A 144,179-nucleotide genomic window follows, 5' to 3' on the forward strand; every position below is an offset into this window, starting at 1 on the left:
TCCCCAAGTTTTATATCAAGTAAATGTGGAAGTGAAACAGTCTGAAGGCCACCAGTCCTTTAGTGAAAAGGATAATAACAGAATGTTACCCATACAGTATGCATTCCTTAATCCTATCCTAGGTGGTTGGGTGGTCCAACACTTCTATGACCTGGCTGTTCTAGAAGGGAGCTAGATTTTGGGCAGTTGGGAATAGCAGATTTGGAGTTAAGGTTTCTACTACTGAGTGAATGTAAATGTGTATGAAGGGGGCAGCTAGGTGGCGCAGTGGATAGAGCACCAGCCCTGGATTCAGGAGTACCTGAATTCAAATCTGGCCTCAGACACTTAACATTTACTAGCTGTGTGACCCTGGGCAAGTCACTTAACCCTAATTGCCCTGCCCCCCCCCCCCACCAAAATGTGTATGAAGGTGGGATGGGGGACCTGAGGGCACTGGGTCTCAAGACCAAACACCTCTGAATGGCTATGTCAGGTTGACCAATTACTAGGTTGATAATTAGCCCTGCCTTGGAAATGCAAAAAAAAAAAAAAAAAAAGGCTACTAGTTCATGTCCTTGGGTGAAATAAGGGGAAGCTACTTGTCTCTTGTTTGAGACTCCCATGCATTGTTTTTTAAACACTGGATAAATAATGGTTTAATGCTGGAGTGGTTACCTAGGAAGGAGAGGCATACCACAAGCACTAATGGAGTGTCTGCTTTTCTTGAGAGCTTTTGGTAGTGATTCAGATGAATTCAGGCTTGACCATTCCTTGGTTCAAGCCCTATGGTTCATAGGGTAGTGCAGGGATCACCCTGCCCCTCTTTTCCCAAATAAATCAAACATTCCTTCCTTAAACAGAACTGACAAAATGGAGAAGATAAATACCAGTTTCTAAGTGATATGTTTACTGTGGACTTCTCTATCCCTGAACTTAGTAGTTTCATCATTTTTCCCATTCCATTCAGTCTCTTTATGGAATTATTGGCCCTGCTAGGTTTGAGATGATAACAAAGTTTACATAAGATATGGTTTCTTCCCTCATGGAACATACAGTCTAGTAGGGGGAGATGACACACACAAACAACAACTGATATTTATATAATATTTTGTTATTTACAGTGTGTTTTAAATGGGTCATCTCACTTGATCCTCACAATAACCCAGTGGGGTGGTCAGGGTAGGTATTATCACTACCAATTTATTTATTTTTACTTATTTAATTAATTAATTATTTTGTGGGGCAATGAAGGTTAAGTGACTTGCCCAGGGTCACACAGCTAGTTAAGTGTCAAGTGTCTGAGGCCAGATTTGAACTCAGGTCCTCCTGAATCCAGGGCTGGTGCTTTATTCACATCACCACCTAGCTGCCCCAAGACTAAGTTTTAAAGAAGGGACTGATCTGCTTTGGTAGAAGAAATTCCTCACAAGGAGCTTCTTACACTGAAAAAAATCACGAGTCTGATCCAAAACAAAAGTTTGAGATACTAACAGGACATGTGGATGAAGAAACCCTGTAGACAGTTGGAGATGTGGGCTCTGAACTCATGATGTAAGTTTTTGAGTCATCTCAATAGAAATGACAACTGAAGCTGTGAGAGGACGCGAAGTGGCCAATGAAGGGGAAAAACTTTAGAGAAGGAAGAGAAAAAGGTTGAGGACAAAGCCTTGGGGGTACATTGACCTTAATGGGAAACTAAGAGAAAGATTATCCAGAGAAGAAGCAGTTAAGAGATGGGGGGAGAATCCACAGAAGGTAGTGACACAGAAGTCAAAGCAGGAAAGACTATCCAGGGTGAGTTGAGTTGGGTGGTCAACAGTCTGAAGCAATTCCAAGAGGTCATGGCTGATTGTAATTAAAGAAAGGACAAAGGATCTGGGACCATCGGGGATGTCACTTTAAGACACCACCTTCAGTCTAGTGGTATGGAGACTGCAAGGAACTCAGGAGACAGACGTTAGTAAGGAAGTAGAAACATTGGACAGAGACAAATCTTTTAGATTTCTTGATGGGGTAGGGGTCAAGAGAAATCCTTGTTTTCAGAAAAGCCTTTTGTGAACCCTGGAAATATTTGTGGGCAGCTGAGACAGAGCTAGAGGAGAGGAATATATTAAAGTTGTTTGCAATCGAGGGATTGTTTACCAAAACAAGCTCCTAGGGGAGGCGTGTGTCAAAGGCACAAGTTCTTTCATTGGTATTGGTGAGGAACAGGGCTGCCTCCTCTTTTGAAGTCAGGAGGATGGAGTAGAAGATGCTGGAAAGTTTTGAGAAGAGGAGAAAGGGAGCTGAGGGGGCTTCTCTTGGATGACCTTAATGAAGGTGTCTAGGGGGTTCGGGTGGCTAGCACTGGACCTGCAGTAAAGAAGAACTAAAATCAAATCTGGCTTCCAACACTGACTTGCTGGTTTCGTGATTCCAGGCAAGTCGCTTAATCTTTGTTGGGCTCATTTTATTCATCTGTAAAATGGGGATGATAATAAAAGCACCTACTTCCCAGGGTTGTTTTGATTTGTTTTGGTTTATTTAGTATTTTGTTTTCCCCCAATTATACGTAAAACCAATTTTTAACATTCGTTTTTAAAACTTGGAGTTCCAAATTCTCTCCTTCTTTCCCTCATCCCCTTTGAGAAGGCAAGTCATTCAATACAGGTTATACATGAGTAGTCCCAGGGTTGTTTTGAAGATAAAATGAGATGATATTCATAAGGAGCTTAAAGTGCTCTACTTTTTTGATGAATTGTGAGTCTGGATCATCTGTTTTTGGTATAAGTGTGTGACTTAAGATTAGAGAGAGATATTTGGATTGGTACATGTGAAGAATGGAATAGAGAGTAAGTAAGAGCAAATTAGATTACTTACTAGCTGTGTGACCCTGGGTAGGTCACTTAACCCTATTTACCTCAATTTCCTGATCTGTGCAATGAAATCTGTGAAGGAAATGGCAAACCACTTCAGTATCTTTGCCCCCACCAAAAAACCCCAAATGGGGTCACAAAGTGACATGTTCAGACATGACTGAACAACAACAGAATGATTATGGGGCTCAGCTGAAGTTCTTAATTTAGAGACTTTCTTCAGTGCCGCTTAGTAGCCCAAGGATAGGAGGGTAGAAACCAGATGGTGAGAATTATCGTGGGTTGAGGATTATTGGGTGGGGAGCAACAGCAGGTCAGGTGAATGAGGGTTCCTAGGAGGGTGACTAGGTGGTCATTTAGGTAGCATATGTTAGAGTTAAGGCTAGTTATGGAGTCAATTGAAACTGGGAAGGGAGATGTTAATGGGGTCACAGGGAGGCACCAAGGAACAGTAGGTCTGGATGAAGTTGGCTGAGGTTTGGTGTGAATCAGAGGTGAAAACAGAGCCAAACTAGTGGTTTTGGCACCTAGGACAAGGAGCAGGAAATGTGCCTGGGATAAAGAGGACAAATCACATTTTATATCAACTTTTAAGGAATACATATGTTTAGTTTTTGCACTCCTTAAATATTGGTGTCCTGAATTAAAACCCCAGTTGCTGCATTCTATTTACAACATTGGGTGGAAGGATAAAAGATTGTATTAGATTATAGTAATTTGCATATCCCAGAATTTTAGAGCTAGAAATTATTTTAAAATAATTTAATGTGACCCCATTATTTTACAGATGGGGAGACCAAAGCTGGGAAAAGTAAACTAATTTCCCAAAGTTAAAAGAGCTTGTTGTGTGACCCTGGGCAAGTCACTTAATCCTCATTGCCCAGCCAAAACCAAAACAACAAAACCAAAAACAAAAACAAAAGGGTGGCAGCTAGGTGGCTCAGTGAATAAAGCACTGACCCTGGATTCAGGAGGCCCTGAGTTCAAATCCGGCCTCAGACACTTGACACTTACTAGCTGTGTGACCCTGGACAAGTCACTTAACCCTCATTGCCCAGCCAAAACCAAAACAAACAAACCAAAAAACCCAAAAGCCAAAACCAAAAGAGCTTGTTAATGGCAGAACTGGAATTAGACCCCCAATTCTCCTGACTACCAGTCCAATATGCTTTCCTCTATCCCCAAATGTCTCTCTAATTTCAAATTTAACTTTAATCAACCAAGGTCAAGGCCATTTATAGTTTAAGATGAGGAAATTTTCTATTTCTTCTCCCCCTCCCCCTCCCCCCCCCCAATTCAATCTTACCTTTTTACCTTTCCTTTAAGGCATATTAACAAAACATTTCTATAAGGCATAGCAAGTTCTAAGAGCTCATATTTTGTACATATTCCATACCCACTAGAAAATCCATACTAAAATCTTACCTTCCCTTAAAAAAAAGCCCATTAGACAAAGCATTTCATTAAAGAGTCAGTTTGTAGAGTTGCATATTGTATGTCTAGGGAGTTGTCTCCATTTCTACCTGGCCATAACAATCCCCTGTCTGTCTTAGTAGTGAAAAGTTAGTCTTACCTTGAAATAGTGATGCCAGCAACTATGGGAGGAAGTTATGATGTGAAAGATTTTGACTCGACGTTAGGGGGAAAATTTCCTAAAATTTAAAACTATCTAAAAATAGCACAGTCTATCCTTGTGGGTAGTTCTACTTCCCTGGAATTTATCAAGCAGAGGCTAAATGACTATTTGTTGAGGTTGAAAGAATTCTGTTTGAAGTCAGAGTATATAGGATCATAGATTTTAGAGTTGAAAGGGACTTTAAAGATCATTTAGTAAAACTCTCTTATTTTCCAGATAAGGAAACTGAGGCCTAGAGAGATGAAGTGATAAATTCCACTGTGTTCTGACTCCCTCTTTTTGGATGAGATGACCTTGGAAGTCTCTCCTGACTGACCAAACCCATGGATTATTGCTACAATATATACAATACTGGTGGAGATATGATTTAAAAAAATTCCTTGGTTCTTAAGACTCCTGGAGAAATTTCAGTTAAAATTTAGGGACCCAGGTTACCCTTGTGAATTTGTTTTTCCTAGAATCAGTCCCACTGGAGGGATCTGCCACCACTCATAGAATCTGTTGCTCTTGTCTTCATCCTCACTGTTATACAGTTGAACGTAAAACTGCCTCAGCAGCTTAAGCCAAGAGAGTCAATTCCCGATATGTAGTCATCAGGGCAGAGTATATTTGATGTAGAACATCACTGCTATTAAGTGCTGAATGCACAGTTATTTTTTGCCTCATGGCCATTAAACATACACACAGCTGCTATGCTATTATAAAAAGCTGTTGGCCTTTGCAGGAGTTTTCCCTTAATGGTTGCTGTGATTTATTTGGGCCTTACTGAAAATAATAATTATTGGCTTGTACTCTTCTAATTCTTCATTTCTATGAATAATAGTGACAATAGTGATAATACTAATAATGAAAATAATGGAAGAATAGATCCTCTTCTAGCTTATTTTCTACTTGACCTAGCTAACCTGAGAATTTTTAATATTAATGTATTATCTCCTGATATAATTAAAATAATGAGTGCTTGGATTTTTTTTTTTTTAGTGATCGCTTTAGGAATATGTTTTTTTCTTTTTACTTAATAATATTTTTTCCTGATTACATATAGTTTTCAACATTCATTTTTATAAGATTTTAAATTCCAAATTTTTCTCCCTCCCTCTCCCCCCATCTCTCCCCAAGACAGCAAGCAATCTGATATAGGTTATATATTTACAATCATGTTAAACATATTTCTACATTAATAATATTGTGAAAGAAGAATCAGAACAAAAGAAAAAAAAACCATGAGAAAGAAAAAAGCAGATTTCCAGGGAGGAGCCAAGACGGTGGAGGAAAGGCAATAAGCTGTTGGAACTCATGGCAAGATCACTCCAAAAACCCTCCAAATAATGCCATAGGACAATTCCTGGAGCAGCAGAACCCACAAAAGAAAGGGTTTAGATAATTTTCTAGCCAAAGATAGCTTAGAAGGTTGGCAGGAGGGGGTTTCTGTGCCGGGGCAGAAGGGGAGCCCAACCAGTGGTCACATTCACACAGATCCAGTCCCAGGCAGGCTGAGCCAGAGAAAGAGACCCCCAGAGCCTCTGAATCAGCTGCAGCACCAGTGTTGTCTGGAATTAAGCTCACAGTCTGGTGAGAGGACAGAGTGGCTGGCCAGGGGGAAATTACAGGGGTCTCTGCTGGTGTTGAGGTGGAACTTGGGTGTTTCACCCCTGCTGGGAACCAGGAAGTAAGCTTGAGTGGCGGTGGCCCAGGAGTGGGAGGGGTGCAGGTTTGTCAGAGTTAACAACCACAGCACACAGTTTTGTTGCCTGGTTAATTAGAAAGTTGACCTGGGGTTATTTATGGACCTGAGAACAGGCCAGGTGAGTGAGGAACTTGCCCCTCCTTAAATCAAACCATCTTAGATCTCTGAAGCTTGGGACAGTCCATCCTGGAAGCAGTGCCCCATTTTAAGGAGGAGTTAAAAGTCAAGTAAAAGATAGGCAAGATGAGGAGACAGAGAAAGATGCGGACCATGGAAAGTTTCTTTAGTGACAAGGAAGATTGAGGTGCACCCACAGAAGATGATAGCAACATCAGGGCTCCTACATTCAAAGCTTCCAAGAAAAATATAAATTGGTCTCAGGCCATAGAAGCTCTCAAAAAAGGACTTTGAAGATAAAGTAAGAGACGTAGAGGAAAAAATGGAAAGAGAAATGAGAGTGATGAAGGAGAGTCATGAAGAAAAAGTCAACAGTTTGAAAAGCCAAATTGGCCAAATGGGAAAGGAGGTACAAAAGCTCTCTGAAGAAAATCATTGCTTAAAAATTAGGATTGAGCAAATAGAAGCTAAATGACTTTATGAAAAATCAAGACACATTTAAGCAAATCCAAATGAATAAAAAAAATAGAGGGCAATGTGAAATATCTCCTTGAAAAATAGCTGACCTGGAAAATAGATCCAGGAGAGATAATTTGAAAATTATTGAACTACCTGAAAACCATGATTGAGGAAAGAGCTTAGAAATCATCTTCCAGGAAATTGTCACGGAAAATTGCCCTGATATTCTAGAAGCAGACAGTAAAATAGAAATTGAAAGAATTCATTGATCACTCCCTGAAAGAGATCCCAAAATGAAACCTCTCAGGAATATTAAAGCCAAGTTCCAGAGCTCCCAGGTCAAGGAGAAATTATTGCAAGAAAGAAAAAAGCAACAACAAAAAAGTGAAAATAGTATGTTTCAATCTGCATTCAGACTTTCTGCTTTCCTTTTACTCTTGGTTGCATTGGTTTTGTTTGTGCAAAACCTTTTAAATTTAATGTAATAAAAATTACATTTTTCATTTCATAATGTTCTCTATCTCTTGTTTGGTCATACATTTTTCTCTTCTCCATAGATCTGCCAAGTAAACTATTCCTTGTTTTCCTAATTTTCTTATGGTATCACCCTTTCTGTCTAAATCATGTACATATTTTGACTTTATTTTGGTATATGGCATGAGATGTTGGTATATGCTTAGTTTCTGCCAAACTGCTTTCCAGTCATCCCAGCAGTTTTTGTCAAATAATGAGTTCTTATCCCAGAAGATGGAGTCTTTGGGTTTATCAAACAGTAGATTACTATAGTCATTTACTTCTGTGTCTCCTTTGCCTAACCTATACCATTGATCTATCATTCTATTTATTAGCTAAAACAAAATAGTTTTGGTGATTTATGCTTTATAATATATTTTAGATCTACTATGGTCAGGCTACCTTCCTTTGCATTTCTCCCCCCACCCCATTCATTCCCTCGATATTCTTGACCTTTTGTTTTTCCAGATGACTTTTATTATTTTTTTCTAGCTCTATAAAATAATTTTGGTAGTTTGATTGGTATGACATGGAATGAATAAATTAAGTAGAATTGTCATTTTTATTATATTAGCTCAGCCTAATCCCTGAGCAATTGATATTTTCTCAGTTATTTAGATCTGACTTTATTTGTGTGAAAAGTGTATTATAATTGTGTTCATGTAGTTTTTGGCTTTGTCTTGATAGGTAGACTCCCAAATATTTTATATTGTCTACAGTTTTTTTTTTTGTGAGGCAATTGGGGTTAAGTGACTTGCCCAGGGTCACACAGCCAGTAAGTGTTAAGTGTCTGATTTGAACTCAGGTCCTCCTGACTCCAGGGCCGATACTCTATCCACTATGCCATCTAGCTGCCCCCTGTCTACAGTTATTTTAAATGGAATTTCTCTTTCTATCTCTTGCTCCTGGGTTTTGTTAGTAATATATAGAAATGCTAATGATTTATTTTATATCCTGCAACTTTGCTAAAGTTGTTAATTATTTCAAATAATTTTAATTGATTCTCTAGGATTCTCTAAGTACACCATCATATCATCTGCAGAGTGATGGTTTTGTTTCCTCATTACCTCTTCTAATTCCTTCAATTTCTTTTTCTTGTCTTATTGCTAAAGTTAACATTTCTAGTACAATATTGAATAACAGTGGTGATAATGGGGCGTCCTTGTTTCACCCCTGATCTTATTGGGAAAGCTTCTGGCTTAACCCCTGTGATGAAATAATGGGATTTCGCAGATACTCAAAGACCCACCTGGAGATTAATCTAGACTGATTGAATCAAGTGAGAGTAATTGACTACTGATTAGCCTACTTCAAGTTAACTGGATTGTAATTACACCTGGCTATCCCTTAAGAAGGTATTGTTCTCAGGAGATAGACTGGATTTGGATGACACCAACCAATCAGCTTGAAGCAGTGTGTAAGGACCGCCTCTGTTTCAGACCTATAAAAAGCTTCCACAATCACCTTGCTAGAGAGTTGGTGGCTCCTGGCAGAGGACTTGAGGAAGAACCCAACCAGGCTGGAACTCAAGGCTAGATAGGCCTTTTCTTAACTTTCTGAACTTGTGAATACCTGTATGCTTTAATAAATGTTTAATGCCCAAAGACTGGTGCTGAAGCTTCTAATTTAAGGTGACCACAATTTAGATTTTAAATATCACACCCCATGACATATAATACTTGATGATAGTTTTACATAGATATTACTTATTATTTTAGGGAAAACTCCATTTATTAATATGTTTTCGTGTGTGTGTGTGTGTGTGTGTGTGTGTGTGTGTGTGTGTGTGTTTCAGGGCAATGAGGGTTAAGTGACTTGCCCAGGGTCACACAGCTAGTAAGTGTCAAGTGTCTGAGGCCAGATTTGAACTGAGGTCCTCCTAAATCCAGGACCAGTGCTTTATCCACTGCACCAACTAGCTGCCCTCTCTTTAGTGTTTTTAATAGGAATGGGTGCTGTATTTTGTCAAGAGCCCTTTCTGTATCTATTGAGAAGATCATGTGATTTCTGTTACTTTTGTTATTGATATGATCAACTAGACAGATAGTTTTTCTAACATTGAACCATCCCTGCAAGGAATATAGACTTGATAGAATCATTTGGAGCATGAACTTACATTCTTTCCACAGACAGGTCTTTCATGGGCTTTCTCTGTCCAGGGAAGTGGATTCTTAGGAAAGCTGGTAAAACTTCTGGCTGGGAAGTATTATCAGGAGGTTTCTTCCAGAATGAATGAATGAAAGCATTTATAAAGGGCTTACTATATACCCTGGGCACTATGCTAAGTGCTGGGGGTTACAAATACAAAAAGCAAGATAGTCCCCACCCTCCAGGAGCTTATCTAAGATAGCACATTTCTGGGGAGTGAGGGACAGGGAAGTGTTTTGGCTACAAAATCATAGTGATGGACAATGGAGCCACGGGGAAATTGGTTGACTCATTTTTTTTGCAGGGATGGAAATGGTGATTTGATTATTGTTTCCGGAGCTATCAGTGGAAGAGGGGTGGGGCTGGGAAGAATACCCATGCAGTGACTTGAAATGAAGATGACCAGAAAGCAACATGGTGGTGGTGGTGGTGGGTGTTCTGGATCTGTGCTACACATGGAAAATTCTAAATACTCGAGAGCCCAGGGCTCCAGGGTGGTTACTGGAGTGCCCGGTAGGAAGCAAAGGCTGGAGCCGGAAGGTATAATATGATCAGAGAGTAGGCTTATTAGTATCTCAATAGGGACCACCCCAGATGTTGGGGGAATAGGTTATTGCTATTGTAGATATTCGTGAGAATGAATAGGTAAGAAAACAAAAGAGAAAGAAGCATTTTCTATTCATATTCAATCAATCTGATAATCGGTTAGCATTTATTATGTGAAGACTGTGTCAGATATTGTGGTAAGCACTATGGGTACAAAGTCAAAAATGAAATGTCAGTGTTTGTTCTCAAGGTTACATCTTATCAGGGAGGCTACATATATACAATGAAGTATATACAAATTGCACACAAGATGGGTGGAAGGATGTACTAAGAGCAATACCTTCCAGGTAGTCTAGGCTAGTTTTCTTTTCTTTTTCTTTTTGAAAAGGAATTGAAATTATCCTCAAAACTTTAATGGCTCAGGGGACAAATGCCTGGGTCATTGACGTAACTTCCAGGTGCGACTTCTCAGGCTAAGGGAATCAGTTAAGGCTCTCCATAGGGGGAAGGTTGTTTGAGGAACAGCTAATATGAAAGCAAGGGAATGAACTAAGTCTGAAAGGATAGGTCAGAGGCAAACTGGGGCGGGGGGAGGCTTAATGTCGAGCTAAGGCATTTGTATTTTTTTCTATAGGCAAAGGGGGGCCATTAAAATTTTTTTGCCCAGGAGAATGACAATGTAAGATCTGAGTAGTAGGAAGATTATTTTGGCAGCTGTATGGAGGATGGATTGGAGAGCAGAGAGACTGAAAGCTAGGAAACCAGTTAGGAAGCTTTTGTAAAACTGTCTAGGCAAGAGGAATGATGGAGCCTGAACCAAGGTGGTAGCTCTATGAGTGACAGAAAAAGATGGAGGCAAGAGTCATGATGGAGTCAGAGTCTGTTAAAGAACAGTTTCTTTTCCATACATTCTGTTCTTTGTGCTATGCCTATTCTGCAAATGGGGACATAATTGAAAAATTAATGCTTTTCTTGAAAGAATTTGGAGATGGATTCAAGGGTCAGGAAGAAAATTGAACATCTAGATGCTTCAGAGAGAGACCACAGAAAATATTTTCAGGCTGAGTCAAGGACAGATGTCCTCCTGAGATAGTTAAATGTATTTACAACTCTATACAAATGTTTATCATGCTGAACTTTGATTTTATACAAACACAGTCCTCTTGAAATATTTATTTTCTGTCCACTCATTTCAGTCTGCGATACAGGAATCCTACCCCTTGACTCATTTATTCTCCTCCTCTGTGGTAAATTTTTTTGGATAGATTTGAGTTATGAAGGGCCTGTTTTGGGCATTTAAAAATCCCTTCCTCACTGGACTTGCAGATCACTTGTTCTCAGTACTCTCAAAGCAATAATGCTTGACTTCTTCTGCTCGATTGTTAGGAAGGTTTTGCTGTTCCTTTAGAAGACGTCTTAATCCTAGTTTCTTTCTTTTTCTAGGCCTGGTGCTGACATGGATGCATCACAACCCCTGTTTTGGGTCATTCTTTCGGCAGCTACCTTCTGCTCAGTCAAGCCGCAGATAAATGGTAATATATAATCTTCTGGTTCTGTTTGCAGCTGATAATTACATTGGTAACCATGCATTGGTAGCAGCATAGTTTCAATGAGAAGTTAAAAAGGTGGCAGAAGAATCCACAATTAGCAAAATAGGAAAAATTTGAAAGGTAGAATCATGTATCTACATCTGGCAGGGACCTTAGAAGCCACCTGGGTCTAAGCCCTTGTTTTACAAATGGGAAAACCAAGGCCCAAAGAGAGACAGAGCAAGACCCAAGATCACAGAGCTCATCAGAAGAAAAGCTGGGTTCCAAGCAAAGATTTTCAGATTCCAAACCCAACATTCTTTCTACCGTCCCACTTGTTTCCCGTATCTCTAGATGTTTCCCCAACTGAACTGTGGATGAGCAATTTCATTTTTTAAAAATATAACAATTAAGGCAGAAATTAACAATTGAGTCTGAAGACTTTAATTGCATAGAAAATCTATTTTGTAGACATGTTTCTTTCTTTCTTTCTTTTTTTTGGTAAGGCAATTGGGGTTAAGTGACTTGCCCAGGGTCACACAGCTAGTAAGTGTTAAGTGCCTGAGGCCGGATTTGAACTCAGGTCCTCCTGAATCCAGGGCCAGTGCTCTATCCACTGCGCCACCTAGCTGCCCCACTTGTAGACATGTTAATGTTCATTTTGTTTTATTTTATCTGGCAGAAGTACCCAGATTGGAGGAGTAGCTTCTGTGTTTACTGATGAGATTGATGGCTTTATCTATAACTGGTGATACTTTTCGCTTTCTTCATTTTCATTTTAATAGGTTGTTGGGGCTTTTGTAAGATGAAAGGCTAATTGAGAAAATATCGTCTGCTCCTCTGTAGTTTTCCATGGAGACCTCATGGAAGTTTATGTATTTGAATACAGTAGTGAGTCTTTGTGGGAAAAATAAACTCTATCCAAGCTAACTTAAAGCTATCTTAATTTTGCCTTCATCTCTGATATGACAACGAATGGGAGCTTTGGCAGTAATAGGCTTTTTATTATTAAAAAATATGACAAAGTAGTTCTTTTAAAATTTTTTAATATTTTAATATTTCATTATTATTTTAAAATATGGCAAAGTAAATAGAAAGGGGGTAGCTAGTGAATAGAGCAGAGAAAGAAATGATGTCTGAAGACATGACACTTGTCTTGATGTCACCTAAATCCTTGTCCAAGATTAAACCAATTAATACTTCCCAAAGAAATTTTTTGTGTACAGCCAAGGGGTTTTTCTTGATAACAGAATAAGAGTTAGGGGCTTGGTAGTCTGTATTTTATTTCTCTTTCAATAGACCACAATGAGAACTCTAGAAGGCCAGGCTGTAGTACACTTGGAATTCTCTCTAGTCAGCAGGGTGGTGTTCTTTCCTTCAGGCAGAAAGAAGGTAGAATTGGGTTCCAATTGCAATCACTAGCTCAACTCCATTTTCCATTTTCTGTTTTTTCATGAAGGGTGCTACTTGGCTTTGTGAACTGCCCCCAAGATCTGTGGGTTCTTGCTGAAGAAAGCTTCCTTGAGTGATTGCCTTGTTAAGGAATGCTAACTTTCCCCCACTCTGTAAATGTTACATTCTTCTCCACATTCTCTTTTCCCCAGATCCCTTGATCTTTAGGCTGCTCTTAATAGGAATATTTAATCTTAATTATTCTGTGTATTTGTAAGTGTGATAGATTAGAGGCAATCTGGTATGGGAAGCAGAAAACCCCTAAACATCTGGTCCTTGCTGGGTTACTCACTGTTTGATGTGGTGCAAGTGATTTTGTCCCCTCAGTGAAAAGGATCATAGTTTTGAAATCAGAGGACAGAAGTTCAAATCAAGTCACTTCCCTTTCCTGAGGTGTCAGAGGTGGGATTTAAACCCACTGAGAGGAGTCTCAGTTTCCTCCTCTGTAAAATGGGGGGTTTGGGCTAGATAACCTTTGAGCTATAGATAACTGTCCAGTTCTAGACCTTTATCTTTATTAATTGTATCCCCAGCACTTAGCACTATGTGCTTGGCATATAGTAGGCACTTTACAAATGTTTCTTGGATTGGATTAGATCTGATCCTTCATCTTTAAAATGAAAGGAGTTGATAGTGATGAACTGGAATCCCACTATCTCTCAGATTCCTTCTATCTCTCATTCAATTCAATTCAACAACTCTTAATTAAAAACTATGTTCCAGGCACTGTCTTAGGCCCCATGGACACAAAGACAAAACTGAAAAAATCCATGACTTCAAGGACCTTACTTTCCAAAGAGAGGAACAATATGTATATAGCTTGGTAAATAGATTAGAAAAAATAGAAAATCATTTTAAGCAAGAAGTAACAACTGAGGGGATTTGGAAATGCTTATTGTAGGAGGTGACCCTTTACCTATGCACTGAAGGGCATCAGGTATTTCCACAAAATGGAGGTGAAGACCAAGAACATTCAAGGCCATGGTAGATAACCTAGGCATAGGCATAGTGTGGTAAGATAATGGAACTTGGCAGACTGATTGGGATGGGCCACACCTGTCCTGTCCTGAGTGACGTATGCTGCTGATAGCAGGAGAAACCACTCTCCGCAGGCAGTTTGAAAGACCTCCCTGTTTGGGGGAGGGAGAGTAAACGCTTGCTGAGGGGAGCTCAGGCTCTTTCCAGAGTCACCTTCTTTCTGGTGGTGTGAGCTGCAGGAGCAGATGAGAAAGAGGTTCTTTATTAGCAGTTTTGTCCTGCGGGCCCAGGCTGCAAAGCTGTTTTCTATTGAAGCTATGGACCTCAGGTGGTGAGTTAACATAGGAGCCCTGCTCTTTTGAATTAGCTGAACTGGAAGTGAGTTTGGGGATTGTATAGACTTAGGTTAGAGTTAGGGGGATTATCTGTGTTTCTTTTTCCCTTGTCTTTGATTTTATTAATTTCACCTTTGCTGTTTATTTTATTCCCATTAATAAAACCTGATTCTTTTGTGGAAAAGAGGCTGTTAGACTCCCTTCTTATTGGCCTGGGAGAAATATCTTAAAAGGCAGTTTGAAGGGGAGGGAGCTTTGGGTCTAGAGGTCCCTCATTATTTCCAGGACCCCAGTATTATGGTGAGCCACTCAATTAACTCTCCCTATATTAAATTTGGCCCTCACAATAGGTATCCATAACAGCAAGCATGCTGGAGTGTAGAATGCATGAAGGATAGTAATTGGGAAATCTCAAAAGGTAAGATTTTGATGAGTGGGAAGTAGTGAGGTATATACACCAAAGGACTTTCATACATAGTTAGGAGACGCCTGGGTTTGGATCCCACCTTGGGCACTTGCAAATTGTGTGGCTTTGTGTAAGTCATTTAATGTTTCTCAGGATTCTCATTTGTAAGATGAGAAGAATCTCACTTTTAGTACCTAGGAAGGTCATTAGGAGATTCAAATAAGTTACAATTTGCAAAGTGATATACTTTTTTCACTTTTGTTTCAATTGCGTTGTTCTCATTGTGACGCCATTTGGGGTCCAGCTCATTTTACAAATGAGGAAACTGAGGCAAACAGGGTTAAATGACTTGCCTAGGGTCACACATCTAGTTAGTGTCTGAGGCCAAATTTGAACTCAGGAAGAGGAGTCCTCCTTGGTACTCTATCCACTGAACCACTTAGCTGCCTCAAAGTGGGAAGTTATTAGGATAATGATTTGAAAATTAATTAATTAATTCTTATTCAATTCATCAATAAGTGTTGAGTTGGATAGAATTGACTTTTATTCGTGGTTTTCTTTAGTATTTTTATCATTTGCATCCAGTAGAGTAATATACCTGGCTAAGAGTTCTTTCTTATTTCCTGCCTATCCAACAGTCTTTTCAGGGTGAAAAATATTTCATGTACAGAAGAAAGAGGAAATGTATGTGTGTGGTCTGAGCATTCACCTAGATCAATTCAGAGAGGTTCATCCCCAGGCTGGCCAAAGGGAAATGAAACTTCTTTTGGCAACCATCTGTTAATTCACAGAAGCCTGGCAGTCTATGCTGCTAGAGGGAACACCTACATCAGTGAAGTTATGAGTCCTTGAAGTATGCAAGCACTGGTGTTGTCCATCTCAGGCGGTTTTTCTCTGGAAGACAGCCATCCTGCTTGTATCTTTATAGCTTGTAGTTCCTGTACAAATAGTGCCAAACAGTATGAAGGGTTGAGTAAGAGCTTGACGAGGCTGTCCAGTACAATAAGAGAAGGTGGTGGGTTCAAATCCCAACCTGGCTGACATCAGGCAGGTCATGTAACCTCCCTCCTTAGTTCTCCTATCTGGGAAAATAAGGAGTTGACCTTGAAGGTACTTGTAGCTCTAGTCTATGATCCTATAATATGATATGGTAGCATTTTGATTCTGGACTAAAACCATTCCAGGATAGTTTCTCTATTTCTCTTGTCAGCGATACTTCTTCACCCATCCTGGTGTTCTGTCTACAGTTGGCATGGGGCAGGTGGGAGGGTGGTATGGCAAGGCAGAGGGAAGGAAAGATTTTTTTTCTCCCTGCGTAATCCAAGTCAGCTGACTTGACTGGCCTGGTCACACATGGCCAAGGTGGGAAGGGGAGATTAGAGAGGGAGAAGAGGTGGGAAACAGGTAAGTTGACCCATGTCACTTTCTCTTTTGGGTCAAATCAGTCTCTGTATTTGATCCATAATTGTTGGTTTTGTGTGACTTTCCTTTAATTCACAGCCTGTCTTTTCTAGTCTGTAGGGAGGCTTCAGTCGCAGATGTCATATTCCTGGTGGATTCCAGCGGAGGCCCAGAAAAATCCCGAAATGTTCAAGACCTCTTATCTACATTGGTCAGTGGCCTTGATCTCGGCAAAGATAAAATCAGAGTAGGCCTGATCCAGTACAGCAACGTACCCAGCACAGAGTTTTCCCTCAGTACCTATCAACGCAAGGAAGATGTCTTGGGGCATATCCAGAGGTTGAAATTCAAGCCTGGTGATGCCCAAACTGGCCAGGCCTTGCGGTTCATGCTGGAAAACCACTTCCAGGAAATGGCAGGGAGCCGAATACACCAAGGGGTCCCCCAGCTTGCCGTGCTAATCACGGACAGGCCAGCGCAGGATGACATCAAAGGGCCAGCCATGGCAGTCAGGAAGGCAGGTGTCCAGCTGTACACCATTGGCCTCCAAGGTGCTGTTTTTTCTGAGCTCAGAGAGATAGCGAGTGATCCTGATGACCAGTTTATCTTTTTGGCAGTCGATGTCTCTTTTCTAGATGACCTTTCACAATCCGTGTTGCTGGCACTCTGTGGCACAATTGTGGAGACGACTCAACAGGGCACCCAAGTCTCTCCAGGTAGTCCCTCTAATGTTACCTTCTTTCTTCTTCCCATTTCCCCACCTAGAGAATATCAGGTAATGAGGGTAACAATGGCCAGCATTTATATAGCATTTTAAGGTTTTCAAAGTGTTTTATCTATGTCGTTATCTTGTTTGAAGAAGTTGTAACAACTCATTGGGCATGCATTCAGTAGACATTTAGTGAGCTCCTAGCTTTGTGTTAAAAGTACCATGCTACATGCTGAAAATCCAAAGATACTTGCTGGGAATGCTACAGAGAGGGGTTCTCCTTCAGGCCTAGGCTGGACAAGATGGCATCTGAGGTCTCATCTATTCTGTGATTCTGTGATCCCTAAATGAAATGGCCTCAGAGGTGGCTAGTTTGCACAGCTGATAGAGAACTGGGCTTGAAGTTCACAAGACCTGAGTTCAAATCCTGCCTCCAACATTTAATAGCTATGTAACCCTGCTCTTAAGAAGGACAGGTACACAAATAACTGTGATTCAAGGGAGAGGGATTTGGGTGCTCTGGAGAGTGCTTCAGCTAGATGGGTAGTGGATAGAGCACCAGGCTTGGAAATAGAAAAACTCACCTTCCTGAGCTCAAATCCAGCCTCAGACACTTATTAGCTTTGTGACCCTGGGCAAGTCACTTCCCCCCGTTTGCCTCAGTTTATTCACTCACCTGTAAAATGAGCTGGAGAAGGAAATGTCAAACCATTCCTGTATCTTTGCTAAGAAAATCCCAAACGGGGTCACAGAGAGTCAGATATGAATGAAACAACACAACAACAGGAGAGTTATGGTAAGTGTGATGAGGTAAAGAACATTAAATGGGGCTGTGGGTGGGAGGAGATAAGGACTTTGTGGAGGGGTTGGTTTCTGAGTTAGGTCTTGAAGGACTTGGAGAGACATCAACAGAAAGTCATTATAGGCACCAAGGCTGGGATGAACAATAGCCCAAGGAGGGATAGGGTGGGAATAATCATTTATTAAGTGCCTACTTTGTGCTAGGCACTGTGGGAAGTACTTTACAAATATTTCATTTAATCCTCACAACAACTCTAGCAGGCAAGTGCTATTATTAGCTCCATTTTCCAGTCGGGGAAAGTGAGGTAGATGGAGGTTAAGTGACTTGTCCAGGGTCATACAGCTAGTAAGTGTCTGAAGCAGGATTTGAACTCAGATCTTCCGAACTCCAGGTCTAGCACTCTATCCAGTGGAGGGGGGATGGAACACAGTCCAGTCTGGCTGGAACAGAGTGTGAAGGGTCATAGTGCGAGCTAAGTCTGAACAGGGAAGTTAGACCAGATCACTTTGCCATTGTCTGCTGGGTTTCAGTTAAAAGTGCTTTCCTCTACATTTGGTCCTCATCCCAGAAGGCAGTTCATAGATTGCAGGCTTGAGATGTATGTCTGAGAGGATCTAAGCTGCCCCCTGTTTTTTATAGACATGGAAACTGATGCCAAGAGAGATGAAGCCAGCTCACTTGTGCAGTTACTGAAATGTCAGGTCCGAGAATGTTCACCTTGTGTTACTGTTGTCTCCCCTCCCCAACCCCGACCCCAGCCTGCAGAAAAGCAGCTGTAGCTGACCTGGTCTTCTTGGTGGACAGCTCCACGAGCATAGGCCCTGAGAACTTCCAGAAAGTGAAGAGCTTCCTCTACTCCTTGGTGTTGGGCCTTGACATTGGCAGGGACCAGGTCCGGGTCGGGCTGGCCCAGTTCAGTGACAACATCTACCAGGCGTTTCTACTCAATCAGTTCCCTCTGAAGGGTGATGTGCTGGAGCAGATACTGAATCTCCCTTACCAGACTGGAGGGACCCGAACTGGGAGCGCCTTAGATTTTCTCAGAACTACCTATTTCACCGAATCAGCGGGCAGCAGAGCCAAGGACAACATCCCTCAGATAGTGATCCTGGTAACGGATGGAGAGTCCAACGACGAGGTGGCCGAGGCGGCCGGCAAGCTGAAGAAAGGAGGGGTGTCCATCTATGTTGTAGGAATCAATGTCCAGGATGTCCAGGAGCTGGAGACAATAGCCAGCAAGCCCTTAGAGAAGTTCCTTTTTAGCATTGAAGATTTCAACATTCTCGAGGGTCTCTCTGCTAACATTCTCCCTACTCTGTGCTCAGCAGTTGAGAACCAGATCCAAGGTAATCATCTCCCATCACCAGACTGTTCCAGGCAAGAGGTGAAATAGATGGCATTTGTCTTTGAAAACTTCCAGCTTCCTCATTCATTTTCATTCATTATCTCTTTCCCCTTCCCTCTCTTCCCTCCCCCTCCCCCTGACCCCCTCCCTTTCCCTTCTACCCTCCTCTCTCTTTTTTCTCTCTCTGTCTCTCTCTCTTTCTTCACAAACCCTGGTATCATGCATTCCTCTTTTCAGCTCTCTATCACCCAGTGATCGTGACTGTTAACAGTTTACCTAGGATCATAGATTTAGAGCCAAAAGGGACCTTAGAATTCAGTCCCCCTATTTTACAGATGAGGAAAAACAATTAGAGAGGTTCGGTAAGTTGCCTGGAATCACACAAGCTAGTAAAAGTCTGAGGTTGGATTTGAACTCATGTAAGATGAATCTTCCTGACTTCAGGCTAGGCATTCTATCCACAATGGCACTACCTAGCTGCTCAGGCTTTACAAAAGGCACTCAAGGAGGGAGAAAAAAAATGACTGTATATATATATATATATGTTATTAAAACTTAAAATTACACTAAGACTTTTAGGACACTGTAAATATTGTTTATCTATCTATCATCTGTCTATTCATTTAACCATTTATCCATCTAGCTAGCTATCTATCCCTCTCCTCTGCTCTTCTGCCTCTTTTCTTCTTCCTCCTCTTCCTCTTCCTCTTGCTCCTGCTCCTGCTCCTCTTCCTCTTCCTTCTTCTCTTCCTCAGCTTCCTCATTTTTCTCTTCCTCCTCTTTCTTCTCTGTCTCTGTCTCTGTCTCTCCATATCTCCATATTGCATACCACCTCTGGTACTTACTGCCTCTGTCACCTTGGCCAGCCATGTATGTGGTCCAGGGGAACTAACCCTGAGTTAAGAGTCAAGAATCTAAGGACTAGGGGCAGCTAGGTGGCACAGTGGATAAAGCACCGGCCCTGGATTCAGGAGGACCTGAGTTCAAATCTGACCTTAGACACTTGACACTTACTAGCTGTGTGACCTTGGGCAAGTCACTTAACCCCCATTGCCCCACAAAATTAAAAAAAAAAAGAAAAAGAAGAATCTAAGGACTGAGTTCAAATCATGCCCCTTTGATTCTTATTCCTTGTGTGAGAGTGGAGAAGTTGGTTGACTTTCCTTTCCTCACTGGTAAAGCAAGAGAACTGGACTAGGAGGCCTTGGAGGTTCTATTCAGCTATAGATCTGTGATGATGCTCCTTATACCTTTCTTTCCTCATCTGTAAAATGGGGATGATAATAGCACCTGCCTCTTATGGTCATTATGAGGATCAAATGCACTCATGCCCTTAAAGCACTTCACAAACCTTACAGCTATGATGCACGTAGGTCCTGGCTTGTGTGTGCATCACATCCTATAGAATGGAACTCCCCACCAACCCTCCCCCATTTTGGAATGTGATCATTAGCTTAGGACCGGGAATGAGAAATTCACTTGTGAGCCAGTTGTTCGAGTTCTGACTTCACCCATGGACCATGTAAAGCTTTTTATTGGGATTTTAGAATTGGTCATGGTAACCTTGTCCATGAGACTGCTTGTTTCCTAGGCTTAGGGGAATGGTAAAAACATTGCAAAAACATTGAATTTCTGCCAAGGAATCAGAATGCCTACAAATAATGACTCCCCTCCTCAGAGTCCATTTTTTTTGGGTGAGGCAATTGGGGTTAAGTGACTTACCCAGGGTCACACAACTAGTAAGTGTCAAGTGTCAAGTGTCTGAGGCTGGATTTGAACTCAGGTCCTCCTGAATCCAGGGCTGGTGCTCTATCCACTGCGCCACCTCGCTGCTCCCTCAGAGCCCATTTTTAAAAGCTGGTATAGTCATAAGTGACCATCTCAAGTTACTTCACCGTTCAGGGCCTCAGTTTGCCCATCTTCATATTACATGAAGGGGTTGAACCAGATGGTCTCTGAGGTCCCCTTCTGCTCTATAGCTATGATGGAATGTAAGCTTCTTGAGGGTCAGTGACTTTAATTTCTGGTTTGGTGTTCCCCAGTGCCTGACACATAATAGTTGGCTCTTAAAGAATGCTTCTTGATTGATTTGTAGGTGGATCCCATGATTAATTATTAAAGCAGTACTGTGAACATAGCAGGCATTTAATAAACCTTTGCTGAGTGGAATTGAGTCAGTCAACAAGCGGTCACTGAGTGTCCTCTCAGTGCCTAATATCTCCCATCATGAGTAAGGTTTGAAGAACCCTCTTCTCACAACAACCCTATGAACTAGGTAGAACAAGTACTATGATGCCCATTTTACAGGTGAGGAAACCAAGGCTCTCTTATTGTTTTAATGGTTTTGAGAAGTTAAACGACAATCAGTATGGAGGCTGGATGGGAATGAATGTTTTCTTACGCTAAGGCTCAAGCTCCCTTCCCTATGCCATACCATCTCTTGTGCCTGGCCCTGTTCCAGGTGCTATGAGGTACACTTGGATGCATCTGTAATCTCACTGCTGTAGGAGCAGCCCCCCACCTTAATACAGATTGCAATCCATTGATGCTTGGCCATTTTGTGCTGATCTTTTTCATGTCTTCCCATAAATAAGCTACAGGGAGTCCACCCAATGTGCTGAGGGCCCTTCCTTGATTTTTCTTGATATCATAAGTATGCCAATGGAGAAGAAAGGTCATCTCTTGTTTATCCTTTTCTCTTAACACATAACCACTCCATCTTATTTCTGCATCATATATTTCTTTGATGACATCCTTTACTACAGTTCTGCTGTGTGGGTTTATAAAAGAAATGTAACATGGCTTTTTCCCACAAGAAGCTTATAATCCAGATGAAGAGCTAAGTTAGGAAGGTGAAAAAAATGAAAGAACAAGATCACCTATGAAAAAGTGCAGCATAGATGGCTAATGTTACTGCAAGAGGAGTTGGAGAAGGAAGAGATTAGTGGGAGTTAGTCATCAGGGAAGATTCAAAGAGGAAGTCAGATCTAAGTATACATAAAGGAGGAGATTCTAATTCATGTATGGATTTGACCAAATCATCATAATAGCTCGTATTTCCATAAGTCTTTGAGGTTTACAAAATGCTTTCCTCATAACAACTCAATGAGACTAGTACAAGCATTGTTGACTCCATTTTACAAATAAGGAAACTCAGGTTCAGAGCAAGTATAGTTGTCCATGCTTAAGCCTCACTTCTGCCAACTGACTTTCTCAGGAAAGATAATCCTTGTGTTTAGTTACTGTGAGAACCCATTTTTCATGTTTATTAAGACTTCTTTTCTCCTTCTTTTACCTCCCACTCTAGCATTCACCAAGTCCTATGCTGATGTGGTCTTCCTTGTGGATACCTCCAAGGGCACATCACCAGCCAATTTCCATCAGATGAAAAATTTTATCGTCAAAGTCATTGACATGTTGGAGGTTGGGCGTGACAAGTACCAGATTGGGTTGGCCCAATATGGTCACCAAGGTCATGTTGAGTTTTTACTCAACACCTACCAGAACCCTGTTGAGATGATCACCCACATCCAGCAGAATTTCCTGCTCCAAGGAGGTGCCAGGAAGACAGGAGATGCCCTTCAGTATATACAGGAGACTTTTTTCCAGGAGAAGGCAGGGAGTCGCTTCCTTCAGGGCATCCCTCAGTATGCAGTGGTCATCACATCTGGTCCATCAGAAGACTTGGTCTTGGAAGCTTCTCAGACGCTTAAGGGGAGAGGAGTGAAGGTCATGGCGGTTGGTATACAGGACTTTGACAGTAGAGAACTGGCGATTATGGCAACTCCTCCCCTCGTGTTTGAGATGGAGGGACAAGATGGGGTCAGACAACTTCAGCAGGATGTGAACCAGGTGTTCGAAAGCTCTGGCCCATTGCACCTCAGTCCCGAGATAAGTGAAGAAACCTTAGCAGGTATGGCATGTTCTTTGGGGTGAAAGGAGAAGCTCACATCCAGTGGGTCAAGTAGGTGATGGCAGGAAAGCTATGGGATTTCATGCAGATCACTTTTTAAGACCGAGATGCTTTGCTTTTAGCAAAATCAATGCAATGATGCCTTGATTTACACGTTCTCTGGGAACAGAGTACTTTCTAGTAAAAAGTGCCTCAGCATAGGAGAGTCTGGGGAAATTTGTGGTCTCAGCCCTGGGTCAGAAGAAGCAAGGGCTGAGGAGGAAGAGTCTACGGTTGGGCTGGCTCAAGTCCAGGTCTCTCTAGGTTTAGGAAGGGCCACATATTTGAATCAAATCAAGAAGAAGTTTGGGAGATTCTGTTTTGGCTATAGTTGTGGAGGTCTTTTCTACCACTTGGTGGCAGGGAGGGATTCACTTCCAAGATGGAGGAGGCACAATCCAACTTACCTTGAGATAAGGAGGGATAGGAATGGTTTCCTAATTTCCAATAGGATGGGAATGTGCATGATGGAAAGCATCTTTATACTTTCTATGTTATTTCTCTCTCAGGCAATGAAGTTTCCAATGATTGAGGGCATGATATAAGTATATTCTCCATTGTATATAGAGAGGAAAAAAATCTCTGTTGATCCAAAATATAATTTGGGGCTGATTATTCATTTAAATGTTAATTATTCATTTGAATTAATTTAAATTTAATCCATTTTAATTGTAAGAAGAGGGTTAATAATGGGTTTCTCTTAACCAGAAAGCTTCTTTAGTACATTTAAACATGATTTGCTTTATAATTTGTTTATTTACAATTTCCCTGAATATTTATTTCATAAAGTGTCCAAAAGAAAGAAGACAAGAAAAAGAAAACATGCTTCAGTTTGCACTCTGAGTCCTTTAGCTCTCTATCTGGAGATGGATAGCATGTTTCATCCTTATTTTTCCAATCCTTTGGAATTGTAGTGGGTTATTGTAGTGAGTAGAGTTCCTAAGTATTTCAAAGTTTACAATATTATTGTTATTGCATAAATTATTCTCCTCATTCTGCTCATTTACCTTTGAATCAGTTTGTAAAACCTTCCCCTGGTTTTGGTGAAACCATCCCCTTCATAATTTCTTATAGCACAATAATTTTCTAACACCTCCATATACTATAGCTTATTCAACCATTTTTTAGCTGATGGGTACCATCCATTTTTTTCTTTGCTACTACGAAAAGAAACCTTTTCCTCTTTCTTTGATTTCTTTGGGGAATAGACCTATTTGTAGTGTCTCTGGATCAAAGGATATGAACAGTTTAATAACTTTTTTGGCTTAGTTCTAAATGGCTTGCCAAAATAACTGGACCAGTTTACAGTTCTTCCAATAGTGTAGTACCTTTTCCCCACAGCCCCTCCAGTATTTGTCATTTTTATATTTTGTCAACTTTGCCAATCTGATGGATGTTAGATGGTGCCTCAGAGTTGTTTAAATTTTCATTTCTACAATTATGAGTCATTTTTCAATTTAAGGAAAGCCCTGTGTGTGTGTGTGTGTGTGTGTGTGTGTGTGTGTGTGTGTGTGTAAGTAACGTGAATGGGTATTGTATCTTGTCAAAAGTTTTTTTTTGTATCTATTAATAGTTATGTCATTTTTGTTATTTTTTTATTCATTTGGGTAATTATGTTTGTAGTTTTTGTAATTTTGGACCAGCTCTTCATTTGTTTTAAATCTAGTCTGATTATAGTGTATAATCTTTGTGATATACTTCTCTAGTTATATAAGTGCTCCATTTCCTGTTCAATTATTCTGGGCAATTTCTATTTTTATATATATTCATCTATTTATTTAGGTCAGTTTTATTGGCACATAGTACAGGAAAATAACTCCTAATAATTTCTTTTACCCTGACTGTAAGTTTACCCTTTTCAATTTTCATACTTGTGATTTGGTTTTCTTGTTTTTAAAAATCAAGTTAGCTAATGGCTTATCTATTTTATTATTTTTTTTAAACTCATTAAAATTTTTTTTTTTTGCTTTCAGTTTTGTTAAAGTCTCTTTATTTTTAGGACTTCTCTTTTAATGTTTAATTGAATGTTTTTAATTTATTGATTTTCTATATTTTAAAAAGTTGCATGCTTAATATATTACTCTATTCTTTTTTTTTAATTGATAAAAGTGTTTAGAGATATGCAATTTCCCCATAGTATCGCTTTGGTTGCTTCCCAGAAATTTTGTTATACTGTCTCATTGTTGTCATCTGTAATGAAATTATTGATTATTTCTATGATGTACTCTTTGATCTGCCCATTCTTTAGGATTAAGTTATTTAGTTTCTAATTAGTTTTAAAATTTTGCTTCAAAAGCCCTTTATTTAATATAATTTTGTTGTATTTTGGTTTATAAAAGATTTTAATATTTTTGTTCTTTTTTTGCATTTGTTTGTGAGATTTTTGTGTCCTAAAACATGGTCAATTTTTTGCGAATGTACCATGCACAGCTGAGACATAGATGTACTCCTTTCTTTTCCCATTCACTATTCTCCAGAGGTCTATCATATCTAACTTTTCTAAAATTCTCTTCAGGTCCTTCATTTCTTTTTTGTTTCTTTTTTGTTTAGATTTATCTAGGTCTGAGTGGGGTAAATTGAGGTCCCCCACTATTATAATTTTTTTTTTTTTAGTGAGGCAATTGGGGTTAAGTGACTTGCCCAGGGTCACACAGCTAGTAAGTGTTAAGTGTCTGAGGCTGGATTTGAACTCAGGTACTCCTGACTCCAGGGCCAGTGCTCTATCCACTGCGCCACCTAGCTGCCCCTACTATTATAATTTTAATGTCTATTTCTCTCTATAGTTCATTTAACTTTTCCTTTAAGAATTTAAATAATATAACACTTGGTGCACATATGTTTAATGCTGATATTAATTCATTGTCTATGGTACCTTTTAGCAAAAAAGTTTCCCTGTTTATATCTTTTAATTACTTCTATTTTTGCTTTTATCTTGTCTGAAATCATGATTACTATTTCTACTTTTTTTAAACTTTAGCTGAAGCATAACAGGTTCTGTTGCAGTATATCTTTCAGTTTTGAGTGTGTTTCTTATAAACAACTTATTGTTGGACTCTGATTTCTAATTTATTCTGCTATCCTCTTTCATTTTGTGACTCTCACATGGGGAGAGATCCTGAAAACAGGATATCAGTAATAACATAGATAGGAGGTGATAAAGGCCTGGAGGATAGAGGAGAGAAGGGGATAACCTAAGAGACATTTTGAAAGAACCTATAGACCTTGATGGATTTGCATTGGATATGTATCACCTGTAGTTACCTTCCTTGTCTTAAAAGAAAAAAAAAAGATTGGACCGGAATTCTAAACCATCCAATGTGTGTCATGTGTTCTAGACCATCGTCTTGTGTGGATGGGGGCCATAGAAATTATTATTTTTTTATAGCAATTATTATAATTGTTCTTACTTGAGCTCACAGGTGACTTATTGTTTCTGGCTTTTTTACTTTTAGTATGTACAAGTGCTTCCATGGCTGACATTGTGTTCCTTGTTGAGGCATCAAGCAGGATTGGCTTAGAAAACTTCCAGCTAGCTGTAGAATTCCTGGGGAAAGTTGTCCACACTCTAAATATTGGCCCTGACAAGGTTAGAGTTGGCCTGGTACTTTATAGTGATGAGCCACGACTTGAGTTTGGCCTGGACACGTTCCTGAGCCAATCAGAAATCTGGAGCCACTTGAACAAGTTGCCATTCATAGGTGGTGAGACCAAGACAGGAGCTGCTTTGGACTTCCTCAGGAACACTGTATTCACTCAGCAGAGGGGTAGCCGCTTTAGACAAGGAGTGCAGCAGCTTGCTGTGGTCATCACAGAAGGCTATTCCCAGGATGAGGTGGATAGGCCAGCTTCTCTCCTCCGACGGGCTGGGGTCACGCTCTTTGCTGTGGGCACCCAGAAAGCTTCAGGAAGCAATGACCTGGACAGAATAGCATCCTACCCACCTCAGAAGCATGCCATATACCTGGAATCATTCCTGCAGCTCTCAGTGGTCAGGGAAAAGATAAAGAAACGTCTGTGCACAGAGATTGTGCACAAAACCTTTTCAGTTCCGGTGATGACCCGTGCCCTGAAAGAAGGTAAGAGGCATTTCCTGGCTCTTTCTCCCTCTTTCTCCTTCCATCTCTTTCTTTGTTCCTCTGTTCATTCGTTTGTTGCTTCCTTCCTTCCTTCTTCCCTCCCTTCCTCTCTCCCTCCCTCCCTTCTCTCTCTTTTTCCCTTCCTCCTTTCACATTCCTCTTTTCTGTTCCAAGTATCTCATATAATCCTATAAGGTCATAGATTGAGAGTTGTAAGGGACCTCAGAGACTACCCAGCCCATTGCCCTAATTTTACAGATGAGAAGACTGAGGCCTATGGAGGTGAAGGTGACTTGTCCATATTTACACAATAAGTAGCAGAACTGAGCTTTGTACCCAGGCTCTTCAATCCTAGAACCAGGGCTTTTTCCTGTATATTCAGCTTCTCCCTCAAAGAAGGTCTTGAGGTTTGCATTTCTTAGTTTTGTGTAGAACATATCTTGCTTATCCATGCGTGTGCCTAAGAGACCTGTGATTTCATCAGTGTAGAGGAAGTCCTGGTACTCCTTCCCCTAATACCAAGGACTTGGTAATAGACTCCAGGGCATCACACAGAGGCTAGAAAATGAAGAGGCTAGACACAGGCTGGAATTCTCTATGCTGCTTGACTATAAGAGGTGGGCCTGGTGCTCTGAGAAAGTGCTTTGGACTTCTTTCTCCCCTGTAGGCAAAGCTGTATTGTAGCGTGGCTCACTTAAAGGGGACCTCACTTTAAAAAGGAAGCCCCTGTTCTGCAAGGGGCGGTGCCAGTCAGTAGTACACATACAGTGGGCTTTGCTGGGCTGTAGCAGGGAATGCTTTCTTGGTCTAAAAGAACAGCTTTCATTCTTGTCACTATCATCATCAAGGTCACTCACATTCACATCCATCACACTTTGGGGTTTACAAAGTTTTTTCATGTGCCCCTGCCCAAGAGGCAGAGTGAAAATACTCATGTCCCCTTAAGATGCAGCGGGGAGAGCATTGGCTTTACAATTGTAAAACCTGGATTCAAATCCTTCCCCTTGATTCCTCTTTTTTTTTTTTTTTTTTTTTTAGTGAGGCAATTGGGGTTAAGTGACTTGCCTAGAGTCACACAGCTAGTAAGTGTTAAGTGTCTGAGGCTGGATTTGAATCCAGGTCCTCCTGACTCCAAGGCCAGTGCTCTATCCACTGCGCCATCTAGCTGCCCCTCAAATCCTCTTCTATAAAATGAGGGGGTCAAATTAGATGATCATTGAGGTCCTTTCCAGCTCTAAAACACATTTCCCATTTTACAGACGGGAACACTGATGTTCAGAGAATGACTCAGCTATGGCCACGTGGCTAGTTAGTATAGGAGTTAGGATTTAATCTTAGGTCTCTGGCCTGATCCAAGTCTCTTTCTCCTTTCCTATGCTGTTTCTTTATCATCTACCTCTACCTGAAAAGTCTTATGTAGTCATGGAATATGCTTCTTGAGGGCAGGAGCTGTTTCATATTTGACCATGTATCTCCAGCATCTGGCACAATGCCTGCCACACAGCACATGTTGAGAGAGTGTAGACTGTGCCTCTTAACACTCCCTGTAGTGGTTTTACCTGTGTCTGTGTTCTCATTGACTAGGCTGCGTAAACACGGAGGAAGCAGATTTCTATTTTCTCATTGATGGGTCAGGCAGCATATTCCCTGAAGACTTCAAGGAAATGAAGACGTTCATGAACGAGCTGATAAGCGTGTTCCACGTTGGTGCAGACCAAGTGCGGTTTGGAGTTGTCCAATACTCAGACTCTCCCCAGACTGAGTTTGACATCAGTCAGCATACCGGTGTGGCCCAGCTTAAGAGGGCCATTGCAAACATTCAGCAAATAGGAGGGGGCACTCATACGGGAGATGCCCTGAGATTCATGAAAGGTCTTTTCTTAAATACTGCCAGGGACAAAGTCTCTCGCTTCCTCATCATTATCACTGATGGCAAGTCCCAGGACCCAGTGGCCCAGGCTGCGGATGAACTGAGGCAGGAAAAAATCACCATCTATGCCATCGGTGTAAAATCTGCTATCACCAAGGAGCTTGTTGAGATCTCTGGCTCAGGAAATAGGATGTTTTTTGTGAATGACTTTGATTCTTTAAAGCATATTCAGCAAAAGGTCATACAGGACATCTGTTCCCCAGAGGGTAAGGAAGATAAGGGGGTCCCTAATCAACTCCCACCCATCCTCCACAACAGGGTGGACATTTATGTTGCTTGAATATGTCCCATTTCCAATCTGGCTTAAAGATGGGTAGTATAAGTTAGGTCACCTTGGATCACAGAGAGTTATGGTGACCCATGGGGAGTCAAGAACACATTTTATAGTTTTGTCCTGTTTTCACTCAGACTATAGTCACACAGTGGTTTATTGGCTTGAGAAAGGGATGGGCCGTGCTTTATAAATCATAGTGGATTTCCATTTTTGGAAGAGCTGGTCCATTTTCTACCTAAGCTGCCACATTGCTGGGTGGGTGGAGGAATTTGGTGGGTGGGGGTGGGTTGCACTAAATTAATTTAGACATTGAATGTTTCTTTTTCCTCTTACATTTTCCCAGCATGTAAGGGTATGAAAGCAGACATTCTTTTCTTGGTTGATGGCTCTGAGAGGGTCCACTACAGAGACTTTGACAAGATGAAGGAATTCATGAGGCAGATGGTAAATAAGTCAGATATCGGCCCGGAGAAAGTACAGATCGGCCTCTTGCAATTCAGTTCAATCACCCGAGAAGAGTTCCGACTCAACACCTATTTCTCCAAGGTGGACATTCTCACGGCCATCTCTGATATGGTACAAATGAAAGCCCGCACCCTGCTGGGGAGTGCCCTGTCCTTCACTTCCCCTTACTTTGATAGTCAAAGAGGAGGAAGACCTACCGTACCCCAGTACTTGATCTTAATCATTGATGGGGAAGCCAGGGATGCTGTGAAAATACCAGCCAAGGCCCTCAGAGATAGAGGGATCAAGATCTTTGCCATTGGAGCTCATAAGGCCAACCATTCCCAGCTACTGGAAGTCACAGGTGCCCAGGACAAGGTGTATTATGAGGATAATTTTGATTCCCTCCCTTTATTGGAGGGGATATTATTTAGGCTCTGCAATATGGAGAAGGGTGAGTGACAGCAAACCTCAGTTTGGCTTGTTTTTTGTTTTTTAAAATTCACAATGAAACCTGTAGAAGACACCTGTTGGGTTTAATGGGATTAAAAAAGTTTTCTGTAGTTCTATGTCGTGTATGTGTGTGTGTGTGAATATGTGTGTGTGTGAATGTGTGAGTGAGGTGGGTGGAAGACTTCACACTGAGCTCATTATGTACTGCATTATGTGTGTCTGCAAAGCCCACTTTGTAAGGTCACAGACTCATAAAGTCTCATGGCTGGGAGGCTCTTCAGGTCCTGTTTGTCTGATACCTAGACAGGGACATGTGTCCCAGCACCCTCCTTGGCAGACATTTGTTGAGTCTTTACTTAAAGCCCTCCAAGAAGCCTCTATCTCCTGTTGTTGCCCATTCCACCGTCAGATGGGCCTGTTAGCTCATTTCCCCCCTTTTATTGAACCCATCTGCCCCTTGCTTCTGCTTTTGCTCTTTGGTCCTGAGTAGAACAAGCCTTGCCCCATTTCTACCTGGCTGCCTCCTCCATGTATTTGAGGAGAGTGAGTCATCCTTACCTCCTTCTCCTAGAATCCCGTTCCCTTGAAGGCTCATTTTAGTTGTCACTTTCTGCATGAAGCTTTTCTTGATTTCCTCGGGTAATAGTGCTCTTTCCCTATTGACCATGAAATTGTTCTTTTGCTTATTCTATATATTGTATTTACTTATTTATGTATTGTATCCCTTCCATGGAATGTATGTTCCTTGAGGGCAGGGACTGTTATTTTAAATATCTCACTCCTTATTATAGTTTCTTGCAATAAGTCAATCAATGAGGCAACAAGTAGTTATTAAGCACCCACTATGTTCCAGTGCACATGAGAACATAGTAGGTGCTTAATAAATGTTTGTTGAATTGGTTCCACTGGCATATAGTAGGTGTCTAATAAATGCGTGTTGGATTCTCCAGACTTAACAGCCTTTGTTCCTTTCATTTTTTAAGCCAGGAGTGAGTTAGGGTTGGAACCAACATGTTTATGTTAAAATGTTCTCTATTGTCTTTATATATTAGACTTCATCAGGTACCTAAGTGCATAGGCAACACAACTGGGCAGAATTAACTCCAAAACTAGGATCTCCCACTCCCTTGTCTTCCCTCTGAAAATTTATAAGAGCTCAGGGCATGACCATGTCCCAGGTAGACACATACTCACTGAGTGAATGAATGTGCTAGCAATTTTCTTCTTTTGTTTCTCTCAGCCTGCAAAAAGACAGAAGTCGCAGATATTCTATTCTTGGTGCATGCATCTAGTAGCACCACCAATCAAGAGCTCATGGCCATTCACAGACTCATGGAAGCCATTGTCAATGACACACTGGTTGGAAAGGACAATGTGAGATTTGGTGCTGTTTCCTATAGTGATGATTCAGAAGTACTGTTTTCATTGGATACCTACATTACCAAAGCTCAGATCAGGGAAGCCATTTTACACTTGAAACCCAAGGTGGGAAAAGCCCATACAGCCACGGCTTTAATGTTTGCTAAGGGGATGTTTGCTGAGAGACATGGAGGTCGCCAATCTTTGGGTATCACCCAGATCTTGGTGCTCATTACCAACAAGCCAACCGAGCCTAAAGAAAAAGGGTACCTACAAGGCTCAGCAGAGGATCTGAAAGAAGCTGACATTAATATCTTTGCCATTGGAATAAAAAATGTCAAGAAGTCAGAACTTCACATGGTCACAAGGTATCAGGATAGATCATTCATGGTGCAGAGTTATGATGAACTTTACAATTTGCATGAAAAAGTGACTCATGCCATATGTAATGAATCAAAACCAAGTAAGTGAACCTTTTTCTTTTTTCGAAAAAAGTGATTTATTGGTGATTTTTAAAAAACACCTAAAATTGCCAAATTAACTATTACTACCCCTCTTTGAACCTACCCTTATAACAACAATAGCAGCAGCAGCAGCAACAACAACAAAACTAAGAAAATACATGGGTGAAGCATTTGATTTAAAAGCATATCCGACATTCTATCATTCTATCATATATACTTACTCTCTCCCAAGAAGAAGGATCTTTCATTAAGATTGGCCAATTTAAATTGCTCTGAGTTCAACTCCCTCTTAGTGCTGTTGTTGCTTATATCACTGGACACACTATGCTATGATTCTACTTTCTTTGTCCTGAATCAGTTCACGAGTCTTCTCATGTTTCTCTGAATTCTTCATCTTTCACATTTCTAACTATATAAAAGCCTTACATTGCATTCATATACCATTTTTTAGCCAATCTCCAGTTGATGGCACTCACTTTGTTTAGTATTTGGCCACCTGAAAAAAAATTAGTGAGCCTTTTTTCAAATACATAACTCTTCTCCAATAGCTTTTTTCTAGTTAGAGCTTATTTTTGTGGTTATTTGAGCTATCCAGCCTGACCAAACTAAAATATTTCCTGGGGGGGGGGGGGGTGGTTAGCGATACCTTGCCAACTTCTAATTTCTTTATTTAATAATAAACATTTTTTATTTAAAGTTTTGAGTTTCAAATTTTATCCCTTCTTCCCTCCCTCCCCTACCCCTTCCCTGAGGCATTAATCAATCAGATATAGGGTTATACATGTGCAATTATATAAAACCTTACCATATTAGTAATTTTGTATAAGAAAACTTAAATAAAAGAAAAAAATTGAAGTGAAAAATAGCATGCTTCAGTCTGTGTTCCATCAATATCAGTTCTTTCTTTGAAGGGGGATAGTATGTTTCATCATTAGTCCTTTGGGATTGCTGGATCATTGTACTGCTGTCATTCAGAATTCTTCATCAAACAATATTGCTATCTCTGTGCACAATGTTCTCTTGGTTCTGCTCTCTTCACTCTACATCAGTTCATATAAGTCTTTTCAGGCCTTTCTGTAATCATCCTTCTTGTCATTTCTTTTAGCACAATAATATTCCATCACCATCATATACCACTGCTTGTTTAGCTATTCCTCAATTCATGGGCATTGCTTTGATTTCCAATTCTTAGCCACCACAAAAAGAACTGCTAGAAATATTTTTGTAAAAATAGGTCTTTTTTTCTTTTGGGTGATGGCTTTGAGATATAAACCCAGCAGTGATATTGTCGGATCAAAGGGTATACACAGTTCTATAGCCCTTTGAGCATCGTTCCAAATTGCTCTCCCACAATGGTTGGATCTTTTCACAACTCCACCAACAGTGGATTAGAATCCCAGTTTTCCCATATCCCCTCCAACATGCAATATTTTCATTTTTTGTTATATTTGCCACTCCGATAGTTGTGAGGTGATACTTTGGAGTTGTTTTAATTTGCATTTCTCTGATCAATAGTGATATAGAGGATTTTTTTCATATGATTATAGATAGATTTGATTTCTTTGTCTGAAAACTGCCTGTTCATACCTTTTGACGAATTTATCAATTGGGGAATGACTTGTATTTTTATAGATTTGACTCAACCAACTTCTAATTTAGAAAGGATGCTACCATTCTTGTTGCTTTAGCTCCTTATCCTATTGGAAATCTTTTTGAATTCTCTCAGGCCACTCAGGTTTGCTTCAGGGCACTTACTGAACCCCATCTAGCCTTCTAGAGGTTAGGGGTAGGAGCAGGGCCATGGCTTGGAGAGCTAGGTCCCTGGGACAAGGATAACTAGGGAGCATTTATGTGTCAGAGGTCAAAGAACAGGTACAAGTGAGTAATCGATGAGATAGAGAAAGCATCCAAGGAGAAAGTGAGAGGCCAGTGCCACGTAGGGATTATTTCAGGGAATTAGCCTGCACATGCATAGCCCAAGCTCTTGTATCTTAGGGATACAGGATATGGGACCAGAAAGTTTTGTAGAAATGATCCTGTTTGGCTCCTTGTTTTACAAGTGTGGAAGCTAATGTCCAGAACTCATTCCATTGGTCTAGAAGTTCTCAAACTTCTTGGTGTCAGAATCTCTTTACACCCTTAAAAACTTATACTAGCCCCCCGCCCTGAGAACTTTTGTTTTTATTCATTACATCTATTATGCTCACCATATTAGAAATTAACTTCTTAGTATTATTCTGAAAATAATTGTGACCTCGCAGACCTCTTGAAAGTGTCTCATATTCCCCAGAGATCCTTGGACTACACTCTAAGGCCATGTCCACCCTTTGAGTTATCAATGAATTGCTATAAGCACATACCAGATACTGAAGCATCGCTCATTCAGAAGGGAAGCAAATCAGAGTGATATGTGTTGGGATGGTGTGGGAAAGAAGGACATAAACATAGGGAATGGTGGCTTTCAAAGAAACAGTTACTCTTGCTCCAGTCTTTCCCAGAACTTTCCCTTCTTTAATGCTGGAAGTTATGTTGCTCATGCCTCTTTTGCCAAGCTCCCCCCCAATCCCCCAAACAAAACTCAATCTCTGTCTTTTTCTCTCTCCTTCCCTCTCCCTCCCTCTCTCACTTTCCCTCTCCCCTAGCTAGCTGGGAGCTACACGATGGGAAAGCATGCAATAGTATAAACATCTGAATTAGGTTGTAGGGTTACAGGGCAATAGACACATAGATTCAGAGCTAGAAGGACCTGAGAGGGCTCCTCACCAATGTAACCTCTTCCTTTGCCATGTGGCAAAGAGCTGGAAACCAAATTGATTTGCCTAAGGTTGTCCTGTGGGCAGAGCTGAAATTTGAATGCAGGTTCCTTTGTCTCCAAATGCAATGCTCTTATGAAGACTCAGGATGCTAAAAACAATGTTACCTAAATTGCTATTGACGAGAATTTCGGTTCTGGGAAGGGTCTGGATGATTTAATTGATCCGAGGTGGTCAGAACTGAAAGAAGATAGCTACCTTTTGGGGAACATTCTTTCCCTACATACACAAGTCATAGTCTATGACTAGGCTTGGACACACCTTCCAGATGGATGCTGGTGTACAATGGGTTGTCTCGTTCTGAGACAGCTAGAGTGTAATGGATAAGAAAGGTGGTCTCAAATCCAGGAACACATGGGTTCAGGTCCTGCCTCCAATAGTTACTGACTGTATGACCCTGGGTAAGTGAATTAACCTCTCAGGACTTCCAGGCAATTCCCTCAGGTTGTAAATTGTAGAAAAGGCTAATGCCTCACACTGATAGATTGTGGGAGGGAGTTACCTCACCTGTGAGTTCTGTGGATCTGTGGTCTCATACAGTAGTCATACATCTGTGTATCACAGGTCTCATCCCTATCTATCACCTCATCAACTCAGTGCTGCATTTTTCACAGTGCACTAAAAGTTTTACCTGCCCACAGCCCAGTTTCTTTTATGTTAGCATAATTTCTTGTTTGTGGGTTTTTTTTCTTTTTGTTTTTGCAGGGCAATGAGGGTTAAATGACTTGCCCAGAGTCACACAGCTAGTAAGTGTCAAGTGTCTGAGTCCACCAGATTTGCACCCAGGTCCTCCTGAATCCAGGGCTGGTGCTTTATCCCCTGCGCCACCTAGCTGCCCCAGCATGATTTCTTTCTTTCTTTTTTTTTTTTTAGTGAGGCAGTTGGGGTTAAGTGACTTGCCCAGGGTCACACAGTTAGTAAGTGTTAAGTGTCTGAGGCCGGATTTGAACTCAGGCACTCCTGACTCCAGGGCCGGTTCTCTATCCACTTCGCCATCTAGCTGCCCCAGCATGATTTCTTAAAAGACAGAAACCTGTGTTTTTGCTCATTTGAATGGCTCAGTTGGCCAGGGTTGGGAATAAGAGTAAAGACCGGAAAAAGACTTGGACAAAGATTTCACTTTTCCAAACCCGTATTTAACTTTTAAAAAGATGATTTTTTTTGTTTTGCAGTTTGTAGCCATCAAGAATTAGACCTTGTATTTCTGATCGATGGATCCTTGAGCATCCATCCCCGAAACTTCACTGCCATGAAGACCTTTATGAAGCAAATTGTGAACAGTTTCACTATTGGCATGGATAGGGTCCGCATTGGAGTAGCTCAGTATAGCACTGATCCTAAGAAAGAATTCTACCTCAATGCTTTCTCCTCCAGTGCTGAAATCAACAAACACATCGACAAGATTACCCAGTTGAGAAGTAAAACCTACACTGGGAAAGGACTGAAGTTTGTAAAGAGTTTTTTTGAACCCGCCAATGGGAGCCGGAAGAACCACAATGTGTTACAGAGCCTGGTAGTCATCACTGATGGGATGTCCACTGATTCTGTAGCGGAAGCAGCAAGTGACTTGAGAAATGACAAAATCAACATTTTTGCCATTGGAATTGGCGTCATCAACCTCTTTGAGCTTCAAGTCATTGCTGGCAATGTGAAGAGGGTATTTGTCGTGGGTGACTTTGGACAACTGGGCATTATCGAGAGGAAGGTTGTCAGTGAGCTCTGTGCACCCAGTGATATTATTGATCCTGGTGAGTGAGAACAATATATGCTGCTCATAATTCACATTTCCATGGTGATTCCTGACAAAAGATGGAGATACTTTTCTCTTTTTAAAGTTTTATTTAATTTTGTTTGTTTTTTAAAAATTAAAAAAAAATTTAGGAGCTACTTTTCTAATGGAATAGTCATAACCTCCTGGAGATTGACTACATAAAGACAGGCAAGGGATCAGATGAGGGTTAGATGGGGAGGAGGTCTAAGAAATAGGGGTTCTGTTTTGTTTTTTGTTTTTTTGTGGGGCAGTGAGGGTTAAGTGACTTGCCCAGGGTCACACAGCTAGTAAGTGTCTGAGGCCAGGTCTTCTTGAATTCAGGGTTGTTGCTTTATTCACTCCACCACGTAGCTGCCCCCGAAATAGGGGTTCTATTTCTATATCTACCTCTGTGGTCTTGTCAATGGAGGGATGTCTTGGAATCAGGAAGACCCAGATAAATTCAGGTCTTTCCTCTGTCAGGTTCTAACTGTGTGATAACAGGTAACCTTTCAGTGATCCAGGGCTATCCTCTGAGGCTACAAGTTCTAGATGAGCTGCCAATAGGTTCTGATGGAGGGATTTTCTATATAATGCATTCTCCACACCAATGAAATCACTGGTTGGTGCCAGTAAAAAAATGCCAACTTTATGCAGAAACCTGATTTAACAGAGGTACATTAATGAAACTATGGGTGCATTTCTGCTTTCTTTCTCCTCTGTCAGTTCAAATAATTCTTCCTTTGATCAGCAGCATTTAGGCAGTACTTCTAGGCTCATTGGCACCTAGATAGAGCAGGAAAGGACTTGAGAGGCTACCTAAGCCAATATACTCATTTTATAGATGAGGAAAACAGAGGTCCAGAGAGGTGACTAAGGCTAAGAAGCTATTTTCAGAGGGGCAGCTAGGTGGCACAGTGGATAAAGCACCGGCCCTGGATTCAGGAGTACCTGAGTTCAAATCTGGCTGTGTGACCCTGGGCAAGTCACTTGGCCCCAATTGCCCCACCAAAAAACCCAAAACAAAACCAAACCAAAAAAGAAGCTATTTTCAAAAGTACAATTAATTAATTAAGGTATTAATGTGCTATATTCTTAAGGCAAAATCAAAAGATAGTCATGATTTAGTTAACAAAAAATAAAAGAAGCCCAACCACAAAGAATCACAGTTGGGTCATCAACATCCATCAAATTCACCAGTTTGTTTGACTACAAATATAAAGCTTAAAAATCCATTTTATGATTAAAAACTTGAGGGTTTTTTCCTCTTAGACTCAATATTTTGTCTAAATTTTAGTAACTAGGGGAGGTTTCACTGACCAACATAGAAGTTAGAGGATTTATCTAATTTTTAAAAAGCACATAAATCCTTATAACTACTGTGACTATCATATATCAATCCAGCCATTTACAAAGTATGTTTACATCAATCTAGACATTACTTGACTGGATTAATGTAAACATATTTTATATATTTATTTTGTAAGAAAATAAATCATGTCTATTAACACAGTAGGAAACCATCCCAGGACATTTATTAGCATAATACATGATCAATGCCTCAACGAAATTATTTTCAAAGAATCTTGGGGAAGCAGATATTCTCCAGAATCTAGTTTCTTGGTGCTGGTTGATGTCTGCTTTCTATAGGTCTAAGCTATCTCTCCAGCTTTGTCGTTTAGGGTCTCATTTTAGATTAAACTCAGCCATACCAGAACCCGGTGGAATGGATGGTAGCATCTTTTTTTTTTTTTTTTTTGGTGGGGCAATGGGGGTTAAGTGACTTGCCCAAGGTCACACAGCTAGTAAGTTTCAAGTGTCTGAGGCCGGATTTGAACTCAAGTACTCCTGAATCCAGGGCCAGTGCTTTATCCACTGCACCACCTAGCCGCCCCCCCCCCCAGCATCTTTTAAAGAGAAACCAAGGTCTAGAGTCACAGTTTTCCCTGGGCTGGTACTCTGTGTTGGTGGGACATTAATCAGAACTTTCAATGCATCCTTGAGAGACACAAATGCATGCTTTCTTTTCAAATGTAAAAGATAGCCCTACCAGGGATTTGAAAACAGCAGACTGACCACCTCATTGTTTGTGGAGGCCACACTGAGACCCTGGTTGGAATCTTGTTTCTGGTACTTACTCACTATGTTACCCTGAGCCAAGCACATCACCCCTCAGTTTCCTTATCTTTATGTATGTATGTATGTATATATTCATTAATTTATCTATCTATTTTTTGTGGGGCAATGAGGGTTAAGTGACTTGCCCAGGGTCACACAGCTAGTAAATGTCAAGTGTCTGAGGCTGCATTTGAAGTCAAGTCCAGGGCAGGTGCTTTATCCATGGTGCCACCTAGCTGCCCTAGTTTCCTTATCTTTAAAATGGGGACAATAGGGGCAGCTAGATGGCGCAGTGGATAGAGCACCGGCCCTGGAGTCAGGAGTACCTGAGTTCAAATCCAGCCTCAGACACTTAACACTTACTAGCTGTGTGACCCTGGGCAAGTCACTTAACCCCAATTGCCTCACTAAAAAAAAAAAAAAAACAAATGGGGACAATAATCCAAGTAGTGCCTACTTCACAGGCCTGTCACTAAGGGTCAAATGAGATAATCCACTTAAAATTCATGGCAAAACTTCAAGCTTGGTGTTGTCAGCTGTGATTAATTGGTAATCTCTCTGGAAAGTATTCAGTTACGTGATTTTCTGTGGTTCCTTCCAACTCTTCATGACACATGTATTATCAAATGCCATTTTGTTTCATTTACCCCAACTCAGATAACATGTAGCTAACAAAATGTCCAGGGGTGGCTAGTTTGGTACTCTTCATATCAGATGTTGTCTAACTCTTGAATTTTGCTTTTTATTGGGGTCAGAAACAAATTATTATTACTAAGTAATAATTATATACACCTTTTTTATTGTTGCTATGCCTATACTTTCAATCACCATAATTTAGTTATCACGCCTGTGATTTAGGGAATTCCCTATAAGTAAATTTCTTCTACCAGTGTAGATAAGCTCTCTTTGCAACATAGCAGCTTAGAGACTTGTCTAAGCCCCTAAAGATTGAAGAGACTTGTTTATTCTTCCCGGAGGAAAGAATAGACCCTCATAGACCCTCCCTTTGAAAAAAAGAAAGTGTGGGTGTGGACCACAGATTTCATTGCTATAGGGAATGCCTAATCAGGAAACCACCATCATGGATGATTTTATTCTTAGAAAGTCTTGTGGGGGCAAAGGGTATTTAAATGATTTGTCTAAGGTCACATGACCAGAATATTTTTGAGGGGGGTGGCAGGGGGAGGGGGAGATTGAATCCAGGTCTTCCTAACTCAAAAGCCAAGACTTCATATTTTTTACAAAACTTTTTACATAGATTATCGCATTTGATTCAGCACCCTATGAGGTAGGCAAAATGGGTTCAGCCACATTTTACATATAAGAAAACCCAGACTCAGAGCTAAAGCCACTTGTCCAAGGACCCACAGCTAGTTAGTGAATTAACAAGGACTTGACTAAGGTGTTCTGATTCCAGGCCTAGAATGTTAGATATTTGTGGCCAGAATTAAATTTATACCAGACTTTTAAAAAAGTTACATAATAAAACCAACCAAAAATGGATTTTTAAAAAAAGTGAGATGTGGGTATTTAAACACAACCATAAAGTAAGTTGTGTCAATAAGCATTTATTAAGTGCCTACTATGTGTGAGACACTAAGGATACAAAAAAGGGCAAAAGCAGTCCTTGCCCTCAGTGAGCTCCCAATCAAATAAAAGGAGACACAATTTGCAAACAGCTATATACAAACAAGACATACGCAGGATGAATTGGAAGAATACAAGTGTGCCATGGTCACAAGGTAACCATTGGCAGAGGGCATCTTAGAACCACCTCCTCCACGTAGAGAATAGAGAAGTTTTTAAAAAAATTATGTTATAAAAGGGAGGGAAAAGCACATATTCTCATTTCAGAGATATAAATGGTAATTAACTATCTCAGAAAGATGAATGACTAATGTATGGCTACTCTTGAATTCCTAATGTGTCTGTGACCCACATCATGGTTGCTGTTCTCATACAAACTCACGTTTTATGATCATCTCTATTTTTGTTATAAGCCTCTCCCATACTCCACCTATGTCCTCCAGAAATACATTTAATTGTCTCTGGTATCTGTGATCTTTCTTTTCTGTGTCAGAAGTGAATGAGAAGGGCTTTTAAAAGAAATATAATTAAAATGATAAATATTAAAATATAATACAAATCCAGGGCCTCTAGGATCCCGAGAACTGGAACACTTCTGAACCCCTAGCTTTCTTTGCATGACTTGTTTCAGCCTTCTGTTGGAGCCGGGCAGCTGGTGACAGGGCAATGAGTCAGTAAGGTTAATTCTAGGAAAGAAGGAAATGGTTTAGCTAAAGATACTTAGAGGCTCGTGTAAACACACAAGTCCACAAATCTCATTTCTACCAGGAAAAATCAACATTTCCAGAAATCTGATAGTCATTTTTGTCCTTTTATGAGTTTCCCCTTGGTCCATTTTGTTGTATGGTAGCCTTAGAGCCCAGAAGACAGAGGTTTAAGCCTTGTCTCTAACCCATATTGTGACCCTGGACAAGTCACTTAACTTCTGAATGCCCATGAAGTACAGAGAAGGGACTGATCTCCAATGGTAGAGGGAGTTTCCTACATCAATAAAGTCACAGGTGGAAGCCTATGCATTGTTTTTGGAGGGGGAGGTTGTAAGTAGAGGTAATCTGCCCCAGTCTGCCATTCAACAGGCAAGGAGGGCCCTGGGTCCTTTCTATTGAGTCTTGTGCATCCATTAGCTGGTGGTGAGTGATGTCTCTAGTGGTGGCTCTTCTGTCACTTGATCTTGGCTTCTGGGTTAACACCACTGTGCCCTCTATCTCTACTTCCCTGAAAGCTCCTTATATACAAGGTCAGTCACTTAACTTTTCAGGTCTGCCCAGTGTAGAGTAGACACTTACATGTTTGTTGGGTGAATGAAAGGACAGATAGAGTGGAACAGGCAGAGCATACAGTGACCAGTTAACAGTCAGTAGGCCAACAATCATATATTAAGCACCTACTATGTGCCAGACCTTTGGGATACAAAGAAATGCAAATGATCTCTGACAAGGTTTGTCAGAGTCCTCTGCAATTATGGTCCTGAGTCATGGCTGGTTCTAATGTGAGGTAAGCTTGGGAGCAGTTTCAGAAATTGCAAAATTGGGGCAGCTAGGTGGCACAGTGGATAGAGTGCCAGCCCTGGATTCAGGAGGACCTAAGTTCAATTACGGCCTCAGACACTTAACACTTACTAGCTGTGTGACCCTGGGCAAGTCACTTAACCCCAATTGCCCAGCAAAAAAAAAAAAAAAAAGAAAAGAAAAAAAGAAATTGCAAAATTGTTCCCGGCTTGGTTGATTTCAGTTTTTGTTTGTCCTCATCCTTGTGCAGAATGTAACATCGATATCTCGGTAGGACTTGACACTTCTAATTCAGTAAGGCTGGTGCAACAGAGCCTGCAGCAACTGCTGCCGAACCTGATGCAGAGACTGACCCTTCTGTCCAACATCAGCTGCGTGGCCAGCACTCCACTCAACACGAGGCTACGCTACCACATCCCTGCTCCGGATGGCCGGTCTCGGTTCGACTCGGGTTTTGAGAACTACAATGAAGGGATCATCCAGAAGTTCTTTGAACAACATGACTTGGCAAACAACTATATGAATGTGGCTTTTGTGCAGGCACTTGGGGAGAAGGCTCTCAACTTGGCCTCTGCTAAAGTGAAGGTAGGAGCTGCCATTTTGAACTTAATCTCAGACCACATGAGGATACCTGGAGTTTTATTCTCACAGTCCTCCATAAACATTTTTCTATGTAGAGGGTGAATTTCCCATATTTAATGCCTGTTTTTAGAGGTGGTAGAGTGTAGTGGACAGAAGGCTGGCCTATGAGTCAAGACTTGGCTTCAAGCCTGCCTCTGACACATCCTGACTTTGTGATGTTGGACAAGTTACTTAACCTGCCGAGGCTTTGCAACCACTAAGACTATAACTTGCAGAGCTGGACCTCTCTCTCTATTGAGGATGGGTGTGTCCTCATTGGGCATTCCTTACTATAACAATGAAATCACAATTCTGGCATAAAAATAAAAACGTCTATTTCCAATTTTCTCCATTGTTGGAAATTTCATGTCACGTTCTTGAATAAGAATTGATAAGAAGACTCATCTTTATCTGGATTCTCCCAGTGCACAGATTCCTGCTCAGTATAAGTTGGATGACTTTAGAAGGGCCATTGTTCTTTATGGAGGGCTCCTATGTTCTGGGTTAGTGCTTATGTATTTACCAAGTGCAAATACTGCAGTGGGTCTATGATCTCATCAATATGGGTGTTCCCTCCAGTGATGTAGATTGTGACCCATCTATGTCTATTCATTCACAGCTCTTGTCTAGGATCTCCCATAGCAGTGAAAATTCGAGGGCTAGTATAATGTACTCTTTTTTCTCTTTTATACTTTTTTTTTTTGCAGGGCAGTGAGGGTTAAGTGACTTGCCCAGGGTCCCAGAGCTAGTAAGTGTCAAGTGTCTGAGGTCAGATTTGAACTCAGGTCCTCCTAAATCCAGGGCCAGTGCTTTATCCATTGTGCCACTTAGCTGCCCCCTATTCTTTTTTTTTTTTTTTTAGTGAGGCAATTGGGGGTAAGTGACTTGCCCAGGGTCACACAGCTAGTAAGTGTTAAGTGTCTGAGGCCGGATTTGAACTCAGGTACTCCTGACTCCAGGGCCAGTGCTCTATCCACTGTGCCACCTAGCTGCCCCCTATTCTTTTTTAAAAATAATTTTTTCCCATTATCAAGCATTTATCTTTTTATCCCTCCCATTTCCCCCACTCAGTAAAATCAGAAAGAAAAAGAAAGAAGGAAAGAAAAAAAACACAGAACCCTTGTTTGACATAATTGTAGGAATTAAGCAAAACAAATTCCACATTAGCTCTGTCCACAAATACATTTCTCATTCCACATCTTAGGTCATCATTTCTTTGTAAAGAGGTGCGCACTGTTCTTTCAGTCCTCTGCAATCACGGTTGATCATTTCATTGATCAGAGTTCTTAAATCTTTCAGAATTGTTTGTTGGTACAGCTCTGAGGTTATGGTATGAATAGTTCTGTTTCTGCTCACTTCACTCTTGATCAGCTCATACAAGTCTCTCGGAAACAGTTTCTTCATTTCTTATAACACAGCAGTATTCCATTAAATTAGTATACTATAGTTTGTTTAGCCATTCCCCAAGTGAAGGCATATAACACTCCAAACCAATGGGCCTGAGACAAAACATGGTGGAAGTGGGGGTGCTATCATTCTAGCATCACACTTTTGACAGATGTGTCCACTCAGCACTTTTTTAAAAATAACAGGTTCTCTTAGTGTTTACGGATGGACCGGATGATGATTTGGAAAGACTAAAAGAAGCCTCAGAGTTCCTTCGTCTCAAAGGTATGGTGAGATGACTACAAGGGTGCAGTGTTAACATTACAGTGTCATTGTGCAGTATTCTGTAATGAATAGAGAGCTGGTCTTGGGGTCCAAGAAGAGCAGGATTAAAATACAACTTTTGATGTTTACTAGCTGTGTGACAATAGGAAGGTCATTCAACCTTTTTGAGTCTCAGTTGCCTTATTTGGAAAATGGGACCAATAAGACCTGTACCTTTCCAGGTTGTTGTGGGGCTCCAATGAGACATTGTCAAAAGCTCTTCAAGCTTGGTAACACGATATATAATTCTCCCTCTTATTGTAGGTATTACCTGCTTTTTGATTTCCAGACCGCCCCATCCTGTCTCCTTTGGCCTTAAAGCTTCCCATACAAACAGTCCTTTGTGACTGTGTTTGCGGCTAGTGCACAGACAAGTTGACAAATGAGCATGTGTGGGGTGATGGATGGTCAGACTTCCATGAACCTATGCACACTGGGCCTACAAGAAATCATGCTGAGAGCAAAACCAGATCAGAACCAACTAAAACAGAGGCATTTTGGATTAATACATGGCATCAGAGTGACTCACTTGGACGTGAGGTTGGGAAGACCGAGCTCTGAGTACCACCTCAGATACTTGATAGCTGTGTGACTCTGGGCAAATCACTTAGCCTCTCTGTATCTCAGTTTCTTCATCTGCCAAATGGGGATAATAACAGCACCTACCTTCCAGGGTCATTGTGAAACTCAAATGGGATGCCATATATAGAGTGCTCTGCCAACTCAAAGTTCCATGTAAGCTGCCCATGAGTATCGTTACATTGGATAATGTTATTGACTGACATTTCTACAGTTTGCAAAGCCTTTTATGTCCACCATCTCGTCTCACTGTCATAACAACCACATGAGATAGGTTCTTCAGGGTATTATTATCCTCATTTTATAGGTGAGGAAACTGAGGCTTAGAAGACCACAGAGGTAGAGGTAGAAGGGACCTTAGAGACCCATTAGCTCCACCTTCTTATTTTACAGATGAAGAGACTCCAGCCCAGGGAGGTTAAATCATTTGCCCCGCATCAAACAAGTATTAAGTGGCAGGGGTCCAGATTCAAACTCAGGTCCTGTGACTCTCATCTCAGTTCAGCCATCTTTTCACTGTACAGCCCTGTCTAAGGTCACTGCTACTGATGATCAGAGACAGGATTTGAACCCAGTTCTTTCCTGAGTTTACTTCATCTACTTAGAGCCTGTGTATTTCTGGGAACTTCATTTGCCTTCTCTAGGCTTCTTGTGAAATGATGAAGTAGAACCCCAGGCCATCTAAAGTTCCTTTCAGATCCAAGTGTCCAGTTCTCTAGTCCACTAATGCTAAGAACTCCCAAAGAGCTGGGAGGTATAGGACAGGCAGATCGGCATTTTGGGGGTCCAGAAGATTTCTTGTATCTACAGGTCTGGGACAAAGACAAAATATTCAAAAGCCTCCAATGTAAATATGTTTGTTTGATCCTTTTCCTCTGAAGGTCTCCATGCGCTTGTATTAGTCGGCTTGCAAAGTGGGCAGAAGTTAGACGAACTCCAGGAAATTGAATTTGGCCGAGGGATTGGTTATAAAGAACCTCTGAGTATCACAAAGAGAGCTCTTCCAAGCCTTTTGTTGAGGCAACTTGTGAGTTGTTTTAGACATTCACATTAATTTTTTTAAAAATCTAATCTTCAAGTTTTTTTTTCTTTTAAAACTTGATACCAAACGACAAAATTAAAATTTCTTTTTGTGTGTGTGTGGATTCTGTTTTCTAGGACACAGTTGTAGAAAGAGAATGCTGTAAGGTCAATTGCAAAATTTGGGGGGAGTCTGGTAACTCAGGGGAACAAGGAAGTCGTGGGAGGAAGGTGAGAGGCTTTATAAATGTTTTCTATCTATAAGAAACATTTCTATTCTGACTTTGGTCCTATTTTTGAAGTAGAGTATAGGACCAGGCCATAAGTCTAAACTTATGGGGGGTATTGAGGTGACAGCATAAATTCTGCTTCAGTTACAGCTCTTGGTGGCAGGAGGCTGTGTGGTCCAATGGAAGGCAATGGGTTCATCAGAATTGGCTTTAAAACTGGCCATCTGGTTCCCATAGTGAATGGGACCTAATTATTATGGCTGATGCTTAATTCTGGATCAGTATCAGAATCTAAGATGAACCCTTTGGTTCTGTATCATCTTTTTATTCTTACTCATTGGGGAAGACTTTTCCCTAGGGTTCTTTTAGACTTCCACAGCTCCTTCAGTTAATCTTTGTGTATTCTCAACAAATCTTAACAATAGAATGACTTTTTCAGAATTGAACATTTAAAAAAATGTTTTATTGATATTTTTAGCTTTTTGCTCTATGGTTACTTTCCAGCTTTCCTGAGCCCTCAGATAGAATTCTCTTTTATAACAAAGGAAAACAGTTAAACAAAGGTAACTGACAGGGACTACATATGATGGTGCTTGCAGCATATTACACCCATAGTCTGATGTCTTTATATCATTAGGAAGTATAGACTTCATTATTTCCCATCTGCCATCAAGATTGGTCATGTGTAATTATTTTTTTGAAAAATAACTCTGCTTTAGAACTAGATTTTCTCATTTAGTTATCTATAACCAACATCTCAAGGGTAGAGAATCAAGCCTGGGAATCACTAAAGATGTTTTCTTGCCAGGCCACAGACATTTAAACAAAGACAAAGAAAGGCATGTTCAGGAAGTTCAATGAACTTATCCATATCTGACATCAGGAACAGAAAATTGCTCACTGGTCATTTTTAACTTGATTTAAATTTTTTTCAAAATGTTTTTTTGTTGATATCTTTGGTTTTTAGATCACCTTCATTTTCATTCCCCCCAAAAGACTTTTTCCACTCAAACCTACCCATCTTCTTACCTATCACCAGAGCCGTCCCTTGCAACAGTTATTTTTAAAAAGAGAGAAAAGAGCTATTCAGCAGAATAACCCAACATATCCATTAAGTTTCACAATATGTGAGGTACCTCATGCCCATAATCCTTCATTTCTGCAAAAAGGGAGAGATGTATAGTTTCTCATTTTCTCCTTCAGGGCCAAGATTGGTCATTATCATTACATAGTGTTCAGTTTCCTTTTTTTGTTCTTTCCATTTACATGTTTATAACATAAATGTTGGCTCACTGGTCATTTTGAAGGTTTTTTTCCCTCTGACTACAAGTTAGCATTCAAAACTGTTTCTTTCAGTGGTAATACTATGTATGAAAGGAATGAAGCCATATAGCAAGTGGGGCAAAGGATCAAACAGAACTGAACATCTGAGACATATAGAAAAAATACCCTTCCATTTCCTGGGATGAGAAAGAGTTAGTTTAAGGATGCTTCATTATGATTAGGGTTATTAAAATGGGCATCTATCTTCAGGTTAGGATTTTTTCTCTAAACCTTTACTCTAACAAAGTGAAGGATAGTTTTTTACAATGACAAAATTATTATACAAGTTGAGGAAGGATAAGAATAGATTTAAATTTGTTTCTATAGAGGAAAGAAGCATTCAAGGGTCTATGATCAACTCTAATCTAGGAAAGTGTATTTATTATGTCATTCAGGGAACCAGCAATAGCTTCATCAATTTGAATGAACAACAGAGGGGAGGAACAATGATAAATGAATTTTACTTTAAGAATTAAATTGTATTTTGTTTTTAGGGAGAGACAGGTCTTAATGGGATGCCTGGCTATCCTGGTGATGAAGGTGGACCTGTAAGTAATAAATCTTAATTTGATTTTGAAGAACAATGTTGAAAATGGTCCAACAGCTACTTACCTCACTGAACCAATGTCATTCCAATGTTCTTAACTACACTTTTCAAATGAGTTTTATTGTGTTGATAAAAAGTGTAAATTATCAAAAAAATTTTAAAAGTGCAAATTATCATAAGTTTCCATATCAGGTAGACTGATGCAAAGAGAGATCTATGTACAATAAGACTGGGTTATTATGGCATGATCTTTTATAGTGAGTCCATGGTAAGTAATGTGTCAAGTTGTGGTGCAGGTAGCTGGAAGATGATAATGTTGAGGTGGAGTCTCTATAAATTAGATAATGAGGGCTTAAAAACCTTTAAGAGAACAAAAACAGAATACTCCCAGAATCACATATACTGTCACAGTAGTAAGGGACCTCAGAGTCTCTGTAGCCCAATCAGTACCTGAACAGAATGGGAGAATGGAATTAGATGATAATTTTCTCTACAAAATACCTCCAAAGCAGTCACCTATCTATCACTTAAAAACCATTAATGAGGGAAACCCATTCCCTCCCTGAGGCAGCCCATGCCATTTTTGGATGTTGTTAATCGTTGGGCCATTTTTGCTTACATTGAGCTGTTCTGTTTCCTTTTTTTTTTTTTTGCGGGCAATGAGGGTTAAGCGACTTGCCCAAGGTCACACAGCTAGTAAGTGTCAAGTGTCTGAGGCCAGATTTGAACTCGGGTCCTCCTGAATCCAGGGCTGGTGCTTTATCTACTACAACACCTAGCTGCCTTAATCTGTTTCCTTTTAGAACAAGTCTAACTATAGCCCTTCAGATTCTTGAAGGCAGTTATCATGCTGCTCCTGAGTATTCTCTACTTTGGGCTAAATATTCTGTTCCTTCAATAGATCCTTATGGCCCTCCTGTGGATATTCTCCTGCTTATGAATGAATTTTCCTTCTAATGTGGTACCCAGAGCTCATTCTAATACTCCAGATATGGTCTGGCTGAGGCAGAGTATCATGGGACTATCACTTTCCTATTTCCACGTTTTTTAAATGAAGCTTAAGATTTCATAGTCTCTTTTTTTTTGGCTGAACATCATAGTGCAATTGAGTTTGCAGTTTACTTTGTTTTGGTCTCAAAGGATTTCACTGGTATGGTGAAGAATCCTCAAATATTTTTGATGAACTGCTTTTTACCTTATGCCTCATATAATCCAAAGTGAAAGTGTTCCCTTCTAGCTTTGTGCAATACATAAAATTGATGATGATGTCATTTGTATTTTAATCCAGATCTTTAACAAAAATACTAACCAGCACAAAACCAAGAATGGATTCCTGGGAAGCACTAAGATTGGCTTCCAAATTGGCACTGAACTATTAATGACTATTCTTTGGTCTCACCATTCAAGTAATTCTAATGCACCTAACTACAAGGTCAACTGGCCCACATCTCTGTATCTTGTCCATGTAAACAGCATGAGTGGACTTTATCAAATGCTTTGCTAAAATGGAGGTAAACTTTGTCCACAGCATTTCCCTAACTTAGTCTCAGTCAAATCCCTCCCAAAACAAAGCAGATGGGCTTACTCTGTCATGGTCTATTCCTGATGAAGTCATGTTGGTTTTTAAAAGATCATCACTGCTTCATTTTTTATATTCATGAATAATTCACTCAGTATATCCCATAATTTTACCACAAATTGGTCAATATGTAGATCCCATTTCTTTTCTTTCTCTCTCTCCTTCCTTCTTTCCTTCCTTCCTTCTCTCTTTTTCTTTCTTTGTTCTCTCTTTCTTTCTTGTTTTCTCTTTTTGTATCTTTTCCTTCCTTCCTCTCTCCCTCCTTCCTTCCATGATGACTAGTTCCCTAGTAATGAACCAAGCTGTCCCATAGGACGTCTGGTGGGATAATTAAGAATGCTGAAGCAAATGGGACTAACCTCTTCACATCTTATCATCTTATTTGTCAAATTAATGAATGAATCAGTTATAGCTCAGCTGTAGAGACAGGATGATATAGTTGGAAAAAAGAACTTGATTTCAAACCAAGAGCCCTGGGTTCTTGTCCTGCATCCCTGGGCCTCAGTTTCCTCACCTGTAAAATAAGATGACTGGATTAGAGGATTTCTATGCTCATTTCCAGCTCTAATATTCCTGATTTTCTTGCCTGCTGTCAATCAACTTGCTTTTATTAGGCACCAACTATGTGCCAACCACTATGCTAAGCACTGGGGATACAAAGAAAGAGAAAAAAACCCAAACAAATATCCAAACAAGAACAAATCAGCCCCTGCCCTTGAGGAGTGAACTCACAGTTTAATGGGGAGAGACATGCACATAACTAGGGACAATAAGCTGTAGACAGGGTGAGTACTGGGTAAGCTTAGAGAGAAAGCACAAGCATTAAGGGTGACCAGGAAAGACAGCCTGTAGAAGGTAGGACTTTAGCTGAGATGTGAAGGTGGGGATGAAGTGCCTTTCCAGGCACTGGGGGCCAGAGAGTGTTTGGAGTTTGGAGCTGGAGTGTGGTGGGAGAGGAATAATTGGTTTTCCTCAGCTGTGCAGACACAGCCTGAAGTATTTTTATTCCACAGGGGGAAAGAGGCCTTATTGGCCTGCCTGGAAGTCGTGGTGATGGAGGATGTCCAGGTGTAAGAGGGCTTAAGGTGAGCATTCCCCAAGGGAAGGAGTGTGAGTCATTGTCCTTCTCTTGTTTTGCCGTCATTTCCGCAGTTCTGTGTGACTCTTAACCCCTGAAGTGGTTCAGGACATGACTCTTTGGGGCTAGCTCTTAGTCAGCTAAAATCCTCTCTTTGAATCTCTTTTGGAGTGTCTACACTGTGAGGCCGGGCAATCAATGTCATTATAGGGGGCAGGTCAATGTCATAGATATTACCTGTAGATTTTTCTGGCTTCTCCCCACCTCTTCCCCTCCCCCACTACTACCCTAACACAGCCTTAGGTAATAACTCCTTCTTTTCTGGAGGAGTCCAGTTGTTTATCATCTACTTATGACTTCTTCCTGCCTTAACTTGCTGTGTATTGAAAAGAAACCTCTCTTCAATGGTCAAATATCCCTAGCATGTCAATTTCTCTGGGGGAGAAGTTTCAACTTTTGATATTACATTTGTCTTTCCTCATTATAAAGAACACAAATGTTTAATGAGCCTAGCATGGTTTATTTTTACATCTCATTTTAACAGATTTTTTTTCTCTCTAAAATTCAGGGATCACGAGGGTTTTATAGGAGAAAAGGTAGGTACTTTATTCTCTTTCTAAAATGGAAATTAATTTTTGTTTAGTAATACAATAGGAAATCTTGTCTCTTTTGCTTTGCTTCAATAGTGAAAGGTTACAAAATTAATGGAAAAGCAAAAGAAAATGTTATTGATGTTGCAGGTTCAGCATTCAGGGCTAATAAATGAGTATTTGGTGAATCGTGTACACATTGTCGAAGACAATGGTGTATGATAGAATTCTGAATGTTTCCAACTTTGATTAAATCATCCCCATGATGGTCTTGTCAAGTGTGGGCTTGAACTCAAGGTTTCTTGAGAGCCTGATCGGTAGGATGGTGAGATGGGGGTTGGCTTTGAGAGAACTGGTAGAGTTAGTTGTTGGATCCAGGGTAGTGGGGTATGTGTTGGCAAATCTGAGAATAGCCATGCTTACCTGCTAATCCAGAAACAGAAGGGGCTGATGTCATCGTGTGTGACATGTGATCATATCCATAATCCTGGTGGGGGCTAGATAAAGTTGGACAGGAAGCCTGAACTTACCACAGGTATGTAAGAGCTGATTGATGAACTCATTCTGTGTGATAAGTAGATTAACTATCGTCCTAAAAATCTCTACTTTAGATGAGTGACAAATATATTGGGTAACTATGGCTTTCTAACACAGTGGGCACTCGAATATTTGTGGCGACGACGATGGTGATGTTGATGAAGATGATGGTAGAAGAGACATTTATCAGAAAAGCTAAATTGTCAGTAAGAGTCCAGCCAAGGGCCAGCTAGGTGGCGCAGTGGATAGAGCACCAGCCCTGGAGTCAGGAGGACCTGAGTTCAAATTCAGCCTCAAACACTAAAGACTTACTAGCTGTGTGACCCTGGGCAAGTCACTTAACCCCAATTGTCTCACTAAAAAACAAAAAAACAAAACAAAACAAAAAAAACCAAGAGTCCAGCCAAAAGGATCTAAATCTTAGCATAGGTGATAGGAAGCCGACCTGCAATTTCATTGGTATAGGAAACCCCAGGTGAGGGGAATTCCATCTACCATTGCAGGTCAGCACCTTCTCTGCGATTCATAGTCTTAGAAGTTTGCCCAGAACATTGAAACCTTAGTGACTTGTTCAAAATCACAGTCACTAAGTATCAGGGTGAGGAATTAAACCTACGTCTTCCCATCTCCAAGGCCAGCTTCCTATCTACTAGGCCATTTTGTCTCAGTCATCTGCCTAACAGCATGTACCACATTGACAGTAGTGAATGCCAAGAGTTTCTCTGAAGACTTTACAAAACAAAAGTTAATGGCTTCCTTATGGAGTGAGACAATATCACACCTTACGGGAAGAGCACAGAGAGAGAGAGAGAGAATGTTCCCAAGGCATTGGCTAAGCCAGGAGAAGGGAGAAAGTGGTGGATTCTACTGAATTCTTATCCTAAACCAGTGCTTCAGCCATATTCCGTTTACAATGCCTGAAGCCCCTACCTCATAGGGTGGTTGTGAGGAAGTGTGCAAGCCTTTAAGGGGTAATTGGGACTTGTTATCACTGTTGCTATGATTACCGTTATCTCATTATTCTCATCTTTTTTTGATGGGATCCTAAGAAAGGATCCAAGGACAAGTTACTATTCTTCTTTCATTCATGTACATTTAATGTTATGCAGACTGTTGGGCAAATATGGAAATGGTGTTTGAATGGGAAAATGTAATTAAATGAGAGTCTTGAGATGTAAACTCATTTCCTATAGACTCACTGAACTTTTCATTGGGACATATCAGTGGTAGACAAGAGGACAGGAATGACATATGTCTTAACATTTACCCACATTTTAAAAATGTCCACTAGATATCTATGTTTTAAAAACTTTTCTTTCTATGTAGTTTAGAGATTGTATCTTCGATAATTCAACATCTTTTGAAAGTATTATCTTTAAATTTGTATGAACAAATTTTATGTCCAGTGTTATACAGGCATCATCATGGTCACCATCGTTTCATTCTTCTCATATTACTATTACTATTGCTACTACTTCTACAAGGTTGGAAATCCCCTTAGAGTTCCAGAGGCAAGACCATTGAAGAATTGATGTGACCAAGAATTAATTTGAAACTTATTCTACTGGTAAAGAGAGACCACTATAATGGCTGTTAAATAAGAGTGAATGTTCTCCTGATGAGGGACCAGTTGCAATTACTGTGTCTTTGTGTGTTCTGAAAAATGGGCACTTTCACCCATATAGACCACTAGTGATTACACTGACCTGCTAGCCAGGAAGCAGGGACCGCTTGGAGGAGATCTGGGCTGCTGGCTGAGTATCGCTGGCCTACTGCAGACTCTTCTTCAGTTCATTTCCCTGACTCAAGTCTTGCATTCCACTCTCTCTGTGTGCTTTGGCCAACTTGTCTGTCCCCAAGGCACCACGCACCACTTCCTGAGGATTTTTCCTTTTATTAAAAAAAAAAACCTAAAGAGGGCGAAGAAGGTGCACTCCTCTGCACACATCAAAGCTCTCTCCCTGTGATTGTTTATCCTCCAAGTCTTATTCAGCTGATTTCCTGAGCATGTGTTAGGAAGATTAGCACATAGGGATGGGAAGAAAAAGTAACAAAAAGAAATCATTTGGCAAAGGAAGAGAGCCCTTGGTATTCAAGCAGTCAGTTAAGTTCTAGTTGTTATTTTGTGAAATTTATTGTTATGACAACCACCTAAGAACGAGCTGTTACTTTTCAATCAAATTTTAAAACATCCCCTAAAATTGCCCAAATATTGGCTACTTCTTGTTATTATTTTGCTCTTTTCCTAACTTTGACAATATTCACTCTTTTTTTTTTTTGGTGGAGACAATATTCATTCTTAAAAGCATTGGTTTGCATAAGATGGAGAAAGTAACCTCTACCAAATCTTAAAAAGTCCAGAAGGTCCATGTCCATTACCAGAACCCCACCCACCCTGCCAAGTGGTCTTCTTTGAACATGCTTGATTTTGTCTTGGTACAGTTGTGCTGACATCCTGACTGGTTTCTCCTCACCACAGGGCAGCATGGGTGACAGCGGAATGGATGGGTTTACAGGAGAACAGGTATAAGAATGTTTCCAATTATTGAAGGAATGGAAAAGACTCACTGGTAGAACTCACAGAATAAAGCTAGTTCCATGCCTTTATTTTGCTTTTCCTATCTCCCATCTTCTCCTCCCCCCAAATCTAGGGTGAACGTGGCAGTTCTGGAATGCCTGGAGAAAAAGGAAATGCTGGAATTCAGGTAAAGGATGATATAATGTTGCTTTAAGATGGTGAACTTGTCTTGAGAAAAAATGTACTCTGCCTTTGTTAAATGTGACCAGTTGCATTTGGTGGGTATGAAATGAACAGAATAACCTTAGATCCTGGGGCAGGGCTGAGTTAAAGATCTTAATGATATTGATTGGAAGCTAGAGTTCTGATCCCAGCTTTGAAGATGATGGCTTCAGGAAAATCACCTAATCCTCCTGTGCCTCTCTGATCATCATCATATCATTTCCCTACTCTGCAGTCTTGGGTGACTTCCCATACAATAACAGCCCAACCTCTGACACATACTAGATGTGTGGCCATAGGGATAGATTCAAGGTGGAAGACCAGTTAGGAGAGCTGAACCTAACTGTTAAGAAATGAAGGCCATCTACCCTGTATTATCCTCTAAATATTCACTTGTATGTTTTCTTCCCCATTAGGATGTAACTGCTTTAAGAGGAGAGAGGTAGATGACCTTTCTTTGTATTCCCAGAACTTAGTATCTCACCTAGCACATAGCTACTTGATTGAAGGAACTAGGTTTAAAGGAGTGAATGGTGGCAAAAGATTTTGCATAGGTAGACTATCCATGATGGCTGTTGTCAAATACACAAAAAGTTGTCATATGGAAGAAGAATTATCCTTTTCCACTTGTTTCCAAAGGCAATATAAGTAATTTGTGGGAGCTGCAGGAAGCAGAAAATTTGTCTTTTCCCAATAGTTACAGGTGTCCAAAAGTGGAAATGGCAGATAGAAAGCTTCATACCTTGATAGTTCTTAGAGGCCAGATGATCTCTTGTTTGGGATATTGTAATGAGGATTCCAGTTCAGGCATGGGAGGGCAGTAGTTCCTTTTAAATCCTGAGATTCTTTGATTCTGCAGAACTTAGTGAATAATTTGGGGAAAGAGCCAAAGATGGCTCTGAGATACAAAGTTGGACAGCTGGGAAGATGAGGATGCCATCATCAGAAATGGAAAAGTGAAGCAGAGGTACATATTTTAGAGGGAAGAGCTCAGTTTCCAAACCCTAACATTTCTATGTTGTTAACATCTCCTATAGCTGGACTTCCTTTTCACTTTTCTTACAACTTCTCTATCAGTTCACCATCTCTTGTCACATAAAGAATTGTAACAGCTGCCTAATTGTCCATTTCTCTGTCCAAGCCATCTATCATACCACTTCCCAAGTAATCATACCAATATGCCAGTATGATCATATGTTTGTGCTCCCAAACATATCCTTAGGCTAATAAAACAGAGACAGGAACTAGCACCATATTAGAAATGTAGCTGAACCTCTCTCTTAAAAGCTTTCTCATCACAGACAGAATCCTTACTCTAACACTGACCCCTTGTTTCATGGGCATGGTATCAAGTACTCTCATAAGATATTAGACTATTAGACACTGAGGAAGGAAAACACACACACACACACACACACACACACACACCCCTTTAACTGATTCCCAGAGGGTTATCACAAGGGGAAGAGACACAAAACCATCCTGGAAACTCATCTGAGTCTTATTTTTATTCTTTTTGCAAACCAAATTTTAAAGCACAAAGATTGACCAGTCTATAATTTTACTGGCTCTGATAACATTTCTTTCCTCTTCAAATATCTGGTACTGCTGCCTCCAAATGCCACCACAAAGACAGCATGATATAATGCAGTAGTAGCACACTGTTTGGTACTGTCCACAGGACCAAGTGCTGAAAAAGTCTGTTAGTCCTAGCTTCATGACAGTGATGACCCTGGTGCTGGTGACTTTTTTTTCTTTACCAACATGCTAACATTCTTTTCCTTCCTCTACCTTTCCTGGGAAGGGTGTGTTATTTGGCTTCCTGACCCATCCCTAGTAAGAACTAGTTTGCCAGGAAAGGTGTGGTTCTTCCTCTATCTGTTGGCCTGTGTGGAAGGGTGAGCCCACTTGGCTGCTAAGATCTGTCTTTTGTTCATTAGCAACCTTCTCTAGCATATTTCACACAGAAATAACCATGTACTGCATATATCAGTCCTTCTATATTCAAAACTCAAAATCATCATGTAATAACTATGTGTCTTCCTATTCTCTCTTGAAGGACTGGTAGTGCTAACGGCCACCACGAATGCCTGGAGGGGAGGTTTCTCATTCATGTATTTTGATTTTTTTTGCTACTACCCATCTGGATCAGAGACTTGAAATCAAGCAAGCTATTGTATTTTTCTTTTCACCCTCTTCTCCCTGAATTACTTAGACTCTAGACTCTATTCATTGTAATAAAATCCTTTTTTGGGGAGGGGCAGGGCAATGAGGGTTAAATGACTTGCCCAGGGTCACACAGCTATTAATAGTGTCAAGTGTCTGAGGCTGGATTTGAACTGAGATCCTCTTGAATCCAGGGCTATACGCCATTGTGGACACCCAGCTTCCCTCATTTGTAGTAAAGTCTTAAGTAGGATTGAAGTTCTCTGGGCCAGTGCCAGGGAGAGTATATTGACCCAAATTTTGTACTAAAAGCAGCAGATGTGCTCTCAGAGTCATGTAGAGGCCACTGGATCACTGCCAAATTTATCTGGCTTGAGCGATCCTTCTGACATATCACTGGAATATTTTTCCTGCCAAATTAGTCTTCTTTCAAAGATTTCCCTTATGCTATAACCATGTGTCCAAAATGCTATTAATATGGAACAACACATACCTCTTCACCAATATACTTTGGGTGATATAGTTTCTGAGACCCTAGAAGCAATAAGACATTGTGCCCATCTTATTACCTCTGGTTCCAAGGAAAACTATTCTCTCATGAGAAAAGACTTTGGTCATTCCTCTAGGACTTACTTCCCTGTCACTATGGGTCTCATGCCTTCTACGTGCTTTTTTTTTCATAGCTAGACATTTTATTTGTCTTTGTCATAAGGGAAATAACTTATTATAAAATCAAGAAGCAAAAACAGAACAATTTGAAAACAAATAATAAATGGGGATGATGATACTTATATATTCCACTGGCTACAGAGCTGGACTGGGAGTCAGAAAGACTTGGGTTCAGATTCTGACTCAGACCTAGCTGTGTGACATTAGGTTAATCCTTTAACCTCTGTTTGCCTCAGTTTCTTTATCTGTAAATTGGGAACAATAAAGCTCGCAGGGCTGTGAGAGATAAAGCCTTCACGTGCTTTTTAATTGTATCACCAGGCAGGGTGACCGGTCCTTAGCATTAGAAGCATTGTAACTAGTGAACCTTGCATGGACACCCCTGGCAAGGCTGAAGATTCTGACTGGTCTTTTCCTGAGCACTCTCAGAATTCTTGACCTTCATCAGACATTTCTCATACAGTCTCTAGCTATATTCGAGGTATTTCTGTGCTCAGTGGTTAAGAGAGCCACGTAAAAGCACGGCTATTGTGAACCTAGTACGGTTACCTCATTTGGGGAGCCATAGTCTCTATAATAGATTCTCAGCTACATGAGTTCATAATTCTGCTGCTTTATCTGGGGTACATAATAGTCTTTCAGCCCCTCATCCCTCTCTTTCTTCCTGTCATCCATCTTGTTCATTTAGTCATGTGGTCATTATGAACCAAGGTGGCCAAATCTTAAGTGTGAGAATGCCACACAAACAACCATTTAAATTCTCTCTTAGGCCCTTTGGAAAGACATCATCAATACTCCTAGCTTAACTGTTGGTTAGCTGAATTCTTCACCAGAAGTTGCCAACAAGCATCTTCCCTCTCACAGTCCCAGCATGTCTATAGTTGCATAGTTTCATGACCAGAATACCCCCTAGACCAGTAGGAATTCTGCCTTACTTCCATGAAAGAATTGCCTATGTGAGGGAAGCCCCTTACCAAAGTCCTATAACAAAAGCAATTTGCACCTGACATATTATAAAGCTGTGAAATTGTGTCATAAAAGGTAATTCGCACCAGACAAAGGGAGAACAATGCCTGCGTCTACTCCCTTTAATTGATGCTATAGTGGATTCTAGCAAGTGTAGGGCTATTAAATCTGGTGGCAATGGAACTCTATGATGTGAATAGTTAGGTGATGGTAGTCAACACCTACAGCTTTTGAATTTGTTCTGTGACTCTGAACTGATGCTACCAAATCTTAGAAGAGGGCACAGTGGATAGAGCATGGCCATGGAGTCAGGAGGACCTGAGTTCAAATCCAGCCTTAGCCACTTACTAGCTCTGTGACCCCTGGGCAAGTCACTTACCCCCAATTGCCTTGCCAAAAATTTTTTTCAGTGGACATAAGAAAAAGCTCAGTGTACTTACTAGATGTTCTTCCTATGCTTTCTCCTCCTATGGAATGTGAGCTTCTTGAGAACAGGGAAAATCTTGCTTTTCTATTTGTATAGCCAGTGGTTAGCACATGGTGAGCATCTAACAGATGTTTTTCATTCATTAATTAGTTCATTCATTCATTCATTCACTCTTTTCTTTCTCACATTCTGGATGCTCACTTGAATTTTACTCTCTCTTTCGGAAAACTGCCTAAAGATGAAGACTAAATTTGCCAAGGCTGGGAACATATCCTGATCTTCAAGTCAGTCCGCCCCACCACTGTCACAAAGGCAGACAGATGCCTCTGATCTCATTGATTAGTTTGGTCCTTTCTTCTGGCTCTGTATTAAAAGAGCCCCCAATTCTCAGCTTCCTGAGTACCGCTGCCAATGGTACTGGTCACTACACTACTCACAGGGCTGCTGGAGAAGCCCTTCTTTACTCACAACACCTCCTCCATTCATGCTGCCCACCAAAGAAATTATTTAGTCCTGATCCCAGAATTCAAGATCCTCTTATTATCTGACTCCAGACACATATATCCAGCTTGATGTTATATTACTCCATTCCACCTATTCTATTTTCCAGGCCGAGTAAACTATTTTCTGCCCACGCTGCCTTCTCCCATGTCTGTGCTTTTGTTCATGCCATCCCAATGTCCTCTTCTCTAAAGCTCTTGTCTATTGCTATTTCTTTCTTCCTTCAAAGTTCAGTTCATAAGCCACTTATTACAAGGTTTCCTTACTCTTCTCTATCCCCCTCCCATGAAAATGATCTCTGCCCTTTCAAATTTCTTGTAACATTCTGACCAGAACTCTCCTTTGCATTTGTCTCATAGAGTGTACTTGTCCTTCCTCCATTAGATTATAAACTTGTTGAACTTATGTGGTATCTCTCTTTGTATCCTTGGTGCCTTGGACATAACAGATAATAAATGTTGAATTGCTGAATTGAATTGTTACCATCCTGGAAATAGAAGATGGGAACACTAAGGCGGTATTCCATTGAGTCATAGATGTGGTAGCCCTGTGCATAGAGATGGTAATTTAAATAATGAAAGTAGATAAAATTTCTAAGGGAGGGTACAGAGAGAGAAAAGAAGAGGGCTAAAATAGGGCTTTAAAGGACACTCACCTTTAAGTGGTTGAAAGAGGTATATGCTGAAATATACTGAAAAAGAACCATGGAATAAAATGTCACAGAAGCAAGTGGGGAAAAGAAAAAACAGGAAGAAGGGTGTGGCTAACGATGTCATATGATTGCCAGGGAGGACTAAGGAGGGGGAAGATTCAGCAAAAACCAGTGAATTTAGCAAGAAGATAAAAAAAAAATCAGTTTCATCAAAATGGTGGGGATCAGAAAACAGACTAAAATGGATTAAGGAGTGGATAGATCAATTGAGCAACCAACAGCAAAGTATTTAATAAGCATCTACTATGTGCCAGGCACTGTGATAAGTTCTGGGTATTCAAAGATAAAAATGAAAAGAATCCCTGCTCTCAAGGAGCTTAGATTCTATCTTATATATCCACTAGCTCCTTTAGTAAGCAGACTCCAAAGTTGGGGCTGGGCCCTCTAGGTCACCATGGCCTTAAAATGGAGGGCTTTGGGGTGTGTGATCAGGCATGGAGAGTGGAGGAAGATACGTTGTGTTCTACACAGCCATTATAGACAGATGGGCTTGCCCTCCACTGATGCTTATCCCCAGCCTTCTCCACTCTGCTTCCTCTCTCTGCTGTTCAGGCTTCTAATCACCAAACTTCTAAGTGGGCTTGATCCCTTAGGGTTTGGCCCCTTAGGACTCTTAGGCACCCATAGCCAGAACTATACAAGAACCATTGGGAAAATTCTGCCCTCAATCCATGTCCCCCCACCATATTACCCTGTGGCTTTGGCAGCCACCCTCAGAGGTCAGGCTCTTTGCTTGGGGGAAATGACTTCTGAATAAGAGCCTGGCTTCCTCCCCTTTTCATTTTGGGTGAGCTAGAATAAGTCTCAGGGCAGCTAAGTATCACAGTGGATAGAGTGCTGGGCTCGGAGTCAGGAAGAATCTTCTTCCTGATTTTAAATCTGGCCTCAGACACTTATTAGCTGTGAGACCTTGGGCAAGTTGCTTCACCCTGTTTGCCTCAGTTTCCTCATCTATAAAATGAGCAGGTGAAGGAAAATGACAACCACTCCGGTATCTCTGACAAAAAAAAGCCCAAATAGGGTCGTGAAGAATCAGGTATGACTGAAAAAATACCTAACAAGAGTGAGTTCCAGGATGAGGCAAAGATGGATTGTGAGCTGTCCTGAAGATATCATCACATTTTCTTCTCCCTCTCTCCCTAACCCACCTCTTTTCAAACATTCCCCATTGCTGTCATGGATATATCCTTCCAGTCACCCAGGTTCTTAAAATCCTGGTGTCATATCTAGCTTTGTAATTTCCCTAACGTTCCTTGTGCAATCAGTTTGCCACTTCTTAGTTCTATTGACAACAACTCTCCCAGTTTCCTCCTTCTTTCTGTTCACACAGAAATAGCCTAACTGGTCTCCCTTCTTCAAAAGTCTCCTCTCTCAAATTCATCTTCTGCTAAGGTGGTAAAGTAAGCTTCCTAAAAAACAGGTATGGAGTGGTTTGCCATTTCCTTCTCCATCTCATTTACAGATGAGGAAACTGAGTGACTTGCCCAGGGTCACATACTATTAATGTCTGAGGCTGGATTGGAACTCATGAAGACAAATCTTCCTGACTATAGGCCTGGTACTTTATCTACTGTGCCACTATCTGCCCTCTAAAATATATATTTATATGTGCATACCAATATGTATTTATATATACATATGCCCACATATATAAACATATACATATGTATGTAGTACATGATCCCTGGTCTAGATGATGTAGAGGCATGTGTTAAAGGCTAAAATTCTAGCTAGTCTGTCTAAAATATATAATGAGTGGTCGCCAATAATTATAACTTTAGCAAGAGTTAGACTTTTAAGCATTTATTAAGGAGAATAAGAATTTGGTAAAGAGAGAGAGAAAGGCCTACATTCATCTATCTATTAAAGGGAGAGCACATTTCTAGCTCCGCTCTCCTCCAGAGTCCCCAGGAAAAAGCGAGAGTCAGAGCACCAGGTTCCCCCCCTTCTTCCTCCCACCCAGCACTTCCCGATGCTGAAGAAAAGACACATGGTCTTGCCCTCAAAGACCTTCCATGGGCGGAGCTCTTCTACAGTAAGTCTCCAGCAGGTGGCATCATTCCAATCATTACACATGGAATGTATATTAATATTTTTAGAAACCTGGCAATAAAAAGTAGGCTTGGGGCAGTGTTAGGGTCAAGGGAAAGATTTTATAGGACAAGGGAGATTTGAAAATAATTTCTAGACCAAGGGGTAGGGAAGTGAGGAGAATATTGAAAGTACATAAGATATTGTTGATGAGCCAAAGTTTTGGGTGATTCAGAAGGGAATGGACTCAAAGGTATAGGTAGAAGGTGTAAACTGGGAAAGGGGGATAATCTTGCCTTCTCTGAGTCTGAAAGAAGTAGAAGAAAAAGGTGAGTATGCTGATAAGTTTAGAGGAATATAGGAGGGGAATTGAGTTTATTTGCAATGAACATACTGTGGTTTTTCTTATAAAGTATGGGGGTGAGGTGAGTAATTAAGAGTGAGAAGAGATAGTATAGTATTGAGGGATTTAGGAGAGATGAAAAAGGTTTGAAAAAGCCCATTTTAGTAATCTGTGCTAAGTCAATAGGAAATGAATTAGGTTATTGACATACAGAAGTGAGGACCCAATTGACAATGGTAATCTGAAGTGGATCTGGTCAGTACAATTTCATGATTTCCTCTGGTAGCATTTGGCCACGTGGGAGTAGACTTGGAAGAGATGGGTGACAGAAATTACTGAGGGTTAGCAATATGGGAATGATGGAAGAAGGCAAGAGATTCCAAGGATGGAGAAGAGGGGACTATTAATATGTCTAACCATAGGGCTAGGTCAAGATGTGAAGATCAAAATAGGCTTTATAGACTGGAAGAATAAGAGACTTTTAGGGGGGTCACAAGGAGGGCAAAGAAACAGATTTGGGAATGAGTAATAAAGTGTAAGATATGGAAGAGTAGGAAGCTGAAATAAGAGAGAGGAATTTCAGAATTTAAAGTCTTGAAGATGGAGTTATTTCAAATGATGCTTAGTTCTAAGATAGGACACACCAGGGGGTGACTGTAATAAAGAGGAGATGGGGATTGAGGAAGCCAAGGAACTATGAGTATGAAAGGACTTTACAGTCTCTGCGGTTAATTATAAAGTTTACCAGTTCTCTAATTGAGCAAGGCTGAAGCTACAGTTTAAGCTAAGAATCTGAGAGGGAGGATGATAGAAGATTTTCCAGACTGGTCCTGTTCAGCCATGGGGAGAATGAAATAGACAATAATCCTCATAGGGTCACATGTTTTAAAGGATGCTGTCTGCCTGAGGAGCAGTTTGCTTCATGTCACAGTCATTTGCCAATAGCAGGAATGGATCCAAGATGCATTTTTCTTCTCTTTGCCAGCTGTAGCTCTCACTACCCATCAGCTTTGGAGGAAGAATACTCCTTGGGCTTGGAACTATTTTCCTCTCACTTTGGTGCCAGTGTATATTCTAAACACATCAGGGCTGGGCTTCCTTTTTTCTTTAATTCCCATTTGCCATCTGCGTAACCACTTGTTAAAGGGGGAGACCATATAAAAGTGAATGGCCTGATTTCTTTTTTTGAAAGCCTGATTTATTATTCTCTCTTTGTGTTTCAAGGGCTTGAGGGGCCCCCCAGGAGAATCTGGTGAACCTGGAGGTCCTGGTCTGGGAGGAGACCCCGTAAGTGATTGCTAGCTCATTTCCATAATTCTGATTCCAGGACCTTTCTGTTGTCCAGGGGCAGGGATCCGAGCATGTTAGCAGTTACTGAGCTTTCTATAGACTCTGCATCAAAAGCTGACCTTGAAAGTGAAATTCATCTTTGGATAATAATCAAGGCTCTATAGGGAAATGAAATCTACTTCTTCAGAATTCACCTCCCCTTCCTAGAGAATCAACTCAAAAATTACTTGAAACAATTAACAACTTTAGCAAAGTAGCAGGATATAAAATAAATCCACATAAATCATCAGCATTTCTATACATGACCAACAAAGTCCAGCAGCAAGAAATAGAAAGAGGAAATTCCATTTAAAGTAATGGTAGATAATATAAAATACTTGGGAGTCTACTTGACAAGACAAAACCCAGGAACTCTATGAACACAACTACCAAAATACTCTTCACACAAATCAAATCAGATCTAAATAATTGGAAAGATATCAATTGCTCATGGATAGGCAGAGCTAATATAGTAAAAATGACAATACTGCCTAAATTAATTTACTTATTCAGTGCCATACCAATCAGACTACCTAAAATTATTTTATACAGCTAGAAATAATAATAACAAAATTCATCTGGAAAAACAAAAAATCAAGAATATCCAGGGAAATAATGAAAAAAAACTCACAGGAAGGTGGGTTAGCGGTACCAAACCTGGAGTTTTACTATAAAGCGGCAGTCATCAAAACTATCTGGTACTGGCTAAAAAATAGAGTGGTAGATCAATGGAATAGGCTAGGCTCAGGAAATGCAGTAGTAAATGATACTAGTAATGTGGTGTTTGATAAACCCATAAGACTCCAGCTTCTGGGATAGGAACTCAGTATTTGACAAAAACTGCTGGGAAAACTGGAAGATAGTATGGCAGAAATTAGGCATAGACCAACATCTTACACCTTATACTAAAATAGGTCAAAATGGATACATGATTTAGACATAAGAGGTGATACCATAGGTAATTAGGAGAGAAAGGAATAGTGTACCTATCAGATCTTTGGAAAGGAAAACAGTTTTTGACCAAACAAGAGATAGAGTATATTATAAAATGCAAAATGGATGATTTTGATTATATTAAATTTAAAAAATTTTGTACAAAACAGAAGCAATGCATCCAAATTAGAAGGGAGGCAGAAAGCTGGGAAACAATTTTTGAGACCAGTACTTCTGATAAAGGCCTCATCTCTAAAAATATATAGGGAATTAAATCAAATTTATAAGAATCCAAGTCATTCCCCAATTGAGAAATGGTCAAAGGATATGAACAGGCGGTTTTCTGATGAGAAACCAAGCTAATCTATTCCCATATGAAAAAATGCTCTAAATCTCTATGATTAGAGAGATGCAAATTAAAACAACTCTGAGGTACACCTGACACCTATCAGATGGCTAAAATGACAAAAAAGGAAGATAATAAATGTTGGAGAGGCTGTGGGAAAATTGGAACACTAATGCATTGTTGGTGGAGCTGTGAGCTGATCCAACCATTCTGGAGAGCAATTTGGAATTAGTGCCCAAAGGGCAATGGAGCTGTGCATACCCTTTGACCCAGCAATTCCACTTTTAGGTCTTTTGCCCAAAGAAATCATGGAAGGGGGGAAAGGGACCCAACATGTACAAAAATATTTATAGCTGCTCTTTACGTGGTAGCAAGGAATTGGAAGTTGAGGGGGTGCCCATCAATTGGGGAATGGCTGGACAAGTTGTGGTATATGAATACAATGGAATACTATTGGTGCTGGTAAGAAATGATGAGCAGGAAGAGTTCAGAGAAAACCTGGAGGGTCTTACGTGAGCTGATGATGAGTGAGATGAGCAGAACCTAGAAGAACATTGTACACAGTATCCTCAACATTGAGTGTTGACCTACTGTGATGGACTATATTCTTCTCACCAATGCAATGGTACAGAGAGTTCCAGGGAACTCATGATAGAAGAGGATCTCCAAATCCAAGAAAAAAAAAACTGTGAGTATAGATGCTGATTGAACCATACTATTTCTTTTGGTTTTGGGTGCTGTTGTTTTTTTTTTTTTTTCTATTTGAGGTTTTGCATCACTGCTCTGATTTTTTCTCTTGTAACAGGATTAAGCAGAAATAGGATTAATGTTATTATGTGTGTATATATATATGTGTGTATATATATCTATCTATATGTATATGGATATGATAATAGATAATAGATATAAACCTATATCAGATTACCTGCTGTCTAGGGAGGGGGGAGGGAGGGAAGGGAGGGAGAAAAATCTGAAATTGTAAAGCTTGTATAAACAAAAGTTAAGAACTATCTTTACATGTAACAGAAAAAATAAAATACCTTATATGGAAAGGAAAAAAAAAAAGAATTCACCTCCCTTGTTCTGTGCCCTCTCAAGCCTGATAACTTTGGTTCACTTTGGTTTGGGTTAATGAATGCTCACACATTGATTCAATGCTTCTGTTCCTTCACCTGTAGTAACCAAAGTTTTGTTTTCTTAGGGAGAACCTGGCACCGATAGTAATGTTTATGGTCCTCAGGGAGAAAAAAGGAAAACAAGGTCGCCAGGTAAAGTCTGTTTATGGTATCTATGGGGCATTGGGACACAGAGAATTCTGTCACCATGAATAGAGAAGAGAAGGTATTCTTATATCAGACCCATAACTAGGGCAGGGACAACCAGTACTTATCCCAGGGTGTCAAAATTTAAGGGGTCCAACAGTATTTTAAGTCCTGCAGTGGTATAATACCAATTAAGCATAGCATTGAGTTAGCAAGAATAACTCATTAAAATAGTATCTAGCATGCTGGTTGATGAGCCTTAAGGCATCTCTTGCCCAGTGTGAAGCAGTCTACTTCTCATGGCTTCCACAGTAGTGTTGGGTTTTTTTTTGGTAAGACAATTGGGTCAAGTGACTTGCCCAGGGTCACACAGCTAGTAAGTGTTAAGTGTCTGAGGGCCGGATTTGAACTCAGGTTCTCCTGATTCCAGGGCCAGTGTTCTATCCACTGCACCACCTAGCTGTCCCCACAGTAGTGTTTGAGGTATGTTTCAGGCCCTTGATCCAGGTATGTTTTGTGTTACTTTAGCCAGGGGCAAAGATTGCTAATTTCCCTCTCTGTTGAGCCAGGTAAGGTGTCATGGCCTCAGACATAGAACAGAAGTAATGGAAAACTAGAGAGAAAATGGGGATGAGAGAATAAATGTAAAATGCTTTCCAAACCTAAAAGAACTATATATAATGCTAGTTTATATTATTGTTATTTTCCTTCTGTTGAGACACTGTGATATAGTGCAGAAGATGCTGGGCCCAGAGTCAGGAGCCTTGGCCTCTCATTCTGGCCCCACCGCTAAGTGTCTCTGTGGCCAAGTCATTCCATCTCCCCAGGCTTTAGCTTCTGCACCTGTAAAATGAGAAGTCTGGGCTAGAAATGAGCTTCTTCCCTCTTCTGAAATTCTATAACTTAGGGGAATTGTACTTAAACAAAAGATCCCTCATGCGATAGAAAGGTTTGCTTTCCCTTCTATGTCAGAACACTTTCAAATTTTTTTCCCTTCTTTCTAAGATCTTCTTTTGCTGCTGATATAGGCTATGTACTCATAATTTTAAAGGGCAGGGAAATAGCAACTCATTGCTTCATGGAAAAAATAAAAGTATGCTAACTTGTCAATAGCTACTATTTTGAAATAATTACTCTTAGTTCTCTGTAAGCCTAGTACTAAGGTGCCAGAATTTAAATGATGATTGCAATTTATTAAAGAGACAGTTGTATATATTCTTGTTCAGTCATTTTTCAGTTGCATTCAACTCCTCATTCTTAAAACCTAGGGATCATGGTGATCCTTTGCCCGGTTTATGAATGAAGAAAGTGATGCTCAAGGTCTCCCAGTAAATGGTAACTAGAAATAATAGATATTTTGTTGGTAAGGCTATGAGGAACAGTCACAATCCTTTATCATTGTTGTTATCCTTCATTCTTGAAGAGGACCATGACATCAGGGTGATGTCATGAATTGCTCTGAATTGTATTTAAGCGAGGGAAGGCTATGCAAGGTCACCAACCTCACTCTCTCCTCCAGAGCCATATGGGTCCAGTGGACTGGATATGTATCAGGACAACTGGAGATGGACCCAGATGTTTCAGGCAATTGAGGTTAAGTGACTTGCCCTGGGTCACACAGCTAGTAAGTGTCTGAGTTGAGATTTAAACTCAGGTCCTCTGAACTTCAGGGTCAGTGCTCTATCCACTGGGCCACCTGGCTGCCCAGTCATTCATCATATTGGTTTAGTGGGTACTATAATGTTGGCACATTACTAGCCCACAAGGAGGCACTAAATACAAGCCTTCTTTTTAAAATAACTGAATTGAATTGGTGTTCAAGTCCTGCCTTTGACACTTACTGACTGTGTGATTCTGAGCAAATCCCATAGCTTCTCAGGGCTCTAGGCAACTCCTTTGGACTCTAATAAATTGTAAAGGAGATTCTGACCTGCCTTGGTGGAGGGAGTTTCCTCACCTGGGAGCTCTCTATACCAATGGAGCCAGAAGTCTAATCCCTATCCCCATTCAAGAAATTGGAACGGAATGGCTCTCATTCCAAAGGACTAAGTTTTTTCCATTTAAATTAAATTATTTGGGGGAAAAAGAACAATATAAATCTCCCCATGTCCGTGGAAACTATATGTCTGACCCTGAATAATCAAAGTTCAAATGCTGCCTCATATTGACTGTGTGATCCTGGACAACTCACTTAACTTCTCTGTGCTCCCAGGCAACTGTGATAGGATCTTACCCATCACATTATTATCATTATTAGAGCAGAGAGGGTACTTAGAGGTCATTGAATCTCCTCTATTTTACATATAAGGAAACTGAGGCTCTGACAGGTGGGTCACTCAGGAGCCCATGTCCTCTGGACTCCAAGTGCAGAGCTCTAACCATCATGCTCTATTGCCTCTTATAAGACCGTACATCTCAGGGCACGTGCCCATCTGCATGGTCAGAGGATGGTTCTTAACCGGAGCTTCCTTTATCAACTAAATACAAACATGGCAGCCTTCCCTCCCCCTCCAACTGATCCACATTGAAGTCAGACTGAGCATTAAAGCCTTTCTTAAGGCCACAGCTGGTCAGCGGCAATTTTCCAGCTTAATGAATGTTGGAAGCTTCTCTTTTTGTAGAAGCTGCCTCATGACCTCAGTCTTCCTCCTAGAACTCCCATTTTTCATTTTGCCTGAAGGGGGAGGCAGCAGTGTTCTTCCAGGTCATCACCATAATTCACAGCCTTCTTCAGCCCAGTCAATTTTTCTCAAATGTCATCCAACACACAGCTTGACTAGAAGCGAACAAACACAGGTTCTGGTGTGGCTCTCACCTCACCCTGGGAACTCCTCAGTGATGGGTACTTTCTCTTCAGGATAACCTTGGATTCCCATTTGTACCCTCAAGAGCATAGGCTGAGACCCCCTTGTTGAAACCTTGTGTTACCTCCTCCATCAATCCATTATCATCATTATCAACAACACTTGTTATGGATGAATCAGTGTTTGCAGAGGACCCTTTGAGCTACATGGACCAGGGGAACACTCGGAGCCGTTTGCCATTCCCATGTGGGGGAGTGGGCTACACCAGCATAATGTATGTAGAAGGTAAAGACCAGTATCAGAACCATAGAATGTCAGAGGCAGAAGAGACCTTGAAGAAGATCAATAATAATAATAACAAGGATAACAACAGCTCATATTTCTACAGAATTTTAGGGCTTGTAAAGTACCTTACATGCATTAGGTCATTTTACCCCCTGAGCTGGGAATTACAGATTCAGTTCTATTCAGTTCAATTCAACAAGCAACAAGAACTCGTCTACTCTATGCTAGGCATTGTCCAGGGGAGAGAAAAACAAAAAATGAAATCTTGTTTGCTCTCAGGGGGCTTCCATTTTATGTTGGACTGTGGGGGGTGGAGGGGGCATAACATGTAAACAGAAAAGTTAATACAATACAATTTGAGAAGAAAGTGAGTGCCAGCAATTAGGGAGCTTAGGAAAGGTTTTTCATTGGAGGTGATGCATGAGTCGAACCTTTAGAGGCAGCTGGTGGTATAGTAGATAGAGCACTCAGCCTGGAGTTGGGAAGACCCAAGTTCAAATCCAGCCTAAGACTTTTAGCTGTGTGACCCTTAGGCAAGTCGTTTCATCTCTGCCTCAGTTTCCTCAGCTGTAAAATGGGGATAATAACACCTCCCCCCACCCCCAGGTTGTTGTGAGGATCAAATGAGATATTGGAGGTTAACAGCCTATAGGCATATGGCTAATAAGCATTACAAGTGGGATTTGAGCCCAGGTATTTCAGATTCTGATACCAGAATTCTTGCCACCTTGCCCTGCTCTCCTCCTACACCTCCCTTCAAGCTCAATTTCTTCATTTTACAGATTTAGAATCTGGGAACCAGAGAGGTCTCAGCTTCTGAACATGATTGATGGAAAGGGTATGTGACTCTAGTGCTCAGTGCAATTAGTTTCTATAAAGCCTTTAATGGAACTGAGCCTTTAGGGAAAGATCCTAAGTCCCTAGATTTACAGTTAGACTGGGTGTGGAGAAGCCATTGATCAGTTCAATGACTGAGGACCAGAGACTTCCAGGGAGTTGCCCAAGGTCACAGAGGCAGCCAGGGGACAAAGCCACTATTTTCACCTGTGTCCTTGGACTCCAGATCCCATCCTATGTCTAGGGTCCGACTTTGGACTCCAGGTACCATGGTCCTCTGCCTGTAGGATGTCCTGAGCAGTCTGGAATTTTGAAATGCTGCCTTTGCCTGCTATTTGGTTGGAAAGAGCCAATGAGAAAGTATGAATAAATGCAAACTCCTCTTATTTTTCAGGGAAAACCTGGGGTGCGTGGTGAGGGAGGCATGCCTGGAGACAGAGGCTCTAATGTAAGTATAACCTGTGCTTGACACCCTTTCCTTGGGGACTCATGTTTTCTTCATTCTCTTGTCTTCCTGTCATTCCTCTAAATGACTGAAATTGTTCCTTTTTATTCTTCCTTAGGGGCCAAGAGGTAGACAAGGTTCACCTGGTCCGAAGGTTGGTGCTTTCCAGATGAGGCTACTTTTTGCCCAGAGATATTTGTGATCATTTGACTCTAGGCCAGTTGAAGTGGTGTCTCCTGTTTTTTTAGTTTCATCAAGACCATTGGGAAGTTTGGGGCTTGTTCATGGGGGAAATTTTCTGGAGACGTGGGGAAGTCTATAGTGTTACTTTTTTCTAGAGTTTTTCATTTATGAAGGTGTTTTCTAGAGTTTTTCATTTATTAAGCTCCTACTATGTCTAGAGTTTTTTATTTGTGAAATTGTCTAGACTTTTTCATGTTATTAAACTCTACTATCTCCATGTACTGTGCTAAGTGCTTTACAAATAACATCTAATCTGTTCTCACAACAACCCTGGAAGATAGGTGTATGATTATCCTCATTTTATAGTTAGGGAAACTGAGGCAGACAAAGGTTGCATGGCTAGTGTCTGAACAGATTTGAACTCAGTTCTTTCAGACTCCTTGTCCAGCACTCTATGCACTATGGCACCACCAGCTGCCTTTTAAAAGAAACTGAATGCCTTTGAATTAGGGACTCTTGGGCTCCTAGCTCTTAAATAGAGACAGATTTGAGACCTCTGGTTTCATTGGTATAGAGAATTTCTAGAGGAGCGAACTCCTACCACACAGGTAGGGCACTCTTTCCTAGACTGCCAAGAGGTTAAATGACTTGTCTAGGATCCCACCAACAGTGTGTATCAGAGGTAGGACTCAGGTCCTGTCCTCTTGATTCCAAGGTCAGCTCTCTCTTCTCTATACCCTCATGTCTCTTTTTTGGAAGGACAATAAGGGGTAAGTGATTTGCCCAGGGGTCACACAGCTAGTAAGTAGTTCAAGTGTCTGAGGGTGGATATGAACTCAGGTCCTCCTGAATCCAAGCCAGTGCTTTAGCCACGCGCCACCTAGCTGTCCCCTACCCTCATGCCTCTTGGACTCTTGATGAATGAGTATGATTAGGTGAGTTTAGGAACTGGCTAGAACTGGAGTAATGGGTGAGTGTTACAGGGAGATTCCACAGAAGGGAAAATTTTCCAAACTATTAGAAACTGTCTAAAAATAGAGGAGGCTGTTACAAGAGATAAAGAGTTCTCTGTCCAATCAGGGTTTTCTAGTAGGGCCTGGATGGCTACAAGGAGGGAATTTTTACATGGACTTCATGAATTATGTAGGATTGGATTAGGTCGAACTCTGAGATCCCCAATAACTTGTTGATTCAATGAATCTATGGCATTGACTTGAAGAGGTGACAGTTATACACTGAAGGGAAAGAAATCCTCCTTACTTCTAGTAATCAATGACTTCCTGGGCTAGAAGAGAATTTCAAGAAGTTCCTCCTAATGCTGGTAAACCAGTGGGGCAGACACGTTGGAAAGCTGCTCCCAGGGGGTTTGGGGTGGATTGGACTGAGTATGCTCTGAGTGCAGAGGCTGGGGAACACGTGAAGGAAAGAATGAAGAGTGTGAGGTGGTATTAGCTGTGAGTCAGTGTGAATTTACTACCCATATCAGTGGGGCTTGTCTGGTTCCAAATTGTTGGGCAAGGAAGGGGGGATCTCCGGTCTTCAGGGAAACTCTACAGTTTTGGGAATGTGGAGAGAGTAAGTCCTGGGGGAAAGGAGAGACTGATTCAGCCCATTAGTGCTCCCCACGCTGAGAGTCAGTGGCATGTTGGGTCCCAGCGTCATCCCTCACAAAGGGATATCAGCATTCTCAGCACTCTTAAGAGCAATATAGACATCTCCATCTATTTAGGTGTCCAGTGATTGCAATTCTGAATGACTAGTAGCCTTCATTATGGGAAGAGAGAGTGTTTCATGAGAAGCCAAGAGACCTAGGGTTTGGATACCAGTGTAGTTGGTAGAAAATGGAATGTGTTTCTAGTGTGTATTTCTACAGTACAATATCCTCATGGGATTATTTTATGTTTCTGATTAAAATACAACATAACCGCCATCCTGTGGATTTTTTAAAAATAAAAACTTTAACCAGCTGCTACTCAGAGACTGAAAGTAATTACATTTGATATCCTAGCCTTGAGATCATCCAAAGAATGAGAATTTGGTGTATACATGACATTTTTGACGTCATAAAAAATTCTATAGCGATAGATCAGGTGACTGAGGAGGCCAAGAGAGAGGACCTCCTCCACTCTGAGGGGTGAGAAAATGTCAACCGGAAGCTTGGTAACAAGGGGCTCCATCTTGTTAAAATTAAAATGAAAACCCTATTATTCAGAATTTACAAAACTAAACAAGTATAGGAGAAATTTAAATAAACTTTCAAACTATATTTTTAAAAGTTTGTAGCATTTACATTTCTGAAGTTATTAAAAAATTAAAACTACAAAAACAAAAACAAAAAAACATTTTTAAAAAAGGGGGCAGCTAGGTGGTACAGTGATAGAGCACTGGCTCTGGAGTCAGAGGACCCGAATTCAAATCTGACCTCAGACACTTAATACTAGCTGTGTGACCCTGGGCAAGTCACTTAACCCCAACTACCTCACACCAAAAAAACCAAAAACCAAAACAAAAAAACATTAAAAATTAAAACTAAAATAAGACTTTAGGAACACTTTGTATATATGCATATATGTGTATGCCATCTCCCTTGATAGAATATAAAGTGCTTGAAGCCCAGAGTTGTTCTTGCTTTTTCTTTGTATCTTTAGCACTTAGAAGTGTGCTTGGCACGTAGTAAATACTAAATAGATTCTTGGTCAAATGCGTGATTGATTCCCCTTGGCATTTATTTGAATGTTGAAGCTGTAATTTTCAGTCTGGCCAAGTGTTCTCCTAACATTCTGGAGTCTTCATGGCGGGGTGGGTAGTCTGAGGTTGGACTCTTACCTCTGAGCACAGATGGCAAGCATGGTGGTACTTAGGTAGTGGTCTTCTTGGATACAAAGGAAAGGAATAAAGTGGAAATAATAAGCTGTCCATGGATCTTAAGAGAAAGCCAAACTTTCAAGAAACCAATATGCTTTGTAATTTTTAAGAGACTTGTTTCCTCTCATCAAAAAGTTAGGTGCTTTTGAAAACAAGTCATAGATACCTAGCTCATTGCTCATGTCTTTATGTTATTTTGACAAGTAAAGGGTGGACCTCCCTCCCCCATCTTCAAATCTCATCTCAGCTTATTTTTCTTTTTAAAAATAATAACCAGTTTTTTTTTTGCGAGGCAATTGGGGTTAAGTGACTTGCCCTGGTCACACAGCTAGTAAGTGTCAAGTGTCTGAGGCCGAAGTTGAACTCAGGTCCTCCTGACTCCAGGGCTGGTGCTTTATCTACTGCACCACCTAGCTGCCCCAATAATAACCAATTTTATTTATAGCTTTGAGTTCCAAATTTTATCCTTCCTTGCCTCCCTTCCCTCCCCCTCCTGGAGGCAGCAAGCAATCAGATATGGGCTATACATATGCAATTATGTAAAACATTACCATATTAGTCATTTTATACAAAAAACTTGAATAAAAGTAAAAAATGCTGTGTTCAGTCAATATCACTTCTTTCTTTGGAGTAGATAGTATGTTTCATCATTAATCTTTTGGGATTATCTTGGATCATTGTATTTCTGAAAAAATTAAGTCATTCACAGTTCTTCATCAAACAATATTCAGCTTTTTTTTTTTTTTTTCACCAACAGAGCAGAAGAAGGAACAGATCGAGAGCTTACTGGACTTAGCTTTGGAAAAACTGAGTGCTCTGAATAATTAAAAGGTTTTTTCCTCTGCTAGTTTCTTAGAATGCAGTGTTCTCTTTAACAGGATACCCACTAGACAGATGTTGGGGGAACCTAGGGTTCTCTCTTTTGCTGTGGAGCCATATTTTGGGTTATTACAGTTCCATTGGAATCCTAGAGATGACAGACATTGACATTTTAATATAAATTGCATGTATGGTATATAGCAAAATACAGTGTTTTTTCCTGTTGTAGTTTTGGTTAAGAGAGTGCCACTGAGGTCACATTAGGTGTCCCATGTTGAGAGCAGCTAAGGGGTGCAGTGGATAAAATGCTTGAATTTGGAATCAGGAAGACCTGAATTCAAACTTTACCATGAGCACTTACGTGTTTATGTGACATTGGGGCAAATCACTTGATTTCTCTCAGCCTCAGTTACGTCATCTATAAAATGCAGATAATAATAGCACTAAATGATTGGTTTCTTATGAGGATGGGAAAATAGAGGACCTTGTAAAATGCCCTGCAAACTTAAAGTACTAACAAAAGTTAGCTATTGATTCGGAACTATACCCAAAGGGTTATGGGACTGTGCATACTCTTTGACCCCAGAAATACCACGACTAGGGTTTTTATTCCAAAAGATAATATAAAAGAGAAAAGGGACCCACATGTACAAAACTAGTTATAGCAGCTCCCTTTAGTGTGGCAAAGAATTGGAAATTGAGGGGATGCCCATCAATTGGGAAATGGTGAGCAAGTTGTGGTATATGATGTAATGGAATACGATTGTGCTATAAGAAATGATGAGCAGACAGATTTCAGAGAAACTTGAAAGATTAAGTGGACTGATGCTGAGTGAAGTGAGCAGAACCAGGAGAACAACTTGTACACAGTAACAGCAACATTGTGTGATGATCAGCTGTGATAGACTTAGCTCTTCTCAGAAATACAATGATCCAAGAAAATTCCAAAAGAGTCATGATAGAAAATGCTCTCCACATCCAGAAAAAAAAACTGTGGAATCTGAATGCAGATTGAATCATAGTGTTTTTCACTTTTTTGTTTTTTTCCTTTCTTGAGGTTTTCCATTTTGTTCTGATTCTTCTTTCATAACATGACTAATGTGGAAACATGTTTAATGTGATTGTACACATATAACATATATCAGATTGCTTTCTGTCTTGGCAAGGGGAAGAAAAGGGAGGAAGGGAGAAAAATTTGGAACTAAAAATATTTTATTTATTTATTTTATTATTATTATTTTTTTTTAGTGAGGCAATTGGGGTTAAGTAACTTGTCCAGGGTCACACAGCTAGTAAGGGTCAGGTGTCTGAGACTGGATTTGAACTCAGGTCCTTCTGACTCTAGGACCAGTACTCTATCCCCTGTGCCATCTAGCTGTCCCCTGGAACTCAAAATCTTATAAAAATGAATGTTGAAAACTATCTTTACGTGTAACTGGAAAAAATAAAATATTATTAAGATTGAAAGAAAAAAATTAGCTATTATTTATTATTTTTTTAAAGAACCTACTAGGTAAAATCTCATTCTCATGGCTGCCCTTGAAAATTAGCCAAAGTTGAGCCCAAATGAAAGTCGCAGATTTCTAAGACCATTGACTACATAGTTTACATATGACTCAATGACAATGATGTATTATCTACGGAGATTTTCCTTTTTCCTTCCTGAAGGAAAGATACAGGGGAATAGAAAGAACCTAGCCTAGTGTTTCTTCAGAACACCAGATGGAAAGTCCCTATTCTTCCTCTCCTCCTTCTCCCCGTTTCTACTTTCTCCAACCCTTTGAATTTTAGCCTTTTCAGCAAAGAATGACCCCCACCAGATGTCTTTATCATTCTTTTTCTGAAGTCCAAGAAAGCTGTGTAGGAGGGAGAGATTGTGTGGAAGCCATGGTCCCATTGGACTAATAAAAAACCCAGGGAAACTCACTTGTTTACTTGGAGAACATCATCCATGAGACTGACCACTTCTATAGATCATGCAGTATCTTGCATCGCATGGGATATATGAATTTTTAGACTAGTTAGATGAAAGAGCATGGTATCCATTAAGAAGAAGAATAGTTGGGACTACCAACCCAGGGTTGATTATGATATGCTGGCCATATATATATATATATATTTTTTTTTTTTTGTGGGGCAATGAGGGTTAAGTGACTTGCCCAGGGTCACACAGCTAGTGAGTGTCAAGTGTCTGAGGTCAGATTTGAACTTAGGTCTTCCTGAATCTAGGGCCGGCACTTTATCCACTGCGCCACCTAGCTGCCCCCTATACTTTTAAAACTTAAAAAAGCTGAATGTAACACTTCACTAAAGAGATGTATCTTGCTCCTGTTTTTAGCCCCCTGACATCTGTTTTTGTTTTCTGTTCATCTTGGCAGGGTGTGCTTGGAGAAACTGGTATGCATGGTTACCTCAGTGGAGTTCCTGGATATCCAGGCTTAGAGGTTGGTCCAACTTATGCAATTTTACCTTCAGCGGTAAGGTTTTTTGGTTTTGCTTTATTTTTATTTTTGCTCTATTCTACTATTCTTTGAAAATTCACTTTGGGAGGCACCAGGTCATTCTTTCCTAAACTTTAAAATCTAAATAAAAATGGCTTTGGGAATCATTTCCATTGGTCCCTCCTGGGAAAGGGGGGGGGCAGCATATTATCCAGCCTCTCTTCTTGGAATTTACGGAAACTGTGTCTAGCAAGTCAAGTCAACGAGCATCCACAGGGTCATGAAGAGTCAGACACGATGGGAAGACTGAACAACAATATATCTATATCTATCTCACATGAAAGATTTCCCAGAAATTCACTGGGAGAAAATGAGGCAAGAAAGTTGTTTGGCATTGTATAGATGACTAGGGAAAGCTGAATCGTGTAACTTTTCAGGTAGTTTAGCTAGCATTTCCATAGGGATTTAGGGTTTACAAATAACTTTCTTTACCTGTATCATCTTATCTGAGCTTCATAGCAACCCTGTGAGGCAGGTGACTATTGTCTTCATTTTACAAACGTGAGAACTGAGGCTGTGAGAGGTCATGGCTATGGGATCGAAAGTCATCTCTCTTTCTCCTCCAACTAAAAGCCCAGCTCTCTTTTGATTATCCCATACTGTCTCCCTTTGAACCTAAATTGGAAATTGAGGAAGCTCTGAATGAATGCTTTTAATTGCACATCTCTTTTAAAAATACCAAATATCTTGAATGTGAATTTGATTACAAGTACTTGAAAAAGAAAAGGAAAAAAATCCTGTAAGTAAAGTTCATCAATGAATTAGATCAGTCTCTAGATTTAAAAATTCTGTAATCCCAGGGTCCTTCTACTCTGAATCTATGTGATTTTGGGCAAATCTTTTTACCTTAATTTCTTCCCCCTGTAAAATGAGGATATTGGACTACTTCAGGGATTGTTAACCTGGGGAGGATAGAGGGGCCTGTAAACTTGTTTTTTTTAATTTGATAATCATGTTTCAATTTAATTGGCTTTCTTTGTAATTTCTAATTCATTTAAAAACATTATTCAGAGAAGGGGTCAGAGACTTCACTAGACTACACCAAAGGGACACTGAAAAAGTTAAAAACCCTCTGTCACTAAATGTTCCCTGAAGTTCTTCTCAATTTAGACTCCTATGATCCTTTGAGATCATTTATTGAAACTTTCAGACCAAATGATTATCAGCAAGAAAAATGTGTCAGCATGTGTGAACTACAGAATATTTGGTTGGAGATCATGTTTATTTTATTATAGGAAAGAATGCCCTAACTCAAGAGTGAAGAAACTAGAGGTTTTAGAAAATAGTCATATATTTTGGTTAGTTTTGCTAAATTGGACACCCCTCTTTTTCCTTATTCTTTGTTACAAGGGATGGCTCTCTGGAGAGGGAAGAAGAGGAAGAGGGAGGCAGATACTTGGAAATGAAGTTGGAATGATCTTTTAAAAAAAAAAAGAAGGGAAAAACTTGGTGGCATGTGTTTAACTTTGTAACACCCTCTCCTCCCTAACTCCTCCCTATACCTACCTTTCTGTATTACAGGTTTTTTTTGGAGGGTGGTAACTATGCTTTTGATGATGATTCAAGGAGAAATCAATAAAGCCTCCCCTTAATTGTAACTTCCCTGTTGGGATGTAGCCATGCAGCTCAAATTTTCAATATTTCACCCAGCAGCCTCCTTGCCAAAATCAATGATGCTGAGACAAGAAAGGGGTTCATAGCAGCTCCTTGGAAAAATAAAGCATCGAAAATCAATAAGGAAAAGAAGGTTAGCGAGAAAATGAGTGACTTTAACTGTAGTACATTTTCTGGGCAGCACAAACGGACCTTCATTTTGTTGACATTGTGAACATGGTGTCTTGTTCTTTTGCAAATACAGCTTCTCCTCCTTTGTCCTTGACATTTAAGTAGAAGTGTGGTATTTCTTCGGGTGAGATAGCTTTCCTCCCTCATCATTTAAGAAAAATTAGATTGAATTTTTCTTTTTTGGGGGGGGGGAGGGCAATGAGGGTTAAGTGACTTGCCCAGGGTCACACAGCTAGTGTCAAGTGTCTGAGGCCAGATTTGAACCCAGGTCCTCTTGAATCCAGGGCTGGTGCTTTATCCACTGTGCTACCTAGCTGCCCCTGTGTATATACTTTGAAGCCAATCCAGTAAAGCGTTTATTAAACCAGGAAAATGATGGTACCTGCAGGAACTTATCTAAGTATCATTCAGACCTATAACTTCCTTTTCTCCTTCTTGCTCTCATTTCTTGCTGCATATCTTTGAGTTAATTGTACTTACCACCACTGATGACAGTATAGGCCCCCCTCCCCTTACTTCCCCAACTCTTGTACCTTGCTAGAAGGCTGGATCCCCAGAGAGGCATATGCTACTACTTTCAGGGTCCTTGGGGGTAACCCTTTTAGCTCTGTAGCTCTTGAGCCCCTACCAATATTCCATTATCAGATTAGCCAGCTGACTTCAATTAACTCTTTTGGGGGGGGGGCAACAAGGGTTAAGTGACTTACCCAGGGTTACACAGCTAGTTAGTGTCAAGTGTCTGAAGCTGGATTTGAACTCAGGTCCTTCTGAATCCAGGGCCAATGCTTTATCCACTGCACCACCTAGCTGCCCCTCAATGAACTCTTAACAAAGACATTAAAAAAAATAAATAAAAGACATTCACTCCACAATCAAAGCAAGAATAATAATTCCATGACATTTCACCTATAAACCTATTTCCCAAATAAACACAGTATCCATAGACAGGCTGGGCACAAACTTAAATTACAAGGGCAGTAAGCCATGTGTGGCCAAGGCAACTCACCTCTCTAGAATTGTGGGCCTCAATATCCTTTCTCCTTGTTGGGGACCATCCTCACAAAGTTCACTGATGGATGTGGTATCTGTATGGGATGGGGTGGGGCTCTACTGCTGGGCTGGGCTATGCCTCTCCATTGCCTGAGTAATTCTGTGTTCTTTCAGAAAGTACAGAAAGTCTTAACCTGGGAGGGATGTGTAGGCGCTTCCCCGAAGGCTAGACATAAGTTCTTGCCACAGAAATGGACACTTGCCTGATAAGCACAAAACAGTTCTGGGGGTCAAGGTTTCCCAGTTTTCAACTCTCAAGTTCTTCTGTTGTCTTATGCAAGCTGGGACACCAGACTCTGAGGCAATATTTGCCCTGCTGAGGGCACAGACTCTGTGGGCCGCTTTCTTCCCTTTTCCCACAGATCACGGCTGTCTTTGTCTTTGTCCTTTTCAGTCAGCAAAATTGGCAAAGCATCACTATAGAACACAATACAGTCAAAAAAAAGAAGATTCACTAACAAATACTTATTATAAGGACTACATTATTATTATTATTCATTATTTGGTTAATATTATATTATTATTAGCTGATCGTCTATTATTAATTCAACATTCCATGGCAAGTGCTAGAGAGAATAAGAAGATAAAATATAGGAGCCAATCTAAGGTCAATCACAGTGCACAAAGCACTGGGTCTGGGGTCAGGAAGACCTGAGTTAAAATCTGGCCTCAGACACTTGGTATGACCTTGGCTGTCACTTAACTGCTGTCTGTCTCAATTTCCTCACCTGTAAAATGGGGATAATAATAAGAGTCAGGAAGACCTGAGTTGAAATTTGGCTTCAGATACTTACTAGCTGTGTGACCCTGGCTAAGTCACTTAACTGCTGCCTGCCTCAGTTTTCTTAATTGTAAACTGGAGGGGCAGCTAGGTGGTACAGTGGATAGATAACCAGCCCTGGATTCAGGAGGACCTGAGTTCAAATCCAGCCCCAGACACTTAACACTTACTAGCTTTGTGACCCTGGGCAAGTCATTTAACCCCCATTGCCTCACCAAAAAACTCCCAAACAAAACAAAACAAAAAAACCAAACAACCCCCCCCCCCAAAAAAAAATTGTGAACTGGAAATGAGAATGGCACCTGCCTCCCAGGGTGGTTGTGAAGATCAAATTAGATCATCTTTGTAAAGTTCTTAGCAATGCTAAGAGTCCTATAGCAATGCTAACTATTATAATTGCTGTTGTTATTAAGTACTGCTCTGTACTTGCTCTAGGCTAAGCACTGTGGATACAAAAACAACAGGATAAATGGCCCTTGACCTCAGGGAGATCCTATTGTACTAGAGCAGGCTTAGCTCCACCTGTTTTGTGAAGACCCTTTGGTGATGTCTTGGTGAAACCCCTAGACCCTTCTTAGAACAATGTTTTTAAATGTGTAAAATAAAATTACAACTGAAACCAATCACAGGAAATAGTTATCATTTAAAAAAACACACCCAACAACTTCATGGACCCAGGTTTAGAATACTTCTTTTAAAAGGAGACTATACAAATGGAGAAGCAGGGACAAGACGGAATCAAGGAGGGAGAGGGCATGGACCACCAGGGGGATCAGGAAAGGCATCCCATAGCTGGAATCTAAGAGGAGAGGTGAGGTGAGCAGCCTGTCCAAGGCACTGGGGGACGGTTTGTACAAAGCCTCTGAGGTGGGAGAGAAGTAAATCTCTTTGGAAAACAACAAATGAGGTAGTTTGGCTAGTTGGAATGGAACAGTGTGAAACAAGGCAGGGAAATTGGGGGCCACTTTGTGAAGAGCTTTAAACACTGTTAAGTTTGGCCCGAGTCTTTGGGGGCCGGGAGCAGGGGCTATTTATGAAAGTCTTGTAAACAGAGGGACGGTGTCACTCAGCTGTCAATTTTTCAGTTACTAAGACCACTTTGGAATTGTGTTGGAGCCTACATGCCTTATTATGAAGTGAGCATCTCTTTTAATTTCTGGATCAGGGTCCAAGAGGGGAACAAGGACCGCCGGGAGTGCCTGGACCACAAGGCTTTCCCGAGAACAGGTAGGTTGGTAAAGGAAACTTCCCCACCCCCCTTCCCTCTTGAATGATGCTGTGTCATGCCCCTTGATGGATCCTAAATAAGTATCATCCATCTCCAGCCTCTTCATCCTGTCAAGTCACTGACTCCTTCTTAGCCACAGATCTGAACTAGAAAGGAGATCAAAGGAATGAACACAACTGGAGGTCTCTGAAGGGCTGCTGAGTAAGACAACACCAATTCTTTGTTTTTTTCTCCCTTGTTTCCCATTAAGAAGGAATCTGGGCCCCTTGTAGGTGGTCAAAAAGTGCTCCTTAAGTGTTGAGTATGTGTTGGGTCCCAAGCATCAGGGCTACGAAGCAAAGCTGTTAACAACAACAACAAACCCCACCAAAACCAAAACCAAAACCAAAACCAAAAAAAAACTTGACAAAGTGGTTTCCAAAACCTTTTAACTTTCAGCTTTCAAGGTGCTCACCTTCTAATGCTGGAGACAAGCAAATAACTATGTAAGGATTAGATATATAAAAGGTAGATGGGAGGCCATCTCAGAAGGAATGTGCTAGAAGGGGTTGGGGACCAGGGAAGGGTTTTCTTGGAGAAGATGGGGTTCATCGAAAACTTGAAGAAGTTGGAAGGTAGAGATGGTGGTGGGGGCTGGGGGGAGACAGCATTCCAGGACAGGGGAGCAGCCTGTAAAAAAGGGAAAGTCACAACTGATTGGTGTTTATTTCTATTTTTTTTTCTGAAATGTTCTACGACTTTGATTAAACAAAAATTAGCACTCAGTTTCCTGAATCTTGGCAGCATTCTGTAATTTTCCTCCCTCAAATAATGGGAGAACCTTCCATTCCATTTCATGTCTGTAGTGCCTTTTCTGGACTAGAGCCATTGATAGGGGACCCCCTATGAGAAACTGCCTCCACTAATGTAGATTGGCAACTTCTGGTCTTCCGAATTGTTTAGAGCAGGGCTTCTTAAATTTTTTTCCACTGGTGACCCCCTTTTGCCCAAGAATTTTTACATGACTCCTGGTATATAGGTATATAAAATAGGTAAACATAACCTTTTACTGTTGCAAAATTTTTATATGACCCCTACATTCAGTTACATGACCCCATATGGGGTCTCAAACCACAGTTTAAGAAGCTAGGGTTTAGAGCACTAGGAGGTTGTGACTAAATTGGGGGTGGGGATGGGGGATTGAGGTCACATAATCAGTATTGTGTCAGAGACTGGACATAAATGATCTCCATAATAGAATTTTTCCTTGTCCCTCCTGTAACCCAGATTTTAACTGAACATCATACCTTTTTTTGTTTTTTTAAAAATATATTTATTACTTAACATCATTTTTTGAAAAATATTTGAGTTCCAAATTCTCTCCTTCCTTCCCTCCCCTCTTCTATCCACTGAGAAGGCAAGCAATGGGATATAATATGTTTTGAGAGTTTTGAATGGGTTAGACAGTTGAAACATCCAGGTCTAATTCTGCATGTCTAACACTGAGGGTGGACCAATTGTGGAAAGGTGATAGCAATAAACTCAGTCATACCACCCACAGGGAGAATCGAATGGAATGTTCTCTCTGTAATTCCCAGTATAGCACACTTGATCTGTTAACAAATAGCCATAGCTCAGGTTTCATGTGACCTTGCTGGGGGTCTTACCTTGGTTCATCTGTTTCAGGGGAAGCCTGGGCCGCAGGGCCCACTTGGTCCTAGAGGGGCGCTGGCCGAAAGGGAATGAAGGTGGAGTAATCAGCTGTAGTCTTCCCAATTTGCTAATGAGCAAAACAGTTTGGGATATGCTTATTTGCTAATTTCTGGTCTTGTTTACTACATAGAGTGCCTTGAACATGGGTTATTACAAGATGGCCCTGATCTTTCTACAGCACAGAAGAGGGATTGATGGTCTTATCGCCATATAGATACAAACAGATGAGTGTATAGGTCTTTTATTCAGTCAATCAATAAGCATTTATCAAGTACCTTCTATGTGCCAGGGACTGTGCCAGGCACTGGAGATACCACAGATAAAAAAAGATACAGGCTTACCCTCAAGGAGCTTACATTCTAATGGAGAATACAACATGATCTGCTTAAGTATATTTCAGATACCTACAATGCAAAGTCCTGTAGGGGAGGGGCTCTATTAACTGGAGGAAACAGGAAGAATCTCTGAAGGAGATCGCACAATTGAATGTCAGTCAATTTAAGTCAACAAGCATTCATTAAACACCTACTACTTACTTACTAGTACTTAGCAGGTACTGAGCTAAGCAATGGGGATACAAAGAAAAGCAATACTCCAGAGGAGCCAATTATGAAACAATTACCCGTACACCTTCGGTCATTCTAGTCATATGTCGTTTAGAAGTCTATGTGGGCATGTGTGTGTACGAATGGGCAGGGTAGGGACTCTCTGACACCCTGGTGCCTTTGTGATTATCTCTATCATCTAAATACAAGCAGGCACATCTATACATGTATATGTACACATACCTATATGTGTAGATGCATGTATATAATCTGACATATAAAGAGTGTATAGACATAGATGTATATCACCAGTAACACTGAAACTAAATTTGGAACTTACAACCACTGACAGGAGATAGATTTCTTGAGCTACACTGTATACCATATTTCTATCTATGTAATAGTCATTCATGCCTTTTTTTTTAGACCAGTATAGGGAATTCAAAATGAGTAATTTCTTCTGTTAATGCAGATCAAGCCCTGCTCTGCAATTGGAAATGTATGTGCGTATATGGGTATGCATGCATTGTGTGTGCATATATACACATACACAACACACGGTGAAACATGTATATATGTATATACACATTATATGCACATACATACACACATAGCATAGGTAATGGCACATAAACGTATGGATATGCAGGGTGTCCCAAAAGTCTTATTGCAATTTAAAGCTTTAATAAAATATGCACATATATCTAGATATCTGTATGCATATAACATATACATACTTGTATACATGCATATATGCATGTGTGTATAAATGTAAATAGATATAAATGTTCTATCTACATACATATATATGTGCACAGTTGGTACATATGCATATATATATATATTATACGCATATGTGTATAAATGAAATATGAAACTAACATTCCATTAAAGTTCTACTCTATTCTTATGATTCTTATGTGTACAGGTGATCCCAAGTTGTTTAAAAGACCGCTTTGTTAGCAGAGAAGATCTAGCAGGTTCTTGAAGCTGGGAAGACTAAGTATGAGCCCAATGATATGCCCCAATCATTGGAGGCCCAGCCTAACCAGTGTGTGTGTGTGTGTGTGTGTGTGTGTGTGTGTGTGTGTGTGTGTGTTGTGTGTGTGTGTGAGAGAGAGAGAGAGAGAGAGAGAGAGAGAGAGAGAGAGAGAGAGAGAGAGAGAGGAAGGAAGGAAGGGGGGGGTTATGTGAAACGCAGTCATTGTTCAGATGAAGTATGCCAACTTGTAGAGTTGGGACAGAAGAGAAATTAATTCCGCATTTAATTTCTGTTTCCAAAGGGGGAGCTTGGTTATCCGGGAGAAAGTGGCATAGTGGGACCACAGGATGGAGAGGACAGCCTGTGAGTCTTGTCTTCTGTTTCGAATCTTGGGCTAACTCACAGACAACCACATTTTTCATTTCGTTGCTTGTTTCTCTTTCCCCTTTTGGGCACCTTAATCTCTCCTTCAGTAAATGACTTCTTCAAACACGAGTCACTGATCTGTTATGGCTAACCTTGAGGGTGAAACCTAATGGAAATAGTAAAACATTATGAGTTGCCTTCTTTCCCCTCCTCACTAAAAGACTTCAAATACAGCCAAGCCCGCGTTCCTGCTGACTTGCGCCTTTACCAGATGGGGCTGATTTAAAGCAATCCAGCCAAGATGGTTACTTCCCAGAATTTCTGGGGCGAAATTCCCCAAAATACAGAATTTAAACCTGGGGGTGGTGGTGGTAGTAGATACTCATGACACATTTTACACTTCTTTTTTTTTTTTAGTGAGGGCAATTGGGGTTAAGTGACTTGCCCAGGGTCACACAGCTAGTAAGTGTTAAGTGTCTGAGGCCGGATTCGAACTCAGGTCCTCCTGACTCCAGGGCCGTGCTCTATCCACTGCGCCACCTAGCTGCCCCCATTTTACACTTCTAAAGAAATTTAGCACCATGTTTTTGGACCTCATTCTTGCCAGCCATGACAGAGAACTCAGCTTTTAGTTTTCTTTGCCCAGCACAATAAGGGCACGATACCTTCTGAGTCTCTGCCTCTTTTCTTAGTTGCCTTTTTGTCTCCAGCTTCCTAGCTGAAAATTGGCTGTAATTTCCTGTCTTCCATCGCGCTTACAATTTGTGTTCAGCAAAGATACAAATTTGCATGGTCATATCACCTTTCCCTAGTGTTTGCGTTTTCTCCATCCTGTCACGAAGGCTAAGCTAGATGACTTGTAAACTCGGGTTTAGTAGTTCAGTCCTGTCCAACTTTTTTTGACCCTGTCCAGGGTTTTCTCAGCAAAGATACTGGAGTGGTTTGCCATTTCCTTCTCCAGTGGATTAAGGCAAACAGAAGTCAAATGACTTACTCAGTGTCTCACAGATATCATGTCCAAGACTAGATTTAAACTCAGCTCTTCCTGAATCCAGGCCCAGCACTCTAGCCACTGACCTACCTAGTTGCCTCCTTGTAAGTGAGGTGGCACAATAGGTAGGGTACCAGATTCAGAATCAGGAGGATGAGTTCAAATCTTCATGTAGACAACTAATTAAGTGTGTGATGGTGGGTGAGTCACTTCACTTATTATTCTCATTTGTTAAGACAAGGGAATGAGGGGGCAGCTAGATGGCACAGTGGATAAAGCACCGGCCCTGGATTCAGGAGGACCTGAGTTCAAATCCAGCCTCAGACACTTAACACTTACTAGCTGTGTGACCCTGGGCAAATCACTTAACCTCAATTGCCCCTCAAAAACAAAAAACAAAAACAAACAAACAAACAAAAAAGACAAGGGGATGAGACTCAGTGACGTCTAAGGTCTCCAAATCAGCAAGTTTCTTTATTATTTTGTCCTATGGAAAAGCATAAGTTTTGTCTGAGGACAACATTTGGATCTTCTTATATGGTCTAAGGGTCCTATCTGAAGACTAGAAACTCTTTGGCTCCCTAATAATTATTTTTTATCTCAAAGAATCCCTTTACTCCCTAGTCTGATTGTAGGTATTAGGCATCTAGTTTCACTAAGATTCCTTGCCTGGTGATTCAGGCGTCAGAGTGACCCTGTTAATTATGCATTTTCCTTCACGCTTTTGTCTTCTTAGGGTCTTGATGGCAATGATGGGCATGGCCACCCAGGAAGAAAAGGAACTAAAGTAAGTTCAAATTATTCATTTACTCCGAATCAGAGTCACTTTCTTGAAGGCAAGAGTGACCCAATTTAGAATCCAGGTAGAGGACTACATCCTGTGGATAACAAACTGATGGACCCAAACCAATATTATTTTCTCTTGAAGTTTAGTTTCTAAATTTTCCCTTTTTCAAGAGTTTGTAACAGAAAAGACAAAGGGTGTGCTTGGTTGCTTTCGCGTAGGGTTCTTTTGGTCCCCTGGACTTATTATATTGTCAGAGCTGGATGTATGGCCTTAGGGATCGTCCTTCTAGTACAACTCATCCACTTTCCAGATGAGGCATCTGAGGAGGGAGCTGAAGAGACTTGCCTGAGGTCATATATCTATTCAATAACAATGCTTGAACTAGAACCCAAGTCTACTAACTCCTTCTTTCTACCATCTTGGCTAGTGAGGCATCTTGAGTAGAATCCAAGTCAACAAGCTATTTATGGAGACTCCCTAGGTTCATGGCTTGAGATCTGGAAAGGAGCTTAAAGACCACCGACTCCAGCTCCATTCATTTTATAGATCCTGTGGTCATTGGCCAATAGATTCCCATGGATTTTTCTAGACATCATGTGATGCTCCTGGTAAAGGGCTGTAGCTCTTCCCTATGATCCCAAAGATGGTATTTGTCTTATTCTTGCTCACTGTTGGATCAGGCCTGAGGTATCTGAAAAAAATTCCTAATGAAGGACCCTGGATAGACATCAGGCTGAAGGAGGGAAATTTTGTAAAAATCATTTGAAAATTATCTTATCTTGAGTTGTATAAATGAAATATGGTCCCTTAAGGGCAGCAGGAGATAGGAAAGCTCTTTGTAGTTGTTTTTCCTGGCAATGGTGTCCCGTCTGTTCACTCAGAATTAAGAAATGTTTCACCTTTTCCCTTGGAGTTTCATAACAAAGGCTTAATTCAAAAGGCATTAAGTCAAATTTCCTGTTGTCTTTGATACTAGGGTGAGCGCGGCTTCCCTGGATACCCTGGTGTACAAGTAAGTCAGCTGGCTTGCAGGGGATGCTGCATATTTGTTGTTGGTTAGCCCCTAGAGTTCCTCATTCTTAAGAATCTGGCTTCAAATCTCTACAGGGGGAAGATGGTGATCGAGGCCAGCCAGGAAACCAAGGACCGAAGGGATTTCCAGGGAAAAGGGTAAGCCTCGGAGGACTTGGCGCATACACTTGGATCTCTGCTTCTCTATACACAGAGACCATACACTGGATTCCTTGGAAGACTCTCTGGGTCCTTGGAGTTGTAAGGTTTTTCAAGGAATGCTCTAACACTTTCTTCTTCCGTCTTCCTTCAGCATTCTTCTCCTCTGATACAGCTTTCCCCTTAAAATCAGTTAAAAATAAACTTGGGGACCCCTTTCTACAGTAAATGCTATTAGAATCCTAATGAGGGGCAGCTAGGTGGCTCAGTGGATAGAGCACCGGCCCTGGTGTCCAGGAGTACCTGAGTTCAAATCCAGCCTAAGACACTTAACACTTACTGCTGTGTGACCCTGGCAAGTCATTTAACTCCAATTGCCTCACTAAAAAAACAAACAAACAAAAGAACCCTAATGAAAAGGGTGGATGAGGAAGCCTCAGACAAGACCATCTTGCCATGAAATTCTCTCTGGCATTTCTTTCCACTAAGACATTTTCTGATAAGGCGTCTCTTGGGCTGATTGACCTCACAAAGAGGCAGCTATCTGAGTGAACAGCTTGAGAGTGGCTTGGCCTGAGTGACTGAGAGTTTTCTGTCTCTCCCCCTCTGCCAAGTCTGTCCTCTGCCTTTCACAGGGGCTAAATTTTTGTTATTGAAATTTCACAAATATTAGTAAAACCCCGTGTTTTAGGTCCACTAAAACCCTACTCTGGTGACTTGTTGCGGCATGCAGGTGATCCTGGCCTCTCAAAGGCCATGTCAATGGAAGGGAAGCCCCAGTGGGTCTCACTAAAGTGAACAAGGTTTGAGTTTGGCCCCAAACCATCCTTCATTCAAAGATCAACCTGGACAAGTTCTAAGAGGTTCAGCACACAACTGGGCACTAGGCGATGACTTTTACTGACCACAGCAAACATGGAAACTGTCCGCTATCTATGAGTGTTCCCAGGGGTTATAATCGGTGTTGGTGGAGATAGTAACCACACTGACAGAAATCACAGATCTTGGCAAATGCTGAAGTTCCTGAAGGATAGACTATGCCAGGTGCTAAGGATACAAAGGAGAAATGAGACACATATAAAGGGCAATATTGATCAAGGTAGACTGGGGGTGCTTCAAATATCTCTGATTTGAAAGGGACTTCAGTAACTATCTAGTTCAACTTGTATCTGGGCATACTAGGTGGCACAATGTACAGAGCACTGGACTTCCAAGAGTTCAAATCTGGTCCCAGGCACTTACTAGCTGTGTGACCCTGGCAAGTCACTTAATTCCTGTTTGCCTCAGTTTCCTTATCTGTAAAATGAGCTGGAGAGGAATGGCAAAACCGTTCCAGGATCTTTGCCAGAAAAGACTCTGCCCAAAAAAGGGTTGAGGAGTGTCAGACGCAACTGAACAACAACAGATGGGCATGAATCCTCTTGTGTAGTATTCCCACAAGCACTGATCTAGCCTCTCTTTAAAGGAAGACCTTTTGTGAAGAAAGCCCATGACTCCTAGACAGTCTGTTCTATTCTGGACAGTTCATTAGGGAGATTTTCTCTATGCAGTGTTTCCCTACTTCCCTCCTTCCCCCATTTCTGCTCTCTGGGGCCAGGCAGAACAAACCTCATCTTTCTTCCTCATGGTATCTCTTCAGATACTTGAAGACAGCTGTCACATCTTCTCTGATTCCTTCAATCAATATTTCTGTGGCCTCCTTTTGAGGCTCATCACCATCTTGGATGGCCTTCTCTAGCTATGCTATAGCTTCTCAATATCCCTCTAAAGTGTAGTTCCCAGAATTAGACACAAGGCTTCAGGTGTGGTCTGGCCAGGGCATCTTACCTGGATACCTGACTCAGGCATCCCTTTGGGGCTCATTTCTCAGGCCTGGCCAATGGATTCCTGCTCAGCCAGTTAGCTAGGAAACAGTCCTAGATGGTCATACAAGTGTATTCCATACTTGAAAGTCTCAGTGGGCTCTGAGCCATCTTTTTTAGATCTGTTCCAAAGGAAGTCAGGACATTTCTACTGAAGGATAACCTTGCTCCACATCCCATTCTCCACACGCCACCAATGGTCGACTCACAGGATTCCTTTTTGTTTTGTTTGTTTGTTTTTAGCGAGACAATTGGGGTTAAGTGACTTGCCCAGGGTCACACAGCTAGTAAGTGTCAAGTATCTGAGGCCGGATTTGAACTCAGGTACTCCTGACTCCAGGGCGGTGCTCTATCCACTGCACCATCTAGCTGCCCCAACCAGGATTCCTTTTCTCTTATAGCAATTTCTTGGGCTTTATGTCAAGTTTATTAACCTAGGTTGGGCATGTTCAGTTCTGGGGGGCTGGGGGTGGGGGAGATGGGTTCTGAAAAGATAAGAAGGGTTATGGTACCAAGGGAAACAGCATTTCACTTTGCTTGATTCTCTTTAGGGAAATTCTGGCTCCACCCGGGCTGCAAGGATCCCCAGGAGATCCAGGACCACCTGGGCCAATGGTAACATTACATTTAGATTATTCTTCAGTGTAAAGAAAAAAATAAATGTAGGAAGCCTATTATTTGATAAGAAATCCAGGAGAAGCCATACTTCTTGTTCCCTATTGCCACTTCCAAAGACTGGCCTATTGGTCCTTAGAGATATTGAGTTAGTTCAGAGCTGAGAACGGAGGTTGGGGAGGGGTCGGGATGTGCTCTCATCCTGATCCCACCTTCAGAGGACCTCAAACTCTCCCTCAAGAAACAATAGGCACGATCTAGCATACAAAGAGGCAAAGTGACCAGGGAAGGGAGAGAGGGGCAGAGCATACAGTGGTTTGTGGCATCCAGCCATCTAAACCATGGGTTCTCTCAATTTCAGGGCACCAAGGGATCTAAGGGTTTGACGGACATGATGGTGAGTGACGGTAATCAGTCTGAATTTCATTCTGTCCCAGTGAGCAACTGGTTGGTTGCTCCGTGAAAGCCATTTGCTTTTGCTCATTACAGGTCAGCGTATCTCTCAGAAAGATTCCTCAGTTTCCCTCCTTATGACTTATACCAGTATAAAAGACTAAAGGTTCCTTGATGTGTGTGATAACCACGTTCCTAAAAAGCTAAATGTCAGTCGGTGGGTGGTTTTTTTTTTTTGGGGGGGGGGGTGAGGTTTGTTGTTTAAGTAGAGACTTCAGCTCTTCAGGGATTCTTGTCAGCTCTTCACAGTGCAGACCATAGCCCCGTGAGGACATAGCCATAATTTTGGGGGATTAGTCTGACTGAAAAAAATCTGGTCCCGCTGTGCTACCCCCCCATCACCGAGTGATGAACCTCTCTAACCTTTGTTTGGCAGAGTTACAAATGGCAGACATACTGCCCAACTCTGGGCCATATCTGAAATGTATGGGGAAGTGGGGAGAAAACTAGGAGGGGGCCCTGGCTATTTAGATAAAAGCGCTATGGAAAAATCCTTTTTTTAAAAGTGATGTAACTCTCCACCCACCACCTACCCCGCACCATTTTATCACATTATAATAATTACATGTTATGTATACATGTGTGGGATAACACTAGGGGGCAGTGTATGGACAACATTAGGACAGAATGGACGGGAACCTGGAGTCCTAACTCTGGCCACTCATCCTCTGCCTCCCAGAACTGCCCCAAGTTCTGCCAGCAATTCAGTGATAATGAAGGTCAGGCTGTTAGCCTTAGGGAGAGAAGGGCAGGTCTCAAATTCCTATTGGAAAGTTCTGCCTTGGGAAGCTGACCCCCAAGGAAAAGTCCTGAAAAAGGACTTATCATAGACACCCCCCCGGTCAGAGAGATTCTCTAACAATGGACCCAGGGCTCCAATTCCCAGCCTGAAGCTGGGCGGTGAGAGCGGCACGTGGGGCTGAAGTACCCCAGCTTTCCAGATTGCAAGCAAGGGACACAGCATACAGGATGGCGACAAATAAAAGTAGCTTAGCAGGGGCAGCTAGGTGGCGCAGTGGTTAGAGCACTGGCCCTGGATTCAGGAGGACCTGAGTTCAAAAATCTGGCCTCATACAACTTAACACTTACTAGCTGTGTGACCCTGGGCAAGTCACTTAACCCCAATTGCCTCACCAAAACAAAAAAGAAAGAAAATTAAAAGCTATATTTCTCATAGGACTGTCCTGGAGCCTTGATTCTTCCTTCACAGCACTCACCATGTGATTTGTGTGTTATTTTGGTCCAGGCAGTGTGATATCCTTGGTACAAGGGATTCTCACTGAGGAAGTCCCCTTCAATAATGCACATTAGCACTGTACTGAAACTTTATCTATAAAATCTTAAAGAATTGTTCGGGGCACCAAAAGCTTAAGTAGTCTCAGACTATTTAATAGCTGGTGTGACCCTGAGCAAGTCACTTAACCCTTTTGCCTCAGTTTCCTCATCTGTAAAATGTGCTGGAGAAAAAAATAGCAAAACACTCCAATATCTTTGCCAAGAAAACCCCAAATGGGTCACAAAGAGTCAATGACTGGACACAAGCTAAACTGCAGATATTATTATATCCATTTTACGAATGAGAAGAGTGGGGCTTGGAAAGTGAGAGCATGGATTTAGTGGAAAGAACAATGGATTGGAGTCAGAAGACTCCGATCCTGGCTTTGACATTGGCTACCTGTGTGACCATGGGTAAGTCATTAAACAGCTTGATGGAAAATGAAGGAGTTGTACTAGCCTACCTCAAAGGTCCCTTCTAACTCTAAAGCTGTGATCTAAAGGTGAGACAATTTGGTCATAACTGCAAAAAGAGAATTCAAACTTAGGTCTTCCTGATTCCAAATCTAGTACTCTGGCCCTTCTCTTGGGCTGTTCTTCCTTATTATCTAAACCTGGGTTTTCATTATAGGGTTTTCCTAGGTCTCCTCTAGGTTGTATCTTAAGGTGCTTCACTGAAATTATCTGGAAACCTCTTGTTTTCTTCCATGCCTGGGTTGATCCACCTGATTCTTGATAAATATCAAGATGGAGTCAGAGGCCCTGGGTTGGAACTCCACATTTCCTTTTCCAACCCTAGTCTCAGTTTTCTCACCTGTAAAATGAGTGATACCCTAGAGGACCTCTAAAGGCCCTCCTTGCCCCAGATATAGGCCCTTATGACAAAGAAGGGACAGGACAGCAAGGCTTTATCTGCAATGGAAAGTAGTGGGTAGTGATGGTGGGAGAGAAGGAAGCAAGATGATTTGCTGAGAGCTAGTTGTGGTTTTCCATCAGACCATTCTAGGAAGGGCTGATATGGGGGCTGCCATCTTGGAGATAAAAATTGAACTGTCCTGATGCCCAGGAGTATTTTCTTGGTGAACCCCGCCTCAAAGAAGCTAGGGTTTGGGGCGGGCAGGAAGAACAAGCAGGAAAATCTGTGCTCTGAAGCAGATAACAATGAATTTTCTTCAATACATAAAACCTGTGAAGTGTTATAAAATACTCATCATGTGTGTCCAGAAATGTAGTGTCTAGAGATATCAAATTGATGCAAGAACTTTTGAGATGCAGCATGTCGATAAGTGGAAAGAGAGTCAGCCTCCAAAGTCAAGAAGACCTGGATTCAGGTCTTGCCTCTATCCTACTGGCTGTGTGACCTGCCAAGTCACTTACCAGTCAGTGTTCCAGGGACAGGGGTGTCAAACTCAAATGGAAATGGATCCCTGTGGGATATATATTGACTTAGGAAACCACAATTTGACATATATTGTATTTTTATTTTGTAAAACATTTGCCAATTATGTTTTTGGGTTTTTTTTGGTGAGGCAATGAGGATTAAGTGACTTGCCCAAGGTCACACAGCTAGTAAGTGTCAAGTGTCTGAGGCCAGATTTGAACTCAGGTCCTCCTGAATCCAGGGCCAGTGCTTTATCCTCTGTACCACCTAGCTGTCCCCAATTATGTTTTTAATTTGGTTCTGGGCACACTTGGGAGTTTTGCTGCCAGCTGTGTGTGGGGGAAGGTTTGCAGTGCCTACAGGGGAAGGGAGTTTCCTTCTAGGCAATTCTTTTAGACAAGTGGTGCCAAACACACTGCCAGCAAGCCCAGGCAATGCTCTCCAGTATAACAGCCTGGGCCAGATTTAAATTCAATTGGGAAGTGGTTAACAAAAATAAATAAAAACATACTATGACATAGATAGTGTTAGTTTGTGGTTTTCCAAGTCAATATGTTTCCCACAGGGGTTGGACACCATGGTCCTCAGCCGTAAGTTGCAGAGATGGTGCTGCCCTGCACTGGTAGAGGGAGTTTCCTCACCTGGGAATTCTCTATCCCAATGAAACCTCAGATGGCCTCCCTATTCCCATCCCTACAACAACCTTGGAATTGTCTACAAGAGAAAAACTTCCTGTGGACCTTCATAACCCTATGTAATATTTCTAACTCTATTAAACATCTCTAAATACTGATATTTTCTGCTTTGGTAACTTTCTTTCGCTCCTTCCCCTTAAACAGCCTTGTGACATTGTTGACTTCGCACGAAAAAACTGCCGTGAGTAGCCCAACCTCTCCCTGCGCTGAGTAAACCTGCACCTCCCTTGCTTGACTGGAGGGACCCCTAGCCCTGTGACAGCCTCCGTGATGGTCCCTGATCCCCAGCAGCCATCACAGTGCCTGGCAGATAGTAGGGGCTTCATAAACACTTCTTGATTGGTTGATGGCTGTATGCCCAAGTGGTCCCTCACCATATGATTTAACTGAATCACTGGAAGGAGCCACTTGATGAAAGAGCCATAAAATGAGAACAATATTGTAACTTCGGCCTCTCTCTAAGAGTCACAAAGCTGTACTAACAATCAGGTCTTTGCACTCTGTGGCAGAATGGAGAACAAGCCTAGCACAGGGGCTTCGAGTCCCATGGAAGGAACACTCATGAGCAAGCTTCTCTTGGGCATGGCCATGGCTCGGTGGGCCGTCTTCTTTGGATTTCCCAAAATGGCTGACATTTATATCGTGCCTTGAAGTTTGCAGTGTCCTCTATGTCTCTGAGTCTTGTAACGATCCTTTGAGGTAGCATACTAGAGAGATTATTATTCCTCCTGGGAGATACCAATGAGGAAAGTGAGCCTCAAGCAACTTGCATAGTCAGAGAGCTTAATGAATGGGAAAGATGGATTTGAAACCAACTTCTTACTGACTTTGAGCTTAGCACTTTATTCACTAAGGCATTTTACCTTTTGTTTACCCTAGAGACTCATAACTACTTAAAGTCTAATAAGGGAAATCAAATGTTTGTTCTTCAGTAGAATGGATACCATCTTGCTTGGATGGATAGTTGTGTGTGTATACATACCACATACACTATATTATATTATATTATATATATATGGCTATATATATTATATATGCCTATATGTATGTTATCTATCCATAAGTTGAAAAATCATTCATCTTTAACCTTGGTATAGTATCAGTCTATTCCCAAAAAACTTAGTTCCATGATGAATCTCCACTTTTGTTATTAATCTTGCATTAATTCAATAAGAACTTTCAAATGCCTACTTCATGTGTCAATTATGCTAGATGTTGGTAATACAAAGACAAAACTAGTCCCTGCCCTGAAGGGGGTTCTATTCTACTGGCAGAAGACAACAGACCAGATAAGTCCAATACACAGTAACAATGAAGGCCTCTTGTAGATGATAACATTGGCACTTGACCTTGAAGGGAGTCAAGGATTCCAAGAGTCAAGGGATGGGGAGGGAACCAAAACATGAGAAGACAGCTCGGCAAAGGCTCAGGAAATGGGAGATGGGATGTCACAGCAAGTAGACTAGTTTGGCTGGAATGTGGGACCATGAAAGATTAATGGAAAATCAACCTGAAAAGATAGGGTTGGAGAAAGACTGGAGACAATGGGGGGGGGTCATTGAATCTTTTGAACAGGGGACTGGGTGATTAAACCTAGACTTTGGGACTTTCCATTCGCAGTCATTGGTGAGGAGTGGGGAGATTATATTCAAGGATATTTTTGTGCTGTCAAACACATTTTCCCCCGTCCCAGGAATATTTGGCTTTACCCCTGAAAATAGGTTTTATTCTTCTTGCCCCTCTCTCTTCCTATTCTACTATTGTTTGAGGAGGCCCTAGTATGAGTTCCTCCTTTCTTAAGACCACCTGCCTTGTATGCTTCAGGTCTAATTCTGTAAGGGGTTAGATTTTGTGACCACAGACTCCTATGATTATACACACACACACACACACACATAGGCTTCCTGCTAAAAGCATGGAAAGAAAAAGAGATGCTATTGTTTAAATACCAATGACACCTTGTTTTCTCTTTTTTCCCCCTTTCCTTTCCAGCTTGTTCATCATGTAAGTAACTTTGTATATTTTTTTTTTCCTTGCTTAAAACCATGGAGTTTTCAGAGCTGTTACTGAAGTCTGTATTATTGTTCTTGTTTTGAAGAGAAAAGACAAATGTCCAGTGTTCCCAACTGAGGTGGTTTTTGCTCTGGACATGTCTGAAGGTGTTACAGAGTCAGACTTTGAGAGGATGAGGGACATTTTGCTGTCACTGCTAAGACGGATGAGCATCAGCCAAAACAACTGTCCAACCAATGCCCGGGTGACCATTGTTTCCTACAGTACCAAGACACATTACCTGGTTCGCTTCTCAGACTTCCAGAACAAGAATCAACTTCTCCAAGCCATCAGGAACATCCCTTTAGAGCAATCCATGGGCCAGCGGGACCTTGGTACTGCCCTAAGTTTTGTGGCAAGAAATGTCTTCAAACGTGTGCGTAATGGTATCCTCATGAGGAAGGTTGCTATATTCTTTGCGGCGGGCCCATCCTCTGATGTTACTTCTATCAACACAGCATGCTGGAGTTCAGTGCCCTGGACATCATTCCTGCTATTATCCGCCTTCACCGACGATCCCCTCTTACAACATGCCTTGTCAGTAAGTTGCTACTTGGCCTGTCACTAGGAATAGTAGATTGGTGGTAGAAAGGGACCCTTGTTGCGACTCAGGAAGGTTCGAAACACCAAGGTTCCAATATGAGCAAGGAGGTTAAAGCAAGCCAACTTTGTTGAGCAGATTTTTTTTTTTTAAATTGAGGGGCTGCAGGGAAGAAAATGGGAAACAGGTTGGGACTTGCTGGGGCCCCAGTGGGGCCCTGTAGGGAGTGGGGGCACCTTCCCAAAACAGTAAAATTGGTGTATTTTGTAGAGTTCTTCTCTGGGACCAGTGGATGAGATATTGGAGGAAAGGTATGAAGACTTGGGGGCTGGTGATTATTCAAGCTACTGAAATGAGGGAAGACTTTGGGGGACTTGAGATTGATATTCAAGCTTGGTCTTACTCTGGCAGGGTCACTGGGAGGTATGACAGCTTCTTGATTTAGTCAGGTGGCTATTAGGTCATTTCAAAAGGGGAGGGGGAGTTTGTGGTTAGTGCATATCAGCTCTTCAATCAGTCAGTAATCATTAATTTAGCATCTACTATGAGCCTGGCCCTGTGCTAATTTGAGAGCCATTTAGGGAAGAATTTAACAGTGCACAAGAGTCTACAAAGAGGCAGCATGTATACCATGAGCTATGACTCTAGAGAGAGGATCAGGGTTCCAACCCTGACTCTGACCCTTACTACCTATATGACTCAAGGCAATCTACTTAACATTCTGGGCCTCGGTTCTCTCAGCTGAAACATGGGGGCGGGGTGGGACAGATGGCCTCTGAGTTCCCCCCTGCCCCAGATTTAGGATCCTGTGTTCCTACCTCTGGTTTGAATTGTACAACTGGTCACCCCAAGGAAACATTTTGGAGGCAACACATCAAACATGTCAAAAAGGAGGAAACTTTCCCTCGCAAATGTTTTGTTCATGAATTCACCCTTGCCCTCACCATATGTGTCTCTCATGATGGCCAAGTAGCCGAATCTGTAAACCTTCCTGATTCACCAGCTGCAGAGGAACTAGCAGACAGTAAACACATAGACTGGACATCTGGGAAAAACTGCCCCGGGCCTTTGGCAAGCTCTAAACGGGCCATCCCTAAGGTTGTCCTGTGGAGACGCAGGCGCCATGGGGCCCTCTGGCAGAGTTCTGAGTAGCAGCGCTTGTTAGGTAGATCCTCTAACTTTGCTTTCCTTTTATATCATTTCTCAACTGGAGTTTTGTTGTTGTTATTGGAGTTTTTTGGAGGGAGGGAGAACTTTCATTGATTCAACAGATAGTACCTGAAGGTCCTTGCGGCAGGCTGACTGATTGTGATCAAGGATTCCCTAACCCCCTGAGATAGTTATGTGGACAACAGTTTGGGGAGGAAGAGGGACAAAGGTCTGGCAACAATTCCAGTGATCTTGGATAGTCACGTAGGATTGGTTGTGAAGTCCTTGTTGGTTTTTTGTGGTTATCTATCTCTGTCTGACCTGATCCCAGTCAGGAGTGGGAAAGAACCAAGTTATTTCTCTTCTGATTGGCTTTGCCTAGAAGTGCTGATGGCTCATGTGGTGAGCTTTCTTCTTTCTTCTCCATGATTATTACTGTGTTGTTTTTATTCAAAACCATAACCACATGTATCTTCTGGAAAAAACAAATGCAACATTGATGACTTTCTTAGAAAAACATGATCTAACAAGCCTGTCTCTCTTCTAAAGATAGGTCCACATGATAGGATGTTAGAGTTGGATGGGGCTCAGAGATTTCTGAGCCCATTTTACAGGCAGAAAACTAAGGTGCAGGGGGCAGCTAGGTAGTGCAGTAGATAAAGCACCAGCCCTGGATTCAGGAGGACCTGAGTTCAAATCCGGCCTCAGACACTTGACACTTTTTAGCTGTGTGACCCTGGGCAAGTCACTTACCCCCTATTGCCCACCCCCCCCCCCAAAAAAGAAAACTAAGGTGCAGATAGATGTAGCTTGGACCAAGGCGACACAGCAAGAAAGTGACGGAGTTGGGACTTGCATCCAGGTCTTTGGTGTTCTTTTCAGTATATCATGGTATTTCATAAATGCATGAGGGCTTAGCTGAGTTCTTGGTGCATAGTAGGAGCTTAATAAATGCTTATTCACTGTCTTAGAAGCTGAATTTGAAATGCATGTTGAGCTTTTCAGTCACTTATTTGGCACCCATACACACACACACACACACACACACACACACACACACACTCTGCAGCCCTCAAGTACACATTTCACTACAGTTTGGGATCTTAAAGCAAATTTTCCCTGTTAAAACTATTCAGCTTGCTTTGTGTTCTGAACCAAAAGTGAAAAAAAAATGTGTCCAGGCTCAGGTTATTTTATAAGAAGAAAACAGTGAACAGATAGTTCAAGGGAGAATGGACTTACAGTGAAGAAGGTGTGTGTTCAAATCCTGCCTCAGAAACTAGCTGCGCGACCCTAGGTAAATTACTTAAATTCTCTAGGCCTCTGGTTCTTCATCTCTCTCAATGACCTATAATGCCCCGTCTAGCTTTAAATCTATGCCCAAAGAAACCCAACTCATACTAGTTGATGGATCGTGCCAGTCATGTTCTCTGTTCCCCCGTCAAAAGAATTGTTTTGGCTCTCAGTAGATAATTCACAAGACAACGAAGAAAAGAAAAGCAGCCAGATCTCTCTCGGAGAGGAAGGGATAACAAGATGGCCAAGCCAAGGAACAAATACAAAGCAAGTTAAGGTGATTTTAAACTAGTTGGCTGAGGAATGGATACCAGTACTTTTGAGGTGTTTGTGATTTTTGGGTATAGCTCAAAACCACAAGTAAAAGCAGCAAGGGCTAAGCAGGGTGACTCAGGATAGCGTTCACTACATCCCTGGTGAGTCTCCCAGAGGCTGGTGTCAACACCAGTGGTAGAGAATGAGGAATTCCAGGAACTTCATGTCCTGACACTTTCCCTAGTTATTGTTCCATTGGGGAGAAAATGGGAGATTTTACATAAGGCTTCTATAAACAGTTAAATTATTAAAATTACTGTTAAATATCAAAATGTCGGCACTTATAATTACCCCAAACAGATGACCATGAGATCCATGGAAGTTTTGAAGTATATATCTTTTTTTTTTTTTTTGCGGGGCAATGGGGGTTAAGTGACTTGCCCAGGGTCACACAGCTAGTAAGTGTCAAGTGTCTGAGGCCGGATTTGAACTCAGGTACTCCTGAATCCAGGGCTGGTGCTTAATCCACTGTGCACCTAGCCGCCCCCTATATATCTTTTTTTTTTTAATCTGAGAATATAATTGGGGGAAAACCAAATATTATAAGAAAAATAAATAAATTTGAGGTCCATAGTATTTTAGAATTGGAAGGAACTTTGAGGATCATCTCATAGATGAGGGGGCTGGGATCCAATTTCACATACTAATCGATGGAAGGGAGGTCTGGGGCGGAAACCTAGGTCTCTACTTGTCTCCAGAGAGTTTAATGGTTAGGATGACCTTGGAACTACCAGACTCCAGTGGTCTTCTGCCGCCTACAAAAAAATGAAAGAAGGGGCAGCTAGGTGGCTCAGTGGATAAAGCACTGGCCTTGGATTTAGGAGGACCTGAGTTCAAATCCTGCCTCCAAACACTTGGACACTTACTAGCTGTGTGACCCTGGCAAGTCCTTAACCCCCATTGCCCTGCCCCCCCAAAAAACCAAAAAACAAAAAAGAAAGAAAAAAGAACTTACTAAAAATTAAACTTTTGCTGAGCATCAATATTGAGTGATTCCCCTGCGTTTTTTTTTTTTTTTAGTGAGGCAATGGGGGTTAAGTGACTTGCCCAGGGTCACACAGCTAGTAAGTGTTATGTGTCTGAGGCCGGATTTTGAACTCAGGTACTCCTGACTCCAGGGCAAGTGCTCTATCCCACTGCGCACCCTAGCTGCCCCAAGTTACTCAGTTTAAATAACTTTACTCTCAGTTTTCTCATCTGTAAAGTGGGAAGTAATATGTCTTTTCAGTTTATTTGAAGGGATTATGTGAAGGAAAAAGATAATTGTTGTAAAGTACTTTGTAAAAGTTAAAGGGCTATGTGAATATAAGCTAGTTTCTGAGTCTTCACCATTTTCTGCTCTCCTTTACTTCCTCTTCACTCTTCTTCTTATAAGTATTAATACTTATTAGTTACTAATAACCTAATAAATATAATGAGAATGGATAGAATTGGTATATAATAATATGATTTAATTATTATAGTAATACCATGGTAGTAGAGAATATTATTAGATTACCATTTTCATGCCCGTGAAAGTGCTTTGAAAGATTAAAAGGGTGTTACATGAATGTAAAGAACTCATAATTAAATTATAGCTCAACTTGAGGACCACCCCTATTGCATATTTGGAGAAAACTGACATTATTCTCATTCGCTAATATTACTTATTTTTGGAGCTGAGTTGGACCTCCATTTATCTCTATTAGTAACTATAACCCATGGAGAAAGAAATGGCAACCACTCCAGTATTTCAAGCCAAGAAAACCCCAAATAGGGTTATGAAGGGTCAGATAGGACTGAAAGCAACTGAACAATAACAGACATTATAACAATAGATGCCCTATTACTTAATCCATTTTCTGGACACTCTGTTGGAGAGAGGATCAGATGCTTTGTCATATCGTCCTCATTACAAGAACAGTATGGATTGGATATCCCTTTGGCCAACTTCCTGTTAGTTGTAACCTCCACAATAAGAAGAGTTGCCTCTTTTTGTAGGGTACGGATTAGGAAAATACCTTTCCAAGCTTCATGTAAAATGGAAGATATCAAGATGTAGTCAAGCTTTCCTTCTCCAAAGGTCAGGTTATACCTCAGTCCATTAAGCTATCGTCAAAGGCCAGCCTAACAACTGTCCTTCCTGATATCCTCGAATTGGGTTGTCTGGGCCACTCACTGGACTGAAACATTTTTCCCCACCTTGAAAGTAGCTGGATGCTTCCTGTGCTGGGAGCATGGTTTCTAGTCAAGCTATCAACTCCTTGATTTTCTTCTGAAGTTGCATGATTAATTGTTCTGGGTGTTGCTCTTTCCCAATCCCAATTTGGCCAGAGTGCTGAGCAGAGTGGAATAATTAATGCTAGGCATATGGCATGACTCATGGAAGCTTTCTCCTGATTTGATTGAATTTCATGAAGGGTTTCAACTGATCTTCTGTGGCTGCCCTGAGTGGAACATCCATTGCCCTAGAAAGGGTTTCTTCCAACTTGTGCTGATATAACCTGAAGCACATGTGGAATCCTGGGAAGCACTGTTGCCTGCTTCTCAGAAAAGAGATGATTAAATTAGGTGTGGTGCTTACCAAGCTCAACCCTTACTTGACTCAAAGGGTGCCTGGCTACTACTTTCTTTAGGATTTTAGGGATAACCCTGAGGAGATGGAGGTAGTGTCCTGGTATTTTTTTTAAAATTTTTTAGTGAGGCAAGTTGGGGTTAAGTGACTGCCCAGGCCACACAGCTAGTAAGTGTTAAGTGTCTGAGGCTGGATTTGAACTTAGGTCCTCCTGAATCCAGGGCTCGCACTCTATCCACGTTGTGCCACCTAGCTGCCCTGTGTTCTGGTATTATTACTGATGAATCCCCACTGTTGATGCTCCTCAGTTGATTATCAATTGATATCAATTATCCAGGAAGACCGAATTAGCTTTTAGAAATGAATATTGATTTAGGAAGCATAATAAGGACAATTAATGTAGAATATCCCTCCAAACTTTGGCAATCTTCCGCAAGGATATTCAGAATTCAAAGGAAAGTGTTTGATCTTAGAGAACACATGTGGCAAAGGGGCATAGCATGGCTTCTAGTTGCTAGGGGTCTTTTTCTCCTCTTCAGAAGGTCCTCATTAAGTTCCGCTTAAGGGAATTAGAAAGGCAGCAATACCATAGACAATGATGAGTCACAGCCCTGTGGGACCTTTTTATAAGGCAGTTCAGTCCATTCAAGTGGGGTCTAGTCAGAACTGAAGCTGGAAGAAAAATCCAGGTTCTTGATGGAATGAGTAGAAGAGACACATAGAACTGAAGAACTAACATTCCCAAGAAGCCTTGGAGTTGTGGAGAGTGGAAGTGGGGGTGGTCAGCCTCTGTAAGGAGCCAAGTCAGGACTCCACAAGCCCTTAGGAGGGTAAGAATCAGAGGATCATAGGGTCATAGAGATAGAGCTGTCCTATCATGTCATGTATTCATTCATTCATTCATCTTTGTTAATTTATCCAACATCTCTTTATCCATTCTGTCTGTCTATTCATCCATCCATCCAGTCTGTCTATCTATCCCATCTGTCTGTCTGTCTATCCTGAGTGTCTGTCTATCTTTCTATCTCTATCTCTCTATGCTTTATCTATGCTCCTGATTTCTAAGGCTTTATTAAACAAAATTGTTTTTAAAAAAGAACAATGGCTCCTATAGCATTTAAGCTCCTGAAATGAAAAGCTGTTTTCAGGGACACTTCTTCCCTTCCCCTCCTCCCCAACAATGTGGAAATAGAATGTTGGATGAAGTTGAGAAGCTGTACACACACACACACACACACACACACACACACACACACACAGAGGGGTAGCGCTGCTACTTTAAAAATCCTTATCGTTAGTCCCACTTATGAGCAGGAGACCTTTGGTTGACCAGCTTTGGGGACTTAGACCACAAGCTGATTTCCTTCTTAGCATTTTTTTTAAACAGAAAAAGTGTTGAATGTAGAAGCCACCATGAACGGTGCTTGGCTTAGTATCAGCTGAGTTGGTATCCCTCAGCATCTCTCTGACTGTCTTTACCAATTCAAGCACTCCCAGGGCACAATATGGCCCTGAACTGGTGTATTTCCCAAGTCCAGGGGAATTTTCTTCAGGTTAGCATAATTGCTATTGTCCTCTGTACATGAGAGGACGAAAATGTCATCACTATGTTGGGGTCAATGTACAGTGTGTCCGACTGTGGCTGATCAGACCAACAGGAGCTTGGAAGGCTCTACTACAGGTCATGGCACCACTAGTCTGGGTGAGGTCAATATAAAACTGCTTGAGATATCCCTCCGAGACCCTAAGGAATCATATAGCCTACAAGGCAGAATCATTTCTGCTTCAAACATTTGGTGACAACCCCAGAGCAGGCTGCTGTACAGCCTGCAGGCAACACAGATATGGTCATTTGATGGTATATACCATGACCTGCAGAAGCTTGGGCTGGGGCCGGAGTAACTGGGGCAGTTGGCACCTGGCACAGTATATGTTCTTCTACCCTACTGTGGCCTCCTCATTCTGCAGACTGAAAAAAGGCCCTTACAGCTTAAGTGACTTGCCCAAAGTCCATGTCAGGGGTGGGGATTTGAACCCATGTCCTCCGAATACAGTGGCTGTTTTCTTTCCACTAGACCATTGACATGCCACCTTCATTCCCTTCCATGTACCCCAAAGTGTTATATTTGCATCGCCTTTCTCTGCTTGGGTTCCTTCATGGAAGCTTGAAGCCTTTCATTCTGGACTTGGGGGAAGTCTGTTTATATTTCTTCGTTTAAAATATTTACAACTTTTAAATGTTAAATTGTTAATTTAGTCATTAATTTAAATTTTAAATGTTACTTTTTTTTCCAAAAAGAGAGCTGGAAGTTGCTGAACAAATAACAATAATAAAAATGAAATGGACATTTACTTAACAGGGAATGAATGGTTACTGAATGGTGCATGACGTAGTCAGATCAACTGGATAGAGCAAAGGTCAAGATGATTGATAAATTGGAAGAAAGGACAATAATGAGAAATTACTTATTATAATGGTAACATATCAATCTGACTTGTTCAAGCAATCTGATCACTTCAAAAAAAAGGAAGGTATGGAGTAAAGATGGTAAACTCCGTCTATCACTTAGAGAACTGATATAACCAATGGAAAACCATTTGCCATAAGGAGGAAGCTCAACCAGCATAATCTCAACTTCTTTTTCAAGTAGAGACGGGTGGCAGTCAAGGGCAACTCTAATTTTGAATTCGTTCATAGGTTCATTTATGAGTAGGAAGATGACAAAGGACTAAGGGCATAATTGTCTTACAAAACAACAAGAGTTTGGCATGAGATTCAGCTCTGGCAAATCATCTGAAGGGCACATGTAGATAAAGCAAAAAGGACAACAAACATATTAAAGGGAAAACAGATTTGGGGCTAGACATTTTTTTTCTATTCGCCAGTAACTATAATAGTAGAACAAGTACAATTTTATTTCTGCCATCTGGTATAATATGCAAGGAAGTGACAATGGAGTGTTAGAAGATGAAGCTGAGAATATTTATTGGACTTGATTAAATACGTGTGAAGAAATTCATGTTAGCAGTCATGTAACTTTTATTGAGAGGCAATCAGGGTTTAAGTGACTTCTCAGGGTCACATAGCTAGTGTCTGAGGTTGGATTTTGAACTCACGGTCCTCCCGACTCCAGGGGCCAGTGCTCTTTCCAATGCGCCTCCTTGCTGCCCCAAGATCATTCCAATTTAAAAAGTATTTGAAAGTCTATTCTCAACTATACCTTAGAGAGCATAAATGGTGCTTTACTAAAGCACAGTTGACTAAGAAGACACCAACAATACATTTAAATTATACAATGATATGACAAGTGTGACTTTAAAGCACTTGGAGACCTTTCAGCTCCACTGGGTCTAATGATTATCTCTTTTCAAATGATTCATTCACACACTGAATATAAATGAATAAAGCATTTATTAAGTACTTACTATATGCAAAGTACTGTGCTAAGGTTATACATACAAATAGAAAAGAAGCCAGAATCTGCTCTCAGGACAACATATAGGGAAGGTTCAGGTGGAAAGATCCTATAGGGAGTAGATCCTATAGAGTAGACGGTCATGCTTCTTTAGCATCATTTCCACATATAAAATCATGTCAGTTTCTGATATTGAACCATTCAACAATTCAAAGACTGGTGACAAAGAATTAATCTCATTCTCTCCTCTGAGTTCCAGGCTCATATTACCAATGATCAATTGTAAATTTCAAAATGAATATTGTAGAAATACTTCAGTGTCAAAACCAGAATTTATTATTCCCCCTCAACACATTTCTTCTAAACTTGCCTATTTCTGTTAAGGGTACCACCAATTTTCCCAGTCTCTCTCTCTGGTTCGTAGTCTTGGCATAATTCTTAGCTATTTACCCCATTTACCCCACAAATAGGGAGCCGGGTGGCACAGTAGATAGAGTACCGGACCTGAAGTCAGGAAGACTCATCTTCATGAATTCAAATCTAGCCTCAGACACTAACTATGTTACTTTGGGGAAGTCACTTCACCCTGTTTACCTCAGTTTCCTCATCTGTAAAATGAGCTGGAGAAGGAAATGGCAAACCACTCCAGTGTCTTTACCAAGAAAACTCCAAATGGGGTCACAAAGAGTCACACACAAATGAACAACAACTCCACAAAAAAACCCAGTTGACAAATAATGCCATTTCTTACATTCATGACATCTGTTCTCATCCAACCTTTTTTCTCTACATACATAGCCACCATATTAGTTCAGGCCTTCATTACCCTCTTGCCTAAACTGTCACAGACTCCTAAATGATCCCTCTGCCTCAGTCAAAGGGGTTTTCCTTAAGCGCAGATGTGACTAAGCCACTCTTCCACCCTATATATCTAGCCCTGTCTCTTCTTGAACTTCAGTCCCTGCTATCACCAACTGAGTCAAAATGGAGGTCCCGTAGGCATCAAACTCAGCAGGTCCAAAATAGAACTCATCACTTATCTTTCCCTCCAAACCCTTTCTCTTTCCAATTCTCCAGTTACTGTCAAGGATGTCACGTTCTTCCCAGCACCCAGGCTTATAAACATCCTGTGTTATCCTTGGCTACTTCCTTGTACTCGCGCCCCTCTAATCATTTGCCAAACTTGTCATTTTACTTTTACAACATTTCCTCTTTACATTCCCCTCTTTCCACTCATATAGGCATCTATCCTCATGCTTGGACTATTGCAATAGCCGTTTTGCTTGGTCTTCCTGCCTTGTCTCTCCTCATTTCAATCTATCCTTCACTCAGTTGCCAAAGTGAGTATGTCTGAGCAAATCACTCCCCTCCTCAGTAAACTCCAGTGGCTCCCCCAGTACCTCCTACAGCAACTATAAAATGCTCTGTTTAGAATTTAAGCCCCTTTATGACCTTATCCTATCTATGTTTACAGTCTCCTTTCTCTTAAGTCCTTCTACCTCCTTTGCTATCCAGTGGCACTGACCTCACTGTTCCTCACACATGCCGCTCTATCTCCCCACCTTCCTGGGGTGCTCCCCTCCTCCACTCTACCTCATAGAATCTCTGTCTTCCTGAAGACACCGCTCAAAGCACCATTTGGCTCATGATGCTCTTCCTGATCCTTCCAAATGCCGGTGTTCTCCTTCCCTAAATGCCTCATATCTAACTACTTTATTTTATCACATATATTCTCTTTATATTTATTCTGAATGTGCTTTGATATATACTTGCTACCACTGTTTTCCCATTAGTGTATCAGCTCCCTTTGTGAGGAGGGATATTTTTCATTTTTGACATTTGTATCTCTAGTGCCTGACTTAATAACATTAAATAGATGCTTAATAAATGCTCATCAAGCAAAAGCATTTATTCAAATGCCTACTATTTACCAGATGCTGTCCAAAGCTGATAATACAAAGAAAGACAAGAGATGACTCTTGTCCTCAAGGAGCTTACAATCTTATGCTTGTTGATGATTAAGCAAACTTTGTGGTGATCCACTTAGTATGGGCAGCAAGTGAAGAATAAAACAGCAAAACCTAAGGTTACCTAAGGTTTTTACCAGCATCATGGATATTGTCCTGCAAACATCCCTTGGAAAAAAAAGGATTCACTCCCTGATGACTGATGCTGAGCTTCTCCCAATGCTCCTGTTTTAAGGTGACATTGTATACTAACTGCACTGTTTCCCAAAATGCCACAAAGCCTCCTCAGTGAAGTCATCATGACAGTGTGGGAGAGGTATGTCTAAAAGTGGATAAAAATGTGGATTGCTCATACTATGGGATGCAGCTGGATACGCAGCACCTTGAATTGGGTCCATAGAAAGTATCTTGGGCAGGAATTGCAGATGGAAAATGAAACCCATTGAGAATTGAACAGGAGGAGGAAATGGGGCTGGACTAGTCTGGGGAATATGCTGTTAGGGATCCTGAACTTTTTCCTTCTACAACAAATGTATCTGTCGGACATCTTAGCCATGAAGCCCATATGATCACAGACGGGAAGACACAGGGTGGGCACAGGGAGGCAGCGACATGTCACCAGTATTGACAGGTGTGAGAAGTAACATCAAAAGTACCGTGGAAGGGCACTTATAACTGGAAGAGAAGGGCTGTGGGAGAATGAAAGTCCTGGTCACAGGCTCATGAGCTGCTGAAAGAATGAGATGTGAACAGATGTGAGGCATCATGGAAAACACTATTTTGAATCAAGAATACGTAAAGATGCTAAAGAGACAAAGATATGGATAAGAATGTCACAGGATGAGAAGGCATGGGAAGGTTGCAATCTGTACTGGTAAAGGGGATACTCATGGAGAAAGTCGCATTGTAGAGAAGTTTTTTTTTTTTCCAAAGTATTGTGCACCACATATCACAACCAGATTCTAAGTTCCTTGTGAGCGAGGATAATATGTGATGTCTCTTTTTATCCTTGAGATGTAGCTTGGTGAATCCCATTCTATGCTTCATCACAGCATGGAACTAGTGTGTATAAAAGGTTGACTTTGAACTCAGGTACTCCTGACCTCAAGTGCAATACGCTATCCACTTTGTAAACTTTTCAGTTTACAAAGAATGTGAGCTACTGTTCAATTAAATTCAATGATAAATCTTTATTTAAATAACTATGGACTATGGTGGAGGTCATCTGAGTGTAGAGCAGGAGGCAGATCAAGGAATGTCTTGGGGAGGCTCCTAAGATTACTTATGCCAGTGAGAATCTTTTGCATCTGTTTCCTGTTAGATGGATGATACAAAGAGGCTTAAGCTGTATGTGTGGGAAGAGAAGGATGATGAACATGTGGAACATGTGGCCTCCTGCACCCTTTGCTACGGTAAGCCAACAGGAGCTGATGCATTATTGTTTTTTCTTCCAGCCCCGGAGGATTCCTATAAAATCGATTTGCAGGAATCATAGATTTAGAGCAGGCGAGGACCACAGAGATTATCTAACCCGGAGAGGGCTTCCTAACCTGTGGCCTGTCGATTTGTTTGAAAAGGCAGCTAAGGGGTGCATTAAATAGAGCGTTTGACCTGAAGCTTATGAGAGACCCTGGGAAATTACCTAACTTCTTGCCTGCCTCAGTTTCCTCATCTGTAAAATGGGGATAATAATAGCGACCCTCCCAGGGCTTTTCTAAGTTCAAATGCGATCATATTTGTTTTTTGTTGTTGTTGTTTGTGTTTGTTTGTTTTTTTGCAGGGCAATGAGGGTTAAGTGACTTGCCCAGGGTCACACAGCTAGTAAGTGTCAAGGGTCTGAGACCAGATTTGAACTCAAGTCTTCCTGAATCCAGGACCCGTGCTCTATCCACTGTGCCACCTAGCTGCCCAAATGGGCATATTTGTAAAGAGCTTTCCAAATCTTAAAGCTGGGGCAGCTAGGTGGTGCAGTGGATAGACCCTTACACTTGACACTTACTAGCTGTGTGAACCTGGGCGAGTCACTTAACCCCAACTGCCTCACCAAAAAAACCAAACAACCCCCCCCCCCCGAAATTTTAAAACTGGCTATTAATAATCCTTAATTACCTGTCCTTGCTTCCTTCCCTCACACAGGCTATTCTAGGCCAATTTAGTAACTTCAGGTTCTAGAATTAGGATGCAATAACAGACATTCATGGATAATAAAACACAATTAAAACAGAATTTGCTAATAATAGATAGTTATTTTAACATCAATGCAATTAGCATTTAATTTATTACTATATTTAAATATAATTTGTTTTGTATAATTTTTCATTTTATGCACTTAGAAATGTTATTCAGAGAAGGGGCATGTAGATTTTGCCAGTCAGCCAGCAGGGTCTGAAGGACACAAAGCAGTGGAGAGGCCTTGCCTCCAGCCCTCTCCTTTTCCAAGCGAGGATAGTGAGACCCCGAGAGTTTACATGCTTTGCCAGGGTCCCAGAACTGGTGAGGAGCGGGCTGTAAGGGCGACATGATGTGTGAAAAGAGTTCTGACTGTGAAGTGCGGGCATGCTGCCCTGGGCCTCACTGGCTCCCCTCCAAGACCCTTTCAAATCGCACCTAAGGAAGAGTGTGCCTTAAACAAGCAGTGCTTTGTTGCTGCCAACACACACTGGCTAGCCCCTACTTGAAATCACCATGACTACAGGAACTTGGGGGTCCCGAGCGTGAACACCAAAGCAGGGTGTCCTCTGGCTTTGGAGTCAGAGGAAGTGGGTCAGTTCCTTAGGCTCTCTAGGCCCTCAGTTTTTTATCTGGAAATAGGGTGGTTGGACAAGATGGAGACTAAAGTGACTTTGATCCTGTAAAAGGTTTTAGGTTCTACCCTACACCTCCCAGGAGTTTGCTCTCATTCCAGTTTTGTGTTCTCCCACAGATCCGTGCAAAGCAGACAAGGAGTGTGAAGTGACCAGCCCCAGGCCCATCATGGTGGACATGGACATAGCTTATGTGATGGACAGCTCTGCCAGAGTCACCAGTGGACATGTTCAGTGCAGCCAAAAGCCTGGTGGGCTCCATGCTGAATCACTTTGTCATTTGCTCCCCATCCCGAGACCTCCACGACCGGGGCCAGGTCGCTCTGGTGCAGCAGGGGGTCCCAGGCTTCTCACACTGATGGGGTAGGCTCCCCGTCAAGAAGGAGTTTGATCTGCCTCACCTACAGCCACCCAGGGCAGTTGCTGAGGTACATACAGGAGTCTGTCCTCCCCGCTCCAAGGGCCCCCCTTCCCTGGGCCATGCCCTCAAGTGGGACTGTTGACAATATCTTTCTGACGGCCTCCCTCCAGAGGAAGAACCGGGTCTCCTTTGTGATCTTGGCAAGCGAGACAAGTCCCTGGGACAGGGAGGAGCTCTGGAGGTCTCCCTGGAGGCCAAGTGTGAAGGCTTCATCTTGTTTACCGTGGTCTTGGGCAGAGGAGTCAACCCGGAAGAGTTGGCCTGGCTGGCCAGTTTCCCGCCCCAGCAGCACCTGCTGCGTCTGGCTGATGTTTCCCAGCTGGGGATGGACTATGCTGAGGGATTCATCCGGGCCTTCCTGAACCTTCTGAAAAGTGAGCAGCTGGAGGTGGAGGTGGGGGGCAGGAGACTGGCAGAACAGGGCAGCCATCAGGGGCCACTGGGTCACTTCTGCTTTGTACCCCTTGGAGGGGCAAGGAACATGTGGAAAACCCTTTGGCTAGATTGAAGAGGCCTGACTACAGTAGTAGCTTCTTTTATCACTTACTGGGCAGGGCTGGTTTTTTGTTTGTTTGTTTTGTTCTTTTATGTGTTTGCTTTGGCCCAGATGTGATCTCATCATTGGGGACCCAGGGGGGTAAGATGCACATCCTTGTCTGGACTGTATGCAGAGGGGACAGTATGGGAAGGCTGGAAAGGGCCAGGTGTAAAGAACTTTAAAAGCCTTTTAGTCGGGAGTTTATTGAGTAACAGGATGATATAATCACAGCTGAGCTTTAGAAGATCAGAGGCAGCTAGGTGGTACAGTGCATGGTACCTGGAATCGGGAAGACTTGAGTTCAAATCTAGCCTAAAACAATTCTTAGCTGTGTGACCCCTGGTAAGTAAGTCACGGCACCTGCCTCAGTTTCCCCATTTGTAAAATTAGGATAATAGCACTTCCCTCCAGAATTATTGTTGAAATAATATTTGTAAAGCATTTTTACAAACCTTAAAATTATTATTATTATTATTTAATTTTTTATTACTATTATTGAAATCACTTTAGTGATTTTTGGCTACTGAGTTTAGGATGAAGAGGTCTGAGGGGATGAGAGCCTGCATCTGTAGTGTGGCTTTGTTATCGGAGAGAGGGGAGTCATATAGGGGAGATATTGTGAAGGGAGAAAAAAACCCCGAGATTTGTTAATTGATCAGCTGCATGGGGTGAGTGCCAGGGAGGAGGTTAAGATGATGTCTAAGTTGGGAGCCTGGGTCACAGGGAGGATAGTGGCACATTGAACAGAGAAACTATGAGAAGAGAGTAGGGTTTGAGAGGGAAAGAAGGAGACTTTGGGAAGGAGAATTAGACATTATCTGTAGTAAACTTTGACTTCTGTTCTCTCTTCCTTGGGCTCTCCTTTCCTTAGCCTTCTCCCCTCTACCCAAGGCTGCCCATATCATGTAAATGGGCAGCCCGCATCAGCCTGCACCTAACCTAGGTCAGGAAGCTCCTGTGAGGGAGGAAGGGTCACTCTTTCCCATTGGGTGACTTCATCCTTTTCGCCACATTGTGAGCTCTTCTCCCTTTGGGCACTCCCAGCCCTCCTCCTTTCAAGGATGTTTGGGTGTGACATGAACAGCCGTATACCCCTGTCATATTTTATCCCTAAGCTGGGAAACATCTTCATCCCTTGGACAGGGAGAGAATGGGTTCTTATCAGCTCCTGAGGAGACAAGTTGGGGTTTTTTTTGGTCTTCATCTTAACCTTATAAGGATCATCCAGAAGTCAGAGTAGGAACAGATAAAAGGTTCTTCTTCCCTTCCTTTTTCGGCAGGTGAGGTGAACCAATACCCACCTCCTACGCTTCTAGAAGATTGCGAAGGCCTGCATCGAGGAGACACCCGGAGACAGGCAGCCTTGGTCCAGAGGTAGGCTCTACCCGGGCTTGGATCGTGTGTGGAAGGCATTCCTTGACAAAGTGCTGCCTAGTTGATCCCGGGCAGCCTGGATTTGGAGCATCCCGCACCTCTGCCTTTGTCTCATCTCCCAAACCACCAGGTCCTCCCCTTCTCCCTTGCGCACAAGACCCTGGCAGCTCCGTACTGCCTCTTGGCTCAGCTCCCCAATCCAGTCCTCACGTTGGCATTGCCAATCTTTGTTTCAGATTGACTCCAGCCTGCCTTTCCAGGCTTATTATGATTCCCCATCTTGTATTCCCTTGCAACATTCGACAAGCCATTTTTGTGCATTCCCACAAATTGTCGCTCCTGCCTCATTTCTGCCCCCTCCCTGCCCTCCCCAAGGCCTCATTTTCCTCCATTTCCTCCTTTCTCCTGCTCTCTCCCTGTTAAGATGTCTTTGTATATTATTTTATTATATATTTGTAGACCTCTGGTGTCCCCCAGTGGAATGAAAGCATCCCGAGGGCAGGAATTATTGCATTTTGGGCTTTTTGTGTGATGAGAGCAGGGGTTCTTAACCATTTTGTGTCATGCCCCACCCCCACCCCTGACCCTGGGCAAGCTAGTGAAGCTTAGAACCACTTCTACGAATCATGATTTAAGTCATTGAAAGAAATGCCAAATTTTAGTTAAACATAGTAAAATGAAAGATGTCATTTCTTTTTCTCACCCTTTTGAAAATCTATCTGCAGACTGGTCTGTAGATCCCAGGTCAAGAATCCCTGCCCTAGGGAGATTAGCATAGTGTTTGTCACACAGTAAGTGTGACAAATAAATATTGTATTGACTTGAATATGAGAGACTCTGTCTTCCTCATGAAATGTTATGGGTAACAATATATGATATGATATGATGTGATGTGATGTGATATAACATAATACAATACAATACAACAGAACATAACATAGTATAATACAATTATATAAGACCAGCTCATATTTAAAACCTCACACTTAACAAAGATTCTTTCTACAGGATGAATTTTCTCAGGTTCAGGTTTAATGAGTCTGACTCTGGAAGAAGTTGGGAAGTACTTAAGACAAAAGCTTCTTCTCTAGGGATGAGGCGAAGAATTTCCCAAATCGCCAAAACTGGCAGAGAAGATATGGAGTATCATTATAGACCTGAAAAAAATCTAATGGGAGCCCTTCAAAAGAGAAAAGAACCCAGAGATGAAGCCACCACCCTTGGTAAAAACAATTCATTTTAGTTTTTACTGATATGGGGTTGGGTTTTTTCAAGGTATCCATTTAAAAATAACCCTATTGACACTTGGCATTCAGTGTGTTGATCGTTACAACTCACACTCATAGTTCCAGACTCCCAGGGGCATCATGTCCATGTATGTAGTTAATGAATGTCTTTTAGGAAAATACACAAGGGCTTACTTTGGCTTTTGATTAATTAACATCAGTTCCACAAGTAAATATCAAGTCCTTAGTGTGTTCAAAGCACTGTACTGGAAGACGAAAAGAAAAATAGCTTAGGGAGGGAGACAGACCTAACGTTTGTGGGTGGGGGTGGAGTTTCACCACCATAGACCTGGTGCCTGAGTTAAACTTTGAGGGGATCTAAGTCTTCTAACAGGTGAGGGTGAATCCAGGCATAGGAGGATGATCCTTGGCAGAGAAGTGTATGGAATGATGAGTTTGGAAAAAGGATCCCTGGTTGGCTGGAGGGTTGGGTACATCAATAAAATGGGAAAGAGGAACTGGAGCCAGGTAGAGTCAGGCTGAGGACTGGTATTTTCTCCCATAGGCAAAGGGGCGTCACTGAGGGTTCTTCAGCAGGGAAATGACCGACTCATGCCTTCCTTAGAAGGTTATTGTCATTGGCCATTTGTGTGCCCGTTGGATTTGGAAGGGTGGGGTAGGAGAGTGGGAGGCAGTTCTTGAGTTTAGTGATTATAAGATTCAGAGATGAAAGGGACATCAGAGGACCAGCACAATCCCCTCATTTCACAACCCAAGAGAGGGAAAATGTTTTGTTTTAGGTCACAGGAATAGTCAGAAACAGATCTGAATTTGATCATGGGTCTTACTCTACTCCAAATAGATGTTCTCAGGGTTGATAATGACATTTTAGATATTAGGCTAGAAAATTGTGGTCGTTCAGTTATGTCCAACCCTTCATGACCCCATTTGGGGTTTTCCTGGCAGAGATGTTGAAGTGGTTTGTCATTTTCTTCTCTAGTTCTTTTTACAGATGAGGAAACTGAGGCAAACAGGGTGAAAGTGACTTGCCCAAGGTCACACAGCTAGTAAGTGTCTGAGGCTGGATTTGAACTCACAAAGATGTGTCTTCTTGATTCCAAGCCCAGTGCTCTATCCACTGCATCACCTAGCTGCCCAAGCTAGAAAATAAGCACAATGGAATTCATATCCCCAGTATGGTAAGACTCCAGCTAGGTTCAGTTAGTCAGTCAATAAACATTTGTTACCTGCTTATCATGCATCAGGTACTGAAGATAAAAAGATAGGCAAAAGACAGTACCTATCCTCAAGGAGATGCCAATCTAGGGGAAGACAATATACAAACAAGCTATAGACAGGCTAAATTGGAGATCATTAGCCAATGGAAGGCACTGGAATGATAGGAGATTGGGAAAGGATTTCTAAAGAAGGCAGGGTTTTTTAGCTGGGGTTTGAAGGAGGTACATTATTATTAGTGATGTTTGATATGTTATGAGATGATTTATTGCCCTTCAAAATCTTCTTCTTCATCATCTCTTCTTCTCCTTCTACTACTACTAATACAACTACTACTATTACTATTACAACCACAACTACTACTGCTGCTACTACAACGACTACTGCTGCTACTCCTCCTCACACACATATACTCACATACACACTCACACACATACATATACACCCACATGTAGTCTGTAGGTGAGTATGTATATTTCACTACTTCAGTGGATTCATGGTCTCCCCAGGGGAAGCAGCCCCTTTACATCTTTAGATTATTGCAATCTATCCACACCTTCCCATCCTGTGTCATTCATTGGTCAAGCCAGCAGACATTCCCTGAGCTCCTACAGGCACTGGGCTAAGTTCTTGAGATATAGAGAAAGGCAAAGGTTAGTCCTCTTCAAGGAGTTCATAACCCAATGAGGGAGAGAACACGGAGCAGTTCTGTACCAACAAATATAGAGAGGATAAACTCGAGGTTATCTCAGAGTGAAGTCACCAGCATTAAGGAGAATGAGGAAAGGCTTCTTGCAGAAGGTGGAATTTTAGGGGAGACCTGAAGGAAGCCGGGAGGTGGAGATGATGGCGAGAGAGAGCATGCCAGGCATGGGGCACAGCCCAAAGAAAATGCCTGGCGTCAGGAGATGGAGAGTCTTGTGGGAAGAACAGCAAGGTTGCTGGTCACTGGGTCACAGAGTTTGTGGAAAGGAGGAAAGTGTAGGCCGGCAGGGGCTGGGATGTGATGGACACTAAAAGCCAAAGAGAGGATTTTCTATTTGATCTGGAGACAATCCTGGTCTGGGTCTTGCTGTGAATCCTCCATAGAGGTTCTCTCCAATATGTGAACCCCCCCCCCATACACACACAGATACACAAACTATATGTTTGTGAGTATGGAAGTGTATATGTGTATGTATACATATATGTGTATGTATATGTATGCAGTCTCTGTGTGTAGGTATGTAATATGTATATAGAGACCTCATATACATGTATATATGAAATCTCCAGCATATTGAAGTGCATGAAGACTTAGAGATATATCTTCATAGATGCATGTATAGATATACATACACATACATGTAATATGTGTTTGTATGTACACACATATTTCAATATACCATACACATGTGCGTGTTAGCATATAAAGAGCCAGTCTGGAAGACCTTGGTTCAAATCTTGCCTCTGACACATATTTACTGGTTGTGTGACCCTATGCAAGTTATTTAACTTCCCAAGGGCCCCAGAAACCCTGTGAAACTGACTGTTAAGTTGCAGAACCTGGATGGGAAAGATGTGCAGTAGAGAAAAATGCATTCTATATAAAAGTTGGGGAATCAAACGACTTACTTTGTTGTGAGTTTGTGAATGCTCAAAGGCATTGCCCAGGGACCCAATGCCAGCTTTTATATCATAGGAGTTTCATTTGGTCCTAACTAATATCTAGCCTCTTAGGAGAGTCTGACTATAGCAACAAAGGGTATAGATTTGTATATTCCTGAACTTATAAGACGTTGGATAAGTCTGGGGTTAGGTAAGGAAAGGGAAAGGGTGACTGAGGTAGTTAAGTGAAGTGTGCTTATCCACAGAGATTGTCATAGGTATGTCAACATTTGATATTTTTATCTGTCTGTCTCCATCCACCCATCCATCCATCCCTTTATCTACTAATTCATTCATTCATTCATCTATTTATTTACACTAGATCCTTGTTCCATGGCTAAAGATACTGGGATGTGCCGCAACTATGTCTTGAAGTGGTACTACCATCAAGACCAGCGCACCTGCCAGAAGTTTTGGTTTGGCGGCTGTGGTGGCAACCCCAACCGATTTGAAACCAAGGAAGACTGTGAGTCCCGGTGTGTCCCATTAGCTTAGAGATGAGAAAGCCGTTCAAGTCCTCAAATGCTTCGCCGGGGCTAGAAGGAAGACCAGAAAGGCTGAAGTTCAGATGGCAGGTTTGAGATGAAGTCAACGTGTAAGGACGGGTTTAAAAAATTAATGTCATTGTATTTAAGTGAAATTATATATATCAAAAGTTATACTTGTCTAATAACCCCTTACATTTGATTAGCAATTTATAGTTCCTAAAGCACTTTTGCACATGTTCAATTCAAGAAACATTAAGCATACACAAGAACACTGACTTGGGCACTGGGAGAAGATGCAGAGTTTAGAGAAGGTCCTATCCCTTCCCTCACAGAGCTTGCAGTCTAGTAGGCAGATATGGAACAAGCACAAATCACTATAATAGAAAGTAAAACATATATTCTTATTTCCTCATCAGAATAGCCCTAGGAGGGAGGCAGGGCAGGCACTATTTACAGGTACAGAAACCAGGTTTCCCCTAAGTGGACTTGCCCAAGGGTCATGCACCTGATAAGCAGTAGAGCTGGGGCAATGATTTGGGTCTTTTAACTTCTCATTCATCACTCATCACTGCACTTTGCTACCATTTATTGGTCCTGCTGATTTTGTCCTTTCAGAAATGTACGTTATGTAATTAAAATGCACAAAAAGCAATGAAAAAGACACTTGATCTCTTAAAAATTGCACATTTCTTATACATAGACATACCCCAGAAAACTAAAGGAAAATAGATAAAACTATGACAAGCCCAGGAGCCTAATCAGAAGATGAGTAGAAAATATTTTTATGTCTATCGACTCAGGTACTTAGATGTTCCATTCAAATGTGGGTCTGTGATGATGAATGATGTCTTGAACGTGAAGCTTCTTTTTAAAATTTGACATGAAAATGAGTTCATTCTTCATGAAATCATATGATATGGAATTACTTCTGTCTATTTATTGTAGTTTGGGATGGTTTTTGTGAGTATAGCAATGGATGGACTGGCAATACTATATCACAATGACCCAGAGTCCTTGAATTCAAAGGGACTCAGGTCGTCACATCTAAGCTAGCCCCTACGTACCCGAACATCCCCTCTGTGACCTCTCCCCCAAGTGAGGTCCTGCCTGTTCTTGACAACCTCTGCTGACAGGCATCTACTTCCTCCTAAGGGAACCATTTCTCCTTTGGGATAATTCTAATAGTTAGGAAGATTTTCCTTTTATCCATTTGAAGCCTGCATTTCATCCTATGGCTCCAAGTAGAAGACCAAGAACAATCTAATCTCTATTCCTAATAATAACCAACAATAGCATTCATGTTGTTGTTTAGTCATTTTTCAGTTGTGTCCGACTCTTCACTCTTACATTTGGGGTTTTCTTGGCAAAGGTACTGCAGTGATTTGCCATTTCCTTCTTCAGCTCATTTTATAGATGAGGAAACTGAGGTCAACAGGGTGAAGTGACTTGCCCAGGGTCACATAGCCATTAAATGTCTGAGGTGGGATTTGAACTCAGGTCTTCCTGACTCTAGGCCTAGGTACTCTATCCACTGCATCACTCATTTACATTTTAATGTTTGCAAGGAATTTTACATCTATTATCTCACTTAACCTTCCCAACAACTCTAAAATAGGTATAATTATTATACTCGTTTTAGAGATGAGGAAATAGAGCCAGGCTGATAGAGATGATATGGCTCACCTGGTGTGACAAAGCTAGTTAAGGGTTGGAGACAGGATTTGAACTCAGGCTTTCCTGCCTCCATCTAGTATTCTAATCACTACACCACCCAGCTGGCCACTGAATACTTCAAGACTGCTATCTTCCCCCAGTGTCATTCTTTTCTCCAGGTTAAACAGCCCCAGTTTTTTCACCTGATCCTTATGTGAGTGTGAACTCCTTGAGAACAGGGAGTGCTTTATTTATTTATTTTTAATCTTTCTATGTCTCCCCAGCCCTTAGCATGGTGCCTGGCACTGCTTGTTGCCTTGCTGACTCTACCATCCTGGTCACCCCTCTCCAGAGGTCTAGCAGTGTTTTTCAGAGATCACCGTATGATCACAAACCCCATCAGCCAGTAGATAAAGGGATAGGAGTTGGCCCTATTATTTCACTGGTAAAGGGAACTTCTAAGTGAGGGAACTCTTTCTGTCAATGTAAGTGGGAACCTTCTCTGCAGTTTCTATGCCAAGAATTCCCCACACTGATTAAATCACAGAGCTTCTTTTTCCACCAAAAAAAGCAGCCAATAAGAAGTGGAAATCAAAGGAATGCCCATCAATGGGGGAATTCCTAAACAAGTTGTGGTATATGATGGTGATGGAATATTATTGTGCTATAAGAAATGACACATAAGATGATTTCAGAAAGGCCTGGAAAGACTTGTATGAACTGATGTATAGTGAAGGGAGCAGAACCAAGATAACTCTGTACACAGAGACAGCAATATTGTTTGATGAAGAACTGTGAATGACTTAACTATTCTCAGCAATACATTGATTTAAGACAATCCCAAAGGACTAAGGATGAAGCACACTATCCACCTCCAAGAAAGAACTGATATTGATAGAACGCAGACTGAAGCAGGCTATTTTTTACTTTCTTTCATTTTTTGATTCATTTTCTTATACAAAATGAGTAATATGATATGTTTTACATATTTTCACATGTATAACCTATATGTGATTGCTTATCAACTCAGAGTGAGGAGGGGAAGGAGGAAAGGAGGAATAGAATTTGGAACTCAAAACTTTATTTTTTTATTTTATTTTTTTATTTTGTTGAGGCAATTAGGGTAAGTGACTTGCCCAGGGTCACACAGCTAGTAAGTATTAAGTGTCTGAGGCTGGATTTGAACTTGGGTCCTCCTGAATCCAGGGCCGGTGCTCTAGCCACTGCACCACCTAGCTGACCCTGGAACTCAAAACTTTAAATAAAAATGTTTATTATTAAAAATAAAATAAGATAACACATATAAGAAGAAAAGAAATGACAAGCAGGAAGATTTCAAAATGACCGATATGGTAATGGTTTAGTAATTACACACATAGGGAAAGGAAGGAGGGATAGAATTTGGAACTCAAAACTTCAAATGAAAATGTTTATTATTATTAAAAAAGGAATATGCTAAACATACATGCTTATTTTTAGTGGATACCAGTTTATTATTTGGTACTTAACTCGTAAATTTGTGAGAATCTCGCAAAATAATCTATGGAAATTATTATAGACATTTTGCCATCATGATTATTCAATTTGAAAATGCAATACTCAGTAAACAGTTACTATGTGCTTGTCAATGGCAGATGGTAATAAAATGATAAAAATGAAATAATATATGATAAAAATGTCAAAAAAGCAGCCAAAAATCTAAATTATTTTGTAGTTTTAAAGATTGTTGTAGAGAAAACACTTTGTAAACCTGAAATCAGTACATTATAAGTTGTCATCACCGTCATCACCATATTGTATTTCTCTCATCTCTCAAATGGGGAGCATGTACTGGACAATCTCCAAGGTCCTTTCTACTTCTGAAATTTGATGAATTCATTCTGAGAAGACCAATTGTCTTTAGACTTTTGGTTTGCACGGCGGGAATTCAAGGCAGCATGGTATAGGGGAAAGACCACTGAATCTGAGGTCAAAGGAACAGTGTTCCCATCTCTTCTCCATCCCTTTCTTCATGTGTGGCCAGAGGCAGACCACTCTACTTTCCCAGGCTTCGATTTCCTTGTCTATAGAATGACGGGATTGAATTTACTGATCTCTAAGGCTCTTTCTCCCCTTTCAGCGTGGTCTATTCCTTTTGTGACTCTCCAGCTACCATTTTGTTTTCTCTATGGAATGTCCCCATTAGCCCTCCTAGGAACAAGAGATGGAGAAACCTTCAATATCATCTAGTTCATTTCTCCCATTTGAAAGATGAGAGGGATTTGGGAGAGGGGAGAGGGGAAGAATTAAGAGACAATCATTTCTCAGAGTCTTCCTTGTTGGGAGTCTAGAAAAGATCACATGAGAACTCGTTTTACAGAAAAGCATTGAATAGCCTGGACCTTACTATTGTTGTTCAGCTGTGCACATGTTCCATAGGAAAATGATGCTGTTGTCCATAGCTTTGAACCCCGACTACATACTGTATCTTGAATCTTTTTCTCCAGGTCTGGAAGGATGAGTGAAAAGTAATCACCACTATCAATATCAAATACCCCAAACATAATGATAACAAAAATTTCTAAAAGCAATCTAGCCAAAGAACTGGAAATTGAGGGTCTGCTCATCAACTGGGGAATAGCTGACTAAGTTGTAGCATATGATTGTGATGAAGTAGTATTGTGCTATGGGACATGGCAAGGGGGTGGTTTCAGAAAAACATGGCAAGACCTATATGAACTGATGTAAAATGAAGTGAGAAGAACTGGAAGATCATCGTGCACAGGAACAACAATGTTGTAATAATGATCAACTGTGAAATACATGACTACTTTGATCAATACAAGGATCCAAGACAGCTCCATAGGTCTGATGATTAAAAAATGCTACTTGGGGGCAGCTAGATGGCGCAGTGGATAGAGCATCGGCCCTGGATTCAGGAGGACCTGAGTTCAAATCCGGACTCAGACACTTAACACTTACTAGCTGTGTGACCCTGGGCAAGTCACTTAACCCCAATTGTCTCATTAAAAAAAAATGCTACTCACCTCCAGAGAGAGAGAACTGATGAACTCTAAGTGCAAACTGAAGTATAAATTTCTCACTTCTGTTATTTTTCTTGCTTTTTTGGGTGGAAATGGGGTTAATATGGAAATTTTTTGCATGATTTCACATGTGTAATTGATATTTCTTGCTCTCTCAGTGGGTGTGGGAGGAGGTGAGAGGGAGAGAAAGAACTCAAAATTTAAAAAGAAAAGAATGTTATAAATAATAATTTTTTAAAAAGTGACCTAGCCTATATTATCACAGAGAGAGAGAGAGAGAGAGAGAGAGAGAGAGAGAGAGAGAGAGAGAGAGAGGAAGGAAGGAAAAAAAGGAAAGAAAAAGGAGGGAAGGGAAGAAGGAAGGAGAGAAGGAAGGAAGAAATGAAGGAAAGAATGAATGGAGAAAACGTGAACACCCAAAGTTTTGCTGCTACAAGAGGAGACTGAGTCCCCCATTAGTACAATTTGCAAATAGAGCAAACAGAGCCTCTGTTGCCTATACAATGAGGCACAATGAGTTCATCCCCAAGCTATGCTTTTCGCTGTTTCATATTCATTGAGCTGGTCCAGCCTGGAATCTGGTTCCCTTCCCTAAGGTAAAGTTACTACAATTCTTATGGTTTTTTTGGTTTAAAAGAATACAAAGATGAGAGGAATTCTCCCTGATGGGATCACAGAAAATCAAAATAAATGGAGAAGAACCATTTTTCCCAATCTCCCTTATAACTACATATCACAGGGTATTTTTTGTTTTTGTGTTTGTTTGTTTGTTTTTGGTGAAGCAATTGGGGTTAAGTGACTTGCCGAGGGTCACAGCTAGTTAAGTGTCTGAGGCTGGATTTGAACTCAGGTGTTCCTGAATCCAGGGCCAGTGCTTTATCCACTGCACCACCTAGCTGCCCCAACCCTCTCATTTTAGAGATGGAGAAACTGAAGCCAGGAGAGGGAAGTGGTTTCCCCAAGGTTTCCCAAGTAGTCAGGAGCAGATTTGACATTTGGCCCCACATCCTCTATTCTCAAATCCTCTTTCCACTATGACCATGCTTCCTCTACTAGAAGAAATAAGATCTACTATTTCAAACAACAAAGTTTATAATTCATGTAATGATTAAAAAAATTTTTTTTGGTGGGGCAATGAGGGTTAAGTGACTTGCCCAGGGTCACACAGCTAGTAAGTGTCAAGTGTCTGAGGCCGGATTTGAACTCAGGTCCTCCTGAATTCAGGGTCTATGCTTTATCCACTGTGCCACCTAGCTGCCCCGTAATGATATTTTTAAACCCTTAAAAATAGAAGTCCTTTTACAACAACAACAACAACAACATAAATTATGAAGAAACCAGGTCAATTCAAAGGAGATTGAAAATCTGAATTTAGGCATCAGCTGATTTTCTAGGGGAGATTTGCTAAGTCATCACTAGTCTCCCCTCTGCTTCAATTTCCTCACCTGAAAACACAGAGATAAGAAAGTTGTGAGCTTCCTCCCCCTCCAGACCTTTGAGGGACTTATGATAATTAAAAGAGAAAGTAGATCCACTGGAGGATTTCAAAAATATGCAGTTCAATCAACCTTCAATTATTTGGCTCATGAAAGAACTACATCTCTGTGTTAACGAGAAATTCCAAATGTGCACAGAACAAGAAGTTTTCCTAGAGTTGATGACCTGGAAGGACATTGAATGGCAACTACAGCTATGATCCATGGTGCATTACTAGTACTTGGAAAGTGGAGGGGAACTTCCTTGAGACTCATGGTTGGCCAATCAGAAAATGCAATCAGGAAATTGAAAAGTCTTCCTGGTTGATGAACACAGTGACATCAAATTACTTTTTTTTTTGGGTAGGGGGATGGAGGGGAATGAAAATCAAATGTATTGTGTGATCATGTTTTAAATAGAAAAACAAACAAAAAACACATCAAACACCAAGTTTTTAGATTGTTGATTCTTCAAACCTAATCACATCTTAATGTTTTCTGGACCATCATAGAAAATATAATTGGTTGTCCTTTATCATATTCTTTAAAATCATCATTCGACCACATTTGGACATTCTTTGGATGGTCTAGCCTTTGGAATAATTCACTTAAGTATATACTCAATGTCAAGGACAGCGCAAACTTAGCTGGGGGAATAGAGATTGGGGGAAGGGGAGGAGGGAGGAGAGGTTCCAGTTCAGACTAGCCCAGGAGGTTGCAGAGGACTCAAGAATCACCATTAGGCCAGGAAAGGGGCATCATGTTCTCAAATAAAGTCTGGAGATCTGTCTGGGCTTGAATCTTGATTTGATGAAATTTTGGACAAGTGGCTTCATCCCTGTAGACTTGGACTGGATGACTTTTAAGCCCTCTCCTAGTTCTAGATTCTATGGTTCTATTCCTGAGGATTTACCACAGACCCAACAAAGGGATGAGCATCAAGTACCACATGAGACTCAAAGGGTGGTTCTAATGTTCTCTGAGTTTATGGGTCATAGAATTTGAGAGTTAAAAACTACTATACTCATTCACATTCACACTGACGAGTTAGGTCCCCAGAGGATGGCTACTATATGTCCTTAGGTTCTAGGTTACCTCTGAGGGAGTAGAATTTGCCTTTCTAGTGCTGTAGCTCATAAGCCCTTACCAGTGTGCTTCCAAAAGTGATTATTAATTGATGTAAATTATCAGCCAAGACAACTGGCTTTTAAAAGGATATTTACTGAGGTGTTACAGTAAGAATAACTGATATGAAACATACTCCCAAAATTCAGTGGTACTCTGCCACAATGGGAAAGTAGGTTCAAGCACACATGTCAGAGGCAGGGGTGTGATGGTAAATGTGATGGTAAAAACAACTGGCTCCAAAAAAGTATTCATGACAGACTTTAAATTTTCTTATTTAATAGTATTTTATTTTTCCCCAATTACATGTAAAGATGGTTTTCAACATTCATTTCTGTAAGATTTTGTGTTCCAGATTTTTCTCCCTCCCCCCTCCCCAAGACAGTAAGCAATCTGATATAGGTTATACAGTACAATCACATCAAACCTATTTCCACAATAGTCATGTTGTAAAAGAAAAATCATAACAGAAGGGAAAAACCACAAGAAAGAAAAAAAAAGTGAAAATAGTATGTCTCAATCTGCATTCAGAATCCATAGTTTTTTTCTCTGCATGTGGATAGCATTTTCCCATCATGAGTCTTTTGGAATTGTGATGACAGACTTTAAAATTTAATTTTACTTATTTACATTTCATCCATCACTTTCTTAAGTCTGCATAATCCTCAAAACAATGAATCAAGCCCTAATTTGTAGCATGTACTGATTTCAGAGGTATAAATGCTCACCCTGAAAATTTCACAATCGGCTCTGAAAGTATGAGCACCAGCACAACCCTACAAAGAGGTCATTTACAGGTCTTTGTGGGTCCTTTCGTGGGAGTTCTTAAGATGTTCCACTTCAATGCAGTGTAGCTTTTCGGATAGGTTCTTGGTAGAGCATTGAATCTGCTTTCATCATTTGGTCCAATATGTTCTTATCTCCCATGGCCACCACCTGGGGATCAAGTTAGGATATTGGTGGGTAAATGTACCAAATCCTCTAGACCTTTACATTATGACATACCATACCATACCATACCATACCATACCATACCATACCATACCATACCATACCATACCATACCATACCATACCATACTATTCCATTCCATACCATATCATACACATTGACTGTGTGACTACTATGTGCCAGGCACTGTGTTAAGCACTGGAGATACAAATAACAAAAAAGATAGTCCCTGCCTTCAAGGAGTTTATAATCTAATGATGGAAGACAATACCCTAAAAGTGGGGCTAAGATGGGTGGAAAGGGGGAAACAGATGATACCCAGTCCAGGCATGATGATGATATTGCACAACAAAGCAGAGGAGTTGGTGAGAAGTGAGCCTTCAGGATCTTCCTCTGTCCAAGGTGGGAAGGAGGAGACCAAGGCTGAGGAGGTTGAAGTGCCCTCCTTTCCTCAAGGGCTTGGCCAGAACTGCTGTCTCCTGCTTTCCCTTAACATATTAAGAGGGAAAATAGAAGTATTTAAAAACTATTTGGTTAAAGTTTAAATTCAGATGTTTAAATGAAGTTATACTTTTGGTAGACAAGGTGTGGTAACTGACCATAAGCCTTTGGGGGAAACATGACGTGAGTGGAAATAGTCCTAGAATAAGAACTAGAAGACCTGAGCTTAAATTCTGTTTCTGCCCCAATATACCATAAGACTGTAAACGAGCTGCATAAACTCTCTGAGCCTCAGTTTCTCGATCTCTAGAATAAGGGTCTTAGCCCATAGATGATCTCCAAGGTTGCTTCCAGCTTTAAAATTTTGCAAATAACAGCCAAAGCATGAGAGGTTTTTTTGTTTGTTTGTTTGAACTGTGTAAACAATGGTGAGACACTATTCCTACCCAATAGTAACATATTGAAATTGTAGATTTCTTTAAAAATAAATTCGGGAGTGAATGCAAGCTCCTCTTAAAGGTTGAATACTCATGCCTAACTCATTTGCCAATATCATAAGGAGCTCATGGGAGTGTCCTTTCCAATAACAAAATAGCTTTAATCTATCTTAAATGCAAATGTTCTTATAAAAAGTCTTTAAAGGATTGGGGGAGTGGGGAGTGAGAAGTTGATTCTGTGAATTGATTCAGGCACCAGTTGAGAAAAAAAAAAAGATAATTTTAGTCATGCAGGACCTAGTAGTGCCTCTTGAATGAAGTTAAACTACTCCAATGGGGCTTACGGTTAGGCCTACTGGGCAAGTGAGTCCAGCATTTATTCCCTCCCGGAAAATCAGTGGTTTAGGACCCAAATCAGTTGTGTGACCTTGGATTTGAGTCTGTGCTTCTCCACCTGCTTCTATCACTATGTACCTGAGGACTTTACCACTCAACCTCACCAAAGATCAGTTTCCTCATCTGTGAAAGGTGCATGTCATATTTGCACCATTTCCTTCACAGGGGGGTTGTGAGAAAAAAATCAATATAAAGAGGGCAGCTAGGTGGTGCAGTGGATAAAGTACTGGCGCTGGATTCAGGAGGACCTGAATTCAAATCTGGCCTCAGACACTTACTTGACACTTACTAGCTGTGTGATCCTGGGCAAGTCACTTAACCCTCACTGCCCTGCAAAAAAATCAATACAAAGAAGTTAGCATCATTGTTAGTATTAATTATTTCTACTGGCAAATCAGAATGAGATTTATTGAGTATTGACATATCTATCACTTAGCCCTGGTACAATTATGAGGTAAGAACAAGGTCTGGCCACCCCCCTAGGTATAGTAGGAAGTATGAAGAATGTGCAATGGGCCTGTGCAAAAAGAGGGGGCTGACAACCAGATCCTAAGGTCACTGAAGGCCAGCACCATGTCTTTACTTTCTTTTGTGTCTTCACTTGGAATGGGGCCACACCGCCTTGCACATAGTTGAGATCCAATTAATAATGCTTACCCAGAATATGGGCAGGAAGCCACTTCGGGATGAATAGGACTGGAAGGCATGATACCGTAATCCTGTTAGAAGATAGCTTATTAACCAGAAACACTTGCTCATTCTGAAGTAACACATTGTTCTGATTTTTCAATTGGGCTCTTCAGAAAGAGGAGATGCTAATTGTTTTGACCATCGGTTTTCAACTGAGTTTCTTGACTAAGATAACGTAGTAATTTCCAAAGGTTGGAAATGATCTTGGAAGAAAAAAATTGTGTGATTGGGGCCCAGACAAATGCTATAATAGCTTCATTTATCACCAGAATGTTGCTCTCAGATTATGGCATGGGATAGATAATGTTAGATTACAAAATGGATCATATTTAATGGCTAATATGGACAAAATATGAATAGGTATAATAATAATATGGGTAATAATAATAGTTATTGGGGCAGCTAGGTGGCACTGGCCCTGGAGTCAGGAGTACCTGAGTTCAAATCCGGTCTCAGACACTTAACACTTACTAGCTGTGTGACCCTGGGCAAGTCACTTAACCCCAATTGCCTCACTAAAAAACAAAATAATAATAGTTATTATTAATTAAGTACCTTAAGGTTTACAAAATGCTTTACAGGTGCTATCTCACTTAAACTCCATGACAACTTTTTAAGGTAGGTGCTATTATTATCTCCATTTTACAGATGAGGAAATTCAGACCCAGAGAAGTTAAAAGACTTCCCTAGGGCCCCACAGATATTGATTGAATTAGCATTTGAGTCAAGTCTTCCAGACTCAGAGGCCAGGACTCTACCCACTATTACACCTGCATTTGGGTTCAAATCCCATAGGGGCAATAGGATGAGAAATGGTAGAGCCACAAAACATGCTTGGAAGATAGTGAGCAAATCAATATGATAGGGCTTCAGTTTGCTCACTCAGCCTATCTGAGGAATACTAATGTGATGCATATTCCTTAGGAGTCCGTTTTGTCTTCTCTGAGGCTAGCTTCCTCAACTATAAAATATACCACTACTACCTACATGTGATTTGTATGCAAAGAGAGGCCTTTGAACCTTGAATTGACTTGGGAAATGTTTAAGCCAGGCCAGTCATTCTCCCCAGGTCATCTTTTAACTTGCCATTTCTAAGGAAAGAAAGTAAGAAATCACAACCAGATGTCACAGACTTAACAAGGTTACAGGGAAGCTCTTTTACTAAGTCATAATGTGGTTTTGCTTTTTTTGGATTGAGTCAAGGTTGGGGGTGTTGTAGTTGGCGCTGACTCAGGTCCATCTGGTGATTCAGGATCAAGATTATAACTACATGAGATACTTTTAGACCATCTAACGATTAACAAAAAGAGGTTTACTTAGACATAGTATTAGAAAGGTTACTCAATAAGGTCCAATACTGGTTCAGGTAGAGTAGACCCTTTCTTGTCTCAAAGCCTTCTCCTCCTGGAGACACGTGGTGGTATAGTGGATAAAGCACTAGGTCTGTGGTCAAGAAAACCTGAGTTCAAATCCTGAAGACATTTAATAGCTGTGTGACCCTGGGCACTTAACCTCTTTTTGTCTCAGTTTCATCAACTGTAAAGTGGGTATAATAGCACCTACTTCCCAGGGTTGCTGTGAGAATAAAATGAAATAATATTTGTAAAGTACATTGCACAAAGTAGGCACTATAGATATGCTTATTCTTTTCCTCTCCTTCCCTCTCATATGGAATTATGCCTGTTTGGCAGAGTGTGGATGTAGTGACTCCCACTGAAGCGAGACATCTAACAAGTCTGAGGTGGAGTTAGTCCTTATTGATTAACCCTTTTTGTGCCCTTTGGCACAGACTACCAGACAAAACTTCTATTTGGAAGAATGGAGTTGGAAACAGCACTAGCAATGATCACTTGCTATTGAAGACTTGTGTATCTCATGACATTCTTATCAACAATACTCTCTTCCATTTACCTAAATGCAATAAAACTTCACAGATGCACCCTCACAGAAAACACTGGCATTTTATAGACTACATCATTGTAAGTAGAAGAGACAGACAGGAAGTGAGAGTGACAAAGGCAATTCTTGACTAAGATCATGTGGTTTTGCTTTTTTGGACTGAGTCAAGGTTGGGGGCAGACTGCTGGACTGATCATAGACTTATTCTCTCCAAGGCAAATTTTCACATTCAATTAAAGCAGTGTGGTCCCTAAGCAAGGTGAATTTGGAAAGACTTGATATCAACAGATTAAAGTGTTTATTTGAGGGTGAACAGTTTGTTGCTAATGTGTAGGGAAAATTGAACTAACACATGGTTAGCAACAGTGGAGCAGAAAAGGAGTGGGTAGATTTCAGAGATTTGGTATACCACACTGCATTTGATCATCAGGATCAGAACACTCACAAACACCAAAATAGGTTGGATGAAAATGATGGGGAAATTTAGAAGTTGCTAAACAAAGAACAAGCACTCTGCAGGGTTTACCAGCAGGATAGTTCATCCATCTCTAAGAAGATATAGTTTAATGCCATCAAAACTAAAGTGCAAGTGAAGCTTAGAGGGAGACACAGGATTCTTTGCTCAGTAAGAAGGCAGATGAAATTCAGTGTTATGCTGATGGTAACAATCCAAAGCATTTTTATGATGCCCTAAAGGCTATTTATGGGCCAAAGACCTATGCTGCATCTTAACTACTCAGTGATGATGGTGCTACATTGATTAGTGATAAGGGACATGATCCTGAAGAGATGGGCTGAACACTTACATAGTGTTCTCAACAGACCACCATCAATCAATGCTGAAGCCATTGACCGTATATCTCAGGTTGAAGTCAATCCCTCTTTAGCTGAATTTCCAGCTGAAGAAGAGGTTTTGAATGCCATTCTGCTCCTCTTGTGTGGCAAAGTACCTAGTGCTGATTCTATTCCAGCTGAGATTTACAAGGTGAGGGGGCCATTACTCATACAAAAGCTGACTGAAATTTTCTGGGTTCTATGGCAAAAGGAGGTTATTCCCCAGGAGTTCCAGGATGCCTCCATTGTCCATCTCTATAAAGGAAGAGGAAATAGATTGTCCTGTGACAATCACAGTGGGGGGGGGTCTCTCTCTTAGTCATTGCTGGCGAGATTCTTGCCAGAGTCCTCCTTAATAGGTTGATCCTTCACCTGGAAGATGGTCCTCTACCTGAGAGCCAGTGTGGCTTCAGAAAGGGCCAGGGAACAGTCAATATGGTGTTTGCTGCCCAACTCCAGGAAAAACGACAGGAGCAGAAGAGAGAACAGAGCTGAACAGGATGTTGTACACAACATTCATCAATCTGACCAAGGTCTTTGATGCTGTCACTCATGAAGGCTTATAGAAAATTATGTCAAAATTTGGTTGTCTGGAGAAGTTCATCAGTATTGTGTATCAATTTCATGATGGCATACTTGCCTGGGTTCTGGATAATGGACGATGCTCTTGTGCTTTCCCAGTCACCACTGGAATGAAGGAAGGCTGTGTGCTTGCTCCCTTGCTTTTTAGCATGATGTTTTTAGCAGTGTTATTGGACGCCTTCAATGAGGATAAAAACAGCATCAAGGTCAGCTACTGAACTGGTGGTAAATTATTTAACTTGAAAAGACTACAAGCTGACACTAAAGTGGAGGCAGAGTTGGTGAATGATTTATTTTTGTTGTTCTTCATAGATGATTGTGTCATCAGTTCAGTCTCTGAAGCTGAGTTGCAACAAAGTATGGATCTATTCTCTGATGTTTGTGCTAGATTTTGGCATAACAATTAATACCAAGAAAGCACAGGTTCTCCACCAGTCAGCACCACACCATCCATACATGGAACCATCAGTTACAGCACATGGAGAAATTTTGTATATTGTGGATAAGTTCACTTACCTTGACAGTATACTTTCCAGGGATATCCACATAGATGGTTGGCACATGCATTGCCAGAGCTAGAGTACTGTTTGTGAGACTCCAAAGGATAGTGGGAGGAAGAAGAGATATTAGATTGCCTACCAAACTGAAGAACTACAGTGCCATTGTACTGACCTCATTATTGTATGTCCATGAAACCTGGACACTCTACAAGTGTTATGCCATGATACTGTATTGCTCCTATTTTAATTGTCTTAGGAAGATTCTGAAGACTACCTGGCAAGATAAGAAACTGGACGCTGAGGTCCTTTCTTGAGCTAAACTGGCAAGCATTAAAACTCTACTGCAGAAAGCACAACTCCAATGGGCTGGCCACATTGTTTAAATTCCAAATGTACATTTGCCTAAAAGACTATTTTACAGAGAGCTCACACAAGACAAGCATTCACTTGGAGGTCAGAAGAAGAGATACAAGGGCACTCTCAAAGTCTCTCTGAAGAACTTTGTAATCAGTTGTGAGTCATGGGAGACATTGGCACAGGACCTCCCGGCATGGCACGCCCTCATCAAAGAAAGTGCTGTGCTCTATGAGCAAAGCAGAATTGTAGTAACTCAAAAGAAACATGAGTGCATAAATTTAGAGACATCTCCACTTCAAATGTTCATATGGACTATTTGGTTCTTAAAATTAATTTAAAAATAATATTTAATTTCTCCCAATTACATGTTAAAACAATTTTTCAAAAATTTTGTTTTTTTTTTATTTTTTAGTTCCAAATTCTATCACTCCCTCCTTGCCCCTCTCCCTGAGACAGTAAGCAATGCAATATAAGTTATACATGTGCAATTATGTAAACTATTTCTATATTAGTTGTTTTGTACAAGAATAATTGAACAACAAAAAGAATAAACAATAAAAAGAAAGTAAAAATAGCATGCTTTAGTCTATATTCAGACAATAGCAATTCTTTTTCTGGAGGCAGATAGCATTTTTCATCATGAGTCATTTGGGATTGTCTTGTATCATTGTATTGTTGAATTCAGCTAAGTCATTAACAGTTCATCATACAATATTGCTGTTACTATGTACAGTGTTCTCCTGGTCCTGCTCACTTCACTTTATATCAATTCATGTAAGTCTTTTGAGGTTTTTCTGAAATCAACCTGTTTGTCATTTCTCACAGTACAATGATATTCCATTACAATCATATGCCACAACTTGTTCAGCCATTCCCCAATTGATAGGCATCCCCTCAATTTCTAATTCTTAGCTACCTCAAAAAGAGATGCTATAAATATTTTTGTAAAAATAGGTCCTTCCCTCCCCTTTTTAAAATCTCTTTGAGATATAGACCTAGTAGTAGTACTGCTAGATGAAAGGGTATGGACAACTTTATAGTCCTTTGAGCATAGTAAGGAGAGATAATTTAAGAATTATTGGACTGCCTGAAAGCCATGATCAAAATAAGAGCCTAGACAGTGTATTTCATGAAGTTATGAAGAAAAACTTCCCTGATATCCTAGAGCCAAAATAGAAATGGAAAGAATCCACTGATCAACTCCTGAAAGGGATCCCCAAAATAAAAATTACCAGGAATATTATAGCCAAATTCCAGAGCTTCCGGGTCAAGGAGAAAATATTGCATGCAGCCAAGAAGAAACAATTCAAATATTGTGGAGTCACAGTCATGATCACAGAAGATTTAGCAGTGTTCATGTTAAAGGATCAGAGGACTTGGAAAATTATCATTCAAAAGGTAAAGGAACTAGGATTACAAACAAGAATAATTTACCCAGAAAAACTGAGTATAATCCTTTGGGGGGTGGGGGTGGGGGGATGGGGAATTGGCTACTTAATGAAATAGAGGACTTTCAAGAATTCCTGATAAGGCCAGAGCTGAATAGAAAATTTGACTTTCAAATACAAAACTCAAGAGAAGCATAAAAATGTAAATATGAAAGAGTAATCATAAAGTTAAACTGCTACCATTCCTATATGGGAAGATGATACTTGTAAACTTCTAAGAACTTTATCATTATTAGGGCAGTTAGAAGGAGTATACATTAGAGGGCATAGGTCTGAGTTGACTATGATGGGATGATTTCAAAAAAATAAAATTAGGGGTAGGAAAGAAGGATGCACTAGGAGAAGGGGGAAGGGAGAGAATGAATGGGGAAAATTATCTTACATAAAAGAGGCATGAAAGGAAGAGCTTTTATTGTGGTGGGGGAAATGGGGTGGGGGGGGATTGGTGGTGAATCTTGAACCTTACTCTCCTTAGAATTGGCTCAAAGAGGGAAAAGAATACACACTCAGTTGGACATAGATACCTATCTTATCTTACAGGAAAGTAGAAGGGGAATGGGATAAGAAAAGGGATGGGACTGATAGAAAGGAGGGTAAAGTAAGAGAGGCAGTGGTCAGAAGCAAAGCAGAGTTTTGAGGAGGGATGGGATAACAAGAGAGAGAAGGGTAAATGGAAAAAATAGGTTGGAGGGAAAGAGTTACTAATCATAACTGTGAATGTGAATGTGATGAACTTACCAACAAAACAGAAGTAGATAGCAGAATGGATTAAAGACCAGAATTAAACAATGTGTTGTTTACAAGAAACACATTTGAAACTAACAAACAAACAAACAAAAAGACACATACACAGAGTTAAAATAAGGGGCTAGAGCAGAATATATGATGCTTTAGCAGGGTTAGCAATCATAATCTCAGACAAAACAAAAGCAAAAATAGACGTAGGTAAAAGAAATAAGGAGGGAAACTACATTTTTCTAAAAGTTACCACAGACAATGAAGTAATATCACTACTAAACATATATGTATCAAATGGTATAGCATACAAATTATTTTTTAAAATATTTTTATTTTTGAGGCAATTGGAGTTAAGTGACTTACCCAGGGTCACACAGCTAGAAAGTGTCAAGTGTCTGAGGCTAGATTTGAATTCAGGTCCTCCTGACTCCAGGACTGGTGCCTTATCCACTTCACCACTTCACCAGCATACACATTCTTTTTTTTTTTTTTTTTTTAGTAAGGCAATTGCGGTTAAGTGACTTGCCCAGGGTTACACAGCTAGTAAGTGTTAAGTGTCTGACGCTGGATTTGAACTCAGGTACTCCTGACTCCAGGGCCAGTGCTCTATCCACTGTGCCACCTAGCTACCCCCATACACATTCTTGGTTTTTTTTGTTTTGTTTTGTTTTTGTTTTTTTTTTTAGTGAGGCAATTGGGGTTAAGTGACTTGCCTAGGGTCACACAGCTAGTAAGTGTTAAGTGTCTGAGGCCGGATTTGAACTCAGGTCCTCCTGACTCCAGGGCCAGTGCTCTATCCACTGTGCCATCTAGCTGCCCCCCCCATACACATTCTTAAAGGAAAAGCTAAATGAGTTATAGGAGGAAATAGAGGGTAAAACTATGCTAGTGGGGGAACCTCAACTTTCCCCTCTCAGAACCAGATAAAACTAATCATAAGATAAACAAGAAAGACATTAAGGAGATGAATAGACTTTTAAAAAAGTTAGATATGATAGATCTTTGGGGAAAACTGAATGGGAATAGGAAAAAGTATACCTTTTTCTCAGCTATATATGACAACTTTAAAAAATTGACCATGTATTAAGGCAGAAAAGGAGAAATACTAAATGTGCTCTTTTCAGATGATAATGCAATAAAAATTGCATCCAAAAAAGAGCCATGGAAACATAGATTAAAATTAATTGGAAACTAAATAATCTAATCATAAAAAATGAGTGGGTCAAAAGACAAATCATAGAAATAATAAATAATTTTTACTAAAGAGAATGACAACAAAGAGACAACATAAAAATGTATGGGATACAGCCAAAGCAGAAATTAGGAAAAATGTATATCTCTAAATGCTTACATGAATATAATAAAGAACAGATCAATGAATTGAGAATGCAATTTTAAAAATACTAGAAAAATAATAAACGTCCAATTAATTATCAAATTGAAGATCCTGAAAATCAAAAGGGAGCTTAATAAAATTGAAAGTAAAAAATCAGTTGAAGTAATAAATAAGTCTAGGAGCTGGTTTTATGGAAAAAAGGCAATAAAATAGATAAGCCTTTGGTCAAATTGATTAAAGAAAATCAAATTACCTGTGTCAAAAATGAAAAGGGTAACTAATTCAGCAGCAATGAACATGAAATTAAAGCAATCATTAATTGCCATTTTGCCCAATCATATGCCAATAAATCTGACAATCTATGTGAAATGGATATATATTTGCAAAAATATAAATTGCCCAGATTAAGGAAAGAGGAAATAGAATTTACATAATCCTATTTTAGGAAAAGAAATTGAGCGCTTCATAAATGAATTCCCCCAGAAAAAACCTTTAGGACCAGAGGGATTCACAAATGAATTCTACCAAACATTTAAAGAACAATTAATTTCAATTCTTATTTGAAAAAATAGGCAAAGATGGAATCCTACCAAATTCCTTTTATGACACAAACATGATGGTAATGCCTAAACCAGGAAGAACAAGAACAGAGAAAGAAAACTAGAAACCAATTTCCCTCATGATTATTGATACAAAATTTTAAATAAAACACTAGCAAAGAGATTATTTCAATATGTCACAAAGATCATATACTATGACCAGGTGGTATTTTATACTAGTAATGCAGAATTGGTTCAATATATGGAAAATTATCAGTATAACTGACCATATCAATAACAAAACCAACAAAAATCATATGATTATCTCAATAGATACAAAAAAACTTTTAACAAAATATAATACCCATTCCTATTAAAAACTCAGGAATAAATGCAGCTTTCCTTAAAGCAATAAATAACATCTACCTAAAAGCATCACTAACCAATATCTGTAATGGGGATAAACTAGAAGCCTTCCCAGTAAGATTAGGGATGAAACAAGGATGCACATGATCACCACTATTATTCAATATTTTACTAGAAATGCTAGCTCTAGCAGTAAGACAAGAAAAAGAAATTGAAGGAATAAAAATAGACAACAAGGAGTTTATTATTCTTTGAAGGTGACATAATGGTATACTTAGAGAATCCTAGAGAATCAACTAAAAACTAGTTGAAATAATTAAAACGTTAGAAAAGTTACAGGATATAAAATAAACTCAACACAAAACCGCAGCACTTCTATATTTTACCAACAAAGTCTAGCAGAAAGAAATAGAAAAATTCCATTTAAAAGAGCTGCAGAAATTTGGAACTATGCCCAAAGGACTATAAAACTGTGAGTACCATTTCATCCAACAATACCACTACTGGATCTGTATGCTAAAGAGAGAAGAAAAAAGGAGAAAAGGACCTATTTGGACAAAACTTATAACAGCTCTTTTTTTGTAATGGTAAAGAATTGGAAAGTGAGGGGAATACCTATCAAGTGGGAATGGCTGAACAAGCTGTGATATATGATTGTAATGGAATAGTATTGTGCTGCTATAAGAAATCATAAGTAGACTGATTTCAGAAAAACCTGGAAAGACTTGTATAAACTGATACAAATGCAATGATCAGAAACAGGAGAACCCTGTACCCAGTTACAACAATACTGTATGATTGTGAATGACTTAGCTATTCTTAGTAATACAATGATCCAAGACAATTTTGAAAGACATAATGAAAAATGTTGTCTACCCACTGAGAAAAACCTGATGGAATCTGAAAGCATACTTTAAAAACTTTATTTTTCCGTTGTTTTTTTCTTTTTTGGTCTGTGTTTTCTTTCACAACATGACTAATATGCAAATATGTTTTGCATGACTTCAAATTCTCTATCAAACAGCTTGCCTTCTCAAAGAGGTAGGAGGGACAAAAGAAAGAGAAAGAATTCAGAACTCAAAACTCAAAAAAATGAAAGTTAAAGTTTTTCCTACATGTAATTGAGAAAAAATAAAATCAGAGAATAATAAGATTGTAGTTTATTAGATTGCATCTAACTATATCAGTCATATCTAACCATACCAACATCTCCTATATGTCAGGCACTGTATTAGGCACTGGGGACATAAGTACAAAGTACAAAGAATAAAACAATCCCTGCTCTTGATGAACTTATGTTTCATTTCTATTCATTAATTGGATTTTATATATATATATATATATATATATATATATATATATATATATATACTGTATCATTATATGTAATGTAATTTATAAAATGTGATATACCAGGTGTCCCAAAAGTCTTAGTGCAGTTATGAGCTTTAATAGCTTCAATAGTTCTAAACTGTACTAGGCATTTTGGGATACTCTGTATGATATAATTTATTTTTTTTTTAATGAGGCAATTGGGGTTAAGTGACTTGCCCAGGGTCACACAGCTAGTAAGTATTGTGTCTGAGGTCGGATTTGGACTCAGGTACTCCTGACTCCAGGGCCGGTGCTCTATCCACTGCGCCACCTAGCTGCCCCTGTATGATATAATTTTAGATCTAATAGATACAATTCAATATATGAGTCAAACTATAGAAATGGGTTTTGTAATGTAATCTACTTTACGAATAGAAAGTTAGCATCTAAATAAAATATGGAGTAGAGACATTGAAAGGGAATAAAAAAATGATGCCAAACAGAGCGAAAAGGATATTTATGCCATTTCCTATCACTACCACCATGGGAGAGATGGCATCACCTACTGGTAATGCAAATAGGATGAGGTTAACCCCCAAATAGAAGAAGGGAGCAGAATGGATTAGCAAGAGGATGCCAACAATATGTTGTTTGCAAGAAACATGCTTGATGTGTAGATCTAAAATGAGGGGCTGGAGCAAAATCTATTATGTTTCAGTTGAACTTAGAAAAGCGGGGTAATAATTGTGATTTGTGATAGGCTATAGTAAATATAGACATGATAAAAAGAGGTGAGTAGGAACACTATGCTTAAAGGCAACATAGATCATGAACCAATATTAATATATCATACACAGACACACACACATATGCAGCCAAGAGTTTAGCACTTAAATACTTAAAGAAAAAGTTCATCAAATTGCAGGAAGAAATAGAGAATAAAACTATAATAATGAAAGTCCTCAGTGTATGTCTTTTAGACTTAGACAAATCGAGCCAAAAGATAAACAAGAAAAGCAATTAAGGGTCTGAATAACACTTTAGAAAAGTTAGAGCTGCTGGATCTCTGGAGATTACTGAATAGGAACAAAAATGTGTATCTCACCTTTTTTTTTTTCTTTTTCTTTTTGGTGTGGCAATGAGTGTTAAGTGACTTGCCCAGGGTCACACAGCTAGTAAGTGTCAAGTATCTGAGGCCGGATTTGAACTCAGGTCCTCCTGAATCCAAGGCCGGTGCTTTATCCGCTGCGCCACCTAGCTGCCCCCGTGTATATCACCTTTACAAAAATTGATAATATATTGAGACATAAAGATTTGACAAAAATGCAGAAAAAATAATATTAAAAATATTTACTTATTGCAATGCAATAAAATCATATTTAATAAAAGGCCTTTAAAATAAATTAAATAGTAATTGAATTGTAAAAAACTGGTGAGTCAAAACCAAATTATAAATAGTAACATGAAAATTTATCATCCGTGTAATCCCTGTTATGAACTAGGGCTACAAGACCTCTGTTCTCTGACTGGTACACCTGGTTCATCCTTGGGTTCTCATCTCTGATAATAATCTCTATGGTTCATTGTCTTCACCCAGAAGTCTCTCCTGAGAACATTAGAAACTGGTCTGTGTCACTTGAAGGGATCAGTACCTCGCAAACACAAGACTTTCAAGCAACAAACCTATATCAGTTTTTAAACAGCATATTAAAAACATTATCCAGTGGGATGTTTCCTTTCTTGCTCAAAATTCAGTCAAAATCCCTATAAATTCACAGTATCACATGATTGAGAAGCCACACATTCCTAATTTCTCATTTATTGCTTAAGAATTATTATTTTAAATTTTAATCTGATACACAAGGAATGGCCTGAAGAATGTCAGGATGAAGAGATTATGAGATTTTTAATGGCTTTATTTATTGGTTCCCTGTAGTAAACACAAAAGAAAGAAAATGGACTTTAGCAGCTTGTTAATGCAGTGTAAGGATTGGTGGCTTTTTTTTTTTTTTTGCGGGACAATGAGGTTTAAGTGACTTGCCCAAGGTAACACAGCTAGTAAGTGTCAGGTGTTTGAGGTCAGATTTGAACTCAGGTCCTCCTGAATCCAGGGCTAGTGCTTTATCCACTGTACTGCCTTGCTTCCCCCTATGGATTGGTGGCTTTTTTTTTTTTTTTTTTTTTGCTGAGGCAATTGGGGTTAAGTGACTTGCCTAGGGTCACACAGCTAGTGTTAAGTGTCTGAGGCCGGATTTGAACTCAGGTACTCCTGACTCCAGGGCCGATGCTCTATCCACCGCACCACCTAGCTGCCCCTGGATTGGTGGCTTTTAAAAATAATTGTGCTATGAAGTAAAGGAACAGGCAGGAAAGTTCAATAATTCTCATAAAAATGCTACTTTACATAAACAGTACCAATGATCCAAAGTGTTTTTAATCCTCTCCTAAACTTGCCTTAAAGGGGGAAAGAATCATTTACTTTCCCAGAATGTGTATGTGTGTGTATGTGTGTGTGTGTGTGTGTGTTTATATGTTAAATGAAATTAGAGATAGGATAGAAATAAAAGCCATTGATATTTATCAATATGTTTACTAATTAATTAATGGTCAGTGAACTTGATTGATAGACTATGGATTCTGGACCTTAATTATCCATTCAGCTTGACTGTGTCTTGGTCTTCCTTCAAAGCCTGGTTCCCAGGCTGCCTCTTAAAACCTAGATTTTTTCTGACTATCTTATTCATTAGTAATTATAATTTCCCCTAAACTGCTGTCTTGATTAATCTATACCACATACCTGGCACTTAGCATATGCCACCTGACATGGTTAGTCATATTTTTATGTTGATATCCTGTATTCTCAAGTAGACTGTATGCACTTAGCACATTGCGATAAGGAAAGCAAGAACTCAATACAAATTCTTGATTGAAAAACTATGAGGGGCACCTAGGTGGCGCAGTGGAATTCAGGAGGACCTGAATTCAAATCCGGCCTCAGACACTTAACACAAACTAGCTGTGTGATCCTGGGCAAGTCACTTAACTCCAATTACCTTGCAAAAAAAAAAAAGAAAGAAAGAAAAACTATGATACATATTGTAAAACCTCCCTAATTTGTATTACTTGAAGGGAAAATGTAGTTAGAAATAAAGAAGAATCCAAAATAACAGTTTTTGAAATGCTATTTCATTAGCTTCAGGTATTTATAGTGATACTAGCAACTTATTCCAATAGCACTTCAGCATTTACAAACCATTTGTCTCCTGACAAACCTGACAAACCTGACAAGGACAATAGACTGAGGGCAAGGTAGAGCTAAAAAATAATGCAACTCACTTAACAATGTTCCCAAAGATTGATTATTTTGAACTTACTATGGTAAATAAGACTCATTAGTGATCAGAAAACAAATTAAATGAGACTAAGTTTTGATAAAATACTTGAAAAAATTGTATATAATTATCATATAATCTTTATTTTAAAATTATTTTAACATGCTTTTCTTTTTAAGTTTTGAATTTCAAATTCTCTCCCTTTCTCCCACAACCACAGAGAAGGCAAACAATATGATATCAATTATATATGGGAAATCATGCAAAACATATTTCCATATTAGCCATGGTTTTTTTTTTTAAATAAGAGAAATAAAGTGAGAAAGTTATATGTCAGCTTGCATTCAGAGTTGATTAGTTCTCTGGAGGTCGATACATTTTTTTCATTGTGAATCCTTTGAAATTGTCTTGGATTTTTGTATTCATCAGAGGAGCCTAGTCTTTCACACTGATCATCATTACAACATTGCTGTTATTGTACACAATGATCTTCCAGTTCTAACTTTATTTTGCATCAGTTCATATATGTCTTGTCATGTTTTTCTGAAACCTCACTCCTTGTCATTTCACATAGCACAATAGTTCTCCATCAAAATCATATGCCATGGGCAGCTAGGTGGTGCAGTAGATAAAGCTCTGGCCTTGGATCCAGGAGGACCTGAGTTCAAATCCAGCCTCAGACACTTGACACTTAACTAGCTGTGTGACCCTGAGCAAGTCACTTAACCCTCATTGCCCTGAAAAAAAAAAAAAGAAGAAAAAATCATATGCTATTACTTTTTCATCTTCCCACATAGGAATGTAAACAGTCTAATTTTATTGAGTCCCTTATGATTACTTTTTCTTTGGGGTTAAGTAACTTGCCCAGGGTCACGTAGCTAGTAAGTGTTAAGTGTCTGAGGCTGGATTTGAACTCAGGTACTCCTGACTCCAGGGCTAGTGCTCTATCCACTGTTCCACCTAGCTGCCCCTATGATTACTTTTTCATGTTTACCTTTTTATGCTTCTCTTGATTCTTCTTTTTGAAAGTCAAATTTTCTATTCAGCTCTGGTCTTATCATCAGTAATGCTTCAAAGGATTATATATTTTTCTGAGTATGTTATTCTTGATTGTAATGCTAGTGTTTTTGCCTTCTGAAGTTTTCCAAGCTTTTGGTTTCTTTTACATGTATGCTGCTAAATCTTGTGTGATCCTGACTATGGTTCCACAATATTGAATTGGGTTTTTTTGGCTGCCTGCAATATTTTCTCTTGACTTTGGAACTCTAGAATTTGGCTATAATATTCCTGGGAGTTTTCATTTTGGGATGTCTGTCAGGAGGTTATCAATGAATTCTTTCAAATACTATTTTACCCTCTGGATCTAAGATATCAGGGAAATTTTCCATTGTAATTTATTGAAAGGTGATGGCTGGTCTATTTTTAAAATCATGACTTTCAGGTCAGTTTTTTTTGATGAGCCAGTTCACATTTTCTTCTTTCTTCATTCTTTTGACTTTGTTTTATTGCTTCTTGATATCTTATGGAGTCATTAACTTCCACTTGGCTTATTCCAGTTTTTTTTTCTTTTTTAGCAGGGTGATAAGGGTTAAATGACTTCCCCAGGGTCACACAGCTAGTAAGTGTCAAGTGTCTGAGGCTGGATTTGAACTCAGGTCCTCCTGAATCCAGAGCTGGTGCTCTATCCACTGCACCACCTAGCTGCCCCTCTTCCAGAAATTCTTATTGGGCTTGGATTTAATTAGGATTGCTTGTATCTGTTTCCACAGTGTTGATATCTTCTGAGTTTGTGTCTTGGTCTTCCCTTCTTTTTTGTTCTTTGTTCATCTTTTTTTTTTGGTGAGGCAATTGGGGTTAAGTGACTTGCCCAGGGTCACATAGTTAGTAAGTGTTAAGTGTCTGAGGCCATATTTGAACTCAGGTACTCCTGAATCCAGGACTGGTGCTCTATCCACTGTGCCACCTAGCTGCCATCTTTGTTCATTTTTTCCAGCCTATTTCTTGCCATTGAACTTTAGTTAAAGTTGGGACTCTGCTCACCTGGTGGTAGAGAGGCTCTGTCCCAAACTTTAGGTTTTTTCATGTTGCTGTTTTCAGAGCTAGTTCTAGGACTCTCAAAGTTTTCGGTGCTTCCAAAATTGTGTGATCTCAGGAGAGGTGCAGTCACTGCTATCTTGGTCTATGCTCTGGTCTTTACCCAGGGAGGAGCTCTACTCCCCTATATTCTCAAGCACTAATGATGCTCTTGGCCCTAGATCTATGACCAATTGCCCTGCTTTCCTTTTTTTCTAGATACCATCAGTTTTTTCTCTGTAGATGGATTGCAATTTTCATAAGTTCTTCAGAGTTATATTGGATCATTGCATTGCTGAAAATAACCACATACTTCCCAGCAGATCATTTTACGCTATTGCTGTTATTTTGTATATAGTACATTTCTCTCTGCTTCAGTTCATGTAGGTCTTTCCAGGTTTTCCTGATAACATCCTGTTCATCATAAGTTTCATATAGTACCTTGAACTTGACAAAGAATTTTCTTCACATTAGCCCAGCAAAGTAGGTACTATATATTTTGCTATTATAATCAATCATCATAACTGTTTCCATCCATCCTATTACTTTCCCATGATATTTACTCTATTTTCTATCTTCTTTTACTCTATTCATCCTCAAAAGTGTTTTGCTTCTGACTGTCCCCTCCCTCCCTCTTCCCTCCCTTCTTTCACCCTTCCCTCCTTATCTTCTTCCCCTTCTACTTTCCTGTAGGGTTAGATAGATTACTCCTCCCAATTGGGTGTGTATGTTATTCCCTCCTTGAGCCAGCTTTGATGAGATTAAGGTCTTTGAGCTAATTTTGTGTTCTAAATTTTCTTCCTCTCTCCTTCCTCAACCCTCCCTATGAAATCAAGCAATTCAATATAAGTCTTACATGTGCAGTTATGCAGAACATCTTCACCTTCCTGGAAAGTGTTTTGCTTTTTACTGCTCCCTCCCCCAATCTGCCCTTCCTTCCTTCCCCTCTTCTCTCCCTACCCCCCTTTATCTCCTTCCTCTCCAACTTTCCCTCAGGGCAAAATATACTACTATACCCACTTGAGTATGTATGTTATTCCCTCTTTTAGCCAGTTCTGATGATTGTAAGGTTCACTCACTCTCCCACTCCTTCCAACTCTTCCCCTCCCTTCCATAAGCTTTTTCTTGTTTCTTTTATGTGAGATACATTCCCCCAGTCTATGTCTCCATTTCCCTTTCTTCCATTGAAATCCTCTTACTCCTTAACTTTATTTTAAAGATGTTATCATGGGTTAGCTAGGTGGCACAGTTGACAAAGCACCAGCCCTGGACCCAGAAGGCCCTAAGCCCAAGTCCAGCCCCAGACATAAGCCACCCCACCCTGCCTGTCCCATAAAAAACAAGGATAAACAAAAAATCAATGCTTTACAGATATCATCCCT

At 40.7% G+C, this 144,179-nt stretch overlaps 1 protein-coding gene across 1 annotated transcript; it reads left to right on the forward strand.

The window, feature by feature from the left end:
• Positions 1-11,399: 11,399 nt before the first annotated feature.
• Positions 11,400-117,295, forward strand: LOC122728689 (collagen alpha-4(VI) chain-like). The gene is given in 45 exon segments (XM_043967491.1): positions 11,400-11,475; positions 16,158-16,760; positions 18,314-18,901; positions 22,208-22,813; positions 26,305-26,928; positions 28,513-29,064; positions 29,476-30,030; positions 31,270-31,851; positions 35,838-36,413; positions 41,879-42,213; positions 43,842-43,920; positions 45,420-45,565; positions 45,697-45,789; positions 47,606-47,659; positions 50,251-50,322; positions 50,884-50,915; positions 53,927-53,966; positions 54,094-54,147; positions 63,222-63,284; positions 65,807-65,851; positions 65,853-65,873; positions 70,188-70,241; positions 70,357-70,392; positions 76,484-76,549; positions 81,388-81,449; positions 83,116-83,182; positions 84,971-85,010; positions 85,013-85,032; positions 86,763-86,813; positions 87,790-87,825; positions 87,921-87,983; positions 90,822-90,857; positions 94,409-94,445; positions 96,257-96,272; positions 96,365-96,857; positions 108,876-108,966; positions 110,478-110,581; positions 110,583-110,753; positions 110,755-110,814; positions 110,817-110,852; positions 110,854-110,953; positions 110,956-111,153; positions 112,598-112,691; positions 113,700-113,914; positions 117,123-117,295. Coding segments are annotated over 45 exon segments (8,115 nt in total).
• The last annotated feature ends 26,884 nt before the right edge of the window (positions 117,296-144,179 follow it).

The sequence above is a fragment of the Dromiciops gliroides genome, chromosome 5 (assembly GCF_019393635.1).
Source record: "Dromiciops gliroides isolate mDroGli1 chromosome 5, mDroGli1.pri, whole genome shotgun sequence".
NCBI lineage: Eukaryota > Metazoa > Chordata > Mammalia > Microbiotheria > Microbiotheriidae > Dromiciops > Dromiciops gliroides.